Here is a 134,486-nt window from a genome sequence, read left to right on the forward strand (position 1 = left end):
GCATCAGGCTTGTTTAGATGTTCCTTTGTTTAGAAACCTCTGACGCTGAATTTTGGCTGGAATGTGCAAAGGTACGTTTGGAGAAAAAAGGGTGCAGAATTTCATGAAAAGAACACCTCTTCGACCGTTAAGCACAGGGCTGGATCGATCATGCTTTGGGCTTGTGTTGCAGCCAGAGGCACGGGGAACATTTCACCGGTAGAGGGAAGAATGAATTCAATTAAATACCAGCAAATTCTGGAAGCAAACATCACACCGTCTGTAAAAAAAAAAGCTGTCGATGAAAAGAGGATGGCTTCTACAACAGGATAATGATCCTAAACGCACCTCAAAATCCACAATGGACTACCTCAAGAGGCATAAGCTGAAGGTTTTGCTATGGCCCTCAGAGTCCCCTGACCTAAACATCATCGAAAATCTGTGGATAGACCTCAAAAGAGCAGTGCATGCAAGACGGCCCAAGAATCTCACAGCACTAGAAGCCTTTTGCAAGGAAGAATGCGCGAAAATCCCCCAAACAAGAGTTGAAAGACTCTTAGCTGGCTACAGAAAACGTTTAAAAGCTGTGATACTTGCCAAAGGGGGTGTTACTAAGTACTGGCCATGCAGGGTGCCCAAACTTTTGCTTTGGGCCCTTTTCCTTTTCTGTTATTTTGAAACTGTAAAAGATGGAAATAAAAAAAGTAATCTTGCTTAAAATATAAAAGAAATTTGTCATCTTTAACTTTATGCTTTTTGGAAATCAGGTCATCTTTTACTCGCTTAGCTAGGTAATTTTTAAAGTAAGTGCATGTTCGGCACAGGATCGTGGGCCGATGGGCCTGTATTGTGCTGTAGGTTTTCTATGTTTCTGTGTAAATTCAGTACAGTCAAAAATAGTATATGGGTGTTGATTCATAGACCTTCTGGCACAAAACTAGATTTTCCACTACAGGTTCAAGTACTGTTTACTCTTGGAAGATTAGAAAAGATCACTTTATTATAAGTGTGCTTTATTATACTGCTTGCTATTCTTGGCCCAGATATTATGTACATTAGTGGTAGGAATAAAATTGCAAATAAGTGAAACTTAGATATCTTTTCAAGAATTAAATGAAGTCGAATTAATTTAACAAAGCCTTGCAAGATAATTCAAGTTGCATAAAGCCTTTGACATGGGTAAAGGGGAAGTGATGATATGAGCAGAACTGAAAGAACGGATGTACGAGTCTGATGCAACTCCTCACCCAAATTCCTAATAATTATCTGCTCAAGTACAGGTGGAGGGTGAACCTGGCGGGACTACAAAGGGCGATCCCCAGGGGTCAACTTCGCTGTGTGATGGAAGGACTTGGAGGCAGCTTTAATGTCTCCGCTGACCATATTCCTCACTTTGCCTGCAGGTGTTCTCGTGCTTGAAGCAGCATTTAGTGGGTGATTAAACCAAGATCTAAAGCTCAGTATACAGTAGGTGGCTGGCCAATTTCACTGGACATTCTTTCACACAGTTGCATTTGTATCATGGGATGCAGTTTCCATTTAGTGGTAGCGTTCCCGCTGAGTTACATCACATTTCCCGCAGCACCAAGGCAACACGTGAGTGACTGTGGCACAGAGGTAAATCTTAATTCAAAGGATATCAAAAGGGAAACCACTCCAGTGGCCGGAGTTGTACTTTGCACAAAGGAGGATGGTTGCAGTCATCAGCGGTCTCATGTCTTCACAGAATGAAAGATTGGATTGAGATACATGGCACAAAATTTAACTGTATCAAGTTACAAAGCTGTTAGCTGTAGTAACCCTGAGATTTTATTATATTTTTTATTGAGATGCAGCATAGAGGAGGCCCTTGGTCCTTCGAGCCAGGCTGCCCAGCAACCCCTGATTTAATACTAGTCTAATCACAGGACAATTTACAATGGCCAATTAACCTATCAACCGGTACGGCTTTAAACTGTGGGAGGGAATCAGAGCACCCAGAGGAAATGGAGTCTCGGGAAGAACGTACAAGCTCCTTACAGGCAGTGAACGGAAACAAACCGGGTTTCTAGCACTGTCGGGATATGCACATTTCCCTAACTACAAATCACGATTACACTCCTCGGTGGTTCATTAAGGTAATTATAACTGGGGTGGTGGTGGGGATAAGCTCCCGCTATCTATTAGATGCTCCCAATGGCATGCACCTCAAATAGCCTCTATCAATCTAGCCCAGTTCCTGGCCTTCACATGTGGCTTAGCTACTAAGCCAGGTGGACAGGAGAAGGGGCAGAGGTGGGTTACTAGTGCCTTAAAAGCTGTTGCTTTGGGCAGATGGGGCTCGTCAACCGTGGCTGGTAGCTCAGCTAGGAGGAAATCTCTGATCTCAAACGTCCACTGCCTTGTGGCTACACACACTCATAGGGAAGCTTCACTTGAGGGAAAAATCCGGAGCTGGAGTCCCTACGGCAGTTCTACATTGAGTTCAACACTGACTGACAACTCCTGTGATGCTGCTGGTACCAAACTGCATCGGTCTCTGCAGTTCCTTTGGGTTGATCAGATGTGTGGAGAGGGGGAGATTGCTACATGAGCAACAGCTCGGTCTCCATATCGCACTGCCCAGGCTTGCGTATCTAGACAGCGAGGACGCAACATCTATGGTCAACCCTGACTGACAGAGGCCTCGCTCACTCGCGCTCCAATGAAAGCAACAGATTCTCTACCCAGTACGTTATCTTCTTTTCACTATATTAAAACACAAAATTGTTAAATATGCACCTTAACTGATTTTCGTTAAGTGGAGTGAGCACAGGGAAAAATTAAGTGTACCCTCAAACAGCAGAATAATGAGAATTCTCAAAAAAAAAATCTGAACTTAATTTACAAATAACCTTACTCGGGGGCATCTGACTTCACCCGAAATGCCTCATATACTGTGTATTTAAAGCACTTTTCAAACTAGTAATAACAACAATAAAATACTTCAAGTTAGTAATTAATGATTGGTTATTGTAAATGTTCCTTCCTATAATTATGGATAGTGTTGTGGTGACTATTTGACAAAATGAAAAAATGACAGCAAGTTTGCATACGGCAACACTATATGGGTAGCTATAGAAAACAAACATTTCTGACTTTTGGAGAAATCAGTCTACAGGCAGTTCTCAGGAATGGAGCCACTCCATAACCTGAGAATTGCCTCTATATAGGGGCAGATGTATTCTTAACATATAGCAGTTATTATACCCACATATTAGTGACTGTAATGATTCTTCTTTTAATAATTAGTTCTACTGAAGTCAAGGGTTTGATTTTCAAAATGAAATATACCCACAAACTGGCTAAGATATACATGAAAAAGGATCCAGTGCTTTCCTGGCATATATGACATATAAACTCTTCTCGGGATTCCAGCCAGGTACAGGTATCGATTTTAACTGACGTTTCTGTGACAAACTCTGCCATCTTCATCAGGGATGATGCCCACGCATGTCTATTCGGTGGTATATATACACACGTGGTATTTATACACACAACTGTCGCCCGTCCCTCCTGATTGGTTAGTCCTCATCCCATCAGGTTTATGCTGTCCAATCGAATTCCAGTTCTTACTTAGAATGAGATTTTTGTCTTTGTTATAATTCTTTTTCTCTCGTTTTTCGTCATAAATGCCGGGAAAGCACTAGATCCTTTTTTACTTACCTATACGGGGAGAAAGTTAGCCGCAATATCAGTTACTTTGAGTCATTGCATAAAAAGAAGGCGAGGCTGCTTTGTTCTTTAGTCTTCCATCTGAGAAGCTGGAACAAGGACGTCATCCCTAAGTTCATGAGGTTGCGTTCCACGGCTAAACGTATTCCTGCAGCTAAATGTATTCTACAACAAGTGTTGATTCGGGAGTGTATCCATTATATTAGATCTGCTCTGGACATCAACGCAAACAGAGAACTGTCTCTTCACCTGGAGTTGTCAGCCCTCTTGTCTCCTAGTGATTGGGAGTGCTTCAACAGGTCCACCGCTGCCCAAGGTGAACGAGTTTCACAAAGGAACACTGTGAGGCAGGTCAGGAAATACAACAAACTATCCCTACAGAGTGCAGCCATCCTACCACTGGACTCAGGAAGGATTGTCATCAAACTGGCCAAATCATCATCCAGGCAACTAGATCGGTCCTCACTAAGGGGCTAAACTTTGCTCCGGTCTCCAGAGCTATACCTTATCGGGACTACATTGACGGAGTAGAGCAAGCTATCCAAAATTGCCCCACCGGATACCATGGAGGAGGCGAGGATAGAGGCCTGCATGGCCCTCAAAAGGGCCGTTTTGCCAAAACCGAACATTACAAAAGGAGCAACACACGCAAAATGCTGGAGGAACTCCGCAGGCCAGGCAGCATCTAAGGAAAAGAGTACAGTCTAAGTTTCGGGCCGAAACCCTTCACCAGTTTTGCTGTCTATCGGAAACCCACCTACACGAACTTATACCATAACAATAACAGCCACCATCACGCCTCCCAACATAGGGTGGCTCTTTCTACTTCGATTAACTGTACGAAAACTATTTCGGATCCAGAGAGTCTCCCTGGCGAAATAAGACGATTATGCGCGACATTCCTACAGAATGGCTACAAGGTGAAGGAAATCAATAGGGCCAACCAGGAAACCAAACAACGAGGAGGACCACGCTGCTACCGCCTGTCTTCCCTCTATTTTCACGGTTTCTGAGAGGATCGCCAGGATCCTGAAGTAATACCAGATTAATACCATCCACAAACCAGTAAGGAAGCTGAAGTCACGGCTTGTGCGGGTCAAAGATGACCTGGGCCTCAGGTCGGCTGGCGTTTACAGGATTTCCTGTGAATGTGGAGCAGCGCTTATCAGCCAGACAAGGCACACTGTCGAAAGCTGCACTTAAGAGCACAGGAGGTGTATCCATCTGAGTTACCCAGAGAAATCAGTGGGAGCAGAATATTGCACAAATCTACCGTGCCGTGCCAATGGCTTTTGGGACCGCCTGGTGAAGGAAGCCATTGAAATAAAACCAAAGAAGAAGAAGTTGAACAAAGAAGAAGGTCTCGCTCTAAGTAAGAACTGGAATCCAATTGAAAACAAGGTGGGACAGCAGATACCTGATTGGATGAAGACTGACCAACCAGGAGGGACTAAACATGCGTGGGCATCATCCCTGATGAAGATGGCAGAGTTTGTCATTGACACATCAGTTAAAAATCGCTACATGTACCCGGCTGCAAGCCCGGGAAGTGTTTATTTGTAAGATATATGTTTACCACATGCAGCTAACAGTGACGTTCTATGCACTAAAATATACTGAAATGTAAAGGATGAAAACAGTATGAACTGTTTAGATTTAAAAAAAAACAAAAAAAATACACATGTACAAAATGGACAGGTACGTGGATAGGAAAGGTTTAGCGGGATATGGGCAAATTACAGGAATTGGACTAGCATAGATGGGCATCTTATTTGGCATGCATGGATTTAGCTGAATTGGTGCTGCATTACTCTATGACCCTATAGCCTAAACGACCTAGTTTTCCATGATACTGTGCCAACCATGGACTTACAAGCAGCTATCAGCTCTCCTAACCTCTTGCCTTTCACTGCCAAGAGTGAAGTGAACATTAGCATCACTTCCAAGCTCCTCTCTCATCATATCTGATCCCAAGCGGATCCCATTAATCCTCTGTGCTCTGGGACCAAGATCCTGTAAGCTCATATCTAAAAATACTGAAGATGCATCCTTGTTAAAAGTACTGTGGTAGTTCAAAAGGAATGGATGATTAAATAATAGTTCTGTCTTTCTTGTCCATATCCAAAGAACAAGTTACATAAACCCCTCTCTCCAGTACAATAAAATACTCCACCAATTAAATTGGAAAACAAATGAAAAGAAGATCAATTTTCTTTGACAATATGAAGTAGAGGTATTCAATATTAGTTAGTTCACCATTTAATTTGTGTGCTTTAATCTGGTACGTGGTCAGCGTGGTCTCAAACATTAGCAAGGGCCATCCCACTCTGTAACCAAATTACAAAATGTTTGCTATTTCTCCAAATATCCTGAACGTCACTCGTGTTTTAAGTGGTAGATGAGTACATTTGACTGTTTTTTCCAATGAGTCATAATTATATAGGATGGCAAATGCTGATTAATTGTTAACAGATTCTGGGACATCTCCTTTTGCAGCGCAAATCCTGAGTTTTAGTTTAGTTTTTAGTTAATGATTGAAATCCTATTCTGCACTTCTGGGGAGTAAAACTGATGTACAAGTTTGCAAACATGAGGAAATCTGCAGATGTTGGAAATTCAAACAACACACACAAAATGCTGGTGGAACACAGCAGGCCAGGCAGCATCTATAGGAAGAAGCACTGTCGACGTTTCGGGCCGAGACCCTTCGTCAGGACTAACTGAAAGGAGAGATAGTAAGAGATTTGAAAGTAGTGGGGTGAGGGGGAAATGCAAAATGATCGGAGAAGACTGGAGGGGGTGGGATGAAGCTAAGAGCTGGAAAGGTGATTGGCAAAAGGGATACAGAGCTGGAGGAGGGAAAGGATCATGGGATGGGAGGCCTAGGTTGAAAGAAAGGGGGAAGGGGGAGCACCAGAGGGAGATGGAGAACAGGCAGGGTGATGGGCAGAGAAAGAGAAAAAAAAAACAACTAAATATATCAGGGATGGGGTAAGAAGGGGAGGGGGGCATTAACGGAAGTTAGAGAAGTCAATGTTCTCAGGTTGTCAGGTTGGAGGCTACCCAGCCGGTATATAAGTTGTTGTTCCTCCAACCTGAATGTGGCTTCATCTTAACAGTAGAGGAGGCCATGGATAGACATTTCAGAATGGGAATGGGACGTGGAATTAAAATGTGTGGCCATTGGGAGATCCTGCTTTCTCTGGCGGACCGAGTGTAGGTGTTCAGCGAAATAGTCTCCCAGTCTGTGTCGGATATCTACTATAAGCCTACAGACTCTCACAACTACCTGGACTAATCCTCTTCCCACCCTGTCTCTTGCAAAAATGCTATCCCCTTCTCACAATTCCTCCGCCTCCGCCGCATCTGCTCTCAGGATGAGGCTTTTCATTCCAGGACAAAGGAGATGTCTCCCTTTTTTAAACAAAGGGGCTTCCCTTCTTCCACCATCAACTCTGCACTCAAACGCATCTCTCCCATTTCCCGCACATCTGCCCTCACCCCATCTGCCTGCCACCCCACTCGGGATAGGGTTCCCCTTGTCCTCACCTACCACCCCACCAGCCTCCAGGTCCAACGTATAATTCTCCGTAGCTTCAGCTACCTCCAACGGGATCCCACTACCAAGCACATCTTTCCCTCCCCCCACTTCTGCTTTCCGCAGGGATCGCTCCCTACGCGACTCCCTTGTCCACTCGTCCCCCCCATCCCTTCCCACCCATCTCCCTCCTGGCACTTACCCTTGCAAGCGGAACAAGTGCTACACCTACCCTTACACTTCCACCCTCACCACCATTCAGGGCCCCAGACAGTCCTTCCAGGTGAGGCGACACTTCACCTGTGAGTCGGCTGGTGTGATATACTGCGTCCGGTGCTCCCAGTGTGGCCTTTTATATATTGGTGAGACCCGACGCAGACTGGGAGACCGTTTCGCTGAACACCTATGCTCGGTCTGCCAGAGAAAGCAGGATCTCCCAGTGGCCACACATTTAAATTCCACATCCCATTCCCATTCTGATATGTCTATCCATGGCCTCCTCTACTGTCAAAATGAATCCAAACTCAGGTTGGAGGAACAACACCTTATATACTGGCTGGGTAGCCTCCAACCTGATGGCATGAACATTGACTTTTCTAACTTCCGTTAATGCCCCTCCTCCCCTTCTTACCTCATCCCTGATATATTTAGTTGTCTGTTTTTTTCCCTCTCTCTCTGCCCATCATTCTGCCTGTTCTCTATCTCCCTCTGGTGCTCCCCTGCTCCTCTTTCTTTCTCCCGAGGACTCCCGTCCCATGATCCTTTCCCTTCTGCAGCTCTGTATCACTTTCGCCAATCACCTTTCCAGCTCTTAGCTTCATCCCATCCCCTCCGGTCTTCTCCTATCATTTCGCATTTCCCCCTCCCCCCACTACTTCCAAATCTCTTACTATCTCTCCTTTCAGTTAGTCCTGACAAAGGGTCTCGGCCCGAAACGTCGACAGTGCTTCTTCCTATAGATGCTGCCTGGCCTGCTGAGTTCCACCTGCATTTTGTGTGTGTTGTACAAGTTTGCATTTGGCTTTAACATTTTTTTCTTCTCTAATAAGGCTACCCTCAACCAGTCTAAATTAAAAAATCATGGTAAGGCTTTAGTTGCAGGAACATGTTTAATAAAGTTAATAATCATTCAGTATATAAATAGCAACTGCTTTTTTAAAATACGTCCAGATGTGCTTTTGCCAGAAGACGAAAATCTATTGCTCAAAAAATAATGTTGAGGAAAAACTTCTGTTTTAACTAATGATAGCAAAAAATGTGAATACAATAGTTTAGGCACCACGCAGGTGCTTGACTTATCCAATAATATTTCCGAGGACAGAAAGTTCATAACTATGGTTGAAAGAGTAATTTTAGTCTTAAAACAAAAGTTAACTTACTCCTAAAATGTTCAACACATTTTAACAGTGTAAAATTATATTTACAGTGTGCTTCTTGTGCACTTCATCTGAAAGTGGAACATTTCATACTGCTGGTAAAGTTAATCCATTTTGCTGTGCATCTGCCTGATCTGATAACTCAATACTGATGGACTGACAAAACATTCAGAAAATGCTCTATTTGTATTCATATTGAAAATATGTCAATGCCTTTTGCTTGAAAACACAGTTACGACACAGACAGTAGGTTATATGAATTTTGTATTTCCTTAAAGCTGATAAAAATATTGATTTTGAGAAGCATTGGCCAAATATATAAATTCAACCCAGTTGCCAAAGGCTGTTCTGGAGATGGAGGATTTTGCTAAGTCTCAGAAGTCTCCAAGTGAGACCCCCCCCCCCCCACCCCCAGGCAACATGTGCAGTACACTAACTGCACCCCAAGCGGATAGCAGCAGGTCATGATAAATGTAACCTGAAGATAGCCATGTACTTTAGACCATGTATGATTTTCAGCATTCTATTTTTATCCAGAGCTAATAACCAAAGTGATTGGTCAAAACCTTTTGATCTGATCGCTACTGATTGGGCATTGATGACATTACTTATGCAAAATAAGATAGTGAAGCAATACTTGTATTTGGGTGAACCGCACCAGAACAAGCTTTGTTCAATTTCTGGATGGGCAAAACTCAACGAGAAAGAGGCACCAACATTTCAGAACACGTAATGCATTTTGGCATGATTTGCATAAATTGACCCAACTTTCTGGGCAATTACATGCAGCTGGCTTTAAAAAAAATATTTTTCAACCCTCACTTTACTACATTTTGTACATTGCAAAGATGCTGTGCTGTCACATTTAGGTTCTGAGTACATTTTTGAAAAAAATGAATACTGAATTTAGGTTCCAACAAAAAAAAAGTTTGCTTTGCAGTATCTCCTATTAGAAATAAATTAATTGCTTTATCAAACCCAGTACTGATTGTGCCTTAAAGTTGGATTGGTTGTACGACAATGTTGTATCATTTCTGGATCAAATTGTTTACAGTTATAAAGCAGAGTTGAGGCTTTGTTTGACTTGGTGGCTCCTGAGAAAGCTTGGTTCTGTCTTTCTGCTACCAAAGGGTTACCTGTATTAAGGTGGGTGACAGTAACAACCGGAACTGTTGGGCTCCTCTCTACTGCATGTAAACCTGTAGTATTTGTCCCACCATTATTGGGACAGTTAATTATTAAAGGTTTGCGCTTTGGTTTTTTCTTTTTTATCAAAATTATGATAAATATACTGATGATCAAGAGGACTAGAAAAGTGAGGGGCAGAATTATATGCAGAGAGCTGAAATACTGAATGAGTTGAGCAACTGGTTCTATTGTGGCCTGTTGGACAAGGCCTCCCATTGTCACATCCAGGACAGAGGCAGAGGTATTACTTTTGCTATTCCCCCATTGTGATTTCCTTTGCCACCACAGCGCAGCTGTAGTAGGTTTTGGACTGGGAACATCTGTATGAGTTGCAAGTGATAAACTTCCTGAAGTTGCTGCATCTGGTGTAAACAGACGGAGGACAAATGGGTTTTCATTTAATGTGCTGTTTAGCATTAAAGAGCCATTAAAAGGAATAATGCTGTACAGAAGGATACCCTCAGCTGGTTGTACATTTTTTGCTGTCAAAACAAATGCAAATGAATCATTCAGATAGTCAATTCCTGTCATATTTGCTTCAACCTCAAGTAGAACAAGACCTAATTCAATGTCATTCTGAGTAAATATATTTGCAACTTCTCTGTGACCTCCTACCATATCGCTTGGTCTTACAAGTCTACCATAGGTAGGTAAATGTTTTATTTCAAACCTAGGAACACTTCCAGTCTGGTTGGCCAATCTGCTTGCATCAAGCACATCTGTTCCAACTTGACAAGTAGTTCCAGATGGTATCTTAAGGCCTTCTGCCATTTTCAGTAAAGGCCGTACTATAATGTCAACTAGTTGCTCAGTCACATTCCCTTCAGAAGTCATTACTGTAAACTCAAAGTTATCTTCTGAGGCAGAGAGATTGGTCATATGATAAACCAAAAGCCCTTTTATAAGATCGTCCTGCTCAAATAAGGTCACACTTTTGTTTCCAAGCAAAATATGTCCAAACTGTGGAGGCCTAGTAATTTCATAAAGTATCACTGTAACTTTCCCATTAGTCTTTGCAGCCAAATGTTCATTGGTAATGGTAGAAATAAATTGCCCCTGCTGAATTTCTAATTGAGTATTATTTATAAGCGTGATGATGATAGGTATAACCTCAAGATTAAATAACTTGTATAAAGGTCGGTGTTTACCATCAGTGACACTGAAGTAAAAAACTCCTGATGATGAGCTTCCATCTTGAACAAACCAAATGTTACCATCGTTGATGTCAGCCTGAGTGAAGTGTGTGATTGACATATTCAAATCCTTTACTGTTGCCACATAGCCATTACTGGGTCCACTGATAATGGTGTATTTGATTTCTTCTGGAGTATTATCCAAATCTACAACATTTATATGATTCGAATTAATTGCAGTCTTGTAACCCTGCATGACCTTTAGTCCAGGGGCTTTGGTTTTCAGCTCTGGTGGTTGATCATTAATTGGAGTAATGGTAATATTGAACATCTCTTCCACCACTTCACTCTCATTCAAGGGCCTTGATGCAACTTTGCTCTTTAAGTTTAACCATGCAGCAAAGACAAAATTGTCCTTAAGGCTTTCTGAATCATCATGTAGATAGGTTATTCCATATTTATTCACAATAAACTGAGAAAAATAGGGTTTCTGCTTGGTAATGTTACGCTCACCAACAATAATCACACCGTGGACAGGCAGAGTTATCACTTGATACCATACTTCATACAGTGAATGCTTAGACTCGGGAAGTTTGGCCATCAGGTTTGAAGCATCCAGCTTGAATTTGTCAATTAATATCTTTTCACCTTCTGTAACAACAGCACCTGGAGAAAAAAATAGAGCTGCCCTAAGTAAAACAAACTTGCAACGTTAAAAAACCCAAGAGATTCTGCAGATGCTGGAAATCCAGAGCAACACACACAAGTTATAGATACGGTAAAGTAGGGGAGTCTAGGACAAGAGGACACGACTTCAGGATTGAAGGACGTCCATTTAGAAAAGAGACACGGAGAAATTACTTCAGTGAAAGGGTGGTAAATCTGTGGAATTTGTTGCCACGAGTGGCTTTGGAGGCCAAATCATTGGGTGCATTTAAGGCAGAGATAGATAGGCTCTTGATTAGCCATGGCATCAAAGGGTATGGGGTGAAGGCAGGAGAGTGGGGATAACTGTAAGAATTGGATCAGCCCAAGATTGAATGGAGGAGCAGACTTAATGGGCCAAATGGCCTACTTCTGCTCCTATATCTTATGGTCTTAAAATGTTGGAGGAAATCAGCAGGTCAGGCAATATCCATGGACATGAATAAACAGTCGATGACTTAGACCCTTCATCAGTTCCGTAGAATGGTCTCGGCCCAAAACGTTGACTGTTTATTCATGCTGCCTGACCCGTGAAGTTCTTTCAGCATTTTGTGTATCTTGCAAAGTTAAGACCATCTTATATTTACAAAAGCCCTTCCACAACGTGAGGCAATTAAGGTTTGGAATCTTTCTGTGCCACAAGGCCATCTCTTCCCATCAATGTGAGGGGAGATGACTTAATGGAGATTGAAAATCAATCTGAGGTGGGGTAAATAAATGTACAGAACAGAGGTTAAGGGGAAAATTGGAGGGATTTGGGGAGTTTATTGAAGGTACTAGTTGACAAGGAAAACATTCAGAGGGAAGGCTTGATCAGGAGATGGGCAAGGGTGAAATGGATAAATGTTGGGGGAGTGGTTGTCAGGGAGGTAATCATGCCTTTTAATAACAAGAAATCAGGCCACAGCCTACAGGTGATGACCCGCTCCTGCATCCATGGCTTTCACTGTTGCCAGTTCTCATACATGGTGCAATCTAACTAAGACAAGTCTTACTTTGAAGTTGCACTAAGAATGACTCACCTGTATTTGCAAGAAGACAACTGGATCGTCCAGCAACATCATACGAGATGGTGATGTGAAAATGCTGAGGTTCCAATGAGGCTGGTGAGGAATGCACTACAAATTGAAATGAGTCTTCAGTACGCCAAGCTACATCCTCAGTGCGTGTGTGCTCATATGCAATCCTGCTCTCATCCACCTGTTGGAAGCAATATAGTTCATCAAAAGTGAAAGTTCAACACTGAAGAGAGTAAAAGATTAAAACAGACGGCCCCCGTTTTTTGAATGTTCACTTTACTACAGCTCGCTGTTACGAAAAACCTACATTAGTACCTGTTTTCGCTAACCAAAGAGAATTTTCGTTTTTACAAAAAAAAGACAGCCACTTTATAAAAAACAACAACACACACAAAATGCTGGTGGAACACAGCAGGCCAAGCAGCATCTATAAGGAGAAGCACTGTCAACGTTTCGGGCTGAGACCCTTCGTCAGGACTAACCGAAGGAAAGATAGTAAAAGCCTTACTATCTTTGCAGGAAAGATCGCTCTTACTATTTTTCCTTTCGGTTAGTCCTGACGAAGGGTCTCGGCCAGAAACGTCAACAGTGCTTCTCCTATAGATACTGCCTGACCTGCTGTGCTCCACCAGCATTTTGTGTGTGTTGTTGTTTCAATTTCCAGCATCTGCAGATTTCCTCGGGTTCACCTGCTTTATACGTGCGTTTACCCCAAGAAAGACTACCATGACCTTGAAGCCTTCTGCGGGCAGTTGTGTGTGCATGCGTGCACGTGCCGATTTTCTTCTCCAGATCGATTTTGTCTCGCTGACTTCCCGATTTTGATAAGTGAAACTACACCGTACATACAATATTTCTACTTTATATAGGCTGTATATTTATCATGTCATTCCTGCTTTTACTATATGTTCGTGTTATTTTAGGTTTTGTGTGCTATTTGGTATGATTAGGTAGGTTATTTTTTGGGTCTGGGAACACAAAACTTTTCCCCATATAAATTAATGGTAATTGCTTCTTTACGACATTTCGGCTTACAAACGGTTTTATAGGAACGCTCTACCTTCGGATAGCGGGGGAAACCTGAATCTGAAAACATTTACACGTAACTAGGGAAACCTTTAACCACTCATTTTTACCTGTTCAGTACTTCAGATTAAAGCTTCATAAAGATTAGTCTGTTACATAATAGGCATTATATTGTTCTTTACAGGATAACGTAAACGTTATTAATACTTCAGTAAGCTTAACTAGGATTTTTGTAGGAAGTAACTTGCTTACTGAGTAAGTGAGCATAAGTGAAGAAAATTCTTACATTATTATTATGATTAGAAACTTGTCCTGGGTTGCATGTGATAACCATATGAGACTGAATTAGCCGAATAATTAAGTCAGTGACTTCTATTCCAAATTCTGGAAATGGGGTACAATGCAGGTAAAATGCAGTACGGTGTGATCAGTTCACATGTCTGTGGATGAACCTTTGATTCAAAAAGTTCCTAACATAGCGCCATATAAAGGCATAACTGATATTGAACACCATATTGTAAGCTTATCATGAAATACAGAAATACCATAGGTGTTGTTGAAAGAAAATATATCAACTTCCACCCTCCTACCTCTGGCATGAAAAAAAGAAACAAAACTCGCAAACCCAAAACCCCCACACCTCCTCCCTCACAGAAAAAAAAATCAGTGATAAAAGCATCAAATCTCCTACCCTCTCCCCCGCAGAAAAAAAGTGACAAATCCTTGACCATCTCAGTCGCAGAAAAGGACAGTGATAATGGTATCAAAACCTCAAACCACACACACACACACATACACGCACGTACGCACGCACGCACGCAAGCAAGCAATCGGCCACAAGAAAGAAAGCACTGAAAATCTGAAGGATGACAATATAAAGTACAGTCCAATAATCACATAAAACTCAGAGTATTGAAAACATCTTCCCCTCAGCATTCCAGGAGAGCAGCTGTATGAACTCAGTCCTTCCATGAAGAAGGACCGCCACGCCAGCTCCGAACACTGGTGACCTGGCTGCTGACCATCATCACCCTGGTGGCCTCTGTCGGGAGCAATCGCTCACGCCCTCCGCATTCGCCTCACTGCTTCAATCTATCTCGAGTATTTCATGACCCCATGCCCCATCTCTGGTCTTTTCCACAAGTCAGCTCATGTTCTATATAAGACCCCGGTCAGATCCCACTTGGAGTACTGTGTTCAGTTCTGGTCACCTCACTACAGGAAGGATGTGGATACTATAGGAAGGATGCAGAGGAGATTTACAAGGATGTTGCCTGGATTGGGGAGCATGCCTTATGAGAATAGGTTGAGTGAACTCGGCCTTTTCTCCTTGGAGCGACAGAGGATCAGACGTGACCTGATAGAGGTGTACAAGATAATGAGAGGCATTGCTTGTGTGGATAGTCAGAGGCTTTTTCCCAGGACTGAAATGGCTAACGTGAGGGGGCATATTTTAAAGTACTTGGAAATAGGTACCAAGGGGATGTCAGGGGAAGTTTTTCCACACAGAGAGTGGTGGGTGTGTGGAATGCACTGCTGGTGGCAGTGGTAGAGGTGGATACGATAGTGTTTTTTTTTTAAAGAGCCTCTTTACCCTGTTCACCCTGTACACATCAGACTTCCAATATAACTCGGAGTCCTGCCATGTGCAGAAGTTCGCTGATGACACGGCCATAGTGGGGTGTGTCAGGAATGGACAGGAGGAGGAGTATAGGAAACTGATACAGGACTTTGTGATATGGTGCAACTCAAACTACCTGCGTCTCAATATCACCAAGACCAAGGAGATGGTGGTGGACTTTAGGAGATCTAGGCCTCATATGGAGCCAGTGATCATTAATGGAGAATGTGTGGAGCAGGTTAAGACCTACAAGTATCTGGGAGTACAGTTAGACGAGAAGCTAGACTGGACTGCCAACACAGATGCCTTGTGCAGGAAGGCACAGAGTCGACTGTACTTCCTAAGAAGGTTGGCGTCATTCAATGTCTGTAGTGAGATGCTGAAGATGTTCTATAGGTCAGTTGTGGAGAGCGCCCTCTTCTTTGTGGTGGCGTGTTGGGGAGGAAGCATTAAGAAGAGGGACGCCTCACGTCTTAATAAGCTGGTAAGGAAGGCGGGCTCTGTCGTGGGCAAAGTACTGGAGAGTTTAACATTGGTAGCTGAGCAAAGGGCGCTGAGTAGGCTACGGTCAATTATGGATAACTCTGAACATCCTCTACATAGCACCATCCAGAGACAGAGAAGCAGTTTCAGCGACAGGTTACTATCGATACAATGCTCCTCAGACAGGATGAAGAGGTCAATACTCCCCAATGCCATTAGGCTTTACAATTCTACCGCCAGGACTTAAGAACTTTTTAAAAGCTATTATTAATGCTTTTTGAGATAGTGATTTAGATGCATATCATATTTTTTACTGAGTTAAGTATTGTATGTAATTAGTTTTGCTACAACAAGTGTATGGGACATTGGAAAAAAAAGTTGAATTTCCCCATGGGGATGAATAAAGTATCTATCTATCTATCTATCTATCTAGATAGGTACATGGAACTTAGAGAAATAGAGGGCTATGTGCTAGGGAAATTCTAGGCAGTCTCTAGAGTAGGTTTCATGGTCGGTACAACATTGTGGGCTGAAGGGTCTGTAACATGTTGTAGATTTCTATATTCTAGGTCCTCTTTGAGACACGGTCTCCGGTATTCTCCATGAGGCAGCTCTCCAGACAAAGCAGAGTGCGAGATCATTCGGCTGAATTCCAACTGCACATCCCAGGCTCCAACAAGAACAACAAGCAGAAAGCACAGAAAAAGTGAAATAAACGAAGAGATTGACTACCTAGAGAACGTTGTTCGTTGTTCGCTGGCGCCATCCTGACCGAAACCCGGCTAGGATCGGATCGTGTCAGAAACTAAATTGAAACTAAATTTGTTACAGGAATTGTCTCACCTTAAACTTGCATTTTAGTGGAAGTGTGACAAGGTGTTGGCAGGCAATCTGCTTGAGGGAAGTGAACTATCATTAAAACATTGTACTGTAATTTGTTCATCCCTATTTTTAATGGAGAGCTTATCTTTGTACAACAGCCAGACAAGTTTCCCAGAACTCAGTACATCATTGCCAAAAGCACAAGACAAGGGCTAAAACCTTTACCGCACTGCTTGTGGGAGAAGGAGGATCAGCAGCGTTTCCTGCCTGACCTTACAAGACTCAATAAACATACTTCTTCTATCCATCATCCATCTGCTCAGCCGGTTATTACCCAGTGAAACAGGGCCCATTAGCAGCAGTCAGACCTGTCTGATGTAATCCTCGCCGCTATGGTTTAAGTCATCTGGTGTGCTGGACCTGTCCTCCCCACCCTCCAGCAGCAGTCTGCCACCTTATTTACCTGTCGTCTCAAGTCTGATCTTGCCCTGCAAGATCTACCTTTGGGAAGACCCTCAAACTTGAAATCAACTGAACAGCTCTACGTCAGCTAATCAACAGGAGGCATGGTGGGGTGTTTCACTTTTGCAATGTTGCAGGAAGTTCATCATCCAGCAAACGAGGTTAAGTTACTCAGAAAACTGAGTGTGATTAAAATGCAGAGTGAACAGAAACTGCAGCAACTTCTCTGTGTAATAAAGAAGCTTTTTTCCCCCAGAAATTCTCATGAACTGGAGGATTTTTACATATGAAGTATGTACTGTATATTCAATTAATCACAATCACTTACAGTGGTTTAACCACCAACATTTATTGACATATGAAATCATCTCCACATCTCCACTCTGGTTGCATAAAACATTGTCATGATGTACAGCCAAAATAAACTAGTTTGTTTACGTGTAAATGTAATATATGTAAAATTGTCATGTGTTCTGCCATTTACCTTTTTTGGGCTAACTAGTGGCTTTAGCTGAAAATGATTTTTGTTGTACAGTTTCATCCCCCCTCGAGCTAGTTCTCTGTATCCCATATTTTTTAAATTAAATTAAATAGGGCTGTAGGTTCATCCACTATTCCTTGTGTTAAATGTGCATGTAATATTGTACTCCACTTCTGAAACTTCGTTCCACTGGCTCTGATGAAACTAAGTATCAGAGATGGAACACATTGTCCATTTCACATTTGCAGCCAAGGATGAATTCCGGCCTATTTAAATAAATCTCCAAGTTTTGTTTTAAGGATATCTAAATTTATCTCCTTTTAAATGAATAAGTGCTTGTATTTAATCCAAACTCTCTGTTCTGTAAATAGTTTTCCTTTTATTTAATCTCTGTACCGTGGGTTGAAGAGAAGAAACTGACAATATATTTCAAACAAACTAGAAAAAGTTAAGATAAATCTTCATAAAAAATTTATATTATTTACTTAACTTAAAAGAAGTCCTTAAAGTAAGATTATGGTCTGGTTAAATGCATCACAGCATAAGACAAAGGGACATTATCTAAAAGTCTGCCACATTATATGCAGATAATTTTCCCATAATCAGTTGTTCTGAAAAGCTTCTAACAGTGGGTAAAATGGACAGTATACACCTAATTCCATTTCACACTTTTTAATAGAGCTGCTATCAATTTCTGGCAGAGATTTTGAAATAACTGTGCAGGAACTAGTTGCACAGTGTTTCTTACATCAATGAACACCTGAGGCTCAGCATCTGTACAAGTTTAGGGGACAGATCTTGCATTATATTATGTCGCAGATCTGCAGAAAAGTGGCAGATGGAGTTCAATCCGGATAAATGTGTGGTGATGCATTTTGGAAGGACAACCAGAAGGCTGAGTACAGAGTTAATGGTCGGTTACTTAAGAGTGTGGATGAACAGAGGGACCTTGGGGTTCAAATCCATACATCCCTCAAGGTCGCTGCACAGGTTGATAGGACAATTAAGAAGGTCTATGGGATGCTAGGCTTCATTAAAAAGGGGGATTGAGTTCAAGAGTAGAGAGGTCATGTTGCAACTCTACAAATCACTAGTGAGACCGCACTTAGAGTATTGTGTTCAGTTCTGGTCACCTCATTATAGGAAGGATGTGGAAGCTATGGAGAGGGTGCAGAGGAGATTTATCAGGATGTTGCCTGGATTAGAAAACAAGTCTTATGAGGCAAGGTCAGTAGAGTTGGGTCTTTTCTCTTTGGAACGTAGAAGGATGAGAGGGGACTTGATAGAGGTCTACAAGATTATGAGAGGCATAGAGGCATAGATGCTAGGTACTGGATAGTCAGTACCTGTTTCCCAGGGCATGAATAACAAACACCAGAGGGCATATGTACAAAGTTAAGGGAGGAAAGTTCAGGGGAGACATCAAGGGTAATTATTTTTTTCACACAGAGGGTTGTGGGTGCCTGGAATGACTTGCCAGGGATGGTGGTGGAGGCTAAAACATTAGGGTTATTTAAGAGCTTCTTGGACAGGCACATGGATGAAAGAAAAATAGAGGGTTATGGGATTTAGTACTTTTTTTAAGGAATATATGGGTCGGCACAAAATTGAGGATTGAAGCGTCTGTACTGTGCTGTAGTATTCTAGTGTCTAGTGTTAGGGTTGGGGAAGTATCGTCCAGAGTGGGCAAGCTATTCTTATGTAAACATTGTACTACTGCTTCCAGATATCCTGGTTACTTCAGCGCTTTAAAACCATGCACAAGCGCCAAGCAGGTTTGAAAATGTTGATGCTGGGTTGGGACAAAAATAACTCCCAAAAAAAAAATCCATGATCAATACATGTATCTTAAATCTGTTAATGGCACCTGAAAATTTCTACTGGTTCTTTACCATCTGCACAATTTTATAATATATTAATCCATAAGAGCTTATCATCATCTGTCTAATATGACAGGGATTCTATTTATTCCCCAAGCAATTAAGTACAGATAAAGTTGTAAAATTAGTCAGCTCCATCATGGGTACCAGCTTCCATAGTATCCAAGACATCTTCAAGGAGCGGTGCCTCAGGAAGGTGACATTGATCATTGAGGACCCCCACCACCCAGGATATACCCTCTTCCTATTGTTACCATCAGGACAGAGGTACAGGAGCCTGAAGGGACACACTCAGCGATTTAGCAGCAGCTTCTTCCCGTCATCCGATTTCCACATGGACATTGAACCCATTAACACTACTTCACTAGTTTTTAAAAATTTATTTCTGCTTTTTGCACTACTTATTTGAATCCAACTATTTTTATATATACACATACGCACACACACATAATTACCGTAACTTCATTTTTTTCTATATTTATCATGTATTGCATTATACTGCTGCCACTAAGTTAAACAACTCACAACATACGCTAGTGGTAATAAACCGGATTCGGATTCTGAAATTAACAACGTACGAAGTTATCCATGCTTTCTGCAGCAGCACAAATTTGATTGTCACTTCCTTATATGCCGAAATAAAAATATCTGAAAAACAAGCATTTTCTTTAAGATATCGGTGGTCAAACAAATTCTCTAAATCACGTCTCCTAACAACAGCTCAATGGGTCACATCAAGGCTCTGCTGAGAGCTACTCAGATTTCCAATGGCCAGCATTACTAAAGAGGTAATTCAAAAAAATATGAGTTTTACCACTTTGTAAAGAGTGGAGCAACAGTCACATGTAACCTGATCCCAGACAATTCCTCTGCTTGACTTCTCTTAGCAGTCGGAAGACTGTTGGAAATCTGTATAGCACTTTCAAAAATTCCAGACCCCAAATCAAAGGCGCATCTTGGACACTGGAACGTGAAAAATAACTGTACATTCACTCCAACTTGAGCTCTTTCCAGCAGGCAAGTGCTCGAAATTTTAATGTATTACCAAGAACCAAACAAAAACAAAGTGAATATGACCAGGTTGTGCAAGTAAAATGCCTAGTTTTGCATCTGATCCCTCATTATGCTTCTGGTTATATAGACACTAAGCCTAAAACTAATGACTGAATAATTCATGCAGCTCTTGATACTGTCTGTATGAATTATTAAAGATGCTTTTACAGTACTTAAATTGAATGCAATTTTTCTTTTTCCAATTATTCTCTCTATCTAGTTTTATTCCACTAATAACATATCCTTTGTTTAGATAAATAAAACGATTCCTATGTGAACATATTTTTGTCTATTTACTTGACTAAATACTGTATCGTGGATCAACAGTTAAATCATCACAGACATGGATTATCAAACATGCTGATGGGACAATGCAAATAGATGGTATTTCTGGTTATAACATTGTATAATTGTCCATTCTGGTCTTAGGCTCACCGATTAAAAATTCAATACTCCCTAAGGCCCAAGGCTTAGAGAGCTACGGAATGGCCCTCAAGAACTTTAGTTTGCATGCATGCCACTGAGAAATATGCAGCAGATAGTGCAGAAAAAGAACTGAGTCTGGAGATGCAGTAGGGGCCAGAGATCGATGTATAGATCTGGGGAGCCGGTAAGTGCTCCACCAAATGATTTCTTCGCCCGGCATTTGGGGAGATTGAATGATCAGGGCCTGGCATTGGTGTGGAAGATAGATGGGTAAGGTAGGCTCAGTAGGCACTATGAGTTGTAGGCATTGGGGACTGAAGGGGTTCATCTGATCATCTAGTAAAGGAGACCTACCTGAGGAAAGGTTTCCAGCACAAGGTTAGGACCAGCTCAGGGATCCCTACACCCCCTTTAATGATTCTGCACAGTGAAATGAGGAACTATGCAAACTGCTTTCCCCAGATTCTGAAGCAAAACACTGTTGTGTTCTGGGATTTATGTATTAACTGCCAGGCAATGGGTCCAGTGGTTCAGAATGTAACACTCTTCCCGTAATCTAAGAGGACTTCAATGCACTCCTTAGAAATTGCTGAATTTCATTAAGTATTGCCTTTCAGATTAAATGAAGTTCTCAACTTCTTTTGTGGGTTAATATAAAAGATCCTGTTGCACTATTTGAAACTGAATAGGGATCTTCCTCTGGTGGCTTGAACTAAACTTCCAAAGCAAAACTGCTAGCTGTATTGCATGAGGTCATATTAACCAAGTAAATGCAAATTCCATAGATTCAGAGTACAGCACAGAAACAGGGCCTTTGCCCCACCATGATCTTCTTTCAAATGATTCACCCTTAAATCATTCAGAAATTGTAAACTTATACATTTTAACATTTTTTTAATAATCAGGTTTTATTATTGAACTTAAGAAACAGACCAAAAAGTTCAACGGACTTGACACTTACCATGCTTTGCGTGAAGTTAGCCACTTGTGTTATGTTGTCGAGCTCAACTTTTACCACTCTACCAAGCTTTGGAAAGTCAACCAGCGTGTATATTATGGCATGATTTTCAATGTTTTCATCATTGGTTACAGCTTTTAAATGTTCCGAGTTAATATATTTAAGCGTTCCTAGAAGAGCAAATTTGAGCGAGTAAAGGTAAAGATTGTAAAGGGGTTAATGTTTACAGGGAGCGGGGAGACAATGGTTTTGAAAATAAAAATCAGTCATAAATGAATGTAAATTGGACTCAATGGCTTGAATGTCCTAATTCATATTTTTATATATTTTATGGTCTCTTTAATTAGATGATCTTAGACCACACAGTGAAAGCAAGGGCTAATCTGTAGCTGTTTTACTCTTACTGAGAAAAGCCACCTGTCTGGACAGATTTCCTTCATTTCATTTGTACTAAAATCAGAAATGCATCATACTTTATATAGTCCACATGGGGAACTCAGCATCTGAACTACTCTGAGGCTTCATGAAGGAAAATGTTCTCCAGGCCTCACTGTCATGGCTGTTACATCAAGTGGAGTGTTTTGCAAGAGGCAACTCGGCCTCAGTGATGGGTCTTGAAACCCTGCCTTGGCTTTCCTGGATGAATGCCTATTGTTAACCTGAAACTGTCAAAAGGTATTTTTTTTAAACTGCTGTTAGCTGTCTCTGATAATAAAAGACAATTTAAAAAATTAAATTGATTTAAATAATTAAAAAAATTAAAACATCAGAAAATAATAGTTACCTCAAAATATATTTATATGATAGAAATTTAACTGTCAAAGATGAACTAAAACCAGGTCGTCAACCCCACTCATCAGGTAAAGCTGGAGAGATGGTTGTGAATTGCACCTGGTCTCTTGACTCACTCCATCGAAACTCTGCTCGAGTCCAGAATGAATATTGGCATCAAGGGGTACAGCAGGGAGTGGCAACACAGTTATTGAGATCAATGAGTGGTCACCATTGTAGGAGAAGACTGAACAGTCTCCTCTTGCTCCTATTTGTCTGTTTATCTTTTCCGTTCTGAGCTCCAACACTTCCCGAGCTCTGTTTCAATGTGAGTGTGGGGAAGTCAGACGGGAACCGTGCTGCACACCGCAGGTAGCCAGAGGTTCTCCATGGAGCAGCGCAATCCAACCAACACTAGATCTGGATCTGAGAGCATTCATTGCTCTCAGCCAGTGGAAGGAAGATCTAAGCGGCAGAGGCAGAGCAGCATGGGCACAATTATAACCTACTTATAGGCTGAAGTCCAGAATACTACAAATCATTCATATATTTAACTTAGAATATATTGGTCCACAAACAAAAAGAGAACATTTCTTCTAAAATGGTTCATCATTAAAGGGGCCCACATGGACTTTGTCAGAATCATAATTTTTGCAAGGTTGTTCATTAATGAACATGTGCTTTTCATTTATAATAATTTAAATCAAGCTGAACATTGCAGCTAGGTCATGTACAGTATTGACGTAATCAACTATTATGCTATAAATGCTTTAAAAATATCATGTTTTTTGCCAAAATTGAACAGGCTCAGTAGGCTACAAATCCTAGGCTTGATTCTTCAAATTCTTAGGCACACTGGGTGAAAGGAGCAAAGCAGAATTTGTACAGTGGCTTACACGATATCAGGACATGCCAGAACACATTTCAGCTAGGCATGAGGTTAATGGTGCAAAGAATGATCCACAAATGTTGATAATTTCACTTGCTTTTCTTCGAAGTACAAAGCAAATTAATTATCAAAGTGCATACAGTATATGTCACCGTAAACAGCCCTGAGATTCATTTTTCTTGTGTGCATTCACATCAAATACAACAGCACAATGGAAACAATGAAAAACCACACTCAACAGGATGGGCAAGCAACCAATGTGCACAAGACAACAAACTGTGCAAATACAAAAAGAAATCAATAATAATAATAATAAGTAATAAATATTAAGAACATGAGATGAAGAGTCCTTGAAAGTGAGTCCATAGTTTGTGGGAACAGTTCAGTGATGGGGCAAGTGAAGTCATCCCCATTGGTTCAAGAGCCTGATGGTTGAGGGGAAGTGACTGTTCCTGAACCTGGTGGTGTGAGTCCTGACTCCTGCACATTCCCAATGGCAGCACAAGAAGAGAGCATGGTCTAGGTAGTCGGAGTCCTTGGTAATGGATGCTGCTTTCCTGTGACAATGCTTCACGGAGATATACTCAATAGTGGGGAAGTGATGGACTGGGCCATATTCACTACTTTTTGTAGTATTTTCCATTTAAGGGCATTGATGTTTCCATACCTGGCTGTGATGCAGCCAATCAATATTCTCTCCACTACATATCTATGAAAATTTGTCAGAGTCTCAGATGTCATGCCAAATCATCACAAACTCCTAAGGAAGTAGAGGTGCTGCCATTCTTTCTTTGTAATTGCACTTACACGCTGGACCCAGGAGAGGTCTCCGAAATAATAAAACCCAGGAATATGAAGTTGCTGACCCTCATCACCCCTGATCCTCTGATGAGGACTGGCTTATGGACCTCTGGTTTCCTCCTCCTGAGGTCAATAATCAGCTCCTTGGTCTTGCTGACATCGAGTGAGAGGTTGCTGTTATGGCACCAGTCAGCCAGATTGTCAAACTCCCTCTTTTATGCCAATTTGTCACTGTCTTTGATTTGGCCAACGGCAGTAGTGTAGTCTGCAGACTTGAATATGGCATTGGAGCACACTATCATAAGTGTAAATCGAGTCAAACAGTGAAATGAGCGCACAGCTTTGATTGTGGAGGAGATGTTATTGCCAATCCGAACTGACTGGGGTCTGCAACTGAGGAAATAGCTGCACAAGGATGAATTGAGACCAAGGTCATTAAGCTTATTGACTAGCTTTGAGGGGATGATGGTATTGAATGCCGAACTGTAGTCGATAAAGAGCATCCTGATGTATGGATCTTTGCTGTCCAAATCAAATTAAATTAAATCAAGTTTAATTATCATTCATACCATACACAGATACAGCTGAATGAGACAGTGTTCCTCTGGGGCCAAGGTGTAAAACATTCAAAGTAGCAAGCAAACATTCAAAAATAGTAGGTACCATAATTCAAAGTATTGAGCAAAGAAGCATATTCACTCAAAAATATATATGTCCAGCAATCGATGGTACAGTCTCCCAGCAGCGTACAGACAAATGCAATCCAGCCTGTCATTCCCCTGCTCAAACATGGGAGGACAGCACTGATGGGCGAGACCAGGCCCAGCAGAGCTCAACCACACTGTAGTGCTTCCTAGTCTCTCTCCTGATCTGCAGCAGCATGCAAGCCCAAGGCTTGAGGCCTAGTTCTCGCTACAACTGAGGCTACACAGCTCCCATGCCAACTGCCCTTGACCCAGACAAGGGTAACAGGCCTGCTGCAGATGTTCCAGGGTTGAGCGAAGAACCAATAAAATGGTATCTGCTGTGGATCTGTTGCTCCAGTAGGTAAATTGGAGCAGATCCAAGTTGCTTCTCAGGCAGGTGTTAATCTGTTCCATCACCAACCTCTCAAAACACTTCATCACTGTGGATGTCAGTGCTACTCGACAATAGTCAATGAGGCAAGTTACTACGTTCTTCTTATGCACTGGTATAAGTGATATCTGCTTGAAGCAGGTGGGTACCTTGGAATATAGAAGCGTGAGATTAAAGATCTTAGTGAGCACTCTAGTTAAGGTTTACTTTAGACTTTCCTGCATTGTATTGAATGCATACTGACCCCCCCCCCCCCCCCCCCCCCCGGTTCAGTGATAGCACTCAGGCATCAGTTCAGATAACCACAGATTCAAACCTGCCACACAGAAAAGTAATGAATGTAATTCCCAGCTAACATCTAACCCTGCAGTCACATTACTCACACTGACTGTCCAGCGAAAATTCCTGCTGCACAATTCAAATGAAATTCTTGGCTGTGAAGTGCTTTGAGGTATCTGAAATCATGAAAAGCACCATGAGGGGGATGAATAATGTGGGCAGTCATAGTCTTTTCCCCAGGTTTAGGAATTCCAAAACTAGAGGGCACAGATATGAGAGGGCAGAGATTTAAAAGAGACCCAAGAGATCTTCTTTACACAGAGGGTAATGAGTACCTTAGAATAAGCTGCTAGAGGAAAAAGTCAAAGTGGGTATAACTGCAACATTTAAAAAGGCTTTTGGAGAGGTATATGGAGGGGAGATCTTGGAAGGTTATGGGCCAGACGTGGCCAACTGGGACTAGCAGTGAGGATGCCTTGGTCAGTGTGAACCAGTTGGGACAAAAAGGCCTGTTTCCATGCTATATTCCTCTGTGACTCTGAAGAGCAATTCGGAGATGGCCTGAATGTATAATGCGTTGTTAGGAAAGTAATACACATCAGAATTGTAGCAGAGTTGGGGATTGTATAGCTGGGATGGTACTGTAATACAAATAAAGGAGGGCCAGACCACACAGGGATTTCAATATGACACATGAGTTTTAAATTAAGGATACTAAAGGATCAGAAATATAAGTCAGTGGGAGCCAAGACAAAGGTTGAAAAATTTTCGGACATGTTTAGCAAAACTTCCAATAAACCAAAACCTATAGTGGAGGCGAAAGAAAAGCGTTGTACTAACATAAAACACACTGTAAACAGACCTGATGACACTAAATACAAAATCGCTGTATTTTGCTTGTACACTTTGAAGAGGTTGCTTTGTTGATGGAAAGAATGCAAACTGTGTGAAGAGTTTGTATTCAAGAGGCAATAAAATGCACCCTTGCATTTAATGTACTGCAGTTTACTGTTTAGTAAAATGAAACAAGAGCGCTTCCTAGAAGTTTCATCAAAAAAAAACTTTGAACCATAAAAGATGTTTAAAAGACTTAGCTAAATGGTTAAGTTTTAAAGCATTTTTGTTTAAAAGCATAGAGGCCCAAACATCCAAGATCTTAAAGCCTAACTGGAACAGGCACACTCAACAACATTGGAATATCATAGTCAGTGATGTGGGAGTGTAATTCAGAGAGCAGATTAACAGGTTCATTAATGAACACAATTTTATGTAAGCAAGACTGAAAGATGTCTTTGATTGTTTTCCTGTTCTCTATAATTGGACTGCATGTTACACAAAGTGTGTTACATTGTAATAGATCAATTGAATATCTTTGCATAAAAGATAGCAAAATGTTTTACTGATTCTTTTTAATGCTTTTGCATCAGATATTCCTTATTGGCTTATTAAACACATTCATTGTTTTGTTGTTGTCGAGTCATAATAGTCATCCTACACCCACAAAATGCTGGTGGAACGCAACAGGCCAGGCAGCATCTATAGGAAAAAGTACAGTCGACATTTCGGGCTGAGACCCTTCATCAGGACTAGTCTTCCTATACTTCTTCCTATAGATGCTGCCTGGCCCACTGCATTCCATCAGTGTTTTGTGTGCATTGCTTGAATTTCCAGCATCTGCAGATTTCCTCGTGTAATAGTCATCCCTCAAGTTACGCTGTATAGTGAGAACACTCCACTGATTGCTCCCTTTAAACTTGCAGTTTTTTCATGGTGTGCTAAATGTATAATGCATGTAGCAACTTGCCATAATATTTTAAATATTCTTTCAAACCTGGCATCATGATCAGAATGGCGTAACACAGTAGAGCAGCTAGTGGAACTTCTGCCTTTCAGCTCCTGTGATCTGGGTTTGATCCTGACCTCCAGTCTAGTCCTGGGGGGGGGGGGGGGGGGGGTTGGACTTTCTCCTGTGACCATTTCAGTTTTCCCCAGTGGACTGTTTTTCCTTCTACATCCTCACAACATACGGGGGAGTAAGTTATTTGGTGATTGTAAACTGTCCTTAGTATCTGCTTGAGTGGTAATAAGGGGCGAGGTGATAGGAATATTGGGAGATTAAGAAAATTTGTGAATTAGTATAAGTGGGTGCTTCTGGACATCCTATTAGTCCCATTCCCCTTCTGTAACCCAGCAGTCCTGCAAATCGTGCCACAGGTCAATCTTCTATGCTTTTTACTTGCCATTACCTACACTAAGGCATATTTGACAATCACCAATTAACCTACCGGCATGCCTTTGGGATGTGGGAAGCAATTGAAAAATGGAAATCCCTGCAGTCATGCAATGGATGTGCAAACTCCACACAGAGAGCATCCGAGCTCTGGATCAACCCCAGGTCCCCAGAGCTGAGAGACTTGTATACAGGAAATGAGTACCAACAGATTCAATTTCTGACATTTTAAATAATTACCACAGTCCTCAATGAATCTGCAGCATCACAATTTCAGTCCGCCTAACTCTGGAGCTACTTAAGCAAGAGGAGAGGAATATCAAAACTACAGAATGAATATGCAGCCAGGAATGTTTGCTGTAGGTGATCCCAGCCACTTGCCTACTTCTACACCTTTATTGCTCTATAATATCATGTATTAACTCAGAGATGATTTAAACAATTATGTCAGCAATTTTAGTATTCGAAATCTCCTGATCTATGCATGGAGATTTGAAAACAGAAGTACAATAAAACTCAATTTCACTGTAAAAGGTAAACACAGCTCCTTGTATTTTAAAGAGGGTTTAAGAAAATATAACAAACCTTAAAATGCATTAGAAATTAACAACTCTAGCAAAGTTGCACAGTTCCCACATCCACTTACAACTTTAACATAACAAAATTTGCTTCAGAAGGAGTGTTATCAAACAGAACTTGACATTGAGCCACACATGAGAGCAGGTTAACAAAAACAGGGATAGAAAAATAAAAGTTTTAAAGTTTTAGTTTTGAAGATTACAGAGCAGAGAAGAGGCAAAGTAGTTTACAGAGTTCTTGAGCTTAGGGGCTTTGGCAGCGGCCATTCATGGGACAAATAATAAATATGGGTATTCACAAGCAAACAAGAGCTATCAGAAGAGATTTTATAGAGTGTTCAGGGGTGCAGAAAGTAGCCATTGGGAGGGGTGAGATAATAAGAATGACCATGTTAAAATTGAAGTATTGGCAGTTCAGGAGTAAGCAGATCATAAATACGAGTGTGACGGATGAACGGGACAGGCTACAAACTAATGCACAAGATAAAGGCAAACACGAGGAAATCTGCAGATGCTGGAAATTCAAGTAAACTTCTTCAGTGTAGTCCTGACAAAGGGTCTCGGCCCGAAATGTCGACTGTACTTCCTATAGATGCTGCCTGGCCTGCTGCGTTCCACCAGCATTTTGTGTGTATTGCATGAGATAAAGGACCAGCCTGGATCAGCTGATGTTTAATGGAAGGTGGAGAAGAGGAGCCACATGCTTTGGACTATTCCAGGAGATAAGAAATGTCTCGAAGTAATAAAATATTCAGCTGTGGCAAGGGCACATTATAGAGGTGAAAGTAGTTCAGTCTTGGTCACAGCACAGATATGGCAAGCTCATTTTTGGGATCAAATACAGTCTGAATTACTTGCAAGAGAAAATCTGCAGATGCTGGAAATCCAAGCAACACACACACAAAATGCTGGAGGAACTCAGCAAGCCAGGCAGCATCTGTGGAAAAGAGTACAGTTGGTGTTTTGGGTCGAGACCCTTCAACTCTCCCTGAATTACTTGGTTGATTTTCGTAATTTGTAAAGAAAAGGATGGAAATTATTTGGGAAGTGAACTTTCAGCAGAGAAGTAAAGTAATGGCTACCAAGCAATTAGTTGGACTTTTGCTTATGCAGCAATAGATGCTCAGCAATGAATGAACCTGTTTAGCAGTGGTGGAAGGGACGATGATTGTGCTGGTAAGGTAGAACTGGCTGCTTCCACATGGAAATGAATGTTGTGTTTTGCATTATGTCAGCTGGGAAGACACTGAAGGCTAGCATGCAGGAGTGGAACACAAAATTTCTGTACGTAATTCTCGGGCTACAACTGAATATAAAAAAATAAAACCAAGCCAGTGCAGTCTCACTTATACAGATGACAGAGGCAGGACACGGGTAGACAGCTGTATCATGGGTTGAGAAGGGTGGCAGTCACATTGAGCTTAGACTTAACAATCAAACTGCAGAGAATCAAACCAGGAATTCTGGGAGAGTCAGGCTTTGGCTTTAGAAGGTAGCAGCACATTCAAAGCTTTTGGAAAGGAATTTGATTGGAAATGGTACAGCAACACTCACTGACAGGTTTGAAAAATTAGAAAATCCAATCAGGAATAGAAAACAAAAAGCAGCTTCGTAATGGGTTCACATACAAAGATAGATATAGCAAGGTAGTTATAACTTAGTGACTGTACAAAATAGATAATGGCAAATTGATGTTGTTTAGTTTTTAAACATTTAAAAGTCCATTGAAGCAACTATTGGAAGAGATGTAAAACTGGCTACTGAGTCATTATTAGTATTATTGGACAAATTCCAGACCTCAATCTTTATTATTTCTGTCAAATTCTTATTTTTTCTGATCTATTATAATAAAAACATTAGAATGCCAAAAATCCCTCAATTTACCAAAATGAAACAAACCACAGGCACTTAGAGAATTTTAAGTGATGCCTGCATGGGAGCATCAATAAATTTTCCATAAGCTGTTGTGGAATTCAGTCAGTTGGTATGGACACAACATTGCTTCTGAGAAAATCACATAGCAACAGTCGGCATTCATTGATTCTAGGTAGCAATGTCTCTATTGGTCTAAAAGTCTGCCACAGCTTCTTTCCTTTGACCACGGCAGCCCAGACTTGACAGAAAACTAAAAACAGAGCTTCTCTGCAAAACTGTTCGCTATCCAGCCAGCCTAATGGAAAGTAGGTAGGAGTGGGTAGGAGGAGGATCGGACTCTCGTGATGTACTCTCCACAGCAGAATGGCTTAATGACATTCATTTTCTGGGCTTGCACACGGTGAACCGGAGTAATTTGTTGGTAGTCTGCTGAGCTGCCAGGTTAGTACCTTTTGGGATAGAAGGGGAGAAGATTGGAGCAGCTATACTCTTCAGCATCTCTGGGTGGTTTCAAAAATAATTATATATTAACACAAATGGCAACACAAAGTTTGGAATCTTAGTCATCAGGAATACACTATCACAATACAGAGCTGTTTGTATGGACAATAAAATTCCCACAGTTTCTTAATACCATATGTCATACTTAAATGATGAAATAATCTTATTCTTAACCATTCGAACTTATTGACAGCTTTTGAAGGGGAAAGGACAGGGTATGTGGGGAGAGAATTTAGCTTCCCAATATTGGGATTGCATACATACACTGGTTCAAAATGGTGACAGTCTTGCCTCTACAAATATCCTATTGGTATATGTCTGAAATACTTTGCTGGTTCAGGCAATGGACTACATGTAAAGAACACCAATTGCTAGTTCAGGACAGAAGATACCAGAACATGCACTATGTGTTTTCTAACCGACTTTACCAAGGACAAAGATGAAGAGACCTTTAAAAAGGCAATGTACTTGTTATGTTTGTAGAGCATACTTGTTTGGGGCCTAATGTGCCATTTTAACTGTGAACTCCCAAGATCTACTATGATTTAACTCTGATAGATTGAGAACCTTGTACAGAGAATGGACAAATTGAAATCAAAATATTGTTAGTTGTCAAACTTTGTTTGATTCAAAGCTACTATAAAGAGCTTTGGGATATTTTTCTGTGTTGAAAAGCTACACATCTGCCACCAACGATGTTGTTTTCCATCTAGCGCCTTGAGATACTTTCCATATATAATTCATGTTTTGGTAGAACACAAGAGGGCAGAGATCTCTGCTGCCTGGCAGAGAATCAGATTTGTACCAGACCTTCAAATACCATATTCCTCTGTGTAATCAGTGATAGAAGTTTTTTTCCAACTAGTTTGAGCTGCTGAGGCCAAAGGAAGCTATGTCAGATGTTTATACCAATAGGGGCATTACTACCCAAAATCAAGAATGCCATCTGTTGCTTTGTAATTTTCTCTGAAGCAATGTTATATCGACATAACTGACTGAGGTCTACAAAGGCTGAACACCTAGAAGCTTAGCATGAGCAACAAATGTAGTACCTCACAAATTGGCTAATCGCCCACCCAAACTCCCATCTGTGAGGAAAAGCATACATTGCTGTTGTCAGCCACCTCAGAACTCAAAGAACTGTAGTGGAAGCATGTCCTTCTGTGGGAATGCCTCAAAAGACACGTTTCCTTCCACTTTTCTGGCCATCCTTGACCATACTGGGCTTCAATCAGAGACACAAGAAATAATGCAGAGGCTAAAAATCTTAAGCAACACATAGAAAATGCTGAGGAAACTCAGCATATCAGGCAGCATCTTGAAGTGAAATATTTAAAGGGAACCAGAGGGAGAACTTTGTCACTCAGAGGGTGGTACGAGTGTGGAACGAGCCACCGGCAGAAGTGGTGAATATGGTTTCAATTGGACCATTGAAGGCAAGTTTGGATAAGTACATGGATGGGAGGGGTATGGAGTGTTATGAGTGATGAACAGACCCGATGGACAATGGGGTACAGAGTTAACCATCCCCCCCCCCCAAGAAACACGAACTATTACTGTTGCTATGCTGACCATGAGAAAGAGACGAAAAACAGGCAAGAACATCAGTGACAGATAAGAGAGAGGGGGAGATTGCTGATTAAATGTATTGTGACTTCTTTTTGAATTATTTACTGTTTCGCTGCAAGGACAATAGTTTACTCATAAACATTCCTCAGTGGACTGAAGGAGTGACCTTATTTGATGGACACAGTCATTCAGGAGTGATGGATAGTTGAGTCCCCATTAATAGGGATAAAAAAAAAACAGGTCTGGAGAGACACCCTCCAGACACGCCAGTGGACACTGATTGAGTGTTGGAACCCACAAGAAAAGTGGGGGCTTCAAAGACCAATCCAGGAGGTCGGTCAGTAAGGCTATCAGTGTAAAAGCAGGGCCGGTGGGGACTTGTGTGTGTGTCCACTCATGACAGAGTGACGAGTCCACCACAGAAGAACGGTCTGGCTGAAGACCAGAGGGGTCATAACTGAATGACCACAAAGATTCGACGGATTAAGAAAGCAAAGGAAGGTTTGGCTGTTGTAGCTGTTATCTCTCGCTCTCTCTCTCTCTCTAACGATTACAATACAACAACCATAACTACATCAGCACTCATGAACTGAACTGAACTTTATACTTTTCTATGACAATTTATTTACCCCTAGACATCGATAGAGCTTGTTTATTATTGATTATTATTAGTATTCCTACACTTTTAGGTTTATTACTGCTAACTGGTTTTATATGTATATTTGCATTATTGATATGGTTTTGCTTATTTTTATTAACATTGGTACCACCAGACTCCAACGGATTCTTCTTTCTCTGCTGGTTAGACACCCAGTTTCGGGGTACGTAACAAATTGGGGGGCTCGTCTGGGATTTGATTACCATATTAGGGGGCCAGTGAATCAGGATAAAAGTCCCTTATCTGATCTGGTTGTGAGATTAACCAGACGGGAAACCAGCAGAGATGGACGTTGTCAAATTTTTAAAAGACCCGACTGCGGGGGCATTAGAGGTTGCCAGGAAGGCTGAATTGGTGAATGTTGCGAAACGATTAGATCTCCCAGAGGTGAAATCATTGATGAGAAAGGTGGATATACAGAGAGAAATAGCTATGCATTATGTATCCGAGGGTGTGTTCACACCAGATGTATTGGACCTGTTCCCTGAGAGGAAACCAGCCGAGGAGGAGGTTCAGTTAGAGATGGAAAAATTAAGGTTGGCTGAGGAAAAGGAGAAGAAGCAGCATGAACTTTGGATAAGGCAGCTGGAAGCAGAGAGAGAAGCTGCAGGGCGAAGAGAGGAAGCTGAAAGGAGGAGAGAGGAGGAAGAAAGGGAGGCTGAAAGGAGGAAAGAAGAAGCTGAAAGGCAGATGGAGGAAAGGGAGAAAGAGAGGCAGCATGAGCTGGAAATAGAGAAGTTAAAGGTACAGCAGGGAAGAGACTGGGTGGCAGACCCAAATAAGGGGTTCAAAATTAGTCGGGAGATCCAGTTGATACCTCCATTCGAGGAGATGGATGTCGATAAGTTCTTCCTCCATTTTGAGAAAGTGGCTGTGAATCAGAACTGGCCTGAGAGAAAATGGGCTGTTCTGGTACAGAGCGTACTTACGGGGAAGGCTCAGCAAGCGTATGCGGCATTGTCTATGGATGAGTCTAAGGATTATGAGGAAGTAAAAAGGGCTGTACTGAGGAGTTACGAGTTGGTGCCAGAGACATACCGGCAGAAGTTCTGGAACTTGAGAAAGCTGTGGAACCGCACGTATTTAGAGTTTGCCCGTGAGATGCAAATATATTGTGAGCTTTGGTGCGCCTCAAAATGGGTTGATGAAGATTATGATAACCTGTTACAGTTAATACTGATAGAGCAGTTCAAAAGTTGTATCCCTGAGAGTATGAAGACGTACTTGGATGAGAAGAAGACAGAGACTCTGTCTGCGACTGCCAAGTTAGCAGACAAGTACGCCTTAACTCACAAGTCAAAGTTTTCCTCAAATAAGAGTTACCAGAGAGGCAGTAGGGACAGTAGAGAAAGCCCACCGGCTATGGCAGAGAATAAGTCGGGAGCTAGTGGAAAAGGTGAGGAGGAGGAGGAAAAGCAGGCTGGCAAGAAGATTCCTAGCTTTACCTGTTATAATTGTGGGAAAGCTGGTCATATCGCATCTAAGTGCTTTGTTCTGAAGAAGGAGACAGGAAAAGGGAAAACAGCAGTCCCGAATGGTTGCATTGAGTCGGTCAGCAGATCGATGAGGAAGGCAAAGGTAGATAGAGCACAAGAGGGCCGTGAGAAGTTTATCTCGGAAGGGATGGTGTTTATGAAGGAAGGAGAAACCCCAGTTCCAGTGCTGATCTGGAGAGATACTGGGGCTGATCAGTCATTGATTTTAAGGAAGGTATTAAATTTTGGTACTGAGACTGGGGAGGTTGTGTTACGAGGCATCGGAAAAGGGACAGAGGCTGTACCTTTGCACAGGATATTTCTGAAATGTGACCTGGTATCTGGACCAGTCAAAATAGGGGTGCGGTCGAAACTACCGATGGATGGCGTGGACGTCCTACTTGGTAATGATCTAGCAGGTGGTGACGTGTGTTCAGCAGTGAAACTGACAAGCAAGCCTGTGAGTGCTGAGGACCCACCCATAGATTCCAAGATTTATCCCGCATGCGCAATCACTCGCAGCATGTCTAGAAAGGCGGCTGAGACAGGAGCCAGTTTAAATGAATCCAGCGTTAATTTGGCAGAGACGTTTTTACCGACCCTGTACCAAGAGGTGTTAGAGGGTGGTAAAACAGAGGATAGTGGGGTGAAAGAGAGTAAAGGAGAGGAGGTAGATCTACCCTTAGCCAGGAGGGAATTTATGGAGGCACAGAGTAAAGATGAGAAACAGATATGGCATTTAGAAGGTCCAGGGTTGGACACGGATGATCTGCCTGGCTTGACAGAGTAGTATGCAGTTGAAGAATTTAAATGTGTTCCCGATAATGATGATCAGGGGAACTTAGAATTTGAAAAGGGGACTGGTATTGAAAGCCTGGAAGAGGTAGATGTCCTGTTTGCGTGTGTTCAGGGTGTGGATGCACAGGGTACTGAACCTAGTATTGAAACTCAGGAAAAGTCTGAGGTATCTGATTTAGTTGAAAAGGAATGCAGTCCTTTTGGGTCAGATGGACTTGGTTCAGTGAAGAAAGGGTTAACCTTGGTACCAGTGGAAAGTGAGAATTCAGTTGTTTGTGTTAGAAGGTGTGTTAAAAGTTAATGATAAGATGAAAGCTGATGATGTAAATATTATTGAAGGAGAAGGGAAAGGTGTTGTTCCTAAATTGAATAAAGAAAATTTAAAGTCTGAATTGGTTTTAGAAGGATTGACAAAAGGGAAGGGACTGTTAACTGAACAATGGCTTGTTAACAAGGTGCCTGTGAATCAATTACAGTTTGTTTGGAAATTTAAAGATAAACAACTTGCTGATGTTATTCAAGTATGTGATTTGGAGAGGCAGAACTTGAAATGTTGTTTTGACTAAGAGGGATCATCTGCCGCTGTTAAACTGAAAACAAATAGAATGAAAGTTCCTGAAGATAAAATTAATGACTTGCTTAAAATTAATGAATTGTGTGGAAGTTCAGCAAATGAGCTTAGTTTGGAAAACATTGGTGATAAGATAGCTCCTGTGAAAGGAGTCTGTGAAGGCCTATTCCACACTGGTGAGCAAGCTAACCACGTGAGAGTTAAGTGGAAAAGGGACAAAGGTTGACCAAATGCCACTTTGAATAACAGGATCTGGTTTTGAGGGAATTTGACAAAGCATGTGAAGGATTAAAAAACACCATGAAAGATTGACTGTTTGAATGTTAAGTTTAAAAGTAAAATAGAGATTAGTATTTGCACAAACTTTTGTAATGTACTACATTATAATCACACATGTATTGGTTCACACTTTGTAATATACACCTAAGCTAAGAACACAATCCCTTTAGTATTTTTTTTGCTAACATGAAAAGTAAAAAAAAAGGCGGTTATTAAATTGGAGTCTGTTGTTACAGAAATTCAATATTAAAATACAACATGTAAAGGTGAGTGATAATGTTATTGCTGATTGTTTATCTAAATGTTAATTTGAACGTGTATCTGTATTATTCTTGTAGTTAAGACAACTTCTGTATTTTGTTAAACTCTGTAATTCAGTGCTTTATTAGTTAATTTTCCCCTGGTGAAAATCCCCAGAAGGATGGGGGTGTTATGAGTGATGAACAGACCTGATGAACAATGGGGTACAGAGTTAACCATCCCCCCCCCCCCGAGAATCACGAACTATTACTGTTGCTATGCTGACCATGAGAAAGAGACGAAAAACAGGCAAGAACATCGGCGACAGATAAGAGGGGGAAAATCGCTGATTAAATGTATTGTGACTCCTTTTTGAATTATTTACTGTTTCGCTGCAAGGACAATAGTTTGCTCATAAACGTTCCTCAGTGGACTGAAGGAGTGGCCTTATTTGATGGACACAGTCATTCAGGAGTGATGGATAGTTGAGTCCCTGTTAGTAGGGATAAAAAGACAGGTCTGGACAGATACCCTCCAGACACGCCAGTGGACACTGATTGAGTGTTGGAACCCACAAGAAAGGTGGGGGCTTCAAAGACCGAACCAGGAGGTCAGTCATTAAGGCTACCAGTGTAAAAGCAGGGCCGGTGGGGACTTGTGTGTGTGTCCACTCATGACAGAGTGATGAGTCCACCACAGAAGAACAGTCTGGCTGAAGACCAGAGGGGTCATAACTGAATGACCACAAAGATTCGACGGATTAAGAAAGCAACGGAAGGTTTGGCTGCTGTAGCGGTTACCTCTCGCTTGCTCTCTCTCTCTCTCTCTCCCTCTCTCTCCAATGATTACAATACAACAACCATAACTACATCAGCACTCATGAACTGAACTGAACTTTATACTTTTCTATGACAATTTATTTACCCCTAGACATCGATAGAGCTTGTTTATTATTGCTTATTATTAGTATTCCTACACTTTTAGGTTTATTACTGCTAACTGGCTTTATATGTAAATTTGCATTATTGATATGGTTTTGCTTATTTGTATTAATATTGGTACCACCAGACTCCAACGGATTCTTCTTTCTCTGCTGGTTAGACACCCAGTTACGGGGTACGTAACAGGAGGGAGTGGTCAGGTGCAGGTAGATGGGACGAGGCAGGCAAACACAGACTATATAGGCTAAAGGGCCTGTTCCTGTGATTTAGTGCTCTCTGACTTTATGACTCTACTTATGGAGGATAATGAATAGTTGACGTTTCAGGTCTGATGAAGGACTTCATAGATGTTTCCTAACATGCCAAGTTCTTCCAGCATTTTGTGTGTTATTCTTTATTAGGAACCTGTTTTATAATGAACAGTCAGTGTCCAGTCTGCTGAAATTGCAAGCTAGAGAGCGAGCGCTTCTTTAAACTGTGGAGCTTCACAGCAGTGTTATAGAAACCTGGTTTGGTTTGCAATTGACAAAGATAGACACAGCAATTGGAAAACAACGGTGTACAATGTCATTAGGTGCCCATTTGATGCCACAGCTCCAGTGCAGGTGCCAAGCATCACTGGAACAGCTCAGTCTAATTTGTAGAGTGATGCAAAATGACTAGAAAATGGTCATTATCACAATGCACTTCTGGGAAAAGAAATCTATTGTATAGCGCTGAAGAACTATTGTGCATTTGAATTTCCCACCCTCAATCTTTATAGCATTCAATTTTACTGCACATTCCGATTCGTTAACAACTGTGAATGTGCTATTGTACTATTGTATTTACAGACTTAGGTATATATTGCTGAGCAATGACAACAGCGAACATCTTCATTACAACCAGACAGGTCGTTTTCCAGAACTATTCATATGAGGGACAACTCCAGCACTCAACGGATGATGTTTAAATAAGCAATTTGCTTTTCCTACATGACTGAGTAACTGGGTTTATAAAAAAGGCTTCCAGTACTTCTGAACCTGCAGCATAACAAATGCATATTATTGCCAGCATGTAATCCGTTTACTGCTTGGGATCTGGGAGGTAGCAACATACAGAGAATGCAGTTCATGAAACTGGGAATCTGAAGCCATATATTGTCCCAGAGCTTACTGAAACTTGTGCCAAAGACCTACTATTTTATTCAGTATTAAACTACAGAACATTACAATGTAAACAATTTGCACCATACAAATTTTCCAAGGATATTTACATGACTCTGGTAGAAACTTCACAGCCACCGTTAAAAGTTAATTATAACAATGCTGCTTTCATTCAAAATAGTGCCTAACTTGGGTCAACAGTTTGATGTCTTGTAGGGCTGGTAATTATGAAAAAGCACAGTTGAGCCTTTGATACCATGTTAAAATACACACAGTGGCCACTTTATTAGGTACACCTGTATACCTAATGCAAGTATCTAATCAGCCAATCATGTGGTAGTAACTCAATGCATAAAAGTATGCAGACATGGTCAAAAGGTTCAGTCACTGTTCAGCTCAAACACCAAAATGGGGCACAAATGTGATCTAAATGACTTTGACCGTGGAATAGTGTCAGAAGGGGTGGTTTGAGTATCTGAGAAACGGCTGATCTCCTGAAATTTTCACACACAACAGTCACTAGCATTTCCAGAGAACGGTGTGAAAAACAAAAAGACATCCAGTGACCAGAAGCTCTGTGGGTGAAAACACCTTGCTAATCAAAGAGGTCAGAGAGTAATGGCCAGACAGTTTCAAGATGACAAGAAGGCAAGAGTAACTCAAATAACCATGCGTTACAACAGTGGTAGACAGAACAGCATCTCTGGCAACATGTTGCACCTTGAAGTGGATGGGCTACAGCAATAGATGACACTCATTGGTGACTATTAGGTTCAGGAGGTACATAAGAAAGTGGCCACTGAGTCTACAATCCAATTATCAATTAGTAGATACTTTAAATCTGAGTGACAAACCTCAGGGTCGTGGACACAGCTTAGCACGTCACAGAAACCAGCCTGCCCTCTGTGAATTCTGTCTAGACTACCCGCTGCTTCGGTAAAGCTGCCAGCATAATCAAAGATGGCACTGGTGAACTACGGCGATGTGCTGCATGCTGCTTACAAAACTTGTAAATATACCTCTTCAATTACTCTCACTGCAATCTGCAGCGGGCAATTTCCCTTTAAGCAGCGTACTTTCAACTGTCTTAATGAACTAGTGATTTCACGATCTTCAAAAGAACTCAGCAGATTTAACTCTCAAGCATGCAGGAATGGCACAAGGGTTCACTGTGATAGCTGGAAGAGTTGGAGGTGGGGAAGACTCCAAGTCAGGCTGAAACACAGAGGAATGACACCCCTCTACCCGGCATGTTGTTAGCAAATGTACATTCACTGGAGAACATGACTGAGGACCCAAGGGCAAGATTGCTGTATTGGAGGGAAATGATGAATTGATGTGTTCCATGTTTCACGGAGACATGGCTCACTCTGAACATGGCAGATTCAGCGACCAAACCCAGAGGCTTCTCCAACACACAGGATGGACCAAATTGCTGATTCAGAGAAGGCAAGAGATGGGCTCTCTGTGGTACTCAAATGTGACGGATTTTTCTCATTCTTGTTCCTCTGACCTGGAACATCTAATGATTAAGTGCCGCCAATTCTACTTACCAAGAAAGCAGTTTACATACCGCTATAAGCCAATGGTAACCAAGCACTCAAGATATTGAATACTTCCATAAGAAACCAAGAAACAACCCACCCCGATTCATTTTAAATCATGGTTGGGGACTTCAATCAGGCTTGTTTGAAGACCCAATTACCATCAGCAATCTTGAAACACAGGCGGCCAGCAATGACTATTGTCTAGTAGCGCTTAAATTTGCTGTGATGAAGTACTTTGAGAAGTTGGTGATGAAACATGTCAACTCCTAAGAAGCAACTTGGATACAGTCCAACTTACTGACCAGCACAAGTACACAGCAGATGTTATTTTATTGGCTCTTCACTCAACCCTGGAATATCTGGACAGCAAAGATGCATACATCAGGATGCTCTTTATCAACTACAGCACAACATTCAACACCATCATCCCCTCAAAACTAACTAACTAATAAGCTTGCTGTCATCACCTCGAGAAATTGGATCCTTGATTTCCTCATTTGCAGACCCCAGTTGGTGTGGATTGGCAACGACGTCTCCTCCACAATCTCCATCATCACAGGTGTACCACATGGTTGTGTGCTTAGCCCCCTGCTCTACTCACTATACTTATGATTGTGCGGCTAAGCACAGCTGCAATGCCATATTTAAATTTGCTGATGACACCACTGTCATTGGCCAAATCAAATCCGGTCTTGAATCAGCATCTCGGAGGGAGATTGAAAAACTGGCCTGACTGGTGCCATAATGACGACCTCTTACTGAATGTCAACAAGACCAAGGAGCTGATTATTGACATCAGGAGGAGGAAACCAGAGGTACATGAGCCAGTCCTCATCGGAGGATCAAAGATGGAGAGGGTCAGCATCTTCAAATTCCTCAGTGTTGTCACCTCAGAGGACCTGTCCTGGTCCAGCACACAAGTATAATTATGTTGAAAACACGGCAACACCTCTACTTCCTCAGAAGTTTGTGAAGATTCGGCATGACATCTGACAAATATCTATACTTGAGTGGTGGAGAATTATTGACTGGTTGCATCATGGCCTGGTATGGAAACACCAGTGCTCTTGAATGGAAAATCCTACAAAATGGATTTTAGTGGATACAGCCCAGTCCATCAGAGGGAAACTCTCCCCAGCATTGAGCTCATCTACACAGAGCATGTCACAGGAAGGCAGCATCCATTGTGAAAGAACCCCACCACCCAGGCCATGCTCTGTTTTGGGAAGAAGGTACAGCAGCCTCAGGACTCAACCACCAGGAACAATTATTAACTCTCAACCAGCTCATGAACCATTGAGGATAACTTCACTCAACCCATCACTGAAATGTTCCCACAATCTACACTCACTTTCAACTACACTTCATCTCATGCTCTCGATATTTCTTGCTTGCTTATTTATCTATCTATTTATTTATTTAGTATTTGCAGTTTGTTGTTTTTTTGCACATTAGTTGTTTGCTCGTCCTGTTGGGTATAGTCTTTCATTTACCATCATGTTTCTTGGATTTAACAGAGTATGACCACAAGAAAACGAATCTCAGGGTGGTATATGGTGACATATATGTATTTTGATAATAAATTTACTTTGAGCTTTGAACCTACCCTGGACATTCGCTTTTCTCTCCCTCCCATCAGGCAGAAGATAAAAAAGCCTGAAAGCAACTAGACCAGCCTCAAGGACAGCTTCTATTCTATTCAATGTTTCCCTAGTATGATAAATCTACCTCGTTATGATCTTGAACCCTATTGTTTACCTGCACTACAACTTTCTTTGAAACTGTTGCTCTTTATTCTGCATTGTTACTGTCTTACTTTGTTCTACCACAATGCACTGCGTAATGATATGATCTGTATGAAGCTTATGCAAGACAAGCTTCTTATTGTCTCAGTATGTGCGACAATAATAAGACAATTTCAATTATAATTATTCTACTGTTAAATTCTCAGTTTTTGTTATACTTCATTCTGTATCATTATTGTTTTACCTTGCATTACCTCAGTGCATTGTGTAATGGTTTGATTTCTGAACAGCGTGCAAGACCAGGTTTTCACTCTATTTTGGTACATGTGATAACAATACACCAACTCTAATTTCAGGACTGACAACCATACTAATCCTCAAGGAGACCCAATCACTCCCTTGTTACTTTAACCTTTATATACTTACAGAATCTCTTGGGATTTTCTTTTATGTTACATGCCCATAATATCTTACGTATCCTTCTTCCTCTGCTGATTGTCTTCCTAAATGTAACCTGACATCTCTTACACCCCTTCAACGGATCCCAACCTGACATTATGCTTTCTTTTTCCTGATTAGAGCCTCAATATCCCTCTTCAGTCAGGGTTCCTTAACCCTGTCAGTTGTCCTGAACACTTCCTATTTCACTTTTAAAAGCCTACCATTTGCTAAGCATTCCTTTACTTGCTAACACCTTCTCCCAAGCAAGCTATGCTAGTTTCTGCCTGATGCCATTAAAATTAGCCTAGCCCTAATTTAGGTAAATGTCTAATAATCCAAAAATCCTTTGATAATCCAGCACTACAGGATTTTGCTGGTGCCAGACTTGCAGAACACCGAGACCATTGGATGTTACTCTTATTAATACTTAAACAAACTTTTTTCAAGCCTTTCAAACATTAGCATACTAAATTTTTAGTAAACCCTGTAAGTTTAAAGGCAGCAGGAAGTAGAAACTGTTGAGTTTCAATGTGCAAATTCCGGCTTGTCAAAACCAGTTGAAACATGCAAGCACTCCAGACCCCAACTCCTGTGGCCTGGTGACCCTAATCTCAACTCCAGCTCCAGTGGAATACCCTGCACCCTTGACTGCACAATCTGCTTGTACCCTAGAGGTCTGGCTGGGATACCAAACTAACGAGTGAGTCAGATACCCAACCACCAGAACCTCTAAACAACCTGGATTATTATAATTTTACTGTAGTTTTCTCTGCTGAGGAGGGGATCAGCTATTCTTTCACAATGTGACTTATATGATGCTCCTGAGCCACCAATGTTGTCAAATTTTAGCTCTGAAAGGGCTTAGCAAAACAATATATCCGGGGCACAATTAGCAGCATCTGCATCTGTGCATAGTACCTCTTTAAAAATGGCAGGTCTCACTGATGGAAACCTTGTTGAAGTAAGTTCACATTGAAGTGCCAGCATTTCTCACATTGCTCCTGAGGTCCAGGCATGAGAATTGCTCCCCTTAGATACCCGGATAGATTTCCCTTCCTATTGAGAGCAATTCTCTCTTCCCACTTCAACTAGCTTGTCCCGCTTATCTGGCGTTTGTTCATCCCTCAAGTTACGCTGTATAGTGAGAACACTCCACTGATTGCTCCCTTTAAACTTGCAGCGTTTACCAAAAGTTAGTGTACTAATGTTTGAAAGGTTAAAAAAAATTGTTATAGCACATGCTCTCTGATCCAGGCAGCATCTTGGTCATCCTCTACTGCACCCTCTCCAAAGCCTTGACATTTTGGGTGACCAGAATCTATGTAATATTCCAGGAGCAATCTTATGAAAGTCCTATAAGGCTGCAAAGAAAATTCTTGACATTTTACCTGAATGCTTCAACCAATGAAGGCAACCATGTCATTTGCCTTCTTAACCATGCCATCAACCTGTGCAGTCACTTCCAGGGAGCTACAAAACTTGGACTGCAAGATCCCTCTGCTCCTCAACGCTGTTAAAGTCTCGTTACATTTGACCTACCAAGGTGCAACATTTCTTTATTTGTCCAGGTTAAACTCAGCCCACATCTGTAAATGATCTATTACTTGCCAGTCATCTGCACTATCCACACCACCACCAATCTTTGTAGCATCTGCAAACTTACTAACCCACCCATCTACATTTTCATCCAGGTCATTTATATACATCACAAACAGCAGAGGTCCCAGTACAGATCATCTCTAATCACAGACCTCCCGCTAGAATACCGCAAGATCCTTTGACCACTACCCTCTTCTATGGGCAAGGCATTTCTGAATCAAAATGGCCAATTCACCATTGATCCCATGCATCTTAATCTTCTGGATGAGCCTCTCATGATAGGCCCTGTCAAACACTGTACTAAAATCTATGTAGGCAACATCCACACCTCTATCTCCTAAGTCTATTCTGCACTCTTTCCAGTTTAACCACATCTTTCCTATAACAGCAAAACCAAAACAGTAAACAGTACTGAAGTGTGGCCTCACCAATGACTTCCAAAGCTGCAACATAATGTCCCAGCTCCCATACTCAATGTCCTAAATGATGGTGTGCTTGCTAAATGCCTTTTTCACCATCCTTCACTTGTGACGCTGCTTTCAAAGAATTATTGCATTTGTACTCCAAAGATCTCAATATTCCAATACACTTCCTAGTACAGGGGATCCCAACCAGGGGTCCACAGACCCCTTGCTTAATAGTATTGGCGCACAGCATAAAAAAGGTAGGGAACTCCTGCCCCCACGCCTTCTTATTTGCAGTACAAGTTCTACACTCGCTTGACTTTTCAAAATGCATCACCCCACACTTATCTGTGTTGAAATCCATTTGCCCTTCCGTGGCCCACTTCCGCAACTCATCAAGATCTCCACGTAATCTACAAAACCTTCTTCACTATCAACACTTCCTAATTCCACGTCATCTGCTAACTTACGTTTCTCAGAAACAAGAGAAAATCTGCTGTTGCTGAAAATCCAGGCAACACACACAAAATGCTGGAGGAACTCAGCAGGCCAGGCAGCATCTGTGGAAAAGAGTACAGTCGACGTTTTGGGCTGAGATCCTTCAGCAGGACTGGAGAAAAAATAGATGAGGAGTCAGAGTTAGAAGGTAGAGGAGGGGAGGGAGAAACACAAAGTAATAGGTGAAACCGGAAGGGGGGAGGGGTGAACATCTCAGTGAGATGTTCACGATGGCGGCGTGATGCAGTTTGTAGCGGCCTCTCTGGAGTTGATATCTGTTATTTGTCAAGCGGGGTGCTGTGCACAATCCTAATCTGATGAAAAATGGACATGGGAGCACGGAGGAACATCTGGAAATTTCCAGGAAGGCCTTCTTCGTTGCTGCTGCTGTTGTGAGGTCCGGGTCTCTGCTGGGAAGAACAGGCTCCCAGTCCTCGGGGTCGTGTTGCCGGTGGCCGGGGCGTCCTAGTTTGCTCGGCAGAGGATGGTGCTCAGAGAGGCTGTGCCGGAGGGGATGGTCGGAGGCTCAGAGGTTCAACAGACTCAGAGTCTGCTGCCGTCAGGGCACTTTCACTGTGTGCTGCGTCTGCGAGGCTGGGTCTGGCGGCACCGTGGAAGTCCACAGTGGGGGTATTCCCTTCTGCCGCCTGCGTGGGATGACGAGTCTATCGGGACCTTGAGGACTTGTGGAAACTGTACGGTGGTTTCTTTCGAACTTATAGTCTTTTAACATCTTTGGACTATTTTTACTGTGCCCATGGTCTGTTTTTTTTTAATCAATTATGGTACTGTTTGCACTGTTGTAACTATAAGTTGTAACTGTGTGGTTTTGTGTAGGTCTTGTAGCTTTAGTTTTTGGTTTGTTGGGTGGTAGAGTTAGTCTTCTGACTTGGTGTGTCTGGTGGATTTGGAGCTCCTTTCCGGGGAACGCGCTAAGACAGTAGCGCGATATTAATACGCAGCAGCCTCTCCGGACTCTGGATTGGGGATTGCCAAACGTTATGTGGATTTTCTGGTGTAGTCTGTTTTGTCATATGCTTTTGTGATATCATTCTGGAGGAACGTTGTTTCATTTTTTAACTGCATTGCAGTTGTGGATTCTAAATGACAATAAACCGAATTCAATTCAATTCAAGTAAGGAGCTGGGAAGTTGATTGGTGTAAAAGGAACAGGAGAAGGGGGAAATCTGACAGGAGAGGTCAGAAGGCCATGGAAGAAAGAAAAGAGGGGGAAGGAGCACCAGAGGGAGGTGATGGGTGGGCAAGGAGATGAGGTGAGAGAGGGAAAAGCAAATGAGGAATGGTGAAGGCGGGGGGTGGGATTACTGGAAGTTCGAGAAATTGATGTTCATGTCATCAGGTTGGAGGCTACCCAGGTGGAATATAAGGTGCTGCTCCTACAACCTGAGTGTAGAGGAAGCCACAGACTGACATGATGGAATGGGAACGGGAAGTGGAATTAAAATGGATGGCCACTGGGAGCTCCCACTTTTTCTGGTGGACTGATTCTAGATGCTTGGCGAAGTAGTGTCCCAATCTATGTTGGGTCTCACTGATATACAGGAGGCTGCACCGGACCCAGATAATGACCCAAACAAACTCACAGGTGGAGTATTGCCTCACCTGGAAGGAGTGTTTGGGGCTGTGAAGGGTCGTGAGGGAGGAGGTGTAGCACTTGCTCCACTTGCAAGGGTAAGTGACAGATCAGTGGGGAGGGACGAATTGCATAGGGCATGATTCCTGCAGAAAGCAGAAAGTGGGGGGGCGGGGGGTGGGAAAGATGTGCTTGGTGGTGGGATCCCATTGGAGATGGTGGAAGTTACAGAGAATTGTGTGTTAGACATGGAGGCTGGTAGTTGGTAGGTTAGGACAAGAGGAACCCTATCCCTTGTGGGGTGGTGGGGGAATGGGCTGAGAGCAGATGTGCGCGAAATGGAGGAGATGCGGTTGAGGGCAGCATTGATGGTGGAGGAAGGGAAGCCCCTCTCTTTGAAGAAGGAGGATATCTCCTTCATTCTGGAATGAAAAGTCTCATCCTGAGAGCAGATGTTGTGGAGTCGGAGGAATTGAGAGAAGGGGATGGCATTTTTACAAGTGACAGGGTGGAAGAGGTATAGACTAGTATACCTATAGGAAGAGGTATAGGTATAGGTATAGGAAGAGGTATAGGTATAGCTGTGAGAGTCGGTGGGTTTATAATACATTTCTCAGGATGGACTATCTTGAGCTAGGGAGTCACAATTTCAGAATGAAGGATAGCCACTCAGGATAGAGATAGGAAGAGGGTCATAAATCAGTGGAATTCTATCCCAAAGAGGGCTGGGGAGGCTCATTCAGCAAGTATAGTACTGGCTGTTTTGATTTATCATTGTCACATATACCAAGCTACGGTGAAATGTTTCTATTTTGTGTGACATCCAGACAGATCATGCTATAAGTGCATCAAGGCAGTAAAATGACAACAGAATGCAGAACATTTAGTATTACAGTTACAGAAGAAAGTGCAGTGCAGGTAGACAAAGAGAGTGACACTATAACGAGGTAAATTGGAAGATCGAGAGTTCAAGACTTCATCTTTTAGCATACAAACGGTCTGTTCAAGCGTCTATTAACAGGGTCTGGTAGTACTTGCTTGAGCTTTGACATCTATCAAATGGGAAAGGGGAGAAAAGCAAATGCCCAGGGTGGACAGAACCCTTTGTTATGTTGGTTGCTTCCGTTAGTGCAAATAGAAGGGAGAATGGCAATTTTTTGGATACTTTCTATAGAGGTAAGAATCATCAGGCACATGCCAAATTTCCTTAGCCTTCTGAGGAAGTCCAGGCATTGGTGTGTTTTCATGGCCATTGCATCCAAGTGGTGAAACCAGGACAAATTTGCTGATGATACTTACATGTTGGAGCTGGAAGCTTTCAATCAACTCCAGGCGTATATTCAAACTAAAGATGGAATTTTAAATATTGAGCAAGGGATGGGAGGATAGTGCAAGAAAGAGGAAATGAGGTAAAAGATAATTGAATTGGTTACATTGTGAGGCAGGCACATGGTGAGTTCCTTATTCTACTTCCTAAGTTTTATATTCAAGAATCTAATGCTACTGGTATCATCGGGGATACAGAGGGTTAAGGTAACAAAGTGTGAGAGAGTAAGCAGAAGATTGTGTAATATCAAAAAAAAAATGAACTAGAGAGACATTATAAGATTAATTGAGTCTTTGCATTCACTGATGATTAAGATAATCCTTCCAGATCATATATGTCAAACTCAAGGCCCGCGGGCCAAATTTGGCCCGCGGTGGAATTATCTTTAGCCCGCGAGATAATATCTAATTACTATTAAAGCTGGCCCCAGTAATCGAAGCGCCTATGGCGTATGATATGGCTAATGCTGAGTTTATTCAGGTGCCAGGTTTTCAGGGTTTTTAGTGTTTACTCGACAGTCTTGCTCGGCAGTCTTCTTCATAAGAAATGGAATTTGTAAAGTGAAACACTTTGTAGTTATAGCAGAGACTGAGACACATGAGAGCAGGCTGAAAAAACGGAGGCAACGAAAGCTGCGTTCGCACACGTCCGACTGATCCGGCCCGCATGAAGCTGCATTTTGCTCAATCCAGCCCGTGACCTAAAATGAGTTTGACACCCCTGTTCCAGATGGAAAATGTATCTGTAAAAGTTGCCCTTAGACTTTTACCCACCACCCACAATATCAGTTGTTAGAAAAGATCTTCTTCCTAGTTACAGTGTTAACTTGTCAAGGGCTTTGAAGTGAACTAACATATCAGGAGTAAGCCAGGACTTTGATTGTGAAATACTGAAAAATGCTGAATTTATTGTACTACTCTTGACCAGAGACCAGACCCGGTGAATTTGATACTAAGTTTGAGATATAGCATTAGGGATGATCTTTAAATGCTTAAGGCACAATACAGGAGTTTTTTTTAATAAAAAACAAAGCCTGATCCCAGACATAGGGAGACTGATGGACACGTGAAGCAATGCCATTTGGCGTACAGAGATAACAGATGTCAGATACAGGCATTTTAATTGCACACAGAGTTCACAAATGGCGCAGGCCTTGAAATACAGGTGAAAGCACTTAAATAGTTGAGAGAAACAATAAAAGTTAGAGAGCCTGTCTTAATTGGGATGCTGCCTGAGTGCGAAACATTGACCTACCTTAAGTTTTACTTTCATTTTCACGCGAACATCTGCCCAGCCCACCCACCTCCATCATTCTCCCATCTGCTGTCCTCAAGAGAGCAGTGTAAATAATAACTCATTCCTTTCCAGACAGACAGATTTTGCTTGCCGTATGGCTATCATGCATTTTTTTTTAAAATTTGAAGTACAGTAGGTATAAGTTATTATTGTTTTCATTTGTTCTTTGAAGTAAAGTGCCACAGAAGTATAGATGAATGTACCTGGGCTAACAATGGTATGGAGATGCAATTCATAAACAATGGTCTAGCTTTTCATTTAAAAACACTTGAAAACAAACTGTCTTTGTTGATGACAGGCAATTTCATTTCTTGAAGCACCTTGAAATGTATAAAGTAAATTTTAAAAACCCACAGAGTCCAGGAAGTAACAGCTTACCTGGAAAGACTTGTAAATGGTTATTTGCCTCCACGTTTATCACCAATGCCGCTGCCATAATGGTAAAGATTTGTCGAGGAGCAAAGTTCACTCCATCCGTAACCTGAAAATTAAATCCACCTGACATGGCACCTAAAAATAGAGTTGACAAATTAAGTATATTTGCAACGATTCAGATTCAAGTTAGATAAGCATCTTAAGTCAAACAAACTCTAAAATGCAGAAGTCCAGTTCTCTGCAGCCCACCATCTTAGTGCAAAGGTTGGAGCACTCCATCTAGTGTACAATGAAATTATGGATCCCATAACCCAAAGCACATCCAGGTCAGGGTGGAGAAGGAGAGGACTTTGCTTAGGCTCAGGTGGGACCTGGTTTGAAGGACAGGGAGTTGAGGCATTCAGAGCTCAATGAGTGCTGAGGTGGGAGTTTGGTTTTGTAACAAGGGCTTGGTCAGGATATGGAAGTGGGAGCGTTTGCTGGGCCTAAGATTGATGACCCATGGCTGGGAAGCAGATGCCATTATTGATATTTTGATGCTGGTGTTCAGAGTTTAAGGTGTGGAATTAGGGACAAGAATGGATTAGCCAATGTACTATATAGAAACAAGCTCCGCTAGCCCATCTTGTCCATGCCGAGCATGGTGCTTATCTATACTATTCCCATTTGCCTTTATTAGGTTCATATCCCTTTATGTCTTTCCCACTGGGGTAATTGCTGAAGGCCTTTAAATATTGTATCTACATCTGCCTCTACTACGCTGTTCACACCACCACGTTCCCCAAGGTAGGGAAGAGCAAAAGGATGGGTAGAAGTGGTTGGATTCTGGATAGAAGGTCAGCAGAGCATTGAGTTAAACAGGCTCTCAGCCTGGTGAAGCATTATTAAAATCTAATTTTCCTGGGCATGCCCGATCAAAGGGCCTTGCTAAAGGGAGGCAGCAGTCTTTGTGTTTTCTGAGCCACAAATTCTCTCTAGCTTCTTACAAGCTCCATGAGACCTCCTCCTCTTCAAACCTGATTTGTTTTTTTTTGCCATTTACTATGGGCAGCCAGTTATTGTGAAAATCAGCAGCCAACATGTTTAGTGCTCATCCAAACCTCCATCTGACCATCCCAACCCCTCAATCCTGCTACACCCATACAAGTCCAAAATATGACCTGTGTTGAAATCACACCCAATGTCACTTTGCAAGCATCTCTGCTGTTTTCACTTTCTGCTCCCTTTATTTACAAACACACATTCTCCAGGTAACCCTCTTTATCAATTTGCACCCCTTTCTGTATTTTAGGCCTTTGAATTGGTTACTGAGTCCTTCATTATTAATAGACATCCTACCTTTCATTTTAGTAAATTATTGGTCATTATATAATTAATGTCCTCTCTAAAAGCAGGACTGATGAATTTGCAGGCTTTGTATCATGGGAGGCCTTAGTGTTTGTTGATCTTCTCCTTGGGACTGTTAATTGATTAATTAGCTTATGTAATATCTTACAACAACCCAAGTAAAGCCACAAACATCTACAGCTGATTCCCATCACTGAGGACACTTGGAGGGAGCAAAACATCCTGACAACCAAGTTATTTATAGTGTGGGTCCCTTTAAATGAATTTAAGACTCTAAGGCTCGTAGGCAATGACAGGTATGTAATAGTGTGAAACAAGTGATAAAACCATTCTCCTTTCCTCAACCCCCACCCACGTGAGCAGAAGATCTGATTAATGGGATACTACCCAATGCTAAATAAAAATTCTCTACCGAACTATGTTTTATTTTTTTTTCTGCACCATTACAGGCACAGGAACACGCATGGAACAAGGATAGCCTTTTCCTAATTTGCTGTACTGTTTAAGTCCAGATCCATTTATCATTCTCCTTTCCTTCACTTCAACTACACCAATCAGACATTCAGTGCCGAAAGACTTCCATCTGGTGGTCCAAGCAAGTAACTGCAGTCCTGGTGCAGGGCGTCACTGAAACATCAACCATTCTTTCCTTACACTGGTGCTGCTCGACCCACTGGAGTTCCTCCAGCACATTGTGTGCAACTCTAGATTAAGTAACTTACTGACGAAATCACTTAGTTTTACTTATTTATTTGCAGCATGGAGAAACCCTTCCAGCCCTTCCAAGGAACACTGTCCCAGCAACCCCACAACTCTACAACCCTAACATAAATCATCGGGCAATTTACAATGGCCAATTAACCCAGCCAGTACTACTTTGGACTGTGGGAGGAAACCAAGGCATCCAGGGAAACACACACACAGATTCCACGGGGTGGATGTATATAACGGCACCGGAATGGAACTCCGGAACACCTCGAGCTGTAATAGCATCGCATTAACTACTTCCATACCGTGGTGCCAGGTAGCATAGCGGCTTGCTTTTGTCAAGTATATCGGAGTTGCCAGAGGATGTAATTGTCTCTTATGCCAAATTCTGTTGCCTCTTACCACAGAGATCTTATTAAGAATGAGGCAATATCAAACATGCTTTATTAGTTCGCTAAATTATTTTTACAGCAGAATTAAGATAATGCTTGATTTCAGATGAGTTCCCATATTATAAGTTTGGCACAGGAGAAATCTGTGTGGTCTAAATAAACTATAAATAATAAGAATGAAATAAACTTGATGGTGGTCAACTGCAGCTCAATTTTGTCCAAATGTTTCCAACCATAAAAAAACTGAGGAATTTCATATGGAAGTTCTAACTTGCACAAATTGATTTGATTGATTTTTTACTCCACTAGAAAACTACAACTGGAGTTGCAAACATTTCTATGCCCAGTTATACTGTTCTGGAAATTTCTAGTCAGCACCATGATGCAGCAGTTAATGCTGATGTCTCATGACTCCAGGGACTTGGGTTTTATCATGGCCTTGGGTATAGCTGGTGTAGAATTTGCAAGTTCTCCCAATGGATATGTTCACTGGTTCCTCTCGCATCCGAAGGGCATGTTACTGAAATTACCTACCGACATCAGCGAGCAGCAAAATAAACCAATGGGGAGCTAAGAGATGTGCAAAAATAAAACAATCACAAGGTGACACAAAGGATGGAAACTGGACTGTTCTGCTGGCTGCCTGATTGGATCTAATGAGCTGAATGGCCTATTTCTAGACCATAATGAACAAATCACACATCCCAGTATTGTTCCCTGGAACCACAATTATAGTGTTGTGCAGAGGTGGTCTCTTGGATCATGTCCCTGCTGAGTGCTGGGAAACATGATCATGGTAGATTCTCTTTACTTTTACATGCCAACCTCATTCTCTACATCGAAGACCTATCCTCTCCCCAATTCCCATAAACTCTGGTGTCTAAACCTAGCTGTCACCCAGAACGTTGACTGAACTCTTTTCCATAGATGCTGCCTGGCCTGCTGAGTTCCTCCAGCATTTTGTGTGTATTGCTCTGATTCAACCTTCAGAATTTTTTTGTCATGCCCGCAATATATGGGCCTAGGCTTCAATCTTAGGACCACCCCAACCACTGAGGATGCTTTCCACAACACCAGATGCCAATCTGGATGCACTGACACACTGATGCCAACCAATAATTAAAGAGAACCTTGTTTCAGATGGCACTGGTGAAGCACAGCGATGACTCGCAGGTAACAAAGAAAACTGTAACAATTCCCTTTCGGAGTTGAGCTGTTGCAGCGCCTGTATGACCTGGAAGTCTGCAGTCTGAATTGAAGTCCCAAGGTGCAGGAACGTTGTGGCGTAATGTGTACTGACTGAATTGAGGAGGCTTGGCCCAGGTACGAGAGCAGGGATTGAGCCAATATTTGACCATTGCTGGAGTGGACTGGCAGGTGATTCAATGCAGCAGAACCGAGATGAGGCAAGTGGAGGCAATGGGGCCCAGGACCGAGAGCAAGATTTAGACTATTTCAGCGTCAGGCCTGATTACATGGTCCAGGTGTCAGGACCAGAGGCGGATTGATTGATCGGTTCAGGTCGCTGTTCTGCGAGGTTTACTCATCTCTGTGCTGAACTGAGGCTGTAGCCGGCAACAAATGGGTTCATGAATTGGCAGCGGTGATGAATCACACAGTCACAGAGTCACAGAAAAGTACAGCAGAGAAATTGGCCCTTCAGTCCATCTAGTCTGTACCAAGCCATCTAAACTGTCTACTCCCATTTACCTGCACTGAGATTGTAGCCCTCCATACCCCTACCATCCACATACCTATTCAACCTTCTCTTAAACGTTGAAATCAAGCTCGCATGCACTCCTTGCCCTGACAGCTCATTCCACACTCTCTCAACCTTCTGAGTGAAGATGTTTCTCATCATGTCTCCCTTAAACTTTTTTCCTTTTACCCTTAATCCTTGACCTCTAGTTGTAGTCTCATCCAAACAGTGGAAAAAGCTTGCTTGCATTTACCATATCTATACCCCTCGTAATTTTGCATACCTCTATCCTATCTCTTCTCAATCTTCTACATTCTAAAGAATAAAGAATCTTTCCTTATAAGCAGGTCCTCCAGACCGAGCAACACGCTTGTAAATTTTATCTGCACTCTTTCAACCTTAATGACATCTTTCCTCTACGCAGGTGACCAAAACTGCAGACAGCACTCCAAATTAGGCCTCACCGAGGTCTGACACAACTTCAACACAGCATCCCATGTTCTGTACTCACACATCATGAAGACCCTAGAGAGCTAGCTGAACCTGACTCACCTCCAACCCCTGGACAGATCAGCCCTCAATCGCCTTCAGTTTGCCTTCCAGCAGCACACTGGAGTTGATGATGCTGTCATTTACCTGCTGAACAGAGCTGACTCCCATTTGGATAAGCAGGGCAGTACTGTGAGGATCATGGTTTTTGATTTTTCTAGTGCCTTCAATACCATACAGGCCTCAATGCTCCATTCAGTGCAGATTGGCGTTTCAATTGTTATCTTGGATAATGGACTGCCTGACTGGCAGACCAGTTTGTGCGACTTCAGAGCTGTGTGTCAGACATGGTTATAAGCAGCACTTGGGCCCCATAGGGGGCTGTATTTGCTCATTTCCTGTTTACCCTGTATACCTCGAACTTTAGACACAACACTGAGTCACGACATCTGCAGGAATTCTCTGATGACTCAGCAATAGTTGGGTGCATAACGGGAGGACAAGAGAATGAACACAGGGCCTCACTGGAGGACTTTGTCAAATGGTGTAAGCTGAATCATCTGCAGCTCAACATCAGTAAGACAAAGGAGATGGTGATGGGCTTTAGGAAGACTAAGCCTGCACGGCTCCCTGTTACCATTGAAGGTGAGGACGTACAAGTACCTGGGAGTGCACCTGAGTGACAGACTTGAGCGGAGCATCAACACAGAGGCTGAGTACATGCAGGGCCAGAGTCACCTCTACTTCCTGAGGAGACCGAGGTCCTTTGGAATATGCAGGCCTCTCCTTCACATGTTCTACCAGTCTGTTGTCACCATTACAATAAACTGATTAGAAAGGCTGGCTTTGTTATAGAAGTCAAACTGGACATAATGGAGATTGCGGTAGTACAAAGGTCCTTCCAGAATTCCTTAGCAATTCTAGATAATGTTTCTCACCCCCTGCGTGCCATCTTGGCTGAATAGAGGAGTACTGTCAGTAATAGACTAAAACAACAGCACTGCTCCAAAGAGTGCCTTGTGAGGTCATTCTTACCCTCGGCCATCAGGCTTAACAATGAGTCAAACTACAGCTGGGAAGTGATCTTGTAATTTTTGACTTGTAAATCTTGTACATCTTATTTTTAAGGCAACTTATTTTTATTCTTTCTTACTTTTCTTCTAATATTTGTATATCTGTGCACGTGTAATGCTACTGTGACACTGTAATTTCCCTTGGGATCAATAAAGTATCAATCTACTCAATACTTTGATTTACGAAGGCCAATGTGCCAAAAGCTTTATGATATTATCAACCCGTGATGGCACTTTCAATGAATTAAGGATCTGTATTCCCAAATCCCTTTGTTCTACCACACTCCTCAGTGCCCTACCATTCACTGTGTAAGACCTGTCCTGGCTGGTCCTACCGAAGTGCAATACCTCACACTTGTCTGCATTAAATGACTGGTTTTGTGGCTGTGGGCTCACTTCTGTGAACTTCAGTTCTGAATATTATTTGCTTACTTTTATTGTTTACATGATTTTTTTTCCCTACACATTGGGTTCTATTGGGTTTCTTTGTTTTGTGGCTGCTTGTAAGGGGACTTATCTCAAAGTTGTATATAGTCCGCGTACTTTGATAATAAATGTACTTTGAAACCTGGGAACTCTGTGAATCTCAATTGCGACAGAGTCAGGTACAAAATTAGGGAATAGTCAAAATTATTCAACATTTGTTTCTGGGCTTTTAGCAAGCATAATTTAAGTAGAGTTTTATTACCAACACCATTACCATCCACTTCCTCCAGCATCAGGGAAGGCAGGCGCCAACCCATACAGTGATCCAATCCTCCCTATGCTCACAGACTCACGCTGGCCTTCTGACCACTAGCCCTCTTCTTGGTACTGATCTAATGTATCTTCCAGTAACCAAAGTTAACCGAGTAGACCCACAACTCCACAAAATAGGGCACATGCTTAACGGCCTAAGTAAACTACAAGACATTCTGACTGGAGTCCAAACCCTGATGATAAAACTGAATTCTATTTCAAATTAATGGGGAGTTTTCGCTAATTGCATCCATTCCATGCAAGCTCTTCAAAATATTTTTTTTTTAGCTCCAATTGACATAGTATTACCGAGGATCTGGCTTGGGTAGACTAATGAAACTGGTAGGTAGTTTTATCTAGCTTTGTTTAAAAAAAGTCATTTTCAATTATTTAAAATACAGTTAAAGAAATATTTTGGCTTTTTTATTGTCTTGAACTGATTTTCATTTCTATTCATGTACCAGAATATCATTACAAGCAATTTTATTTTGAAGAAAAATAAACATTCTATGGAAGAATTTGTTCAAATATGCAGCCCCACTGCACAAATCCATATAAGATTTAATTGGAAAACTGACAAAAAAAAACCTCAACATACTGTAATTTTCCCAGGATTACCAATTACGCAGAAACTCTCAACTTCAATATTCACCCTTTCCTGGTTCATATTTCTGCTGTTGCACAAGTTCATAAACTAATGCCAAGAACATGAAATGCAAAATGATGTAAAACACAATCTGGTCTATCATAAATTTTACATTAGTGCTTCCATGCACTAATGTAAAATTTAATCCACTATGGATCTTACTGTATTTCACATATTATAACCCTAAAGTTATAGCATAATTTCCAAGATTGTCACTGTATACGAGGCCAGTTAACAACCTTCTTTGCTGATATTTCTAGAATTTCAGTACAAATGAGAACATTTCGTGTATTCTTTTTTTCTTTCAGTCATAAAATACTTCATTGTGTTTCTCTACTCACACTAATCATACTATGTATAAATATGTCGCTCTTAATACATTCATATTTAAAGTATTATATTTACTGACACCTGGCTGGAAAATTTAATTTTTGTCAGCAAATTCTGTAAGATTATGTAATGCAGTAACCCAAAGAGTAATTCAGTGACAAGTACAGACAATTATTGTCTGTTTCTCTAGTCCTACTTTTGAATTCCACAGGTTACTAATCCAATGTTCTTTAATTTATCAAATGCTTGCTGAACAAAATCACAAAGAAAATAGAAAGATTTAACCACTCAATCCATCATGAATGCTGCTTCATTCAATATGATCATGATGGTTCTGCTTCAGGCATCAATTTTGTGAGCCACAATATCTAAATCAGCGATGCAGTCGTTATGGCTTCTGCAATGTTCAGAAGAAACTTGATTGTATTCCATTCTTATCCAAGTTCAACAGATCTGTATGTTCCAGTTTTATACGTTAGTTTATCAATTATTACCACTCTCTCCTGTGGATCAGCATTTCAGTCTGTATTTATAGAACCGTTAAGATAGTACCTAACTTCCTCATCTAGCTCTAGAACAATGTTGTTTAATATTTCCCAAACAAATTTTCAAGTTAAAAAAACACAAACTTACCATTATGAACAAAGACAAGTTGGCCATTATTTATATGAAATTGAGTGAAGTTGAGGATGTGCTTATTTGGTGACATCTTTAGAGCAAGATAGCCATTGCTTGGGGGTGTTACAGAATAAACTAATTCTTCTGGGGACGAGTCTTTATCTTCTGCATTCAGATCAGTTTTTGTTATCTCTGTAACTGAGCCAACCCATACCTGAATAAAAACAAAGCAATAGTAAAATAGTTAATTTGCACCTATTTCTTCAAAATCATTAACTGTGAAACAATAATTAATATAAATCTTTTCCATATGTAGTATGGAAATATGCTTTCTATCCTCAGTATATTAAATCATATTGTTTATGTCCAGCTGCATACATCTAAATGACACACCAGTTCAGAGGTTCATGGGATATCAATGTATACATACACAATCCGAAATTCATACTCTTCACAGACATCCATGAGACAAGAAACCCCACAGAATGAATAATAGAAACATCAAAGGCCCAAAGCCCCCCTCCCCTCTCCCTTCACACAAGCAGCAGCAAAACCATCGACCCCCCCCCCCCCCCTCAGGCTAGCAGAAGCACCAACACTCCTCTTCCCACCCTGCAAGCAACAGCAGAGCCCCAAAGAGTTCCATCAAAACTATAGTCCACAGAGACCTTGATGCAGAATCCATTAAAACTCATTTATGCTTCCCTTGAACTACACACAAATGCTTTTTTATTTTGCTAAATTTCTTCTGGACTTTTATTGGTTTATTTACAAAACCATACATAGTTATAAAATACTATTAAGGCAAAAACTAAAGTGAGTGACCTCAGCAACGACCTACAGTATCCTTACTCCTAAACTCAGTGCCCTTACTGATAAAGGCCAGCATGCTAAACATTTCCTTCACCATCCTGTCTACTTTGCCCAGCCACTTTCAGTGCCCTTGTGCTCACAGGCCCCTTTCTTCAGAGCACTCATCAGTATCCTTCATTCACTGCATTGATCCTATGCGAGTTTGATAAACCTCACACTTAGCTGATTTGAAATCCATTTGCCATTCTTCAGCCCATTTCCTAAATGATCAAGATCTCTTTTCAATTCACTGTAACCTGCTTCACTATCAACAAGATTTGGTAATTAGTATCTTTGACAAACTTGCTAATCGTGCTATGTACCTTCATATCCAAATCTTTTACATAAGTAATGAATAACACGGTGCCAACACTGATCATTGGAACAACCCACAAATCACAAGCCTCTAGTTAGTGAATTGACCTTCAACCATCACCCTCTGCTTCCTAACATCGAACCAATTCTGAATACACCTTGTTAGCTTCCCCATGAATCCCTTGCAACCCAACTGTCCAGATTCACCTTGTTAGCTTCTCTGTGAATCCCTTGTGAGCCAAACTGCAAAGGCCTTACTGAAGTCCAAATAGGCAATATCCAGCGCTCTACCTTCACCTATCCATTTAGTTACCTCTTCAAGAAAAACTCCAAAAAGATCCATCAAACATGACCTCCCATGCACAAAATCATGTGGACTATTCCTGATCAGGCTTTAACTGTCCAAGTGGTGGTAGATGTTGTCCCTCAGAATTCCCAACAGGCCCACTCCCTGGCCCAAACTTGCTACTCTTTTTGAATGATGGAACAACATTAGCCATCTTCCAGTCTTCTGGAACTTCATCAGTGGTTAACAATGAAGCAAATATCTCTACAAGGGCCTCTGTGATTTCTTCCCTGCCCACTCAAAGTCCGGGGGCACACTTGTTCAGGCCCTGGAGATTTATCCACCATAATGTACAAAGCTACAAATACCTTCTTCCTCACAATGTGCATGTAGTCCAAGACCTCATTACTAACTTATTACCCTCATTTCTTGCTATTTTCCTTAGGCAAAACAGAGGAGAAATAGACATTAAAAATGTCAGCCATTAAGTTGACCTATTCTCTCCCTAGTTACTCATTAACAATCAATATAATCAGAATCAGATTTAGTATCACTGGCATATGTGGTGAAATTTGTTAAATTAGTGGCAGTATTACAATGCAATACATTATAATATTTAAAAAATAAGAAATCAATTACAGTAAGTATATATGTATATTAAATAGTTAAATTAAAAATAGTGCAAACTGAAAAATCACTTGAAATTATTTTTAACTCTGCCTGTCAAATCCACCTCATAGGCTCTTTTTATCCTCCTGATTTCCATCTTAAGCCTGGTATTAAACTTTTTATATTCATCAAGATTTTCATTTGTACCCAACTGCACAAGATACCATGAACACTTCCTTCTTTCTCCTTACCAGAGCTTTGACATCTCTTATAAGCCATGGTTGTTCAGCTTGGTATATCTATCTTTCACCATAACATGAACACGTTTCCCCCTGGACTCCTGAAACAACCACTTTAAAAGTCTCCTACTTGCCAAATGTTCCCTTGCCTTTAAATTGAGTCACTCGTTTGCCCCTAGCTGGATGCTGCCTAATGCCCTCAAAGTTGGCCCCACTCCAGCTCAGTACTTCAACTTGTGGACCTATTCTATCTTTTTCCATAACTATTGAAAACAAATAGAATTGTGGTCTCTGGACCCAAAGTTATCCCCCAGTGCCCCTTCAGTTTCTTGGCCTACTTCATTCCCAAAAAGAAGGTCCAGTACTGATCCTTCCTAAGTAAGTTCCTCTAAACATTGTGTGAAGAAACAGCATTGACCACGTTGCACGAATTCTGTCCCATCCAGGCACTTTGCACTCTGCGTGAAACCTGGGAAACTGAAATCTCCCACGAGCACTAACTGCTATTCTCACAATTACATGCTATTCTCAACACATCTGCTCCTTCAATTTCCTGCTGACTATTGGGGGGGGGGTCTATAAAATGGCCCCACTAGGGTGACCACCATCTTCTTATTTCTGACTTCTACCTAAATAGCTTCATTAGATGAGTCCACAGGAATTTCCCCTTTAAGAACTACTATTATGTCCTCCTTTATCAAAAAGGCATTACCTCCTCCATTCTTACCTGCTCTTGTCATGCCTAAAGCATTGATATTGTAGAACACTGAGCTGCCAGGCCTGCCCCACTTTCCACAGCATTTCTGTTATGGCCACAATATTCCAGTCCTTAGAGGCAATCCATGCCCGCCATCCATCCAGTTTACTTGTTAAGCTATATACATTGAAATAGATGTGGTTCAAAGCAGTGGTACTATCTGCCCTTTAACTATAAACAAAGCTATCCTGATTGCTAGGCCTACACTCTTCAGCTGCTGTATGTATCCTTGTCTTCTCACTAACTTCACTCTCTCATCCCAGACCCCTGCCAATCTAGTTGAACCCCACCCCACATTAATTAAAGTAATTAGTCAAGAACAAAGAGTAAAATAACTTATTGGCTTGACTTCATGACAGCATTCTTCTTCAGTGTGTGAAAGCCATAGATTCCACCCCAAGTTTACAACTGCAGTTGCACTGCACTGCCCAAGTAGAGCAGCACTGTCATTAGAGCAGTAAATCAGCTTGTAAAATGTCCAGAATATGAAATTAAAATAAATGCAAGGTTACCAGTGCTCACACTTATAGATAATACTTTTTCTAAGTTCCATTATCCTTTCAAAAATAATTTACTTCTATTCTGCTTTTTCAAAATTAAAGGCCTAAAAAATGAGAGATCTGTCATCAGATCATCATCCTCTTGGGTGTACATATTGGAAGGGGGTGGGGGGGAGGAAGGGAGGGGCACTGGTGGTGTGGCCATGGTCTGGGAAATCAACAGCATCGTGGCTTAGGCCAAGGGAGTGGTTCAGAGATTAGAATGGGACAGTGACAAGGGTAGGGAATGGTCAAGGGGTGAGAGTGATAGTGCTGAGATTGAAGAAATGAGATGAGTTATGCCCAAATCATGGAAAGCAAGTAGAGTATTTTCTTTAGTGGAGTCCTGATGAGTGTGTCAGCATGCAAGCAAACTTATGCTGTGCAATACCCAGCTGAATTCTGGTAATAGTACTAAACCTTTGAGAAATAATGATCATTTAATTTCACTCCGGAAAAGGACCATTTTCAATTGGATAGGGAAATATAAGCAGCGCTATACAACTGAATTTCTATCAGACTGAAAGTCAGGAAACAAGCACGTTCTAAATCTTTCCAAAGTCAGGAAAAGGGAGAAATAGAAAAGGGGGAAAAAAAGAGTAACCTACAATTTTCAGTATTTCCTGTGCTTACTTCCAATAAAATTATCACCAGCTTTTCTTAAGTTCTATCATTTCTAGCTCCTTTTTCAGCAACTGACAGACCTGTCTCTGTTTCCATTCTTAGGATATATAACAGTACAGCATAGAAACAGGCCCTTCAGCCCATGAATCTGTGACAAACTAATTAAGCTAGTGACTGCAAACCCCTTCTGGCCGTACATGACCCATATGCCTCCATTCTCTGTATATGCATGAGCCTATCTAAGAGCATTTTAAACATCTGTATTGAATCTGTCTTCACCACTACCCCGGCTGTGCATTCCAGGCACGGGCATCGTCTGAGTGGAAAACCTGCCCCACACATCTCCCTTGAACTTTCCCCAACTCACATTAAGTGTATGCCCTCTACTAGTAGATATTTCAACCCCAGGAAAAAGATACGAGCTGAACACTATCTATGCTTCTCATAATATTATAAACTTCTATTAGGACCCCTCTCAGCCTCAAGGGAAAACTATTTATCTTTATCGTCTTTTTTGCAAACTGTGCTCTATGAGATTACTTCGACAAGCACTCCCATATGATTTAACACCACCGTGCTTTTCGAACCAACGAAGTGCCCGAGTCATCGTTAATTATCACTGCTGTCAGTGTGGTCCAAATCAGATCAATATGGCCTCCTTGGTCAAGGAAGATCTTCATTAGTGTTTTGTCCATGTTCACATTTGGTTAACATATCAAAGAGTATTAACTTACTTTCAATTCTTTTTTAGTTAGGATGATGGGGGGCTCGTCATTCACAGCTGTAATATTAATAAAAACTGTCCAAGGCAAACTCTGTTTTCTCAGTTGAGTATCATTGACCATTATGGAGAAGTTATCCTGAAGACTCTCGCTGTCATCATGAACATAGTAAATAAATTCTTCCTCAATCTAGAAAGTATGGAAATCAGTTTTACTATCAATTTGCTTTAAGTATATTACGTATAATATGAATTTGAATAATCATTAAAAACTGTACTTTTAATTGCTCTAGCTGGATATGAAGCCAGAGTCTTATTATACACTCAATGGCCACTTATTAGGTACAGGAGTGGAACCCAGTATGATCTTCTGCTGCTGTAGCCCATCCACGTCAAGGTTCAACATGTTGTGCATTCAGAAGATGTTCTTCTGCACATCACTGTTGTAACACGTGGTTATTTGAACTCCTGTCCCTTTCTTGTCAGTTTGAACCAGTCTGGCCATTCTCATCTGACCTCTTTCATTAACAAGGTGTTTTCACCCACAACTGAACCTCTTGACCATGTCTACCTGTTTTTATACATTGAATTTTTCTTCTTGGGCCCTTAGCTCCCAGTGGAGCATAGGCCATCACTGACCTATGTCAGATTGTCCTCTCTTCTGAGCCAGTTTCTCGAGGAAGAACCAGGAGTATCCCCAGCATCTAATTTCGGCCTCGGCACCTCTCCTCATGTGTTCTTTGGAAGTCCCTTTTTCCACTTTCCTTGGGGGGATTCAATTTTAATGCCTACCTGATGATGTTGTTGGTTGGCTTCCACACCTCCATTCTGTTTGCATATTTGTATCACTATGGTTCCCGGTTGGTGCACTGAAATGCTACTACATTTGGCTGATTAGATATTTGAATAACAGGGTGTACTGGTGTACCTAATAATGTGGCCATTGTGTTGACATTTGGTCAACATAAAATATCTTATAGTTTTATCATCCTTATATCATTAACGTAAGAAACTCTTCATTGACAATTATTAGTACAAAAATACTTCCGTCATATCACATTACCTGATGTCTCGTAAATGACAAGAGAGGATGTCCAGGAAAATGAGAATTTTCTAGATGACCATGGTTTGGCACTTTTACTACTATATATTCAAAATTAAGCTCAGCAAAATGAGGGCTTGCGATTTTTATAAAATCCTCTGTCAGTGCTTTTGATGCACCTTCCTTGATTGTAAAGTTATGCACTTCCACAGGAATCAACCTCGGAATAATATCAATCAGGACTGGAATTCCTGTCAATTCTACTATTCCGTTCGAAATATCAACGGTAAAACTGTCCTTTGTCTGATTTTCTTTCACTTGTACATATTGGATGCTGCCATCATTTACATCTTGTTGTGTAAAATACTGGATAGGCTTATGTTCAGTCCCAACATAATACCCTTCTGTTTCTGTAAAGCTTCGAATGTAGCCATGAGCTGGTGCAATTTTCACTTTGTAAACTATTTCAGACGGCAGATTATCTTCATGAACTACCTGAAAGAGTAACAGACGTGAGATTATTCAATCAACAGCTTATTTACATCTTTATTTATACATCTCATTCCTGAAATTTCTCCAGATATAATTTTAACATAAGCACCAAATCTGCAGCTAAACTAGTATTCTCTTTGCATTATGATACCAAATTAAGAAATCACTAGAAATCTTAGTACAGTGTAATAACACTCCCTGCATTCTGACTCAGTATCATTTAATTTATGAAGATGAATGACAGAAGTATTTCTCTGAGGAATCATTGCCACGAGAGTAAACTGAGAGGAGAAATTCCTTTATACCCAACATGAAAATTGTTAGTGTGGAATTGTAGGATACAAGAAGTAGCTGAGGGATGGGCTTTGGGGACGGGGCAAGTGGTTTGTTTGTTCAATTAATTAATTTATTTATAGATTCAGCACGGGACAAGTCCTTTCAGCCCAGCAAGCCACCTATTGTACCCCAGCCTAATCACAGAAAGTTTACAATGACCAATTAACTTACTAACCAGTAGGTCTTTGGACTATGGGAGGAAACCGGAGAACCCAGAGGAAACACATGCATATTCTTAGAGTGAATGCCAGAATTGAACTCCAAAATCTGATGCCCCCAGCTATAACGGTGTCATGTTAACCATTATGATAATGTGGCTGGGGGGGGGGGGGTGAAGATGCCACATCAGTATAAATTACTGTTGAGGCCGTAAGACATGGGGGCAGAATTAAGCCATTCGGCCCATTGAATCTTCTCACCATACCATCATAGCAGATTCATTTTCCTTCTCAAACACATTCTCCTGCCTTCCCCTTGTAACTTCTGATGTCCTTAAAAACAATCAGGAACCGATGAACCTCTGCTTGAAATATTCTCAATAATTTGGCCTCCACAGCCATCTGTGGCAATGAATTTTACACCACACTGTGGCTAAAGAAACTCCTCCTTATCTGTTCTAAAAGGGCGTCCTATTCTGAGGCTCTGCCCTCTGGTTCTACACTCTCTCACTATTGGAAACATCATGTCCACTCTATCTAGGCCTTGCGATAAATGGTAGGTTTCAGTAAGATCCCCCTCATTCTTCTGAACTCCAGCAAGCAGAGTCGCAGAACCATCAAACACTCCTTTCATTCCTGGGATCATTCTCATGAACCTCCTCTGGGCCCTCTCCAATGCCAGCGCATTCTCTCTTTGATACAGGGCCCAAAGGTGCTGACAATACTCAAATGTCTGACCAGTGCCTTACGAAAGGCGTAGCGTTACATCCTTGCTTTTATAGTCTAGTCAAAAATTAATGCTTTAATTGTATGCGTCTTCCTTACTACTAATTCAACCTGCAAGTTAACCTTTTTGGAATCGTGCACTGGGATTCCCAATTCCCTTTAGGTCATGGGTGTGGGATTTTACTATGAATGCAATGAAACAGCTTGTGGTGCTCCCATGTGGTGTAAGTTTCCACAGTTCCAAGGCTATGAACACTATCTTCCTATTCTGCACTATTTACCTTTGAATGTAACTTATAGCAATTTATTTTGCGTCTTGCACTGTACTGCTGCTTCAAAACAACTTCATGACTTATGCCAGTAGTAATAATACCGATTAGTTTTAACACCAAGCACTTGCTATTTTGGATATTACTGGTTTATAACTTAGCTTACAATTTTGCTACAATTCAGTAAGCTAAGATGTGAAATTTTACATTCACAGAACAGCTGCTGGAACAGAACCAAAAGTGCATTGTGCAGGTGAACCTGCAGGGCTGGTCTACTATTTACAGGCTCTCCCCAGGTACGGCAGAGTTCCATTCTACCAAACCCTATTTCTAGCTCGCCAGTTGAAGATATGGGCACCAACCAAGTTCCTGGGTGGCAGAAGATGCTTGCAGCCTTATAGCAAGTTGTAACTCCTTCCAACTACATATTCACATGTATTGGGTATATATAAACCAGGCATTTGAAGCCTTGGAGGTCCAGCACATCGCAGACATTGCCCTTGTGTTGGCCTTTGTTCCATACAAACCCCTATTTAAAGTGAGAGGCAAAATGATCAAAATCTGCTTTATTCACTGGCCAGTGATAACCAAACACATGGCTACACAGGAGGAAAAATAATGCAGGAAAAGGAGGGGGAATAAAATCGGCACAATCAAAGGCTATTCTTACAATGCTACTGACTTGGGAAACCCCTCCTGCAGATGTCACCAGGACTGATGAACATCAGAGTGTAGCTGACAAAATAAGGATTCTATGAAAAGCCATGGGTCCCACTAATTCCTACGGTCATCTTTAGTCTCTTTCTCCCACCCTTAAAAACACCCAATTATTTCTACTCTATGAATCTCAGTTAGCTGGCATATTGTCAGACACAACTGTAAATTTGAAGGATCCACAGTTATCTGCTTTGTGCTAAAAAATATTCTACAAAGTTCTTAAGTATCTTCAAATAAGTGAGCTGCCATTTTCACGGATAATCTGTCAACCTCCTGCTGTAAAATACAATAAAACACCAGAGAATGGAAATTAATGGCTGTTTTTTCAATTTATTCAGCATTTTCACTGTTGAATAATCAGCAAAGGATTTCTAAACTAGTAACTTAGGTGGCTCAGAACATACCACAGGGGAGGAGTAGTTGGCTTCAATATGGATTATGGTGGAGAATAATTTACTAGTTACTCCATACTAATAGCTAATAGCTAATAGCCATATAAACATAAAATACATACATTTAAAATGCATGTCATAGGCTTAAGATAATTTTTTAAAATTTAAAATTCTATTAGAACCCACAATATACCATAATGTAAATATATCAAAACAACTAGAATCACCAACTTATAACAAAAAACATTCAGTGACACCTGGTGGACAAAATTATACTACACCTTGCAGAAAAAAATGAACAAATTTCTTAAATCAACACACACAAAATGCTTGGTGGAATGCAGCAGGCCAGGCAGCATCTATAGGAAGAAGCACTGTCGATGCAGACTGGGAGACCGTTTCGCTGAACACCTACGCTCTGTCCGCCAGTAAAAGCAGGATCTCCCAGTGGCCACGCATTTTAATTCCACATACCATTCCCATTCTGATATGTCAATCCATGGCCTCCTCTACTGTCAAGATGAAGCCACACTCAGGTTGGAGGAACACCTTATATACCACCTGGGTAGCCTCCAATCTGATGGCATGAACATTGACTTCTCTAACTTCTGTTAATGCCCCTCCTCCCCTTCTTACCCCCATCCCTGATTTATTTATTTTCCCCCCTCCTTTTTTTCTCTCTGCCCATCACTCTGCCTGTTCTCCATCTCCCTCTGCTGCTCACCCCTCCCCCTTTCTTTCTCCCTAGGCCGCTGTCCCATGATCTTTTCCCTTCTCCAGCTCTGTATCCCTTTTGCCAATCACCTTTCCAGCTCTTAGCTTCACCCCACCCCCTCCTGTCTGCTCCTATCACTTTGGATTTCCCCTCCCCCTCCTACTTCAAATCTCTTGCTATCTTTTCTTTCAGTTAGTCCTGATGAACAGCCTCAGCCCAATACATCAACAGTGTTTCTTCCTATAGATGCTGTCTGGCCTGCTGCGTTCCACCAGCATTTTGTGTGTGTTGCTTGAATTTCCAGCATCTGCAGATTTCCTCGTGTTTACAAATTTCTTAATGCTCATTAAAAAAGAACAATTGAAAAATTGGACTCATCTGCATCTGAGCTTGACAAGAAACTTGCTCAGTCCTCAGATTGCTGTTAGAATGCAGATGGCTATTTTTTCCTCTGCTCACAGAAGCCACATGGATTTCTATGACTGACATATTAATTGGTAAAAAAAATTGGTGTATTAAAAATGGATATTAAAATTACAACTTCAATGTTGATTACTGCACATACATTTTAATATACACACCTACACTTTAGCTTTGTATTTTTGAGGTATACTTAAAAGGTTGTAATATGTTACCCTTTATTTGTTGATGTTCAAATATTAGTTTGATACAAGAGCATTGTTTAGTTATAATGCACCAATATTAAATGTTATTTATTATAAATGAACAGGTTGAATTCCTATGCTTCTGCATAGTTGTGCTACACAACTTACAGCATCATTTAATAATGACTTCAACATGGAAATAAATGTCAGACCAATACTGAAGGATTTCAACTTGTATTGTATATGACATACAGGACCAGGGAATATCTACAGACACACACAGCACTTCGCCCACATTGTTGTGCCAGCCTTTTAACCTACGTTAAGATTAATCTAATCCTTCCCCCTTACATAGCCCTCCATTTCTCTAACATCTATTTGGCCATCTAAGTGTTTCTTAAATGCCCCTAATGCATCATCCTCTAGCACCAGCCCCAGCAGAGTGTTCTATGCACTCGCTACTCTCTGCACAAAAAAAACCTCTGACATACCCACCGTCTCCCCACCCTCCCTAACACTTTCCTCCAATCACTTGAAAATCATGCATATCTGCCCGGGGGATAAGTCTGGCTATACACTTGATCTATGACTAGTATCATCCTGCACACCTCTATCAAGTCACCTCTCAACCTCCTTTACTCCAAAGAGAAAAGCCCTAGCTCACTCAACCTACCCTCATAAGACATGCTCTCTAGCCCAGACATCATCCTGGTAAATCTTAACTAGTTGAGATTTCTTAATTTTGGTATAAATCTTAATTTTGGTATAATTTTTTTTGCTGGTGGCTTGATGTTTATCTTTAGAAGCTTTTTGTATGACGCATAGCTCCGGGGTTGAACACCTAATGGGTTCTTTCTTTTTTTCTCACCTTTTTCTTGCTTTAGTAGGTTTTTTCTCTTTTCTTCTCTTTTTTTTGTGTCACCATATTTTTCAATCTTTAATATTGTTTTATTTCTCTTTTGAGACACTGTGTTACTTACTTTGATGTACTCTTGTATTTTGGATAATAATAATAATAATAAAAAGATTTGAAAAGAAAGAAATCTTAACTCGTTTAGCAAGGAGCAAATTTTCTACAACATAGCATCACTGCATGTCAAACCAGAATGAACCATTGCATTGGAGGTTGGGAAATAGCATCCTGTTTACTCAATCCTCCAAGAGGACCACAACCTTATCGTGGTTTGGAGGCTTGCGTGCCTCAACGGCCCAGAGAGATACGTTGGCTGGAGTCAGGGCTTTATGCTTTGGCTCTTGTAGGATCACTCATTCCAAAGAGATCAAATGTAAGATGGCAGACTAAGACTGGTCCACCAGTCCTCCAGGTTCGGGGGTTCAGCTCAGGGCTTATAACCCTGACTGGTTGTTACGGAAACAGCAACGATGAATCCTTCTACATCTGAGTGTGACGGTATTCCCAAGTCTCCACCTGGGAGTTGTGTGACTGACAGTAGTGAAAACTCAGAGGAAGTTAGTCGATGGCTATTTCAATGCGCAAACAAAATGATATCCATTAAATAAGATTGAGTTTGGCTCTGTTAGATTAGACCGTATAATTATTTTCTTTGCAGTTTAATAATTTATGCCTGCTAGTATTTAATACAACTACCTACATACATGTTCAGTGTGTCTGCTGGTGGTCATAGTATAAATATACAATTGTTCAGTGTGTCCCAAGTGATTACAGTTCTTTGTATATTTCTGAAAGCTTTTGGTATCCCATTATTTGAATGGGGCCATCTGATTGGTTAACTCTTATCAACAAATTAGAAAGAGATTGGTTCTTAGCTATGGTAAGAAGGGTATGAACACGTTGGCCTGCCACCTTTATTCTTTCTGTTCTTTTTTGCTACTCTATGTTTCCAATTCTCTTAGCACTTAGTTAAAAAGCGTGAAGCAATAAGTTTTACGTCTCTTAGTTGATGTCTAAAAGACCCTTGGATCAAAACATCAGACTCCAGCAGTTCAGTTGCCTACAGTAGTCCTTTTTCAGAGATACTCTGAAAAACGAAATGTGGGAGAGATGATAAATGTTAATAACGAATATAAAAACAAAAACATCCTGCTGCCATCTTACCTGAAGATTTGTTTTGCTAATCTTCACAGGTTTCCCCTCCTCAACCAACAAACTGTTGTTGTGCACAATTTTTGGAGCGTGCTGATGACTCTCCAAATATATACGAATATTAATACCTCCATCGAGCAGTACATTCTTGGCTTTTATTGTGAAATTGAAGCCATCTACAAGGTTGTTGCTGTTGTCATGTTGGTATACCACACGACCCATCTTCAAATCACTCTGTGTGAAAGATTCTGTACGTACACCATTCAAATACAGCGTTCCATGCTTTGGTGACAGAAACACACTATAATTAATTTCACTTTCATCTGTGATGTAAAGATTTGTTCTAACACTGAAATTAGCTGTTGTTACAGACACTCCTTGCCCCTTCTGCACCATAAGTCCTGTATTGTTGGCTATTTGAATGTAAGGACCAGAGGCTCTGACTTCCAGTAACGAAGATGTGTAGTGTTTTCCATCAGTAACAAACAAGACAAACCTGCTACTGTCAGTACCTCGATGCACAAACAGAACACGTTTCTTATCAAGGTCTTCTTGGGAAAACTGGAAAAGTTTTTTGGAGGAGTCATTCACTAAAACGATGTCACCATTTGGAATACCACGCCGGGTGTACAACAGCTGTGCATCATTGAAGTCCGAATCAGGATCATGGTAGCGTAGATCTTCAGAGGTTAACAGCCGTTGACCATTCCTAACCACATGAAATACTCTGTCTACAACACGAATGGGTTTCTCATCATTTTTTAGCTGAATGGTTATGGTGAATGTCCCTACAATGGACACAGAATTTGGGTCAGATTCTGAAATGTCTGCAACCTCTCCAGCAGTGGCTACAAATACAAATTCATCATGTGTAGTCTCAGAATTGTCATGCACGTACATGAGCCGATGCCCAATAATATCTTCATTAGTAAATGTTGTTATGTTGTCATTACTATCAGTTGAATCAGAGCGATTGATACGCTTCAATTTGCCATATCTGGTACTCTGTACAACAGCATACAAGAACTTTTTAGTGTCCAAAGTTTCTGCAAATAATTCTGTCTTTGTTATTAGCTCTCCTTCTCCCTCCACTAATGTGAGCCCATTATTTGTTAAATTAATGGAATTAACATCAGCCTTAATAAATAAGTGGAAATTATGCTTCTCGGACACTACTTGCTTGGAATAAAGCTGAAAGCTGAAGAAATCTTCTTTGTCTTCATGCAGCTTTCCAACTGGTTCATATTCCACCAACTGCGCATTAATATCTTTCTGACTGAAAGAAGAATTCTGTGTTAAGATTTTGTTATTCATCAGAAGCTGTCCTCTTTCAGGTACAGTCACTAACCTGTAGTATAGCCCACTTTCAGGGATTCTTGGTCCTTTTACAGAAGCATGGAGATTCTCAGAGGTGAGAGCTTGTTTCTTTCCTTTATTGATCTCTAATGGAATATTTTTTAGGAGCTTGAAACGGACCCAGTTTACTGTAATAGGAAAAACCAGCTCTTCATTAGTTTTGCTCCCTACGTTAACTTTAAATTTGAACATGTCGGTAACACTGCTGGTCTGAAGTTTATGGAAAGTGCCTAAGTATCGTACCCGGCCCCGGTCTACTGATCGCTGAGAAAAAGAACCGGTTTGCTTCCATGCTCCACTAGAATGTTGCCGTTGAATTTCACCATACATAGGAGCTTTAGCAATGTTATAACGTATTTCTACTTCCTGATTAACTGCATTGGTTTCAACTGACAAATTGTAGTTGGTGATTAAAGCAGCATCACTCTGATCGACTATCAGACCTGTATTATTGACTACTTTATAAACCACAGGCACTGCCATTATACGTAAAACAACAGTATTGCTCACTCTGTCACCATCACTGACACGCAACACAATCCTTGAGGTGCGAACACCTTGGTGAGCGTAATAAATGTTTCCTTCTTCCAGATCAGTGTTGGAGAATGTGCTTATTGGAGTACCACGATTCAGGGCATTTTCCAAAAATCCAACATTTTCATTAAGATTACCTAAAACAAAGAACTGAAGTTCTGTTGAATTTGTGTCAACATCAATGGCCTTAATCACATTGTTGGTAAGACATTTCTTGGAATTCTCTAGCAAAGTGAATAAATTACCTTCTGGAAGAACAATCTCAGGAGCATCATTAGTTGGAGTAACAGTAATGTTAAAAAGATACTGCTCATCTCCTTTCAAGTATTCTGGGGCTTCCTTACTGTTTGCAAGAATGGAAAATGAGAACTGATCATGGGAATGTTCAGATCCATCATGAACATAAAATATTTTTTCATTCCAGAGGTTGGACAACGTGAAAGAATTCTGTTCATGCTCTGAATCACTGACCAATTTCAGATTTCCATGTTTCGGCTGCTTTGCTATCTTAAATACTATTTGTGACTGCTTTAGACCCAATTCCTTAAGCTCAAGGTTCAACTCTATGTGCTTAGGCTCTAGTGCTTTCTGCCCTCCTTCTGAAACTACTAGATTATTGAGAGTCAGGAATTTCTTAGCTTGTGGCTTAGCTGTGGGTTTAAGTGTCCTCTGCAGATTGGAAGCTGTTGGGGGAGTTGCCATTTGAGCTGTTGCACACCCAGCTGAAATATCTTTTGTGGCAAGCACATTTTTTAAGCTTTTTATTTCAGAGTTAGTTTTGACATCTTTTAGACAACCCCTGAAGGATCCTCCTCTTGCTTTTCTTCCTGCAAGGGAATGAAGACCAATCTTCAAGACCTCAACACGGTTGCTTTCATCTGTGCCACCAATAAACAGTGGACCCCTCAAATTAACATTTTTGCTACGAGAACTCAGAGTAGCCTTTACAGTTTCATCATCCACAGTGAGATGAAGATGCTTAGATGTAACTTGCAGTTTAATATAATGCCAAGTATTGTCATTAACTTGACTTAGGGAAGTGAGATGTGTTGTCTTTCCAGCTTTCCCAACAACCACTTGAATCAATCCTCCTGCAATTTCCATTGCAATAAAATCACCTTGTTGACCAGCATGATATAGCAGCAAACCTAACGGCTCAGTAGTGCTTATAGTGCATTCAAACACTGCTTCTTCTTGTGTATCCCATGTAGTAAATTCAAGATAAGATTTTGAACTAAATAAACTGATAGGATCACTATCTTCAGCAAAGAATTCGTCACTGCAGCCTGCTGAAACCTCATGAACAGTCTTAAATCCAGAATACGTTCTCAAAGAAGACAAGATATCCTGTTGGTTGAAGATCACCTCATTGATGCATCCCCGGAAGTTATTTGCAACTCCTTTCATGTAAGGTTTCTCAAATTCACCGGTACCTCCTACAAAAACACCATGTTGAATGTTAAGTTCATGAAGTTGACCTGGCACAGTCACACTAGTTCTGTAGTGGTTGTCAACTGTCAGGGTCACTTCATCTGCTTTGTGGTGTAGCTCCAACGTGTGCAATGCCAAATCATTCAGCTCCACTCCTCTTTCAGAGTGAAGAATATTTTCACCAGAACCAAGCTCCAATTTCACCTAAGAACAGCAAAAACAGTATTAGAGCAAAAGAGAACCTTTTCACCAGAAGCAAGCTCCAAATTCTGCTAATCACAGCAGAAACAGCATTAGAACAAACCCGACCCCATTTTCTCCCCCCGACTGGCTTACCTGTACAAGACCAGCCTGGAGCTCCACCAACCAGTAATCTGTTTCTCCTGCTACCAGGACAAGTAGTCCACTTGATCTTGAGGTTTGAAATCGTAAACTTAATGATGACTTGCTAGAAGCCTCTGCTATTTTGAGATGCACATAGCTCTCTCCAAAAAAAGATGCTAAAATGAAAGAAAAACATCCTGTGAATCATTAAGTGCAAAAGGGTTTACTGAAGGTAAAATTTTGAGCACCAGCAATACAACTCACCATAATAAAAAAAAATCGATTTTACCAAAAGAAAGTTGCCATTTGCATAGGAGAGGCCCCAACTTCGGTGGCAGTCCTTTGCAGGCTATCACTCTCTACCACTGCAATGCTTAGCATCATGTATTCAGGTCATTAATGGGCTTTGCTACTTCTTAACTAGAGGTACAAGGAAATGCTCTATGGATTTAAGACAGTGAATGTTATTACCTCAAAGTTGATAGCTTCCCATCTAACAACACTCAGCTTCTCACCAAACCTCCCTCAAGGGGAATAAACGCTGATCTTTCAAGCACAGCTGAAACCGGCAAGTCATAAGCAATTGATCCAAAATGACATTCAGAAGAAATCCGCAGTAATTACATGAATAAAATCTACGTTAATCGTGGCTAATTAATTCTAAAAGAATCATTAACTTTTCCACTTGATACATTAGAGAACTACTTATTCTCATATTTTTGTCACATGCTGTTTAACCCTTTCCACATTCCAGTTAGAGGGCTGAGATCCAATGAGATAGATTTGATCCATTTTACCAGTTAAGCAATGATCAAATATGCACTTACACATACTAAATAAGTTCTTAAAGCCATTTAAAAAAATGTTAACAAATATTTGCTATTCATTTAAGAAAAACTACACAGAAATTTAACTTTAAAAAAAAAATCCACCATCATTTTGAGGGATTTTAACCAGGCCAGCTTGAAGAGTCTCTATTAATCATTACTAACAAATCACTTGTAGTACCAAAGGAACCAACACACTGGACCAGTGCTAAACCACCAAGAGTGCTTACTATACTGACTCACACCTACATTTTGGAAAGTCTGATCTCCTGGCTGTACTTCTACTCCCTGAGTATAGGCAGAGACTGAAGACTGTAGCACCAGTAGTGAGGACCAAGAAGGTCTGGACATGGGAAGCACAGGAGCACCTACAGGACTGCTTTGAATCAGTGGACTGGACTGTATTCAAGGATTCTTCTTCAAATCTGAATGAGTACACCACAGCTGACACGAATTCATTAAAACCTGTGCAAATGAGTGTGTGCCTATGAGAACTTACAGTACATTCCCGAATCAAAACCCGTAGTTGAACCAGGAGATCTGTAGTCTGCTGAGGGCTGGGTTTGTGGCATTTAAGTCTGGTGACCCAAGTGTTTACAAGAAAACCAGGTATGATATGCAGAGGGCTAGTTCAAGAGTTAAGGAACAATTCTGAACAAAGGTTGGAGGCGACATTGTACGTACATCAACTCTGGCAGGGTTTGCAAGACATTACGTCCTACAAAGCAAAACCCAATAGTATGAATAGCAGTGATTCTTCACTCCCAGATGAGCTCAATGCCTCTTATGCTCACTTTGAAAGGGAAAATAAAACTACAGCTATGAGGATCCCAGCAGCACCTGGTGACGCTGTCATCTCTGTCTTGGAAGCCAACATCAGGTTGTCTTTCAGGAGGGTGAACCCTTGCAAGGTGGCAAGCCCTAATGGAGTGCCTAGTAAGGCTCAGAAAACCTGTGCAAACCAACTGGCAGGGGTGTTTAAAGACATTTTCGATCTCTCATTACTAAAGTCGGAGGTTCCCACCTGCTTCAAAAGGGCAACAATTATACCAGTGCCCAAGAAGAACAGTGCGAGCTGCCTTAATTACTATTGTCCATTAGCATTCACGTCCATGGTAATTAAGTGCTTTGAGAGATTGGTCAGGGTTAGAATCAACTTATGCCTCAACAAGTACCTGCACCCACTGCAACTTGCCTATCACCACAACAGATCTACGGCAGACGCGATCTCATCGACTCTCCACGCGGCCTTGGATCACCTGGACAATACATATACGTATGTTAGGATCCTGTTTATTAACTAGAGCTCAGCGTTTAATACCCAATCCTACAGTCGTGATCGAAAAGTTACAGAACTTGGGCCTCTGTACCTCCGTCTGCAACTGGATCCTCAACTGCCTAACCGGAAGACCATAATCTATGCAGATAGGAAATAACATCTCCACCTCGCTGAGAGACATGTCCTTTGCCCACTGCTCTACTCTCTCTACACCCATGACTACGTGGCTAGACACAGCTTATATGTCACCTATAAATTTGCTGATGATACTACCACTGTTGGCAGAATCTCAGATGGAGTTGAGGGGACATACAGGAGCGAGATATACCAACTAGTCAAATGGTGTAGCAGCAACAACCTTGCACTCAACTTCAGTAAGACCAAAGAACTGATTCTGGACTTCAGAAAGGGCAAAATGAGGGAACAAACACCAGTCCTCTGAGGGATCAGAAGTGGAGAGAGTGAGCAATTTCAAGTTCCTGGGTGTTAATATCTCAGAGGACTTAATCTGGTCCCAACATATAGGTGCAGTTATAAGAAGGGCAAGACAGTAGCTATATTTCATAAGGAGTTTGAGGAGATTTGGTATGTCACCTAAAACACTAGCAAAGACTACCATACAGGATCAAAGTAAGCTATAGAGAGTATAAAATTAGTCAGCTCCATCATGGGCACTAGCCTCCTCTTCAAGGACCGCTGCCTCAAAAAGGTGATGTCCATTATTAAAGACCCCCACCACCCAGGACATGCCCTTTCCTCATTACTACCATCAGGAAGGAGGTACAGGAGCCTGAAGGCACACACTCAATGATTCAGGAACAGCTTATTCCCGTCTGCCATCTGATTTCTGAATGGACACTGAACCCATGAACATTACCTCACTAATTTTTCTTTTATTTTTTGTTTTTGAATTACCTAATTTTTAAATTTATATATCTATATCCATATCAGATACACACAACCAGTCAGTAATTCAGTCTTTAAAAAAAAAATTATTATGTATTGCATTGTAATGCTGCCGCAAAGTTAACAAATTTCACGACATACGCTGGTGGAATTAAACTTGATTCTATGTTTAGCAGCATTCATCTTTCCACTATTCTTGAGCAGATTTCCAGTCTCTGTTGCTGAAAAGCATCCCAATAGCATGATGCTACCTCCACCATACTTTACAGTAGGGATGGCTGATGCGCAGTATTAGAATGACGCGACACATACTACTTAATGTTGAGGCAAAGAAAGTTCCACTTTAGTCTCATCCAATCACAAGACCTTCTTCCACATCTTCACAATGATGTTCTAAGCCTTGATGGGGAAGGATATGCTTTCCGCGCCCCCCCCCCCCCCCCAGGGCTTTTCCCTTGCCATCCATAAACATCCTTTTAGTGCAAGGCCTTGGAGATTGTGGAACCGTGAACTTCATTTCCAACTGCAGCTCACTCAGAGTGACTTCTAGTGTCACAGTAGCCTCTCTTGCAATGCCATTCTTCTCTGGTGACGTGACTAAGTTTATGGGGGCAGTCTGACCTAGGCAGTGTGGCTGTGGTTTCATTTTTTCCCCATTTTTTCATGATGCACTGTACTGAACTCTTGGGTTTGTGCAGTGTCTTTAAGAAGGTCTTGTAGCCTTCCACAGATATGTGTTTCTCTATTATCATTTCCCAGACATATTTTGAATGTTCTTTTGTCTTTGTTTTGGTTTGGTCTGTTGAAAATCCACTAAACCGTTGGACTTACAAACAGAGGTACTTATTCTTATCAATTCATTGAAAACAGGTGATCCTCCAATTTTCTACATCAACGAATTGGGTGAGTTGGTAAGGTAATACTGTATATTGCACTGAGTAAAGTTAACATAGTAATTACAAAGGAGATGAATACCTTTTCAGCCTCACTATTTTGGTTTCTAATTTCCAGTAAATTGCTGACAGGTTTTGGAATTTTTCTTTGGATTTGACATGATGCACAATGTTTTGTAGATTAGCTCAAAAAAAATCCTACTTCAATGTATTTCAAATTTAGACAATGAGAGTAAAATGTGAAAATATTTGAGGGGAACTGAATACTATTCAAAAGATAATGCCTCAAAAAGGCAACATCCATCATTAAAGACCCCTATCACCCTGGACATGCTCTCGTCTCATTGCGAACATTAGGGAGGTGGTACAGGAGCCTGAGGACACTTAATCAACCTTCCAAGAGTAGCTTCTTCCCCTTTGCCATCAGATTTATGATGGAACATTGAACCCATGAACAGTACATCAGCATTTCCCCCTGCTTATATCATTTTTATGTATTACAATGTACTTCTGCCACAAAACACCCAATTAACAACATTAAACCTGATTCTGACACAAATTACAGAGAGAATCAGATTTATTATTACTAACATAGATGACATCAAGCTGTGCAAGGATGACATTTACTATAAATTACAAAATAAAAGAGCGGTAAAAAGAAATAATGAGGTAGTGTTCATGGGTGATTCAGAAATCTGATGACAGAGGGGAGGAAGATATTTCTGAATGGTTGAGTGAGAGACTTCAGACTCCTGTATATCATCCTAATGGTAATAACAAGAAAAAGGCACGTAGTGGAAGATTAGATTTCTTGGTGATAGATGCCATCTTCCTGACACACCGCCCATTGAAGATGCACTCGACTGTGGGGAAGGGTGTGCCAATGATGTAGCTGGCTGACTCTGCTATGCTCTGCAGCCTCCTTCAATCCTGTGCATAGGAAGCTCTACATTAGGTTGTGATACAACTAGGCAGAATGTTCTCCGCAGTACATCTTTAGGAATTTAGTAACACGGCAAATTTCCCCACAACCCTAATGAAGTAAAGTCACTGCCATGCCTTCTTCATAACTGCATCAATGTACTTATTATTTAGCAGCCAAAGTTTGGAAAATATCTTCCTCTAAATACAGTTTATCAGCTAAAAATACTGCTTGGTGAGTTATAATTACAGTATTCTTACTTGATGTAAGAATCAGGAAATTAAAAAAAATTTGTTTGATATAAGAAACACAGCAAATTAAAAGCTCTGATAATTGACTGGAGACTGTCACAACAGGATTTTGTTTTTGTTGCAACAGCAAGAATATTCAGAAACTACAGATCAAAAATATAAGTTACTCCTACAGAATGTTTTAATGATACATGTAGGAGCTATCTCGAGATAAAACATATACCAAATGCCACTACTCAATCAATATCTACCACACCCATTCCCCTCCATCCCACCCTTCACATCGCCTTACTATGAAACATGTATTGAACATAAACATACACCTTAGGCGAAGCAATCATTTACTTCTACTACTTCCAGATTTAAAGCTGCACACAATCTATTCTCCTTCTCAAAACAGTTTGGGTGAGAGCCTTGAAGAACACTTCCATTTCGTCTAAAAATAAAAACAAACTTCCAGAAGCTTGTCTCCAGTACCCTATACAACTCCAACAACACTCAAAATAACTTGGTAAAACAGCGTGAGGCTGACTGGTGCAACATATCAGCTTTAAAGTCATAAAACTGAGCTCAGCAGTTACACATGATTATCATTATGATACTGAAAGGCCTGGATAGGCTGGATGTGCAGAGGATAATTCCATTATTAGCAGAGACTAGGACACGAAGGCACAGACTCAGAACAAAGAAATATCCTTTTAAAGCCAAGATGAGGAGGAGTTTATTCAGCAAGAGGGTGATGAATCTGTGGAGTTCTTTGCTACAGAGGGATGTGCAGGTAAGTCACTGGGTATATTTAAGACAGGGATTGGTAAAGGGGCAAGGGTTCTAAGGAGAAATCAGGTGAATGGGATTTTTATTTTAAAAATCAGCCATGACTGAATGGCAGAGCAGACTTGATGGGCCAAATGGTACAATTCTGGTCCGACATCTTACGGTCCACTCCCAGTTTTTGTATTTCACATTTCCAGCATTCAGATGCTTTCTTCCTTTCATTGAAATAATTCAACAGTGGTCTTATTTACATTCCTCCAGAACAACTTTTTTTAAATTTAGAAACCCTGTTACTATGCATTTTCACCTAGTATTATCAATTCTACGATCTTTAATTTTTCATGATCATAACAGATCTCTTATCTGACTTCTCACATATTTTCAACATCCTCACATCTGTTAACAAATTCTTCCTTGCCCAAACCTAAAGCTATGAAAACCACAGATCTGACACATATGAATAATTATTTATCTGCAGAAGCCCAGCTTCAGTAAAAGACAACTTAAATTTCCCTCATGAAAATGATATTAACTAATACATTTTGGAATAAACATTTTGAAAATATTGTATAATCCCATCTAATTATAAGGCCTCATCCAATCAGTTAGGTTCATCATCATCGTGATGTGCCATATCAGTTAATATTACCTACAAATGTTTGGTGTCTCATACAAGTCTCAAGCTTCTGCAATCTCAATACAAAACCAGTAAACATTTCTAATTCCTGTTTCCACCGACAATCCACTCATGGAATGTCTTTTAATAACACAGGATTACAGGGGGATGACTGATGTCTTCTGGAAAATACTGGGAGCATTTAAATCATCAAACAAAATAATTGTGTGCCACAATGATCAGTTTTAAAGATAGCAAGCGGTAGTTAAGCACAGATTTAGTTCAGGGGATTAGTACTGGGACCTTTTTTGTTGCTTGCAATATATATTAGCAACATGAACATTAATGTAGGAGGAACAATAGATTAGTCAGAGAGACAAGAGACTGAAGTTGCTGTAATCTAAAGCAAATAAAAACGAACTGTTGGAGAAATCCATCAGGTCAGGCAGCACTTGTGGAGATACGGGGATTGTTGGTGCTTCAGACTAAAAACCTGCATCAGGATGAGAACAGAGAGGGATGAAGAGGTGGTAGGGTGGGATGAGGATGGGTCTGAAAGGTGGCAAATGGAACTAGATGAAGATAGGTAGGTGGAACAAGGGGAGGGAGGGGAAGGTGATGGTAGAAAGAAGTTGGAAGGTGATAAGTGCAACCCAGATAAGGGAGGGATGATGGGAAGATGGAATCAGGTAGTGGAGGGGAATGAAACTGGCTGACAGAGGAAAACAAGGTGGTGGAGGTGAAGCTACTTAAAACTGGAAGGTTCAGTTTTCATATCATTGGGTTTTGGACTGCCCAGGCAGAATTTGAGGTACCATTCCTCTAGTTTGTGCTTGGCTTCGCCTTGACAGTGGGGAAGGGAAGGGAACTTGAAATGACATGCAGCAGGGAGTCAACATAGCCATGGAGAGAGTGGAAAATTGGTGCTGTTGTCGATAGTAAGGAAGGTTGTCTGAGGGAACGGCAGCATGTGGATCAGAAGGAAAGATGGAGTGAAGCATTGGCAGATAGATTTTAATCCTGATAAATGTGAGATGATGCATTTTGTAAAGTCAAATAATGCTATGACATGTACAATAAATAACCGAGTCCCAAGTAAAGCTGATGAACTGAAGGACTTGGGGTTCAAGGCCATAGTTCCCTAAAAGCAGAAACAGGGAAAAATAGGATGATGAAGGAAGTAAAGGGCATGTTCACTTCATAGAAAATGAAGTTGGAAAGTTACATTACTTTACCAAACAATGGTAGGGCCACATTTGCCATTAATTCTCTCAGTCGTTCCACTGGCACTGTACTTTCAAACAATTCCAGATGAAAATGAATCACAATTGCCACCAATTCCATCACAACTATTACTTCCAATAATTCCATCATTTATCATGGCCATCTCTCACTGAATGCTTGCAGTGGCAAATCTTCTGTCCAACATTTGTATGCTATGTTATAGAATTTGATTGGGAAATCCCACCCTGTTGTTGTTACAGTAAAACTGTTGATGCAGCATGCTGGGGGTCCTTGGTGGTACCCAACTGGCAGATCTTCCAGACTTAATTCCAAATAATATACTAACATAGCTTTACATTATTTTTAAGAAATCATGTTGCAAACAAGCATAACAAGTTTTCTTGTAAGCCCATCAAGTTTAAAAGGAGCATAGGAGCTGCAGCTTCAGAAGTTTAAAGGGAGCAGAGGATCCAGGGCTCATGAACCAAATGCTCAACAACTGGGATTTCTGAACAGTTAGATAGCAGAAAATCATAATTTTACAGTACTGTGTATTTCATTTAGGTTACTAAACTGCTTCACAGTTCTTAAGATTACTGGTAAAATTAGTATTGATTTATTATTGCCATGAACAATACAAAGAAAAGTTTGTCTTGAATACTGTTCATACAGATCAAATCATTGCACAGTGCATTGAGCTGGAATAAAGGTAGAACAATAAAATACAGAATTCTACAAGTTACCAAAAATGTGCAGTACAGGTAAATGATGAAGTGCAAGATCACAATGAGGTAGAATGTGAGACCAAGAGGCCATCTTATCGTACAAGCGTCTGATAACTGCGGGATAGAAACTGCTTTTGAGCCTGGTGACGTGTTCACAGGCTTTTGCATCTCCTGCCCGATAGGAGAGGGGAGACGTTAGGATGTTTGGGGTGGGTGGGGTCTTTATGCTGATTGCTTTACCGAGGTAGCAAGAAGTGTAGTTGGAGTCCAAAGAGGGGAGACTGGTTCCTGTCATGTGCTGAGCCGCAGTTTCCTGAGATCACATGCAGAGCAGTTACCGTACCAAGTCATTATGCATCCAGACAGAATGCTTACTGTCCAGGTGTAATATTAAGAAGTTAGCTATGCATTTGGTGTCACCCATGACTTCGGCCAACTTTGGGCGCACCGGGGATTTCTCACTTCCACGGGAACCCCTATTCAGAATGCTTTGTATGTACAGAACCTCCTCAGGGCCATCCTCCCAAAACAATTGGCTATTGTTAAGTGCTCAGCACACCTCTCCGTTTCCTCCACAGTCACCCACGGCAACAATCGGGCAGACGGGGAAGCCAAATTAGCGGCACAGCCATTCACATTGTCTCCACGGCAGAGAAATTGGCCTTGGCCTGCAAGCAAAAACACAACAATGAAGGGTATCCCAGACATGAGCGCTGTGCATTAATTCCAGGGTGTCGCCCCGACTCAGAAAAACAATTATGGAAGACACATGGGTGCTCGCACTCTGCGTCAGCAGGCCTCTGGCTTATGCCAGTTGGCCAAGTGTGTATACCTGATGCTTTATTACCAATGCTTATTGACGGCTTACATACTGATACACACCCTGGCAAGGAGGGAATGAGTAACATGTTGCTACGCACCTGGTGGCACCATAGGTTGAATGAGGCAGCACACAAAAAAAAATGGTCATGTTTAATATGTCAAAATAATGAATTTGGGAAAAGGGGTAAAGTGCGCCTCAGGAAAAACCCCCTTGCCAGGTGGTCCATTTGAATGCATCCGGCTTGATTTTATTGAATTACCGCATGTACAATGTTATAAGTATTGTTTAATAGTTGTAGATGTGTTCAGTAGATGGACTGAAGCCTATCCAACCACAAAGCCTCAACGGTAGTGAGACTGTTACTCACAGAGATTATACCAAGATTTGGGGTACCCCGACAGATAAGCTCAGATAATGGTCCTCACTTTGTAGGAAGGATAAATAAGGAGATGTATGAGGTGCTGCATATCGAGCAACAGTTCCACTGTACCTACCACGCCAGGGTGGCGGGCATAGTGGAAAGAGCTAACGGCACCTTGAAAAACAAATTGGCCAAACTGATGTCTGAAACTGGCCTGAATTGGCTAAAGGTTCTTCCATTGGCACTGTACCACATGAGGATTACTCCCCATTCGACTACAGGGGTGTTGGCTGCCGAGGTCATTTATGGGCGCCCGGGAAGAACCCCATGGGATGCCAATACCCAACCCTCCACCCAAGTTGATCTCAACGTCATGGGGGACGATTTACAAAGGTATTTTAGGTAATTAACATCCTCTTTAAAGTTTCTTCATTCACAGGTACAGGAGGCGTCCTTGCCACAAAGAGGCTCGAAAGCAGAGTGGCCTGACGTAAAGATTGGAGACGCGGTACTGATAAGGGATTGGGAGCGCACCAGGATTAGACCTTGGTGGAAGGGACCCCTCCAGATACTTCTCCAGATACCTACGGCGGTAAAGGTACAGGGTCACGACCGTTGGGTTCACCTGAGTGATTGCAAGTGATGGCTGCTGGAAGAGAAGTGATTATTGTTGGACTTGGACTCTTTATCATTGCCGTCGCCTTTATGGTGACTGCTCTAGAGGAAAATCTGTTCTATAAAACCCATATGCAGCTGCATGGTAATCGTACTGTATGTTATCCGCTTGCCAAATCAGTAGAAGCCCTGTTTGTAGCCACCCCGGAATGGAACCCTAAGAGTCTGTACACCATTGATACCTTGGACACCCCCGCATAGGAAGGACAGGCAGGTTCTGGCAGGGGACAACAGGGCAATGTGTAGAACTTGTATACAATGATAGGAGGAAATCCCCAAGACCTCATCCTGTTAAAGGCAGAAAGGCTAACTGTTCTGACCCACAGAGTTACCCCGACTGTTTTGGAGGAGAAGGCTGGGGCTGTGTAGTAGGTCTAGTTCCCAACAATGTCTCTTGTGCAATCACTCATTGCATACGGCATAGATGCAGAACACAAGGAGGATGGCTTAGTTGCACATGTACAGAACAACAGCTTTCCTTCTTAATGGGACTTTTACCACCGCCACATCCACTCTGCCAGCTTTGTTTGTGGTGGGAACGAATGGGCCGGTCACGGTCCCCTGCCCCCAGAAGGCTCACGTCCAACGAAGACTTGTGGCCCGGTCAGAAAGTAAGGAGTTCTGTGCAGACTGGAAGGATCCTCTTTAGGCTATGGGTTTCTGAGTACTCTCTCTAGGGGATTCGGCAGGGACCATAGCCGTAAAAAATCAGAACCACCTTATTTGTGGGCTGACCGTGCTGGGAAACAGTACTATGGAAGGACTGGAGGCCATAAATAAAGAGCTGGCAGAGTTGCGACTGTATGCCCAACAGACCCAGTATGCTGTAGACTACCAGTTGGCTCAGCAAGGAGGAGTATGTGCCTTAGTAGGGGACAAGAGTATCACCCAAGTCACAGACAAATCATATAACACATGCTATTCAGTCTATCAAGAAACAATTAGATAATTTCAGGGAAGGTCCCAAACCAGAGGATGGGTCGTTAGGTTGGCTACTAGGAGGTTCCTGGGTTCCTATTTGCTACATAGGCTTATTACAGTCATGATTGCTCTTATTGCTACGTGTGTGTTATTAGTTTGTATTAATACGTGTTGCAAGTTGTGTCTGCAAGAGCTAAGAAATTCATTTTCGGCCCCAATCTGAATGTATTATCATGGAATGATAAAAGGAGGGAATGTAATATTAAGAAGTTAGCATCTCGCAGGATGCTTGTGACCCTGGCTATTTTTTTTTAAAGGTCATAGCAGCTATGAGCTTGAGAAAAAGAGTATAAATGCACAAATGCTTTCTCATGAGATAAGCTGAGTGGGTGACAGTAGCCTTGGTGTGGGAAACATATTGTGCCTTGTGTTTCTTATGGCACCTGCAAGATAAGCAATTAGAGGGAGTGACTACTTACAAGGGCAGCAGACTTTGGGTGGTGGGCTTGTGCATGTCTGTATCCAGACATAGTAGCAATTAAAACTGTTATACAAACAATTTATGACTGATAACGTTAACAATATTCATCTGCTGAGAAACTAAGGGGGGTGAACCCACATGTATCTGTGTATGTGACTGCATGATATAAAAAGAACTGTATTTGCTTCAGGAGGTAGAGACCCTCGAAGCAGCCTCCGAGAGAGAGTGCTTAAGGAGGGTTCTCTCGAGTAACTTGCTAATAAAGAGTTAAAGTTACTTTCACCGTAGTACGTGGTGTCTTTGCATCAGGTAGATCGAAAGAAGTTTATAACACAGGGAAGTATCCAAATACATTCATTAATATTGAATGGTATATAACGCACATATGGACTCTGTCACATAAGATTAGAGGACATCCCAGGTCATTCATGCAGAAAATTTTCCAGAAAAGTGACCCCTGCTTCAGCAAGTATCATCTAAGGATTGGAAACAACTACAAGTTGGTATTATAGTATCTTTGATTTTACCTCTTATTGAGGGTCTAATTCACAGACTATAATCCTGATTAACCCATGGATTATCCCACCCAAAATCCAATCAAGACCTCAAACTTTCTACTTACTTGTGACCCAAACACCTCTCCACTCATCTGGCTCCAGCTACTAATCATGTATACACAGAATCCCAAATGTCCCATCTGACTCTCGGGAGTTCCTCACCAATTTCAGACTGAGCTTTAAATTGCCTCTGCCAACCCACAGAAGATTCTGTCCAATGCCAGCGATCTATGTGCCTGCCAATAGATTTTGCATAAAGCAAGCATTGGCCTACCACTCATAACCCATCAGACTGTCTTTCCCAAAGAACAGTATCTAGGCAAGGAAAAGCAGAGGGTGGGCAAAGGGAAGGAGGGAGACTGAAGAGAGAAGCTCAAGTTCATTAATTAGTACTTAAACTGCAATCATTCTTTGCAGAATTGTACAGCTCCTGCCGTAATTTGTTCCCTTCTCGTTTATACATCCCAAGGGGCTTTGCAATGTCATTGGCCTCATGCAGTTGATTCCTCATAATCATTCCAATGAGCAGAGACACTGAGGTTCCTTACTCCTTTCTAAAGCCGTTTGCCTCTTCTCACTTCGGAAACAGCAACCTCCCCCTACTTACCAACCATTTGGTTGTAGATAATATCTCAAAGAAGAACATTGGAAATCGACACCGAGTAGGCCACTATCCTCGAAACTTGTTCAGCATTCCACAAGATTGAGGCTGATCTCTTATCATTTTCCATCCTTTGACTCTTGTTAAATCTAAACATCTAGTCACCACTGTCCTGAAATATTAAGTGCTGAGCCTCCAGATTCGCCATGGTAGAGAATTCTAGGTGAGGCCTAGGCACAATATTTTAGATTACAATGAAATAAACTTGACTGGAAAGCAAAGAAGAAAACTACATGACCAAAAAAATATATCTTCCACCTTGGAATGTAAACAATCTATAACATGTTCACACAAGAATGCTTACTAGTTATGAAGCAAGGAGTCGTAAAGTGCTGTTTGTATTTCAGACTTGTGATTAACTTGCAGCAACCCTTTAGATGGGCATACTTCTGTTAATGCAGATGTTACGTACAATTTAATAATGTCAGAACATAATAAAATGCATAATTCAATACAACATAATGAACATTTCTGTTGAATTTATCAACTATTATTTTTTTATCAACAGCAATTTTTGAGACACAGATTTGGCTTCACTATTTCTATTCTGCAGCCACAAATCAAGAGCAAATTACAATAATTTAATAATCCCAATAACCTTTTCTTAGCGCTATCCTGTAGAAAGCTGAATGTAGAACAGACCAGAAACACTCTTTAGCTTATGTCGTCTATGTTGAACATGTTGACAATTTAAACTAAACTCATTAAATTAAATCCGTGATCTATCCTTCTATTCCCTGCCTACTCATGTTCCACTATAAATGCCTCTTAAACATTGCTATCATAATTGCTTTCACCATCTTTCTTAGTGGCATTTAAAAAGTACTCGTCTAGCAAGAGCGCCCTCTTCTTTGTGGTGGCATGTTGGGGAGGAAGCATTAAGAAGAGGGATGCCTCACGTCTTAATAAGCTGGTAAGGAAGGCGGGCTCTGTCGTGGGCAAAGTACTGGAGAGTTTAACATCGGTAGCTGAGCGAAGGGCGCTGAGTAGGCTACGGTCAATTATGGATAACTCTGAACATCCTCTACATAGCACCATCCAGAGACAGAGAAGCAGTTTCAGCGACAGGTTACTATCGATGCAATGCTCCTCAGACAGGATGAAGAGGTCAATACTCCCCAATGCCATTAGGCTTTACAATTCTACTGCCAGGACTTAAGAACTTTTTAAAAGCTATTATTAATGCTTTTTGAGATAGTGATTTAGATGCATATAATATTTTTTTTACTGAGTTAAGTATTGTATGTAATTAGTTATGCTACAACAAATGTATGGGACATTGGAAAAAAGTTGAATTTCCCCATGGGGATGAATAAAGTATCTATCTATCTAAACTTTGACCTCTTAATTTAAGCCTACGGACTCTAGTATTTGACATTTATACTCTGGTAAACAGACTCGGACCATCTACCCCATCATGCTTCTGTACAGACTTGTATCTCTTTATTATCTTCTATCAAGTTTATATTAATCTATCAAGCCTCTAACAGTCTGGAAAAAATACAAGCCTGCCCAATCTCTTCTTATAGCTAACCATCTCTAATCCAGACATGTCCTAGTGAACCAATTTTGCACACTCCCCATATCCTTCCTCTACTGCAACAAACAGAAATGCATATAATACTCCAAATGTGGCCGAGCCAAAAATTTAATGCTGCTACAGTGACTTCCCAACCTTTACATCCAATGCACCAACCAATAAAGGCAAGTATACAATATGCCTTGTTCATTAAACTATCTACACGCGTTGCCACTTTCAGAGAACTATGGACTTGCATCCCAAGATCCCACTGTCCATCATCCTGTTACTTCAGGCTGGATACCCACTTGTATGTTCCCCAAACCCGGCCACAATTTAAAGCAAAAAATGCTACCCTCTGTTATCTAATGTACTGGCAAACTGGCACGAATCCCTGCCCTCAGTTGTTCTTATAACAACAAATCAACAGCAGCCTAGTGTGGTGCCTGCCAGTGCTGGTGTTTGGAGGACTAGAAGGAGTACTGCAGCCTGTCAGAGATGATGGAAGCTGCTGTGTGATCCTCTTTGATTGCACAGCTCTCCCACCCCAAGAGTTTTGCTATGGTACAAGCTCAATATACCAAAGGAGATAAGAAACTGTTATATCCAGATAGTCAACACTGTCAACAGCCACTACTAGTCATTGCGATCACCGTTCTAGCCACAGAACAACCCCAATCCCCACAGCTCAATGCCAAGTAGATGCATCTCATGTTCCAGCTGTCAAATACCAACCATCACAGGAAGTCATACCACACCAAACCATGTGCTGTGGACACTTCATAAATATAACAGCCCCAGCGAAGTGTAGGGATTCAACATCAAGTTCCTATAATGACAATGCTTGCAGCCACATATCTTTATAATGGAAGTGTATAATGACTATCAAGAGGGATGTGCCCCATTCACATTACTAGCATCAGGGAGGTACAGGAGTCTGAGGACCCACACTCAATCCTTTAACAACAGCTTCTTCCCCTCTGCCAACAGATTTCTGAACCATCCAGCAACACTACCTTGTTATTCATCTTTTGCACAATTTTTTGTCTGGTTACTGTAATTTTTATCTTTTGCACTGTACTGCTACCACCAAGCAACACATTTCACAGCATACGTCAGTGATAATAAACCCGATTTTGGTTCTGATTCAGACCCCACTCAGCACTGATCCATTACCACTCTCGCTCCTGGGAACACATCTTGAGCCCGAAAAGAGGGACAAGTGTGTATATCAACACCTTAAATAAGAAACGAAAATGCTGTAAATACAACAGTGGGTCAATCAGCATTTGCAGATTGAGAAAAACAGCTAAGGTTTCAGGTTGATAACCTTCCAACAAAAGACCTAGCCAGTCCTTATATAGACAAAGCTAATTATCTGAAATTAGTGCATTTACAGTTGAATTCCAACACTGTAATCTCATATTTTATATCTTAACACATCTCTTTTTTAAAATCAGAGATCTTTCTGCTCAGAGTTTGTTCTGCCTCTCAGTGTAGTCCCATTAATCGTATTCTCCCTAGTTATTTCTCTGTCATGTGCTCATCACCACAACCAATTCTATCATTACCACTTGCACTCGGGGTAATCTGCAGTAGTCGCAGTGCCTGCCAAACAATAAACCTTTGGAATGTGAGGCTAAAGTCGAGGGAGGAAATGGTCACAAGGAGGCAGTGCTGAGAGAGCCAGAATGCAGCAGCACTACCTGCTGTCCCACTGAGCTGGCACAAATGCACAATGAAATACTGGCCTCAAGCTTATGTGCCAGGGATCAAAGACAGAGGTCTGAGTGGAAGTGAATCGAAGAATTAAAGTGCCCAACAACTGGAAGCTCAGGGCCAGCTCAGGGAGGTGTTTTTCAAAGTGCTCTCCCAACCTGTATTTGGTTTCTACAATGTAAAGGAGAACACATCGCAAGCATGGAATGTGTTAGACTAAACTGGAGAAGTCCTAGGAAACTGCCTCTTTTCCTGGAAACCTAATTTATTTACTATATATCTTTGGTGGTGGGATCTCACTGGAAATGTGGAAGTTACAGAGAATGGACTGTTGGATGGCTCGTGCAGTGGTAGAAGATGACAAGGGGAGCTCTACCCCTGTTATGTCAGGGGAGTGGAGTATGGGTGAGGCGTGGATGAGGGCAATGTTTATTGAAATACTGCAATATTACTATAGATGTTAATCTTGATGGCAGGGTTGACAGCAACAAAAAGCACTCTTCCTCTCATATACATTATGGCAGCAACATAGAAGTATTTGTTTGTTTTAGAATGACCACATAACCTAGTGATAATCTTGGAAATCTTACACTCATCAGAAAATCTGAAATGAATTTAAGTACTTACGCAAGTCCTTCAATATATAAATGGAGGTAATTATATTTTATTAACAAGCATTTAAACTTGAAATAATCTTAAACCCTCTTTCCATCATACTGCAAAAGTCTTTTTAGAAGTTGTGGAAACACTATAGAATGACAGAAAGCCGACTGTGTTGCTATCATAGAAGGTACCCCAGCTGCAAGCCTTACAGTTATATTGTATGAATTCAGAATGAAATGTTCCAAAATCTTATTTGAACAGTTATATCAATTTCATAACTCATAAAATACAGCCTTTATGTCGGCAAACATAACAGACAATTCAGACACAAGGACCCAGTGTCAATGACCGTGATGAATGAATAACAATAATGACGAATAACTAATCTGATTATTCGTGAGATTTTCAGAGCAAAGAAGATTGTGTTAGACAGAGGGTCTTATTGTGTTTTTCAAATAATTAGCTAAGTATGAGATCCTCAATTTAATATCTCACCCAAGAAATGGCACGACAAAATTGCAGGTGAAGTGTTCGTTCACATACTTAGGTACTTTTGTTCTACTTGTGTTTGAAGTCTGAATTCATATCTTTCTGGCTCCACAGAAAGGATGTTAACAATCTCTGAGTACTTTCAGAGATAAGGGCTTTTCATTTAACACATCGCTGCAAGGTAACAAATCAGTAGAGCTATTTGCATTCGAAATCTCTGAAATAAAAAGAGGTTCATCCCACTTCCTCCCCCTCCGCTACCTCCACACCTCTCACCCTAACCACAACTCCCCTTCCCCGCCACCAAGAATAAACCATGAAGCATGAAATGTTCTCGTAACAAAACAACACTCCATTTTAAGATAAATCCAGATTTCCTTGTCATTAAAGCCTGGAAATTAGGTTTACAAATGGACACCAACTATTTCATTAAAACTGAGATTGTACATTTCAAAGTAACAGCAAAGTTATGGCCCATATATTCTGTAGGAAAAACAGAGGCAGAATAACAAAATCAGCTTTTGAAGTTATTATAGAATAAAGTGGTTAATAAGTTCTTACAACTGCACACATACAGTTAAACAAATCTAGAAACTGCTTTTCAAGGCCCCCCCACCCTCCACCAGAACCCAAGCTGGAGGGGTACATTTTCAAGAGCCATAAGTTTTGCTGTCTGAGAATCATTTCAATTTATTAAACAAGCAAATACATAAATGCATAAAGTTATCACACTTAGCAAATGATGAAGTTTGGCGATTGTTAATAATTCATTTGCACCCAAATGCAATGTGATAAATTTTACTGCCAAGCAACCTCCCTGAAACAAAATTTTCTTTTATATATGTCTGTTGATTTTCACTCCTTCAGAACTTATTGTTAGGATTTAAAAATTCATGCCTTTAAAAAACAATCATTCTGTTTCCATCATAATCTTTTAATTACAATTTTCTTCCCTATTATTCTGAATTTCAGTCTTCCCTAAAGATCTACTTGCAAGATATCAGAGCACTAATAGAAATGTGAAAAATTAACTATTTAAAATTTAATATTTGAATAGAGCAATGCATCTTTTCTCAGGCCAAGAATAGGACACGAAAGAATATGACATCTTAGGTTAAAATTAAGCATCAAAAGCAGTATTTGGTTTCCTGACTGATCATTGCCCACTGTTGCAGACTTTGATCTAACCATCGCCAGTCACTCAGGTACAGCTAAACTACTGACTCTGTATTCATCTAATTACTAAACAACACAAAAGGAGGGTGATAATAATGATAAAATTCAAATGTTTGGTATATTTAGCATACTTTGGGTAAATCCAGTTATTTCAAAGACAGATTGAGAAAATAATTGGCAAGATACAATGAGACACACAGGCTAGATGATACTGATGAAGCTAGCTAAATAGTAATGCAAAAAAAACCTTCAGTTGAGTGTAATGCCATAGGGTCCAAGGTTGCTGTCTGTCTTATTTTCACAGTTTCAGTTTTGCACCCACGTTTTTTTCTTAAACCTTCTGAAAAGCTGCCTCTATTGAATGACCCCTGCTAATTGCTGAGAACCAGGGACCCTTTCAACATAATAGACAAGTTAATTAGCCAGAAAGGCTACTTATTGATTAGCCTCTATGCAATCAATTTCAAAGCCTCACTCAATGGTGTTTTAAGCATTTTTCTCCCCATTGCGTTTTGTGACAATCAATAGATGTTTGGATGTTTATCGCCCAAATAATTTGCGAAAATATACGAATATCAGAATGTAGCGAATATTGAAAGGCCTGGATAGAATGGACGTGAAGCGGCTGTTTCCAATAGGGCCAGAGTGCACAGCCTCAGAAGAGAACAGAGATGAGGAGGAATTTTTTTAAGCCAGAGTGTGGTGAATCTGTGGAATTCACTGCCACACACAGCTGTTGGGGCCAAGTCAATGGGTATATTTAAAGCACAGGTCGATAGGCTCTTGATTAGTAAGGGCAAAGGTTACAGGGAGTAGGCAGGAGAATAGGGTGGTGAGGTATAATAAATCAGCTATGATAAAACAACAAGACATAGGGCAGAAATAGGCCATTTGGCCCATCGAGTCTGCTCTGCCATTTCATCATAGCTGATTTATTACCTCTCTCAAACCCATTCTGCTACCTTCTCCCTATAATCTTTGACACTCTTTCTAATAAGAACCTATTAACCTCCACTTTAAACACACTCAATGACTTGACCTCTATAGCTACCAGTGGCAATGAATTCCACAGATGCACTACCCTCTGGCTAAATAAATTCCTTTCTTCTGTTTTAAATGGACGTCCTTGTATTTTGAGGCTGTCCTCTGGTCCTAGACTCACCCACGATGGGAAACATCCACTCTATCAAGACCTTTCGATATGTGATAGGTTTCAATGAGATGTTCCCTCATTCTTCTAAACTCCAGTGAGTACAGGCCCAGAGCCATCAAACGCTCCTATGTTAACCTTTTCATTCCCAGAATCATTCACGTGAACCTTCTCTGTACCCTCTCCAATGCCAGCACATCCTTCATTAGATAAGGGCCCAAAGCGACTCACAATACTCCGTGTGGTCTGACCAATGCCTCGTAAATCCTCAGAATTACATCCTTGCTCTTATATTCTAGTCCTCTAAAAATAAATGCTAGCACTGCATCTTCCTTCCTTACTACCAACACAACCTGCAAGTTAAGCTTTAGGGAACCCTGCACAATGACTCTCAAGTCTCTTTGCATCTCTGATTTTTGATTTTCCTCCCTATTCAGAAAATAGCCTACACATTTATTCCTTCTATCAAAATGCATAACTATACACCACATTCCCCATTTGCCTCTTCTTTGCCCATTTTCCCAATCCAAGAACTGCAGAATCTGTTTCACCAATACTAATTGCCCTTCCACCTATCTTTGTATTATTCACAAACCTGGCCACAAAGTCATCAATTCAGTCGTCAAAGTCACTGACATATAATGTGAAAAGAACATATAACACTGACCCTTGTGGAACACCAGCAATCACCGGCAGCCAACCAGAAAATGCCCAGTTTATTCACACTCTTTGTCTCCTGCCAATCAACCAATCCTCTATCCATGCTAGTATCTTTCCTGTAATACCAGCGGTTCTTATCTTGTTAAGCAGCCTCATATTTGACACCTTGTCAAAGGTCTTCTGAAAATCCAAATAAACAACATCCACTGACTCTCCTTTGTCTATCTTGCCTGTCATTTCCTCTAAGAATTCCAAGAGATCTGTTGAGCAAGATTTCCTCTTAAGGAAACAGTGCTGACTTTGGTCTATTTTATCATGTGCCTCCAGGTACCCCAAAACCTCATCCTCAATAATAGACTCCGACATTTTCCTAACCACTGAAGTCAAGCTAACTGGCCTATAATTTCCTCTCTTCTGCCCCCCTCCCTTCTTAAAGGGTGGAGTAGTATTTTCAATTTCTCTGTCCTCTGGAACCATTCCAGGGTTTAGTGATTCTTGAAAGATCATTACTAATGCCTCCACAATCTCTTCAGCCACCTCACTGAGAAACACTGGGGTCTCGTCCATCTGGTCCAGATGACTTATCTACCTTCAGACCTTTCAGCTTCCCAAGCACCTCCTCCTCAGTAATAGCAACTACACTCATTTCTACACTCGGCATGCTCTAATTTCTGGCATACTGCTAGTCTTCCACCTTGAAGACTGACAAACTACTTTTTAGGTTCATCCATCATTCCTCTGACCCCCATTACTAGCTCTCCAACACTATTTTCCAGCAGTCCGATATCCATTCTCACCTCTTTATATATCTGAAAAAAATTAGGTATCTCCTTTCATATTATTGGCCATCTTTCCTTCATATTTCACCTTTTTTTCCTCCTTACAGCTTTTTAGTTGCCTTCTGTCAGTTTTTAAAAGCTTCCCAATCCTCTAACTTCCCACAAATTTTTTGCTACATTACATGCCTTTTCTTTTCCTTTTATACATTTTAAAAAAAAACTTTGCTTGTCAGCCATTGTTGCCTCATCCTCCATTTATAATACTTCTTCACCTTTGGGATGCATCTATCCTGCGCCTTCTGAATTGCTCCAAGAAGCTCCAGCTATGGCTGTTCTGCCAGCATTCTGCCAGTCTTCTCTCATGCCTCTGTAATTCCCGTTACTCTACTGATACATCTGATAGTTTCTCCCTATCAAACTGCAGGGTGAGCTCTTTCATATTATGAATACCTCCTCCTCAGGGTTCCTATACCTTAAGTTTCCCAATCTGTAATTTGTATCCCCCATCCTGGCTACTGTTCGGAGGCCTGTATATAACTACCATCAGGTATTTCTACCTTTGTAGCTTCTCAACTCCACCCATAAGGATTCAACATCTTCCAATCCTATGTCACCTCTTACTAAGGGTTTGGTTTCAATTTTTGCCAGAGACACCCCACCCTCACTACTTACCTGTCTGTCCTTTCAACACAGTGTTGGTTGTTAAGCTCCCAACTATGTTTTTCGTCCAGCGACAACTCAGTGTCATACCTGCTATTCTAACTGTGCTGCAAGATTATCTACCATATTCCACATACTGTGTGTATTCAAATACAATTCCTTTAGTCTTGTATTCACTCCTTTCAATTTTGCCCCCATGTTACACTTGAACTCAACTCACTGACTACACTTCTGCACTCAGTCCTTCCTCACAGTCTCACTCACACACACTGCATTTACTTGTATACCAACTGCCCCATCCTCAGCCCTACCACTCTGGTTCCCATTTTCCTGCCAAATTAGTCGAAACACTCCTCAAAAGCTCTAGCAAACCTGCCTGCAAGGATTTTGGTCCGCCTCGGGTTCAGGTGTAACCTGTCCTTTTTGTACTGGACATACCTTCCCCAATAATCAAGCAATCTGAAATCCTCCCCGCTGCACCAATTCCTAGCCATGTATTCACCTAGCAAATCACCCTATTCTTACCCTCAATGGCACGTGGCACAGGCAGCAAACTAGAGATTACCACTCTGGTCCTGCTTTCCATCTTTCTACCCAACTCCCTATATTCGCTCTTCAGGATCTTCTTGCTTTTCATACTTATGTCATTGGTACCAATATGTAGTCATATTCGATCATACTCGATTTATTTTCCTTCTCGATACCCTTGTCCAGCCTTCTAGCGAGGCTGAATGCCTCGCTTCAGATATCCTGGCACAAGACCATAAGATGCAGAAGTAGAATTAGGCCTTTCAGTTCAATGAGTCTGCTGACTTTTGAATTTTCTATGCTTTTATTCCTCCTACCAAAATGATTGACCAAACACTTTTCTACACTATATTCCATCTGCAACTTGGCCTATTCTCCCAGCCTATGTCCTTTGTGCAGTCCGCCACTTTAATTCTCCATCCTTAACACAGTGTCCTTTCGGTCTATGCCCTCCTGAACTGCTGCAATGAGGTGCAAGATAATCAATTAACCTTCCTTCTGGCAAACTGCAGTCCACAGAACTCAAAGTTCATTTTTCTAACTTTAGAGAACTGCTTTGTTTCTGTCTGTATCAGATCTGGCCATTTCTGCTACAAGTCATAGAAACATAGAAATATAGAAAATAGGTGCAGGAGTAGGCCATTCGGCCCTTTGAGCCTGCACCGCCATTCAGTATGATCATGGCTGATCATCCAACTCAAATCCCTGTACCTGCTTTCTCTCCATATCCCCTGATCCCTTTAGCCACATGGGTCATATCTAACTTCCTCTTAAATATAGCCAATGAACCGGCCTCAACTGTTTCCTGTGGCAGAGAATACCAGAGATTCACCACTCTCTGTGTGAAGTCATATATCTCCAAGTAACACACAAAATGCAAAAGGCATTTATGGGCCGAGACCCTTCATCAGTGTTTCTTTGGATTTCCAGCATCTGTAAAATCCCTTCTGTTTATTATCTATGAATTTGACTCAGACCCTCTCTCTCTCCCTTAACATAGCCTAATCAATACCTGCTGCTAATAAGAAAATGTAACCAAAAAAAAAGCACAATCACTGTCAAACTGCCACATTAAGCCATTTGACCAGGTCTCAACTCATCTTAGATATCCCCTCTGACCTTTCCATCCTACTGTCAGTATTTCTGAAAATTAAAATTACCTTTATCTTCTCTCTAGGTTTTCATGCTGAGTGTCCAATGTGAAACGTTACCTCTCTCTGTCCACATATGCCACCTAACCTGCTGAGTATTTCCAGCATTTTCTGTTTTGAGAACAGCTTTAATATTTTGAAAGATGGCAGAAAGGTAATGAATGACTGTCAATTCCTCAATAAAGCACAAATCTATGGCTACAGGTTCACAATAATGAATAGAGTATGTAAATGAAAAGGAACATGACATTTGCAAAAATGTTTTATAATACTTCAAAATCTGTCTATTTCAATGGCCAAACTAAAATAATTTTTAAAATATCAGCAACTTGAAACAGATTTGACTACTGATAACAACTGAAAGGTTGACAAGGTCAGTGGGAATCCAATCCTGCAGTCAGCTGTAAAACGCAGGAATGACAGCAAATTACTCCAAATGCTAATCTTCACTTGTCAAGAATTCTGATCTTACACATCATCTGCTATGTGTGGACGACATGCCCCCTAATAAAACGTGCTTAGTTAACCTCTAGTCAGCTGTGGATAAAATGAAATGACAAGTAAATTGCGCCAAATGTCAAACTCCACATCAAGAATCCTGGTTATACGGCAAGACCAGTAAATAAACGTAGCTTTAAGAAGTAAATAATTTTAAAAAAGTCTCCCGTCATTACATCACAAAATTTTAGATACAATCCAGAAACAGCAACTATCAGAAAATAAAAGCCTACACATATAACACTGAAACTAACTGCCCAGAGGTGCTGTCAAGATCTTGAAGAGGCTTTGAATGGCTAATATATTGGAGTGGCACTTCATGTTTTCAGTGACGTTTAAATGCATATTTGTAAAAATACAACAATTACAAAGAAGCACGATTTTCTCTTTTTTCATGAACTTGGTCCCTACTGTACTTTGGGTTTTGGTTTTTTCTAATAATGCAAGAGAATGAGAATATATAAATATATTTTCAAGGTTTTCTGCCGTTTTGAAAACATTTAAATGCTACAATATTTTAATCTCATATAGTCTATCTCCATTTAAAGCTATAGGTAACTAAAATAATAAATGACAAGCTAACTTTTTAACTCTCCGGGCAAGGGGACTTGCAAAAAGCACAAACTACAACACAAGTCCTAAAATATATTCTGTGTGAAAAAAAATGTATCCGCTGATGACAAGTCGCTGAGAGGGGGAAATCAAAGATTGATGGAAAACAGCCTAGATTACTCCCCAGGGAAAAGTAGTTCTACTGTGACTTCAGAGCTGCAAACACTTACCCCCACGAGCAATCCCGACCGCAGACAGAAACGTCCCGAACAATAACAGGGATCTTCCCGGCTCCCCTGAAAAGTCCATAGTTGACAGCGAAGTCCCTTCACGCTCGCTTTGTTACATTTTTGATCCCGGTAGGTGTCAATCAAAGCCCCGGCTCTGAGCTCGCGCCGTACCTGCGGTCGCCACGGACGCACGGCGTCGAGCCGCGTCACACGTAGCCCCGCCCTGCTCATCTGCGCCCGTCAATCTGCGCTGCGCTCTCAGACTTCAGCGAAATCTGAGGCAGCTGGGGTTGGGGGTGTCATGAGTGCATTTGCGTACAGTCGGTAAAGCCGTCTTTTAAACACTCGAGCTTTCTTTAATCTAGTAATGACACATGGGAGGAGAGAGAATGTGAAGTTTTAGCAAGCACTGTGTAATCAAGATGACAAATGAGTGGGTTGGTCTCATTTTCGCGGTGTGCTTTGCAAATTGATGCTAATATACCATAGAAGCGGATTGAAAGTTACAGCTGGAAATCCATAAAACAAAACAGTTGTTCTGAAGAAAGTCCTGAGAAATACCTTAAAATATTTCTTCTTTGGTGTCATTTGAAGGACTTACTAACTGTGGCTGACGAGGACATTAGAGATGCTGGGGAAAGAGGTGGATAGCTTTGGGTAGAGTTGACCTCCTTTTGCCATTTCACTGGGCAGCTGTGTGCTGCTGATGAATGGACTTGAAGTCCTTTCTGCCACCTCTAATGAGCCTTAGAGTCACAGAGGATACATACAGACTGTTCTGCCCAACGAGCCCATGTCGACCACAGTACCCACCCAGCTAGTTCAAATATGCTGTGTTTGACGCATATCCCTTCAACCCCCATGCACCTGTCCAAGCGCCTCTTAAATGATATTATTGTACCTGTTGCAACCACATGCTAAATGCCTTTTTCAGCACTCTATCTACCTATGGCACAGCTTTCAATCAACAACGGCACTTGTACTCCCAGATCCATCTGTGCCATTATGCTCCTACCATTCCTGGAATTTGTTTTTGCTATTCTGCTTACTGTTCAATAGATGCCATGTAATGTAATAAAACATAAAAATATAGTAAATGTTATACATTGATTTGACTTAGTGAAATGCATCACCTTATTGTTATTTGTATTGAAGTGCAATTGCCACTCCCTAATTGATCACGATCACTGTGTAATCTACAACAACCTTATTCATGATCAACAAACCTTCTTATTTTGTATCATCCCCAAATTCACTGATCATCCCAATACTTATCCTCAACAAATCTAACAAGATCAAATGCTGAGGCCATCTGTGACCTCTTATTTCTATTTTTCAGCGATACTTCAGGATTCATCTTTGGGCTGATGGTGCTTCAGAATAATCCAGTTTTTGAAGGTTGCTTCATAAACGTATGTCCCACCTTCTTTCCAAACATAATTTTGCTTGAGTCAAAGTGAGAGTTAGGTGACATTAAAACATGCCAAAATGTTCTTGTTTTTTTTGAGCCATCCTGGCTTTTTAATTTCAATGGTATTCAGTAAATAGATATTAAGATGCTCTATAAACTTGTGCAAACTTTTTGCTAATTAGTGTCTAATATATGCCATGTTATATAATATGTATAATAATGCAAAACAGCATTGTAACAAAAACCCTTGGTAAGCCATCAAATACACTATAAATATTGCAACTATGAAATGGTGCAGTACAAAAGAGAGCCAAAATGAATTTTCTTGAAACAAGGTGCAGTTTCACTTCCATCTGCTGCTACTTTATTTATACAGTGGATTCTGATTAATTGGGCCATCAGTTAGGCAGGGAAGCCACTTATTTAGGAAAACTCTTAAAGAACAAAAACTAGTCAAGAAAATTGTTGGGATTCCCTTCATTTATTTGGGACACTATGCCGCTTAATTGGGACAGGAAACTGTCACCGAACAGTTTCTATCTAGTGTCAGTTGTGTGCACTTGTGTGGCCAATTGACACTACTCTGAACTTGGAGCAAACAGTTTTGAAATATTGTCGGGTGCAGGTGCTTGTGTTATGTTACCTATTTGGGCCAACAAACTCTGATTCAAAAAGCCATGATTTTTGATCATTTTGTTTTCTTATATTGACATAACAAATTTTCAGACCCCTGCCAAGATGCCATGAAAAGATTTGACACTAGCAAAAAAATATACCCTGCTGGACCAAATTAAATCCAATTAAGTAACACTGATTTTTGGTCATTTACAATGAATCAAAAGAACACTACAGTGTACTCTGGATGAATTCATCCATTGATAACTATCTGGAACTAATACACAGTTTTTAATACTGTAGTAATATTGGTAGTGTTCTAATTTGTTCTGTGCTTCATTCAAAAACATAATTTGCTACTCAGTTAAACAATGGTTTGTTTCTTTTATACCCTTTTAACTATTTCCATGAAGCTTCAGCTAATTGAAGTGGCTGCTTAATTGGACTGGTCCTGATGTGACCCAATTAACTGGAATCCACTGCACTTATATTTTAAATACATTGTAAAAAAGCAAAATTTGATAAATTGTGAACCTATATTTCCAATACTCCCTTGGTATTTAAAGACTAAAGCTAACAAATTTTATTCTAAACACAGGCAAGAAAATATAGACAGTTTCTCTTCTGTCATAGACTTTTTTAAGCTATTGTAGTTCAGACTACAACAATTCTACAGCCTGTTGACAGTAATACCTCAATAACTATAATTAAGAGGGTGTGTTTTTCTGTGTGATCTATTCCTTTTAAATCTGTAAGGTGTGGATCCTTTCCTCTAAGGTTGACAAGTATAGAAGTTCATGGTGAACTATGAACAGTCAATATCCTTCCCCAGAATGAATATTCAGTGTTTTTGAATAAAAAAACATTCTTGTTCATTGGCAAAGTTTATTGCTCCTTGAGAAGGTGGTTATGAGCTATCTTCTTGAACTGCACAGTACTTCTGGAGAATTTACTTATTAGTCAATTACTGTTGAATAATAAGTTCCAAGATTTAAACCTAGTGATGACGACCAGTGATATATTTCCAAATCAGGATGGTGTGCAAATTGGAGGAGAATCTGGTGGTGGTGGCATTCACATGTTGTTGCTACTCTTTTTCTTCATGGTGGCAGATGTCATAGATTTGGGAGTTATTGCCAGAGTAGTATATGTGAGAATTACTGTGTATTTTGTTGATACTCCCTACAACCACAGTCTCGTGGAGGTTGAGGAAATGAATATTCATGGTGCTCAGTGGAATGACAATTAAATAGTAAGATTTGTGCTGGCTGGTGTCCAGACATTGTTCCAGTGCACATAGTTAGTATTCCATCACACTCCTGATGTGTGCCTTGTACAATCATATGGGATATCAGGAGATCAGTCAACTGGCACAAGGTATTAAGCTTCTGATCTGCTCTGGTAACCATAATATTTAAATGGCTGGTCCAGTGAAGTTTCTGGGTCAGTGGTGATTCCCAGGTTGTTGGTCATTGGGAAGTCATTGAAGGTGATACAAAGGAATCTCAAGGATAGACTATTCAATTCATTCTCTTGTCAGAGGTGATCACTACCTAGCACTTTGTGGTGCAGATATTATTTGTGTTACCAGCCCATGTTTGAATTGTCTAGGTCATGCTGCATGCAGTCATGGATTCTGTCATTTGAGAAAGGAATTGAGAATTGTACATTCATCAGCAAACATCCCTTCTGACCTTCTAGTGGAAGGAAATTCATTGATGAAGCAGATGACCTTAGAAGTGATGCCTTGGGGCTGTGAGATTGATTTCTGGCCGCCACTGCTTACTTTTTGTGCAAGGTTTGTCTCCAAAAATGGAGGGTTTCTTCTTGATACCTATTGACTTCAGATTTTTTTCTGGGCTTCTTAATGCCAGACTTGGTCAAATGCTGCTTTGATATCAAAGGCAATTATTCTCCACTTCTAGAATTCAGCTCTTTGTCCCATGTGAAGAGGTCTTGTTCTGAGTGGTCCAGGCAAAACCTAACTAGACATTGATGATTCGGTGATTAGTGAGAATCTATTGTTTAAGTGGCTAAATTTGTTAAGTAGTGAGAAACAACAGTAGTGAATGGTTGTTTTTCTGGTCAGGGACAGAGCTCCTCAAAGGTCTTCACTTGGAACCCTACTTTCCGTATTATGTAATTACTGACTTAGACTTGGACACACTTAGCAAGTCTGCTGAAGACATAAGTTTTGAGGTGGAGTTCACTGTGAGGATAATAATAAAGATAATAATATAGAGAGACTAGTACAATGTACACATGGACAGTGGACAAAATTAGTTCTGAGAAATGTTCTGTTGCACTTCCTTAAGAAGACTTCTGGTCAAGGTGGTGCCTGCATACAACACTCCCACAGCCAACATCCTCTGGATAGATCATGAAAGATATATTTCACTTCCTTTATGTCTTTTATGTTTTTCATCTTGAATGTGATTCTAGAACTGTTGGAGCCTATGACTTGCAGTTTGGGTGTTTCAGCACTCTGCAGTCTCTGAGAAGATTTTGAGAGGCAGAGCAGTGTCCAGGAACCTTGTAGCAAGAAGGCTGCGGGACAGGGCACAAGCTGATGTTCGGCTCCGTTTCGCCGAGTAAAGCTTCCGTGTCTGCTGATTAAAGCGACAAGGGAGATTGAAACATCTTGGCAAATGCGGAAGCTGAGCGCCGGCTGCCTGGCCTTAGATCACTGCTGGGAACATACTGCTGCCGGAGAGGAGAGACTGCCTTTAGATCACTGCTGGGAACATACTGCTGCCAGAGAGGAGAGACTGCCTTTAGATCACTGGTGGGATTGCTCGACTACCGGACAGAGGATACTGCCTTTTGATCCCTAGTGGGATCATTCTGCTGCCAGAGAGGGGAGACTGCCTTTTGATCACAAATAAGGTTGCTCTGCTGGACTTGAACTACGACCTGAACTTTCATTCTTATAGTTTTTTATATTCTGTGTTTTTCATCTGCTGTTTCTCATTTTTTTTGTATGCAGGGGAGGGAGATTTGGGGGTCAATGTGCCTATTCCATTTTTGGTTGTTTTCTCGTATGGAAAAGGGGATTTGAGGGTTGATGACTGTGCTGCTGTTCTTTTCTTTCTTGGTTTCATGGCTATCTGGAGAAGAAGATGTTCAAAGTTGTATACTTTGATAATAAATGAACCTTTGAACTTTTGAGATTGAGAAGCTGTAACATGAATTAAAGGATACATAAATCTGGGGAAATATATCCATTGTACATTAAAAGTTTGAATGTAGTTTGTCAAAGTGATTAAAATGCAAATGAGATCTTGGTCTTTATAAAAAGAGACATACACGAGCAAGAATGCCATGATGAACCTTTATATAACACTAATTATAATACTTGAACAATTAAAGTATTCTGTGCACTTGGAGATTTGTGTGCTGTCTGATCACATCCACTTTAAATAGAATGTGATAGCGCTGAAGAAAATGCAGAGCAGGTTCACCAGGATGTTGCCTGGAGTGGAGGACTCAGTTATGGAAAGCCATTGGACAAGCGTGTCTTGTTTTCCCTGGAGTGAAGAAGGCTTAGAGGTGACCTTATAGAGGTATAAAATGATTATGAGCAGCATAGATAGGGAAGGTAGTCAGAATATTTTTCCCATGGCAGAGGTGTTGAAACCAAGAGGGCATAGGTTAAAGGTGGGCACAAAGCATTTTAAAGGGTGTTTGAGGGAAGCTTCCAGAGGAGGTGACGGAATCCATTACAATCACTATGTCTGAGAGGTTTTTAGATAGACACTTGAAGAAGCAAGGCATAGAAGGATCTAGTGCAGACAAATTGGATTATATAGATAGCAAAATGTTCGTCATGGACGTGATGGAGTGAAGTTCCTGTTCCTGTACTGAAAGACTTCATGACACTGTCATCTTATGATTCAGCCAGAACTGAAATATTGTATACGTTCCCAAACTGCACAAAGTTTGCAAAGAATAGAGAAAATAATTGCCAGAATGATTCCTGAGATAAGGTGCTTTAGTGATGTGGATAGATTAGAGAAGTGGACTTGTTTTTTCCTGGGACAGAGGAAGTTGTGCTGAAATTTGTAAAAGGCAAATTAAAGAGTATAGATGGAAAGCAGACCGAGAGCAACCTGTTTTCATTTGTCATGTTTTGTAACTTCGAAACATTAGACTAATTCAAAGGAAGACACACATGTCCAAAATGTGGGTCTAACTTCAATCTTTAAGCGAGGTACTGCACACGCATATCATGTGGTAGTGTTATGACATATGCAAATCACATATTTTTACATATAACCAAAAGCAATCATATAAGCAACAAAGAATGCTTAATCAAGCAATATATTTACAATATTACTCAAATATTTCTGAAATATTAAATATTTCTATAAACTATATAGCTATAAACTCAAACTCAGTAGAGAATGCATCTCTACTATATGCACGGTATACTACATAATACAACTTCTATGCAGACATCTACAGCATAGTAAACTCTAAATTGTCTCATTCAGGATTAAAGATTTAATCACTGTGGAGGCTTTCTTACTCTTGTGGGAAGGGGGTTCACTCTGCTTGGCAAGTGAGACTGTGAAAACAATCTCAGGTTCTGCGGCCTCCTTGCTGGTTGTAGGTGTTCACTCCAAGACTGTGGGAAGTGGTTCTGACAGTCATAGCTACCTTTCTTCTTCTTTCTTTTTCTTCTTTTAATTTGTGCATCCTGATCTTTTGAAGGTACATTGAGTTCAATGGAATATTCCAATGCTTCTGTTGCTCCATTTACAATCTGGTTTCTCTTCTTGGTTTCCTTGTCCATAACATCATCTGAAGACTCCTCTATTTTTGTATCTCCATTGACTCTTTTTGGCTTTCCATTGATCCAGCTGGGCTTGGGGCTTTGCATCTACTATTACAAGCAGCTTTTTGTTTCCCCCCTGAAGTTCATGCAATAATATTAATACACGCAGAGTAGATTCTGGTTCTTTATACTCACAAAAACTGAATGCTTGCAACTTCCCTGAAGCTCCTTGAACTCTCTTCCAGCTTAAAACTAAGTCACATTTCACAAGTAACTGCCTGATTAACATATCAGAAGCTTTCTCAGATATGTTGTCTACAAAAACTGTTGTAGTCTAACCACTGCTTTTGTCACTTTCTTGACTCCTCTGAGCAGCACCTTCCTTGGTCCAATATGCTTTCTAACTGGAGGCACAGGGGTTCCAATACCTGTTTGTCCTCTGTTAACCAACGATTCATGGTGTACAGCATGGAGACAGTTGTGGCATCATCCAGTACTTTTCTTAATTTGCTTTCAGTTTGCTTCATTGCAGGGGTTGTGTCGAGCAACTAGTGGATGGATCTCCAATCACATTGTAGTTGTCTCAGCCACTCACATCCCCACAATGCTGGCTCTCCTGTGGCTTGTTGGTTGTTGTATTTCACTGATACAAATGTCATTCCCACAGAGTTATCTTTTCTCAAGTATAAATTCTTAGTTTGGATAGCTGCTGGCTTGAGTTCAGTATCTTTGAAATGCCTCTCAAATTTATGTTGTGGAATGACTGAAACAGCCAAACTATGTCTAATTCCTTTTTAATTATTTTACCATTCACTTTTAGTGTAAGCCATATTGCTTGTCAATGGCTAGTTTTTACATTGTAAATCTCAAGGCTACACAGTCCTGTAAATGAACCTCTGTGTTTGTTTAATTGTTTTGTTGCCCACATTCAGTTTGTTTCATTCAGTTTGCATTTCTGTATTTCTTTCTTCTTTGTGACAACCATTCTTTTGGTCTTCTAATAAAATAATTAAACAAACATGGAAGTTCAATTTCTTAGGGAGTACAATAACCTCTGATGATAGGGCTGATGTTGAAATTAGAAGAAGGTTTGGGATTGCTAAATGTACGTTCAAGCACTTAAGCAAGATACTAAAGAATAACATAATTTCTATGGGTGAAAAACTCAGAGTCTTGATGTCATACATTCATTTCCCACTAACGCATGGAAGCGAATGTTGGATGGTGTCAAAGCAAAATGAAGGAAGACTTGAAGCTGGAGAAATGTGGTTTTTGAGAGGAGTTATGAAAGCATCATGGAAGGACAGAGTAACAAATGAGAAAGTGTTGTTAAAAAGCCGGAATAAGAAGAGAGATGATATTATCAATCAGGAAACGTCAGCTGGAATTCTGAGGAAAGAGAAGAATGAACACTTTGCAGTGACGAGAAAAAATGATGGGAGAAAAAGTCACCGTTGACAGCACATGGCATTCACGAGTAACATCAAGGAATGGACGGGCAAACGTTTTGAAGAACTTATTAGAACTTATCAGATTAGAGAGAGATGGAACACCATGATTGCTCATGTTATACAACATGGCACACAATGATGATGATGACACAATCTTGTGTCACTCTCATCATTATCATATTTTTCATCAACATCATGCAGACTAGTACTCTTTTTGAAACTGCAACTTGAGTCTTTAGCCTTTTCTCTTGCAGACCATTTATTTTGTCTGCCCAATGTGCTCTTTGTATGTGTTCTACTTTGTTGCATTTTCTGCAAGTTTTGCCTTTAAAGCTGCATTGGCTTAGTGTATGTGAGCTCCTGCCACAACAGTAACACATTTGTTCAACCAGGCCTGCTTCTGTTTAGGTATTGCCATTATGTTCATTCTCACTTTCATTCCTGACTGCAACTCAATTGTGTCACTGTCTGCTGTTTCCATTGATACAGTGATTTCAACTTCTCTTCAGAAATGTAAGGTGTGCTCTAGTTAGGAGCCATTTTTGAATGCTTTCTTTTAAGATTCCACAAGTTAAACAATCTCTCTGTGCATCATTAAGGCCATCATTGTACTGACAATGTTCAGACAATCGCTTCAATTCATAAACTGTAATGAATTCCCCTTCCTTTTGATTCCACTTACGATACCTAAAATGTTCTGCACTCAACAATGGTTTTGACTCTACATGTTCCTGCATTACTTTGGCATAAAAAGAACTACTTTTTAATCAGGATGGCGATTGTGATTTTAAAGGCAGCTTTTTGTGGCTGTTTCTCCGAGTTGAGGAGCAACCAATCAACCAGAGGCAGTGTGTAAAAAGAGCTACCTTTCAGTCAGGTCCATGTTCAAGATTTCAAAAAGCAGAGCTTCAAGTCAGTTTTCTCTGAGTTGGACAATCTGCATCCGGGGCGCATTAAAAGAGTTACTTTTTAATCAGGATGGTGAACGAGATTTTAAAGGCAGAGTTTCTTGGCAGTGAGTCTGAGAAGAGGAGTGACCAATCAGCAAGAAGACTCATTAGAAAGCGCCATTAAGAATAATTCAAATGCAAATTCAGCAGCCCTTCATTCTGAGTGTGTCAGTGTTTAGAGTAGCTTTGTCTCATCAAGTTTGGGTGAGGTAAATTGTCTTGTAATTTACTCTCTCTTTCTCTACTTATTTGTTCATTCCTCATCTATTAGGGCACAGTAGATTAGTGAGAATGGCCCCAGGGGCAGTGTTTTGTACTCTGTGTGGGAGACAGAGAGCCTCACAACCGAGAGTTGATTATTATTCTCACACCTCCACCTTTTGCCTTTCCCAAATCAGCAATTCAGTCCATACAGAAAAAATCGAGAAGCCTTCGGGTTTTACCTGTATCTGGCGTGTTGAGCGACAGCCAAGTCTCACTCACAGTCCCTCATTTCTCTCTGATACAGCAATCTTGTCGTCAGGTCCTCAATTTTGTTCTCCAATGATTGTGCATTTGCTAACAAGATGCTGATTAGAGGGGGCCTCATCTCTAAGCGTTTCAGCCTGGCTTGAAGTCTCCCCTTCCTGCCTCACTTCCAGCCACAGCAATGAAGCTTTGTCCACTTAAAGGTCTGCCGAGACATTCAGATGGTTGTGAAATCTGCAGACCATTAAGTTGATTTAAAAGTGCATTGCTTAGAGGGAAATTGCATTCTGCATTTTGCAGTGAGAATAATTTGAAAGGCGTATACTTAAAAGTATATCTAGAAGTATTGTCTGCAACACACCAAACATCATCATGGTTCACCGGCGCTATCTTGTAGGCTTGTTGCAAGATGATTGGACTGGGAAACAATGTCAGAAGCAGCTGATCATGCATCTTCTTGATTTTGGTAGGCCAACAGACGATAGTGAAACTTGTGTATGATGGCCGAATGTTGTACTTCATCCCCATATTGTCATGCTTTGCACAATTTTACAAGTCAACCCACAAGTTGATTTGGACTCATTTCTTCCTAAAAAAGAGAGACTGGTCATTAAGCAACACACGCAAAATGCTGAAGGAACTCAGCAGGCCAGGCAGCATCTATGTAAAAGAGTAAATAGTTGATGCTTCAGGCCAAGACCCTTTATCAGGAACTTGACTGTTTACTCTTTTCCATAGATTCTGCCTGGCCTGCAGAGTTCCTCCAGCATTTTGCGTGTGTTGCTTTGAATTCCAACATCTGGAGATTTTCTCTTGTTTGTGGCTGGTGAATAAATGTACCTTTGAACTGAGAACAGACCTGTGTGTGGGATTCTCTTACTCCACATCAATTGTATAAAGAGAAACATATTATTAATTCTTTTGCCCTTTAAGGTATTAAATCAGATTTATTTGTTGCATCCAGCTGGTTTATCTTTGGTACATATCCTAGATTAAGAACTCCAGCTGTCCATATGCCAAAAGTACTTTGATCCAATAAAGTGTGTAAAGCATATGTTGATGTTAATCCTTTACTTCAAAGAAATACTGTAAGATAATGTGTGGCAGGGTGGAGATATGTCTCTACTAAAGGAGGTGTAAGGCGCTCCCTCCCTCTGCTGGCCTGCACGTCATCCTTGGGCAAGGTGTAGAACCTGCTTAGCCCCCACAGCTTTGTCCCCACTAATCAGTGTCACGTGAAGCCATGGGAGCAGGTATTGGATGGTCACACAAGCAGTTTCTGAATATCACAAGTCCTGATTATGCAACCACTGACACCAAACAGACAATCTCTGAAGAGTATCGATATTGTCTGGGGTCACCTCTCTGTACAGCTACTGCCCAGAATGTGGCAATGGTAAACGACTTCTGTAGAATAATTTGCCAAGAACAATCACGGTCATAAGACCATGATCGCCCACTTCATTCGACACAGCCGATAATGATGATGACTGTAAGATAAGAAAAGGCTTATCAAATAATTGCCTCATTCTTAATTTACTGTGTGCATAAGTGTGCAAGCACTTTTTAGTAGTGATAGTCTAGTGACAACTGTGGCTATTCTATAAAAAGTGTATTATCCAAGTCAAATAGCATGAAATTACTGAGAAAATGACTAAGTAAGAGAGCGGACAATTAACTATTTGTACTTATGGGTCACTATTATCATACGTACATATAGTATTCAAGGTTTTGTTTATAATCCCCTTCTCATAACAGAAGCAAATACAAGAACTATTTTCAGAGGAAGTATATATAATCTAGTAAAAGGATTGCACTCTCATTTGTGTGAGAACAAACTACACTTTGTTAACCTTGTCTAAAGAATTAAGATATAGTCATGAAGAAATAACAAAATACCACAGCTCTAAATGCTACGAATAATGTAAATCTGAAATGAAAACCAAAATGTTGAAAAACACTCAGCAACAGAGGTGAACAGATAAACAAAGTTAAAGTTTCAGGGTGATGACCTTTCATCAAAACTACTGTATAACAAAAAAAGAGGTAACAGACTTTAGAGACACAAGACACTGATGATGCTGGAATCTGAAGCAACAAACACTTAAGATGAATGAAGTGGAATTTGAATTGGTTCAGAGGCAAGGAAGTGGTAACGGGATAAAGACAGAAGTGGATGTAGCAAGGAGAAAAGAAAGATATCAAAAGAGAAAAGAACTGGTAGAACAACACAAACCTAACTGGTCTAGGAAATTTTAAATGACAATTCTATGGACAAAGGAGGCAGAACTGGTAATTATTGAATTTATGTGTCGGGCAAAAGGCTTTAAAATGTCTGACTAAATGATGAGAAACCATTGCCACACAATAACAGGCCAAAGGGGGACTAGAATTAAGATATTGAAGACATCACAGAAGCCAGTCTTCAACCAATTTGATATGAGGAAGTCACTGAGAGCACTGAATGCAGCAAATGCTGTGAGACCAGACAGCTTCCCAGATGTGGTACTGAAGACTTAAAATCCAGAACTGCTTGTACCCGTAGAAAACTGTTCCAATGTGGATAGTTGTCTAGATATTACCTTTTCACAGAAAAATCAAGATGAATCCGATCTAGCTAACTCCTACTCAATCAGCCTGCTCCCTGTCATGGTGATGACATCAGCAGTACTATCAAATGTGCTGCCTCGCCAGTAATTTGCAGAGCTCTCCTCAGACCTCATCACAGTCATGGACCAATAGGCTGTATTTCAAAAGCAGGGTGCAGTAATCACCCTTGAGATCAAGGCAGCATTTGACCAATAGTGACGTCAAGGATCACTGTCAAAAATAAAGTCAATGGACCTCAGGGGAAATTACACAAGTGCTTGGCATCATAGCTCACATCTTGGAAGATACTTCTGATTGTTGGAGGTCTCAGGCCAAGGGCAATATTCCAAAGAGTTCCTCAGACCTGTGTCCTATGACCAGCCATCAATATATTCACTACCCTCATTGTTGTGTTTGTTATTGAGGGGTCGTGCAGAGCGCACCAGGATGCCAGCATGCAGGATATTCAACTGAACTTCTTGATAATGCTGCTTGTACATTATGTGAACTCCTCCCATGCGAGAGTGGCTAACTGAGTGGCTTAGGAATAACACTATTAACTACCACAGCATCTCCCCTTCTTGAAAAAAAAGAGAAACGCGGTATGTACTAGAACTAGGGAACATAGCCTCAAGATTTGGGGGAGTAAATTTAGGTTGGAGATGAGGAGGAATTGCTTTTCCCAGAGAGTGGTGAATCTGTGCTATTCTCTGACCAATGAAGCAGTGGAGGCTACTTAAGTAAATATATTTAAGACAAGGTTGGATAGGTTTTTGCATTGTAAGGGAATTAAGCATTCTGGGGAAAAGGCAGGTAGGTGGAGATGAGTCCATGGCCAAATCAGCCATGATCTTGTCGAATGGTGGAGCAGGCTCGAAGGGGCCAGATGGCCTACTCCTGCTCCTATTTCTTATGTTCTTATGTACTTCTTGTCTATAGAACTGCACTGAAATTACAGTCACTGCTGATCCTTGAGCTGGGGGTACTCAAGTAAGTGACACTGCTGTCTCCATTTGAAACAGCAAGCTGTTGGCCTCCTGTTGCACTGTGACAGGAGCGATATCTCTCTCTCTCCCTCATTAGTGAGAGAGAGAGCCTAGTGAGATGTCGACATGTTGGGATGGACAGTGGTTTTTGATGGACTCTAGATTGTGGTCTCGGGGGGCTTGCTATTGCTTGCCTGGTGGGTGGTGGAGGGGGCTGATGCTTTTTCTGGAGGAAGTGGGGCGAGGGTTGATGCATTTGCTACTGCTTATGCATGGGAGGGGGAGGGGGCTTTGGGTTTCTAATGATTTTCTGTCATTAGTTCTTTGTTTTTTTTCCTCTGTTTCATGGATGTCTGTGAAGAGTAAGGATTTCAGGTTGTATATCGTGTATACTCTCTGGTATTAAGTTGAACCATTGAACTGAAATTTAGTGATTCTTCTACCGAAGTTCTTATATACATTTCAAGCAATCCCTCCCTTTGTTCTTAAACTGTTTTTTGATAGAATAGACTCTAACATTTCATCCTATATTTGGAATAATAAAAATTCTAGATTGAGTAAAACTTAATATAACCATATAACAATTACAGCAATGAAACAGGCCATCTCGGCCCTTCTAGTCCATGCCGAACGCTTACTCTCACCTAGTCCCACTGGCCCGCACTCAGCCCATAACCCTCCATTCCTTTCCTGTCCATATACCTATCCAATTTTACTTCAAATGACAATACGAACCTTTTACTGGAAGCTCGTTCCACCCAGCTACCACTCTCCGAGTAAAGAAATTCCCCCTCGTGTTACCGTTAAACTTTTGCCCCCTAACTCTCAACTCATGTCCTCTTGTTTGAATCTCCCTACTCTCAATGGAAAAATCCTATCCACGTCAACTCTGTCTATCCCCTTCATAATTTTAAATACCTCTATCAAGTCCCTCTCAACCTTCTACGCTCCAAAGAATAAAGACCTAACTTGTTCAACCTTTCAAAATATTTTTTTTATCTTTCCTATAATTCAGTGAAATTGCAGAAATTAAAAAAAGAAGGGTGGTATGGCTTTGCCAAATCTTAGATAGTACTACTGGGCGATTAATATTCGGTATATTACCTTTTGGATTCATTATTCAGACATACATGACTCCTTCATGGGCGGATTTGGTATTCTTTGGCCTCTTTACTGGGAGCTCCTCTTCCTTTTTTGCTTTCTAAGATTGGTAGACAAGACCTCAATCCCATTATTAACCATACATTAAGAATTCGGTTTCAGTTTCGCAGATTTTTTGAGTTAAATAATTCTGTTCTTTCTCGTAAAATTCATCTTAACTTTTTTTAAACCATCAATTTTACGAAGTGTAGATCAGGCCTTTTTAATTTGGAAAACCAAAGGAATAATAACTTTTTCAGATTGGTTTATAGGGAATTGTTTTATGTCTTTCACTCAGCGGATAAATATGATTTATCTAATGCGCACTTTTTTAGATATTTACAAATTAGGAATTTTTTACGTATTTTGCTGTCAAATTACTCCTCTGCTTATCCACCTAATATGATAGATACCCTTTTTAGGTTAAACCGCTTCAAAAAGGACTGATAGCTACAATTTATAAATTGTTATTGAATATCTAACGATAAAATTAAAGGTGCTTGTGAATTGGAATTTCAAGAGTTACTTTCAGATAATCAATGGAGCAAAATTTTTCATTTGGTATATACTTCATCTATTTGTGCCTGTCATTCCTTGATAGAGTTCAAGGTAGTGCATCGGGCACATATGTCAAAGGATAAATTAGCCAGTATTTTTCCCAATATCAATTCTGTTTGCGATAGATGTAATATTGAGGTGGCCACTTTAACTCACATGATTTGATCTTGCATAAAGGTGGACAATTTTTGGAAAGATGTCTTTAAAACTTTATCAAAAGTCTTGGATCTGGACCTACAACCAAATTTACTTACAGCAATTTTTGGGATTATTCCATCGGAAGCAGGATATATTCCTGTTTCCGTTCAGCGGATGATAGCCTTTTCAACTTTATTAGCTAGGAGAGCCATTTACTTAAATGAAGGATCCTAGTACACCTACTGTTTTTTTATTGGCTTTCTTCCATCATGTCCTGTTTAAGTTTAGAGAAAATAATAAAATATGAATGGCCAAGATGACGGCACGACGCAGTTTGCAGCGGCCACTCCGGAGCTGATTATCTGTTATTTGTGAAGCGGGGTGCCGTGCGCAATCATAATCTGTTGAAAAACGGACGTGGGAGCATGGAGGAACATCTGGAAATCTCCAGGAAGGCCCTCTTCGTTGCTGCTGCTGCTGTGAGGTCCGGGTCTCTGCTGGGAGGAACAGGCCCCCAGTCCTCGGGGTCACGTTGCTGATGGCCATTGGCGGGGGCATCTTAATACGCTCAGCAGAGGATGGTGCTCGGAGAAGCTGTGCTGGAGGGGATGGTCGGAAGCTCGGAGGTTCGACAGACTCGGAGTCTGCTGCGGTCGGAGCGCTTTCACTGTGTGATGTGTCTGCGAGGCTGGGTTTGACGGAGCTTTCATTGTGTGCTGCGTCTGCGAGGCTGAGTCGGGCGGCGCCATGGAAGTCCATAGTAGGGGTATTCCCTTCTGATGCCTGCATGGGATGACGAGTCTATGGGGACCCTGAGGACTTGTGGAAACTGTGTGGTGGTTTATTTTGAACTTAAAGACTTTTAACATCTTTGGACTATTTTTAATGTGCCCATGGTCTGTTTTTTTTAATCAATTATGCTATTGATTGCACTGTTGTAACTATATGTTGTAACTATGTGGTTTTGTGCAGGTCTTGTAGCTTTAATTTTTGGTCTTGTTTTGTCTGTGGTGGCTTTGGAGCTCCTTTCTGGGGAACACGCTAAGGTGGTAGTGCAATATTAATACGCAGCAGCCTCTCCGGACTCTGGATTGGGGATTGCCAAACGTTATGTGGATTTTCTGGTGTAGTCTGTTTTGTCATGTGTTTTTGTGATATCATTCTGGAGGAACATTGTCTCATTTTTTAACAGTGTTGCATTTGTGGTTTCTAAATGACAATAAACTGAATCTGAATCTGAAAATAAGAAGTTGGATATTCCATGCATCCTTTAAATTTGAAGAAATCTGGCAACTTTTTATTCAATATTTTCATATGATTTGATTTATTGATTTTTATACTGACTCTCTTCCAGTTTTTTTTTGAAGTTTTGGATTTGATCAGAAAGTCTTTCTTTTCTTGGTTTTGCTCTCAGGATGGACTGCCCAGTCCTTTTTTTTCCTTTTTGTTTTTGTTTGTAGAGAATAGTGGGGGTTCTTTCATATAAAAAAATTCAAAGTCTTTTTTTCTTTTTATGAATTGTTAAGAAGAGAATTTATTATCTTTTTCCTTATTATACATTCTATATCAGATTAATACTATGTATGATTTTGATAATGTTTATTTCACCTTCTGTATGTATTGTTATTGATATATGTTTGAGATAATTCTCCTCTTGCTTGTATATATGCTCTTTTTAAATCAATAAAAAGAATGATAAAGAAAGAAAAAGAGTGATTCAGTTCATTTTACTAATGCTCCTTACATAAACATAAAACATTTCCAACATTATCATTGTATTTCTCTTTGTTTTTAACCATCTCTTTATTTTCCTTCTTTTTTAAGAACAGTCTCATTTTGTGAAATGCTTTCTACATTAGAACTTCTTTTTTCACAAAATACTAAATTTAATGGGTCATGGTAGACTACCTGAATACTCCAGCTAAGTGAGAGGATTATTCTACCTCTTTCATTTCTTGACCTAAGCTATTAGGCTGTGGTGGGACAGATCTGGTATGGGTTCCTGGAAATGGTGGAGCAGATGGAGATTCTTGAACAGTTGTGTCTATCTCAAGTAAGTTGTCCTCGTCATAAGGATCAGAACACTCTATATCTTTCTCTAACTTTTGTGGACTTTGAAGGCACATAAGCGCATGCCTGTTCTGTCTGATTTCACCTTGTGACGTTTTGATCACACATGACCATGGTGCATGCTGCCAGACTTTTGTTTCTTTGGTGAGTTGGTCTGAGACACAAACAGCTTCACCACTCCTGAGCGATGACAAATATTTTGCTCTGTGTCTGAGATCATACATGCTCTTCGTTTTCTTACACTGTGTTGTCTCAAAATTTCTCACTTTGTCTAAGTCTGGTAAGTGAGGTTGGAGAAGGGAAGGAAGAATGGGCAGATTTGTTCCATTGATTCCTCTGATGGACTGTAGCTATTCGCAAGAGGTGTGTAGCAATAAGCCAGCAGTGCTTTGTAGGGTCCTTTGCTATCATCAAGAGAGTTGGTCTAACTTGGTCTGTTTTATCTTTGAGAAGAGACCTTATATGAGTGGCATAGATAGGTAGACACAGTAATCAGAGTCTTTTTCTCAAGATAGAAATGCCAAATACTAAGATGAAAGGGGAAAAATTTAAAGAAGTGTGGTAGGTTTTTATACAGAGAGTGTAGGTGCCTGGAAAATGTTGCCAAGGGTGGTGGTGGAAGCAGATGGGATAATGGATATAAGATGCATGTAAGCAGGCACGTGAACGTGCAGCAAATGAAGGGATATGTTTACCATGGATGCAGATAGGTTTAGTTTAATTTGGTATCATGGTTGGCACAGACACTGTGGACTGAAGGATACGTTTCTGTTTTATGTTTTATGTTAACATGCAGATACAGCCTGATAAATGGCAGTCAACATTCATGTCACAAAACTGGAAAGCAATGACCATCATTAATAAGGGAGTCTAAAGAAACTACCCTTGAAATTCAACAGTAAAATTCCACCTGCACCATTCTCTGAATGAACCACATGAATAGTGTGTCTACAAGGGTGCAGGTCACAAGTTAGGAATCCTGTGGTGGTGTGATTCACCTTCTGACAATTTTCCACCATCTATTTGGTATCAGTCAGGAATATGACACAATAGCTTTTATTTGTCTGGATGAATACAGCTCCAATAACCTGAAGAAGCTCAGAACCATTGAGGATGAAGTAATCCATATGTCTGGCACTTTGTAAGAACATTCATTTCCTCTACTGTTGGTGCACAGTGACCGCAGAATGTACTGTATCCTAAATTCTAGGCTACTAATACAGTGCCTCACAAACCCATGATTTCTATCACCAAGAAAGACAAGGTTCTGTTCTAGGTGACACTATTCTGATCCAGAAATATATAGATACACCTTCATTATCACTGGGTATAAATCCTGGAACTTGCTCCCTAACAGAAGCATGGGAGGGGCTTAACTAGACAACTTGCAGTTGTTCAAGAAAGTGCCTCACCACCTCCTTCCCAGGACCAATAAATGTTGGCCTTGCGAGCAATACCTAGATCCTGAAAAATAAATAAACAACATAAAAATTAAACAGAAAACAGAACCGGGTATGGACTTAATAATGTCAGATCTGTACAATTTGGTCTGATTGCAGCAAGACAGAATGAAATCATTTATGGCAGATTTGTAAACCTTGGAGAAATCAGAAGGGAAAAGTTAAAGCTGATGAGGACTTTGTGACTGCAAAAGGGCCATTGTCTAAGTCAGATAGAATTAAGTCAAGATACAAGATGTATGTGAAAGCAAAGACACAAAGCCTTAGGAAGCAAAGAATTTTAATGGGAACTGTTCGGTGTTTAAGAATATGTAATGCGATGTATGCACAATCATACAGAAACTCGTGTTGAAAGCAACAATCACAGAAGAGGATGAGAGACTGAATTGCAAGACTAGATATGTGTGAAGTATTTCTGAGCAGTGTTGGATTAGAATATCATGCTTCCCTCTACTGGTGATAGTTCAATACAATGAAATGCAATAAGTTTCAGATAAGCTTTCTAAGAAAAGGCAAAAATTATTCAGTCACAAACAGTTTGAGGAAAACTTAACTGAACCATAAAAAATCCTGTACCTATTGTAGAAGCAGAGAGTCTTCAAAGATATTAAGTACGACTTACAGTAAAGTCTACGTAACATATATATAACTAGGGTACCTAATATTTGCACAGTACTGTACTGCTGCTTCAAAAAGCAAATTTCATGACATATTTGATGGGCCTCAATTCTGGACTGAGAGTGGGAAGGGGCAGGAAGAGGAGAATCATGGTTGAGGAAAGGGGAAGGGAGAGGGGAGGGAGTGGGAAGCACCAGAGAGACATTCTGAAATGGTCGATGACCTTGCCTGGTGTCTCAGGACACCGATACCACTCTGACACTCCGTCTCTGCCTCCTGTCCCACACCCCTCCCATGGCGCTCTACCTTCACCATTCCCAACATCCTTTCCTCTCCCCAGATTTACAAACTCATTCTAAGTTCCACTTTGACAAGTACAGTGCTGTACAAAATTCTTAGGCACTCTAGCTATATATATGCTGTATATGTGCCTACGACTTTTGTACAGTACTGCATAACATGAAATGTATTGTTTTGTTGCAGCAGTACAGTGCAATACATAAAATATACCATGTTATTATATTAAAATAGAGCAAGAAGAGAGCAAAGAAGTAAGGTAGTGTTTGTGGTTCCTGGCCCGTTCAGAAATCTGATGGTGAAGGGAAAGAAGCTGATCCTAAAATGTTAAGTGTGTATTCTTGGGCTCCTGTCTCTTCTCTCTGATGGTGGTGATGAGAAGAAAGCATGTCCTGGATGTTGAGGGTCTTTAACAATGGACGCTGCCTTCTCGGTATTTGTAAATAATTAGATACATGTATAAATTTTTATTTTTATGTCTGTTATTTTACAATAATACAGTCAAAGGTCATTCAGCCCGTTGTCTCCAAGCATACTTACACAACAGCAATCCCACTAGTCCCATTCCCTCTCCTTACCTCTCTTCTGCCTGTAACATAACCATTCTCACATGCCCATTAACTCTCTTTTGCCATTAACCTACACTGATAGTTTCGCCGAACATCGGCACTCAGTCCTCCAGCAGTGGCGGGATCTCCCTGTGGCCACACACTTCAATTCCACAGACCACTCCCACTCCGACATGTCTGTCCATGGCCTCCTCTACCGTCAAGATGAGGCCACACGCAGGTCGATGGAGCAATACCTTATCTCCCGCCTAGGTAGCTTCCTTCCTGCCGGCATGAACATCCAACTCACTGACTTCCATTGATACCCCTGACCCCCCCCCAACCTCATCCCTATCTATTATTTTAGTCTGGTTCTCTTTCTCTCTCTTCACCCCCCCCTATAATCTCTCCCCCCAGCCTTACCTTTCTTTCTCTTTTATTTCCCATAATTCTCCACCTTCCCCCTAGCCCATTTCCCTCCAGCCTATCACTTCCCAGCTCTCTACTTTATCCCTCCCCCACTTCTTATCCCCCCTCGACCATCCCATGTTACTTCACTCCTGATGAAGGGTTTCGGCCTGAAACGTCGTCACTACCTCCTCTCATAGATGCTGTCTGGCCTGCTGAGTTCTGCCAGCATTTTGTGTTTTTTTTTAAACTTAACAACATGTACGTAAATAGTTAACTGATTGTATAATGTTATATTTATCTGCAATAAAGCAAATGTATAATTAGAGAACACAGAAATACCTGTTGGCTCAACTCATCCATGCTGATCAAGATGGCCATCCAAGCTCGCCCCTTTTGACCGTGTTTGGCCCACATCCCTCCAGACCTTTCCTATCAACAGGAATACACACGAAGTTCTGGAGGGACTGATCAGCTCAGGCAGCACCAATGGAGAGGAATGAACAGTCATTGATTTGGGCCATCTGTAACATTCCTGTCCAAATGTCTTCTAAATATTGATACTGAACCTGCCTCAGTCACTTGCTCCGCCAACTCGCTCCAAATTTGCACCACCCTCTGTCTGCAGAAATTGCCTTTCACCTTAAATCTAAAAATATTGTGTGCATTCCTCTTATCTATGCTCATCCATAATGGCAAGACTCTTGGCAGTGTGGAGGATCAGAGGAATCTTGGGGTCTGAGACCATAGGACACTCAAAACTGCTGTATAGGTTGACTCTGTGGTTAAGAAGGCAGACGGAGCATTGTCCTTCATCAATCGTGGGATTGAGTTTAAGAGGCAAGAGGTAATGTTACAGCTATATAGGACCCTGGTCAGACCCCACTTGGAACACTGTGCTCAGTTCGGGTCCCCTCACAACAGGAAGGAGGTGGAAACCATAGAAAGGGTGCAGAGGAGATTTACAAGGATGTTGCCTAGATTGGGGAGCATGCCTTATGAGAATAGGCTGAGTGAACTCGGCCTTTTCTCCTTGGAGTGACAGAGGATGAGAGGTGACCTAATAGAGGAGCACAAGATAATGAGAGGCATTGATCGTGTGGATAGTCAGAGGCTTTTTCCCAGGGCTGAAATGACTAGCATGAGAGGGCATAGTTTGAAGGTGCTTGGAAGTAGGTACAGAGGAGATGTCAGGGGTAATTTTTTTACGCAGAGAGTGGTAAGTACATGGAATGGGCTACCAGCGGTGGTGGTAGAGGTGGATACGATAGGGTCTTTTAAGAGACTCCTAGATAGGTACATGTATCTTAGAAAAATAGAGGGCTCTGGGTAAAGCCTAGGTAGTTCTAAGCTAAGGACGTGTTCGGTACAGTTCTGTGGGCCGAAGGGCCTGTGTTGTGCTGTAGGTTTTCTATGTTTCTATGTTACCTCCTAACTGTATACACCACTCTAAGGTCACCCCTTGGTCTCCTATTTTTGATGTTTGATTTGTTGTTGGATCAGACACTGCATTCATAAAAAAGTGTTCCATAAGTATATCTTCCTGTGTTACTTGCATTAGCAAGCAGTAACATAAGATCCTCCAGACACAACATTCTCTATTCCACAATATGAAACATTAAAAAAAAATGAAGTTAGATTTCGCATATACAGCATGTGACATCCTTACTTCTCTTCCTTCAGTTTAACTGTCATCATTATTGGTGATGTCCTGCTCTGTTGGAAGGTTATTTCAGTCAGTATTACTTTCTTGTTTTTGCAAAGAAGAAAAGAAGCTTTGAAACAAGGTGCATAAATATCACAGTTTAATTTTTTTTTTGAAATTACAAAAAATGATATTTTTTCCAGTATATTCAGAACATTCTCTCTTTGTATGTTTATAGTGTTTTATGTATTTTATTAAGTGTTTGATTTTAATCTTTAAATAATATCTTTCTTATCACTGTAAAATTCTTCATTGCTAAATAATATTTTAACGCAATAGCTATGCAATATTTCTGCAGTTGAAAACTTTTGAACTTTCTATATTTCCACAAAGTTTTTCCTGAATTGATTGTAGCTTTGTATGTTCTTCCTCTACATAAAATGTTGTAGTATGTTCTGAAGTGACAGTATAGCATTGAGTTCTCACCAGCAGAGGGAAACAGAATATGTTGGTATCAAATCAAGCATTCTCTCAGAAGAATTGTCTTTCTCCATTTTCAATTGTGTACATGAATTGTAAGGTGACATTAAAAGTTTTCAGGGCAGCTATTAATATGATAGGATCCATGCAATTTGTTCAATTGTTGTGGCAGCCTATAAATGTTTTTTAGTAAAGCAATTATTGGTTCACAGCAAGAAAATAAATGATCATTTTTTTTTAATAAAAGAAGGCCTGAACATTGGATAAAAGCTATTCACACTAAACTGCTGTTGAAAGAAGGCTGCAGACATAATGCAGGAAGCCATAGGGCAATTAATCATAGCTGTGGTAGAGAAAATGCAAGGATCTATTATAATACTGTAAATATAGTCAGAGAATATTCAGAATGGTTCACTGGAATAATTTCAGAGATAAAGCAAGTTCTTATTAAAAATCAATGGAGTAGAATAATGTGTGTGGACAGAGCCAACATGGAATTCTGAAAGAGAAATTATGTGTTGTTTTTTCTGAAGGAGTATTTTTTGATGTTATAACCAGCAAAGTAGTTAAGGGGACCAGTGATTATAGTGCATCTGGGTTTTCAAGTTCAAGTTTAAATATCATACACGAATATAGCCAAATGAAACAGTGTTCCTCCAAGGGCCAAGGTGCAAAACACATTACCAACAGTGCACAGCACAGCGCACATAGTATATAATGCAAATAACAAATATGGCTGTCACAAAGACAAAAAAAAATTAGCCCAAGTCTCTGGATGGCATGACTGTAGAATTGATGGTAAGTTGTCCTGGCCTAGCTTGTTCTGCCACTGGAGAAAAGCACCGAGTGAACACCAGAGGTTAGTAACAACTGAACACTGGTGGGCAGCAGTGATGGGGGGAACCAGCCCCCAACCCAAGTACGGATAACAGAGCACCCCGCAGGAGCTCTTCTCCTGACCGGTTGCAACCGGTGATCCTGCGGCCTCAGCCTACTCCTTACTACAACCAAGGTAATGCATTCCCCACTGTCGTTCTCGCCAATGAACCAGTGAATCAAACTTGCAATATTCTACATTACCAATGTCCAACAGGGTCTGACGATCAGAATAAAAATGCCCAAGTAAAATAACTCACACTGTGCACCATGCAATGGTACAGAAAGTGTTCTCCACATAATGCCACTAAAGAAAACATTTTGCAGTATTTTGAAAAATTAATATAATAATGTATAATGAGAATTCATTCTGGACAGAAATGGGCCATTTTCCGGTTGCTGACCATGATTAGTAGGATCCCATGAAAATCTGTTCCAGCAGTTCAGATATTTGGACAGCGGCCTGGCGCAGCCTGCTTCACACTGCCAACCTCGACCTTGGGTGCTGTCTGAATAGAGTTTACATATTCCCCCTGTGTCTGCGTGGATTTCCTCTGGATGCTCCAGTTTAATTCCACATACCGAAGATGTGTGTTGGCAGTTACTTGCCTCCTGTAAGTTGTGCAAGGTGTGTGGTAGAGTCTGGGGAGAGTTGATGAATATGTGAATATGTATATATGAAAATAGGATTAATGTAGGGTTAATGTAAATGTGTGGTTGATGATCAGCATAGTCTCAGTGAGCTAAAGGCCATCTTTCCATGAAATACCTCTCTATTTACTGTTAGGAAAATAAACTAGGAGGAGCATGTGAAGCACCTATAAAACAGGGAGTCCTAACCTTTTTATGCCAAGGACCAATACCATGAAACCAGGGCTACATGGACCCCAGGTTGGAAACCCATGCTGTAAAAGGATTTAACTAAATGAATGAACAAAATATGAAAGATGGAATATCATGTAGAGAAATGTGCTTATTTTCAGCCGATGGGGAAAAATAGAATATTTTTGCTAGATGCAGACTTGGGAAATGTTATTATTCAGAGGGCAACTTGGTGTCTTTGTACACATAGATTGTTCACATGAAAAGAAATGCAAGACAAAATGGATGGCAAAACTTTATTACAAATAAGTCTTGAAATGGAACCCATACACTTGACACTGCATAATAAATCAGAAAGTGCTAGGAATTTTTTTTTAAATCGCAGCAAGAGGTGGAGAGGGAAGAGGTAAAAGAAGCTCGGAGAGAAGCTGTTTTTTTTAACTGATCGGGGCAAAGAGGCTAGACTGCGCAGGCGCGTGATGTAGCGCGCCAAAGGTTTAAAAAGAAAGTGCCATATACAGCGGTCATCGTCGTAGCAGCCATCGATGGAGTGGACTGAGGCAGAATGGGTCGACTTTGGCTCAATCAGACTTCGGCGAAAACAGGCAGAGGCGAGGTTGAACGGGGCACGACTGTGCAAGGGTGTGAAAGTCGGCCCATGAGGCAGCGGGAGAATTTAAATAGGGAGCAGAGGCTGAGTACAAGCTTCACTCCAGGTGAGGTAAGGCTGGGTAAGCTCCTTTAATTAATCTAATTAGCTTAGGAGTAGGCAATGGAGGCAGCAGTTAGGGCAGTTGAGTGCTCTGTTTGCAATATGTGGGAAGTCAGGGCGAGCACAGCTGTCCCTGATGACTATACCTGCAAAAGGTGCATCCAGCTGCAGCTCCTGACAAACCGTGTTAGGGAACTGGAGCTGGAGCTGGATGAACTTCGGATCATTCGGGAGGCAGAGGCAGAAATAGACAGGAGTTTCAGAGAGATAGTCACCCCTAGGAGTCAGCAGACAGGTAGTTGGGTGACTGTCAGGAGAGGGAAGTGGAGTAGACAGTTAGAGCAGAGCACCCCTGTGGCCGTTCCCATCAACAATAAGTATACCGTTTTGGATACTGTTGGTGGGGATGACCTACCAGGGACAAGTTGCAGTGGTTGCGTCTCTGGCATCGAGACAGGACCCTCAGCTCAGAAGGGAAGGAGGGAAAAGAGGAGAGCAGTAGTGTTAGGGGATTCGATAGTTAGGGGGACAGATAGGAGGTTCTGTGGAAGAGATGGAGAATCCCGGATGGTCTGTTGCCTCCCTGGTGCCAGGGTCCGCGATATCTCGGATTGAGGTCTCAGTATTCTTAAAAGGGAGGGTGAGCAGCCAGATGTCGTGGTCCATGTAGGGACCAATGATGTGGGTAGGAAGAGTGAGGAGGTCCTGAAAGGTCAGTTTAGGGAGCTAGGTGCCAAGTTAAAGGACAGGACCTCCAGGATAGCAATCTCAGGATTGCTACCAGTGCCACGTGCAGGTGGGTTTAGAAATAGTAAGATAGCGCAGATCAACACGTGGCTGAAGACATGATGCAGGAGGGAGGGCTTCAGATTTATAGATAATTGGGCAGTATTCCAGGGAAGGTGGGACCTGTTCCGGTGGGACGGTTTACATCTGAACTGGAGGGGGCCAAATATTCTTGCAGGTAGGTTTGCTAGAGAGGCTCCAGTGGATTTAAACTAGATACGGGGGAGGGGAACCAGAGTGTAGGAACACATGTATGGGAGAAGGAAGAAAAAGAAGACAGTAAAGTTCTTTGTACTGTTAGTGATAAATAGAGAGGAAGAGGTGGAGAATTTCTTAAATGCTTTTATTTTAATGCTAGGAGCATTGTAAGAAAGGTGGATGAGCTTAGAGCATGGATTGATACCTGGAAATATGACGTTGTAGCTATTAGTGAAACATGGTTGAAGGAGGGGTGTGATTGGCAACTAAATATTCCTGGATTTCGTTGCTTCAGGTGTGATAGAATCGGAGGGACAAGAGGGGGAGGTGTTGCGTTGCTTGTCAGAGAAAATATTACAGCAGTGCTCTGGCAGGATAGATTAGAGGGGTCATCTAGGGAAACTATTTGGGTGGGAAGGGTGTAGTAACACTTATAGAGGTGTATTATAGACCACCTAATGGGGAGTGAGAATTGGAGGAGCAAATTTGTAAGGAGATAGCAGTTATTTGTAGTAAGCACAGGGTTGTGATTGTGGGAGATTTTAATTTTCCACACATAGACTGGGAAGCCCATACTGTAAAAGGGATGGATGGTTCAGAGTTTGTAAAATGTGTGCAGGATAGTTTTTTGCAGCAATACATAGAGGTACCGACTAGAGAAGGGGCAGTGTTAGATCTTCTGTTAGGGAATGAAATAGGTCAGGTGACAGAGGTATGTGTTGGGGAGCACTTTGGGTCCAGTGATCACAATGCCATTAGTTTCAATATAATTATGGAGAAGGATATGACTGGACCCAGGATTGAGATTTTTGATTGGAGAAAGGCTAACTTTGAGGAGATGCGAAAGGATTTGGAAGGAGTGGATTGGGACAATTTACTTTAATGGAAGCATGTAATAGAAAAATGGAGGTCATTTAAAGGTGAAATTTTGAGGGTACAGAATCTTTATGTTCCTGTTAGGTTGTAACGAAAGGTTAAAAGTTTGAGAGAGCCATGGTTTTCAAGGGATATTGGAAACTTGGTTAGGAAAAAGAGAGATATCTACAATAAATTTAGGCAGCATGGAGTAAATGAGGTGCTTGAGGAATATAAAGAATGTAAGAAGAATCTTAAGAAAGAAATTAGAAAAGCTAAAAGAAGATACGAGGTTGCTTTGGCAAGTAAGGTGAAAATAAATCCAAAAGGTTTCTTCAGTTATATTAATAGCGAAAGTATAGTGAGGGATAAAATTGGTCCCTTAGAGAATCAGAGTGGACAGCTATGTGTGGAGCCAAAAGAGATGGAGGAGATTTTGAACAATTTATTTTCTTCGATATTCACTAAGGAGAAGGATATTGAATTGTGTAAGGTAAGGGAAACAAGTAGGGAAGTTATGGAAACTATGACAATTAAAGAGGAAGAAGTACTGGGGCTTTTAAGGAATATAAAAGTGGATAAATCTCCGGGTCCTGACAGGATTTTCCCTCGGACCTTGAGGGAAGTTAGTGTGGAAATAGCAGGGGCTCTGACAGAAATATTTCAAATGTCATTAGAAACGGGGGTGGTGCCGGAGGATGCTGTATTGCTCATGTGGTTCCATAGTTTAAAAAGGGTTCTAAGAGTAAACCTAGCAATTATAGGCCTGTCAGTTTGACGTCAGTAGTGGGTAAATTAATGGAAAGTATTCTTAAAGATAGTATATATAATTATCTGGATAGACAGGGTCTGATCAGGAACAGTCAACATGGATTTGTGTGTGGAATATCATGTTTGACAAATCTTATTGAATTTTTTGAAGAGGTTACAAGGAAAGTTGATGAGGATAAAGCAGTGGATGTTGTCTATATGGACTTCAGTAAGGCCTTTGACAAGGTTCAGCATGGAAGGTTAGTTAGGAAGGTTCAATCGTTAGGTATTAATATTGAAGTAGTAAAATGGATTCAACAGTGGCTGGATGGGAGATGCCGGAGAGTAGTGGTGGATAACTGTTTGTCAGGTTGGAGGCTGGTGACTAGTGGTGTGCCTTAGGGTTCTGTACTGGGTCCAATGTTGTTTGTCATATACATTAATGATCTGGATGTTGGGGAGGTAAATTGGATTAGTAAGTATGCAGATGATACTAAGATAGGTGGTGTTGTGGATAATAAAGTAGGTTCTCAAAGCTTGCAGAGAGATATAGGCCAGTTAGAAGAGTGGGCTGAAAGATGGCAGATGGAGTTTCATGCTGATAAGTGTGAGGTGCTACATTTTGGTAGGAATAATCCAAATAGGACATACATGGTAAATGGTAGGGCATTGAGGAATGCAGTAGAACAGAGTGATCTAGGAATATGTAATGGTGCATAGTTCCCTGAAGGTGGAATCTCATGTGGATAGGGTGGTGAAGAAAGCTTTTGGTATGTTGGCCTTTATAAATCAGAGCACTGAGTACAGGAGTTGGGATGTAATGTTAAAATTGTACAAGGCATTGGTAAGGCCGAATTTGGAGTATTGTGTACAGTTCTGGTCACCGAATTATAGGAAAGATGTCAACAAAATAGAGAGAGTACAGAGAAGATTTACTAGAATGTTACCTGGATTTCAGCATCTAAGTTACAGGGAAAGGTTGAACAAGTTAGGTCTTTATTCTTTGGAGCGTAGAAGGTTGAAGGGGGACTTGATAGAGGTATTTAAAATTATGAGGGGGATAGACAGAGTTGACCTGGATAGGCTTTTTCCATTGAGAGTAGGGGAGATTCAAACAAGAGGACATGAGTTGAGAGTTAGGGGGCAAAAGTTTAAGGGTAACACGAGGGGGAATTTCTTTACTCAGAGAGTGGTAGCTGTGTGGAACGAGCTTCCAGTAGAAATGGTAGAGGCAGGTTCGGTTTTGTCATTTAAAGTAAAATTGGATAGGTATATGGACAGGAAAGGAACGGAGGGTTATGGGCTGAGTGCGGGTCAGTGGGACCAGGTGAGAGTAAGTGTTCGGCATGGACTAGAAGGACTGAGATGGCCTGTTTCCGTGCTGTAATTGTTATATGGTTATAAGGAATTCTTGGCAAATCAGGCAGCTGACAAGGAGAGAGGAACAGAGTTCATGTTTCAGACTGATGACCATAATAGAGAAAAAATATGAACCATGTGAACCAGGGCATTACAAGTAGAACCAGAGAAAATGTATAAATCAAATGTTTAAGGTTGCAGAGAAGTTGGGACAGTAGAAACAATAAAAAGAAAATCTGTGACAGTGTGGAGATCAATAGGAACTGAATGACACAAATGGTGATGGAGCTGTTTATGGAGGATGGTGAAGATTTATTAACTTCAAGTGTTTTAACGTAAAAGACAGAGATGACTGAGAAAAACGAGAGAATAAAAAAAGGGTAAAATAATATTGGAAATTGAAAAGTGGAACATGATGCTAAAGATCTGAAATGAAAAGAAGGAAAGCAGGAAATATTCAGCAGGTCATTCAACATTGGTGCTCCAGCCTGCACACTAATCATTCAGCACACCAACAGACCATCTACTAACACTGTGCCGTTCTGTGATGCTATTGGTGTGCTGATCGCTTGTTTCTAAACTCAAACAAAGTTTCAATGCCTTTCTGATACAGATGGCTGTGGGATGTTATACTGTAGCCAACCACTCTTCAAAGACTATTTCCCCGTTTATCCTCCATGGTGAGGGTTGCTGCCAATACGCACTATATGAGTGGAGCTCCCTCCCCCCAACCCTACCAAGCAGGAGATTCTTCCAGCTAACAAAGTAGTTCAAACACAGTTCATTTATTTTTAGTGATACATATTTAAATTTGGACAAAATTCTTAAAACACATTTTAAACCTCACAGAGGATTTCTGTCTTATAAAATATTTCCAAATTGCAAACAATTTCTAAAACACAAAGGTATTCCAAAGCATAGTTATAATTCATATAAGCTAAAAATATAGTACACCCCAAAGAGGTGTAGATGAACGGATTGTCTGTGACATAAGTCAAAGGTTCAGGAGTAAATTCTAGTTCACTCTGTCTTTGTGTCATTCTTCTTTATGTTCCTTAATTATTCACAACAAGCCTGACTACTCTGCTTATATTCATACTGTTTGTTTTTGCCACTTTTGTGACTTCACACACATATTATATTTTGTCAGAAACCTTTTCACACAAGTGGTCTAAAAGCTTCTAGGTCAGAGTTCCTAGATACCCAATATTAATACTATGAATGCTGACTCCCAGAGCACAGATGGGGATTTGGGGATTGATGTTCTTGTGGTGTTTTGTGTGGGGGGAGGGGAGTCTGGATGTAGTTGCTCCTGCTTTTTTCTTGTTGGTTTCTTTGTGTGGGGAGACAGGGATTTGGAGGCTGATTTTTTTTTGCATTTCATGAGGGGGGTGGAGAAGGTTTGGGGGTCAATCATCTTGCTGCAGTTTTGTTCTATTTTGTGTGGGGAGAGGGGTATTTGGGTGGTGATGTTCTTGTTGAATTTTGTGCTGGGGATATTTGGGGGTTGATCGTGTTGCTGCTCTTTATTTTTCTTGGTTTCTTGGCTATCTGGAGAAGATGAATCTCAGAGTTGTATACTGCATGCGTACTTTGATAATAAATGGACCTTTGAATGTCTCCAAATTATTAATAGATCAGCTACTTGATGTGCTAAGTGATAATATCATTCTGACCCGCAAGATTCCTTGAACTAAATAACTGCTGTCTGGTTTGATACAAGTTGATTAAGATAGCCCCATTTTCTTGCTCTGCATCTCTGGAGTATTTGATCTCATGCCGAGGGCCAGTATCCTGTGCTATATAGACAGTGCTGTTTGTGTGCAAACTTCAGACTAATTATTGCTTGCCGCTCGCATTAAGAAATGAAGACTGGCTCCCCTTTATGACAAGAAGCTGAACAAAGAATATTGGTTGGAAGTTTAACTTACTCACAAACACACTTTTATTCTGGAAGCTCACAACTGCTGTGTAGAAAGGTGGACTTGGCAAAATAAAAATCTAATGACTGCTCTGGAAAATTGAAACTCATGCACTGTTCACTGTATTAATCCCTGTCAGCATTAGAACAACAGGCCTATAATATTGTTATCTAGTACAAGTACCGGTGTTCTTCCTTGGTTGTATTAGAAGATTGGGGTTAGAGATGCTGCAATTTACATCTTTGTTAGAATCACTATCAAAGATTTGGAAGAAGAGCAGAGTGCAGGCGCCATGGGATCGCAATGAATGAACAGCACATATAAATCAGAATATATTTTTAAAATGTTATGCAGTGTTCGAATGGCATAATTTTCATATTTTTGTTAGGGTGAAAATGACCAGCATATTGTTGGTTCCGCATTAAGGTGTCATAGATTTGATCTGATGTGTATGTGGGTAAATTACATTTCATTATTTTTAGATTTTTATTTTGTATGAGAATAGGCTTATTCTTCAGAAGTTAGAAAAACAATTGCTTTTTTTCAATATCCTTTTGTGAACTGTAAATAGTTGCTTACAAGAATGACTTTGTTTAGAGCTAAACATTTGTTTTCTGCGAAAGAGCCAGACATAACCTAATTTCCTGTTATGTGGATGTGTGAAGTTAACAATTCCTTTTTCTTGTGTTGCTGTAAACATTACTGCATGTTCTCCTATGAAATCCTGATTATTTGCCCTGGTGTTCCCACATCTTAGTCTCTGAGGACGATGGTGACGCGGGTTTGCAGGAAGATAAAGGGTATTTCTCACCAACAGCTTCCTGTTTTTGATTTGCTATTGTTTAGATAAAAAAACTCCTGACATCTAGGTTCTCCAGAGAAATGTCAACAACAAAGTAATATGGCCCACACATGTGGGCTATCTTTCTCATAATCTGGCAATTAAGCCTACAATGTAAACTTCTGAACGAGAATACACTTCCATAATTTACTTAAGAACCATTCCTCAAATCCTAACCACACTGACATTGGTAATATTAGCCTTAATCAATATGAAAGACTGCATTTTAGAAGATTTGGGATACAAAACTGTGCTAATTAAACTTTTTTTCATTTTATATAATGAGGGGAAATTGGCTTCTTTCTGAAATATAAGATCCCCTGTTAAAATGTTTAAGTTTCTTTTTCTATTTCAGCAAATATTGTTAGACACTCACTGGAATAAACTGATGATTATTGAGTTTAAATCTGAAACAGGTATTAAATGTATAGGGGGAAAAGCTTTCACAGATATGCCCGCTTCAATAAACTAACTTGGATATAAGAGAAAAAGTAATTCTTACACTTCTACAACTGCAACAGTCCACAGAAGGCTTTTAAATATGCTGTTTATTCAAAACTACCAAAAATGCATCATGATGGTCAGATATTCCTTGATATCTACCATATCTGCCTTTTTATCCTGATAAGTTAATATTTATGCATTTATGTTTCAGACACATCAAAAGTAGCATTTTAAGTAGGAAGACCATTAAAAATATTTGATGGAGTGCATGGAAAATGTAAATAAAGTACATAGTTTGTTCGTTTTGCGTTGTGTTTTATGATATGGGCAATCATGGCCTTTCAATGACCATGATTGTTCCTGGGAAATCTTTCAGCAGAAGTGGTTTACCATTGCCTTCTTCTGGGCACTGACCCCACCGATTATCAGTACTATTCAGTGATTGTCTGTCTGGTGTCAGTGGTCTCATAACCTGCACCAGCTGCTCATACGACCATCCACCACCTGCTCCCATGGCTTCACGTGACCCTGATTGGTGGCTAAACAGGTGCTACACCTTGCCCAAGAGTGACCTGCAGGCTAGCAGAGGGAAGGAGCGCCTTACACCTCCTAGTAGAGATGCATCTCTACCCTGCCACCCTAAAGTAGTTAGTAAACTGATGTAATACTTTAGTGAAAAGTCTGCAACTGTAATATAGCATGTAATTTGCGGTACTAATTTTAACAGTATGGTCTTAACAAGATGCAGGTTGCTGCTTGGTAGAGCAAATATAAATACAAAAAAGTTGAAAATTCTTTGCTCAAATCCATAACAGCTGTTTCACGAACTGAATTGAAAAAAAAACGTTTATAATTATGAAGACAATGTGTTCAGTAGTTCAGTAGGTAACAGATATACTGTAGAAATATACAACAGTGAGAAGGAGGGACTATAATATGTCTGTGGAGTGTGCTACAGAGTCCAAATTAACATTTAACAATATATTTGATAGGTAATTGAAAGAAGAGGGATAATCTTGAAAAGACAGCATACTGTATGTCTAACCCTAGTGTAGATTCTTGACTTTGACGTAGGTGGAATGGTTCATAGACCTCATCTCTCATTGCTCTTCTCTGTAATTATGTGCATTACATCATTAAGCTAAGGTTAGTCCTGAAGAAGGGTCTCAGCACAAAATGTCGACTGTTTGTTCATTTGCATGGATACTGCCTGACTTGCTGAGTTCCTCTAGTAGGGGGAAGGGATATGGAGTAATGTGGAGATGGAGAAAGGGGGAGGGAGATGGAGAAAGGTGTATGTTGCTAAGACTGTGCTTATGGATCTGAAACTCTCTTACTAATGAAAATATGCCCCCAATGTTCACTCTATCCAGCTGTTTCAGTATCTGGTAGATTTCAATAACATCTCCCCTCTCCTTCTGAATTCCATTAAGTAAACTTCAGTACTCTTGGAGTACTGTGCTCAGTTATGGTCACTTCACTACAGGAAGGATGTGGAAGCCATAGAAAGAGTGCAGAGGAGATTTACAAGGATGTTGCCTGGATTGGGGAGCATGCCTTATGAGAATAGGTTGAGTGAACTCGGCCTTTTCTCCTTGGAGCGACGGAGGATGAGAGGTGACCTGATAGAGGTGTATAAGATGATGAGAGGTATTGATCGTGTGGATAGTCAGAGGCTTTTTCCCAGGGCTGAAATGGTTGCCACAAGAGGACACAGGTTTAAGGTGCTGGGGAGTAGGTACAGAGGAGATGTCAGGGGTAAGTTTTTTTACTTAGAGAGTGGTGACTGCATGGAATGGGCTGCCAGTAACAGTGGTGGAGGCGGATACGATAGGGTCTTTTAAGAGACTTTTAGATAGGTACATGGAGCTTAATAAAATAGAGAGCTATGGGTAAGCCTAGTAATTTCTAAGGTAGGGACATGTTCAGCATAACTTTGTGGGCTGAAGGGCCTGTATTGTGCTGTAGGTTTTCTATGTTTCTATGTTTCTATAGGCCCAGAGGCATTGAACTCTCCTGATAGGTTTAGCACTTCATTCCTTAGATCGTGCTTGTGAACCTCCTCTGAACCCTCTCCAGGGCTAACAGATCTTACTTCCAGAATGTCAGATCAAGGATCTTTAGCCTTCATCCCTGCCTCCTACTGTTGCAACATGATTATATTTGCACCTTCAGAATCTTTGCTGAAATAATTATTTCATTAATTAAAGGTAGATTTGGACAATGGAGCTACAAATTAAAATTATCCACAATTTGTTCTGATTGCCGAGACACATTTATAAACCGCCAATCCTTTAGCTCTTTCAATAACCCAGCTTATGATTACATTTATACAACTCATTTCATCCCGCTGAAATAAGTCCAATGATAAAACAGTGCCTAAAAATTCAGACAAATTACACTCAAGTGGCTGTATAAAACAAACATGAAGCTGTTGTTGGGGATTTTGAATTTACTCAGTGCTCACCCTGTGTTAGTTGTCTGTTTTCACTAGATAAAGAACTGCTTTCATTACATGTAGGTAAATATTTTCCAGTCCAACCCAATTACTCTATTTGGTATTTTTTGTTTTCTATTATAATTTAAATAAAAAGAATCCAAAGGGAGACTAATGGATCTTATTATGGATGTGTTGAGATTTTTACTTAAAAGCATCAATTGTACTTTTGATTATTTAACTCTGAAGAGGATATTTACAATTCAGATATAAAAACTGTTTTACAGGACTTGATTGCTTGCGTGAGTTTACTGAGTGGAATCCAGCATTTTACTTCTTCTGACAGACATATATCACTTCGGAGATAATAAATATTCTACGAGGAGGTGTAAAGCTGACATGGAAACAAAAAAGGAAGCCAGGCAAATTCCAAAATAGGAAGCCCAGAATAGGAAGTTAAAAATATGAAACAGGAAAGAAAGTCGGGCACAGATGGAGCAGTTAAGTTTTGTCCTGTTCTTTTGTTAGAGCTAATAAGAAAAAGTTGGCTTTGGATGGATTGATCCCACTGCATCATTTCTCATCTCAAAATAAGAGACTATCTCACATGTTTGAACACAAGGCTAACAGAAAATGGTTTTTCTTTCCATTTTTGCAACAAGGTCCTTTGCTATTTTACCATTAAAAGCTTTAAGAAATGTAACACCTTATGTCAGATAAATCATTTGGATAATCTCAGTTTTGTTTTTTGTCTTTTCCTTCTTGTAGTTTTCAGCCAAAAGCAACCTTTTTCAAATATACGTAGATCCTATAAACTGTTTTGACCTGTTCTTGTGATTACATTGAAAGTTATGGATTTCTTGACGTGTACCATGAGAGCTTTTTAAGGGCCATGCTGTTATACAAGAGGTGATGATTTTATCTGCATTTGAAGTTCTTCATGAAATTCTGACTGAGGTGGAGTTTAAGCAAATTTTACTGAATTTTTAATAACTCACTTTTGAAATAAATGCTGAAAATGCTAGGGAAAAAATAACAAGTGAGCCAGCATCTATAGAAAGAGAAACAAAAGGAAATAAGTCAGGTTTATAAGTTTTAGTCAGATCTATGAAACGTTAGAAATTGAGCATTCTAGAACTTTCTAAACCTGTAGCTGATGTAATGAAGATGTTAATTACCTTTAAGATGGGAATATTTTCATCCTTTGCCTGTGACGGAAAATGAAGCCTTTCCACCTATTGACTCTGTGTTGTCTCTTAGTGTTTTTCCATCAGTCCCCTTCCCCCATTTATTTCATCATCAACTCTCTTTGACTCTTTTGCCACCCGCCAACATGAAAGGAAACAGAAGAAGTTTATAATGGATAGATTCATGATAAATAAGGGGTGAAATATTGGGTTGGGATGGGGGGTAAGCTCAATTATGGATCTGAAGTACAATCAACTCAGCCTTCATCTTATTGAATAATGGAACAGGGCCTATTCCAGTTCCAAGTTCAGATGTTCATATGAATGAGCATGCTTTAAGCTACAATCAGTGGGGAGTGGTGAGAACAAAGAATATATTGATTTTCCAGTTCATACAAAAGATAGAAGCAAGATTAGTTTACCTGGACCCTGAAGCCTGCCCCGCTATTCTTTATAATGACGACTGATCTGTGCTGGCCTCAACTCATTTTCCATATCAGTTCCCTATGGCTCTCGATTCCTAGCTCTTATAAAAGTTTATCTCTCATCTCCTTATATACTTCTAATGGTCTAACCTCCATAATCATC

The 134,486-nt window shown here is 40.8% G+C and overlaps 1 protein-coding gene across 1 annotated transcript; it reads right to left on the reverse strand.

Moving 5' to 3' along the window:
• Positions 1-8,839: 8,839 nt before the first annotated feature.
• Positions 8,840-98,267, reverse strand: LOC140737775 (chondroitin sulfate proteoglycan 4-like). Its single transcript, XM_073064407.1, has 10 exons — positions 98,101-98,267; positions 73,503-73,666; positions 69,858-73,370; positions 63,392-63,865; positions 62,342-62,518; positions 57,402-57,600; positions 49,350-49,481; positions 21,847-22,013; positions 12,635-12,812; positions 8,840-11,573 (listed from the first exon to the last, which is right to left on the reverse strand). Exons 1-10 carry the CDS (start codon positions 98,177-98,179, stop codon positions 9,559-9,561), a joined length of 7,098 nt encoding a protein of 2,365 aa, XP_072920508.1. The 5' UTR covers positions 98,180-98,267; the 3' UTR covers positions 8,840-9,558.
• Between the last annotated feature and the right edge of the window lie 36,219 nt (positions 98,268-134,486).

The sequence above is a fragment of the Hemitrygon akajei genome, chromosome 13, assembly GCF_048418815.1.
Source record: "Hemitrygon akajei chromosome 13, sHemAka1.3, whole genome shotgun sequence".
NCBI lineage: Eukaryota > Metazoa > Chordata > Chondrichthyes > Myliobatiformes > Dasyatidae > Hemitrygon > Hemitrygon akajei.

Coding starts and splice junctions, on each gene's coding strand:
- LOC140737775 (XM_073064407.1), bottom strand. CDS start 98,179: ATGGACTTTTCAGGGGAGCCGGGAAGATCCCTGTTATTGTTCGGGACG. Junction 73,371..73,502: donor TCCAGGCTGGTCTTGTACAG/GTAAGCCAGTCG, acceptor TGCTGTTCTTAG/GTGAAATTGGAGCTTGGTTC. Junction 63,866..69,857: donor TTAGCAAAACAAATCTTCAG/GTAAGATGGCAG, acceptor TTACTCTTTCAG/GTAGTTCATGAAGATAATCT.